Here is a 113,008-nt window from a genome sequence, read left to right as displayed (position 1 = left end):
CTTCATTGCTGCTTCTGAATGAGTCCATTTTTCTGGTAAAAATAACTGGCCGTTTTATTGTTTTAAGTTAACGTCAGGAAAAGAAAGTACCGAGAAAACTATAAATTCAGGTTTCTTTAGAAAGTCATTTTCCTGGAACATGGCATCAGTTTCTAAAAGAGTCTTTTAAGATGCCTTTGTTCTTAACCACGCTTCCAGGCACAGGGCAGATATTTTTCAGAACAAGTTGGAAATAGTTATTCATGCCTCCCGAGTGTGCATTGCCCAGGAAAACAAGATAGACGTTCTTGGATTTGTTTTTCACTCAAAGGAGTGGAACAAGTTTTGTATGCAGAGAGATGACACCGTCTGAAGCTACATGTCCTTCATCTACCTCAAACTATTGTGTTGATTAAGAAGACTTGGATTGGTAAAGCCTGCTTCTGTGTGTATATTATACTCTTTAAGTTCAGTTCAGTCGCCCAGGCATGTCCGACTCTTTGCGACCCCATGAACCACAGCACGCCAGGCCTCCCTGTCCATCACCAACTCCTCGAGTTCACCCAAACTCATGTCCATTGAGTTGGTGATGCCATCCAACCAACTCATCCTCTGTTGTCCCCTTCGCCTCCTGCCCTCAATCTTTCCCAGCATCAGGGTCTTTTCAAATGAGTCAGCTCTTCCCATCAGGTGGCTAAAGTATTGGAGTTTCAGCTTCAGCATCAGTCCTTCCAATGAATATTCAGGACTGATTTCCTTTAGGATGGACTGGTTGGATCTCCTTGCAGTCCAAGGGACTCTCAAGAGTCTTCTCCAGCGCCACAGTTCGAAAGCATCAATTTTTCTGCGCTTAGCTTTCTTCATAGTCCAACTCTCACATCCATACATGACCACTGGAAAAACCATAGCCTTGACTAGATGGACCTTTGTTGACAAAGTAATGCCTCTGGTTTTCAATATGCTGTCTAGGTTGGTCATAACTTTCCTTCCAAGGAGCAAGCGTCTTTTAATTTCATGGCTGCAGTCACCATCTGCAGTGATTCTGGAGCCCAGAAAAATAAAGTCAGCCAGTGTTTCCACTGTTTCCCCATCTATTTGCCATTAAGTGATGGGACTGGATGCCATGATCTTAGTTTTCTGAAAGTTGAGCTTTAAGCCAACTTTTTCACTCTCCTCTTTCACCTTCATCAAGAGGCTCTTTAGTTCTTCTTCACTTTCTGCCATAAGGGTGGTGTCATCTGCATGTCTGAGGTTATTGATATTTCTCCCAGCAATCTTGATTCCAGCCCGTGCTTCCTCCAGCCCATCCTTTCTCATGATGTACTCTGCTGAACGCCCCAGGTCAGTAGGTGCCCAATATGCTACTGGAGATCAGTAGAGAAATAACTCCAGAAAGAATGAAGGGATGGAGCCAAAGCAAAAACAACACCCAGTTGTGGATGGGACTGGTGATAGAAGCAAGGTTCGACGCTGTAAAGAGCAATATTGCATAGGAACCTGGAATGTTAGGTCCATGAATCAAGGCAAATTGGAAGTGGCCAAACAGGAGCAGACAAGAGTGAACATCGACATTCTAGGAATCAGTGAACTAAGATGGACCAGAATGGGTGAATTTAACTCAGATGACCATTATATCTACTACTGTGGGCAGGAATCCCTTAGAAGAAATGGAGTAGCCATCATAGTCAAAGAGTCTGAAATGCAGTACTTAGAGGCAATCTCAAAAACAACAGAATGATCTCTGTTCGTTTCCAAGGCAAACCATTCAATATCATGGTAATCCAAGTCTATGCCCTGACCAGTAACGCTGAAGAAGCTGAACAGTTCTATGAAGACCTACAAAGACCTTCTAGAACTAACACCCCCAAAAAGATGTCCTTTTCATACTCTTAAATATTTACTTAAAAAATATACAACAGTTAAAGGCATTTTCTCTCTTGGCCATAAATTCAGTTCTCTAAATGCATGCTCCCTCCACCACCCTACAGAGGGCCAACCTTTCCTTTGAGCGAGCCAGAAGAAACCTCTAGTGTCTCACATTGTGGAAGACTTCACCTGGCTGCTGGATACACTGTCATATTCACTTTGTGAGATTTCACCTTGCTGCACACTTAGGAAGTATGTATTTTTTCTGTATGTATGTTATACTTTAAAGAGTTTACTTAAAAACTAAGGCCTGCTTCCAGCATTTCATTCAGCACTAAAAGCAAAATGCCAGTCTTTGGAGCTTAATTTTACTGGAAGAAATGGAGAAAGGGAAGAGTAAGGTTGTACTTAAGTGTGATGAAGTGCATAAAGAGTGAATCCTCCAGAGCACCCCCTTTTGTTGCTAGTAGCAATGCTTTGCTTTAGATTCTAATCTGCAGCCAATTTCTTATTTTTCAATTTTCAAATCTTTCTCAGTCTTCACTTAACTAAAAATGTATAAAATCAATAGAATTTCCAATGTTCTGCCTTTCCCCAGAATGTCATAGAATTGGAACCATACACTATGTATCCTTTACATATTGGATTCTTTCACTTAGTTATATATACGTGTCCTCCATGTTTTATCATGGCTTGATAGCTCATTTCTTTTTAGTGCTGAATAATATTCCTTTGTCTGTAGTTTATTTATCTATTGACCTACTGAAGGACATGTTGGTTGCTTCCAAGTTTTGGCAATTACAATTAGGAATAAAGCTGTAATAAACATCTGTGTGCAGGCTTTTATATGGAGATAAGTTCAATTCCGTTGTTGAATACCAAGGAGCACAACTGATGGATGATATGGTAAGAGTATGTTTATTTTTGTAAGAAACTGCAAAACTGACTTCCAAAGGGGCAGCACCATTCTGCATCCCTGCCAGCCGTGAATGGGAGTTCCTGCTTTCTGCACCTGCTGCAGCATCTGGTGTTGTCAGTGTTCCAGATTTTGGCCACTCTCATAGTTGTGCAGTGATATCTTATTATTGTTTTAATTTGCATTTCAATGATGATACAGGATGTGGAACATCTTTTCATATGCTTACTTGCCATTGTGTACCTTCTTTGGTGAGGCATCGATTTAATCTTTGGCCCACCCTTCACTGGGCTGCTTTTATTACTGTTGTTGAGCTTTAAGCGCTCTTTGCATATTTCGGATAACAGTCCTTTATCACGTATGTCTTTTGCAAGTACTTTCTCCCATTCTATGGCTTGCCTTTTTTATTTTTTAATTGGAGGCTAATTGCTTTACAGTGTTGTATTGGTTTGTGTCATACAACGTCAATCAGCTGTAAGTACACGTATGTCCCCTCCCTACTGAACCTCCCTCCCACCTTCCACCCCACCCCACCCCTCTAGGTTGTCAGCCAGCACTGGCTTGAGCTCCCTGTCCTATACGGCAACTTTCCACTCACCATTTTATATATGGTAATGTATATTTTTCAGTGCTGCTTTCTCAGTTCCTCCCACCCTCTCCTTCCCTTGCTGTGCCCACAAGTCTGGTCTCTATGCCTGTGTCTCTATTCTTGCCTTGCAAATAGGTTCCTCAGTACCATTCTTCTAGATTTTGTGCATATACATTAATATACAACATTTGCTTTTATCTTTCTGACTTACTTCACTCTGTGTAACAGGTTCTAAGTTCACCCACCTCACTAGAACTGAGTCAAATTCATTCCTTTTTATACCTGAGTACTATTCCATTGTATACATGTACCACAACTTCTTTATCCATTCCTCCGCTGATGGACATCTAGGTTGCTTCCATGTCCTAGCTGTTGTGAATGGTGCTGCAATGAACGTTAGGGCGCACGTGTCCTCTTGAAATCTGGTTTTCTCAGGGCACACACATGGCTTGTCTTTTCATCCTCTTGATTTAACACCTATTTCACATGCAGTTTCTTTGGGGAAACGATTTTTTTCTAAAGCTTTATTAGATATTTTAAATACTTTTGGATTTTTTGTAAACTTTTCCTTTTATCAGTAACTGTTGTTGTTCAGTCCAACACTTTGCGACCCCGTGGACTCCAGCACACCCAGCCTCCCTGTCCTTCACTATCTTCTGGAGATTGCTCAAACTCACAACCATCAAGTCAATGATGCTACCCAAATCATCTAATTCTCTGTTGCCCTCTTCTCCTCCTGCCCTCAGTCTTTCCCAGCATTAGGATTTTTGCCAATGAGTTGGCTGTTCACATTAGGTGACCTAAGTACTGGCGTTTTAGCTTCAGCATCAGTCCTTCCAATGAATATTCAGGGTTGATTTCCTTTAGGATTGAATGGTTTGATGTCTCTGCTGTCCAAGGGACTCTCAGTAGTCTTCTCCAGCACCGCAGTTTGGACACATCAATTCTTTGGTGCTCAGCCTCCAGCTCTCACATCCATACATGACTATGGAAAAGCCATAGCTTTGACTATACAGACCTTTGTTAGCAAACTGATGTCTCTGCTTTTTCATACACTAAGTTTGTCATAGCTTTTCTTCCAAGGAGCAAGCATCTTCTAATTTCCTGGCTGTAGTCACCATCTGCAGTGATTTTGGAGCCCAAGAAATTAAAGTCTGTCACTGTTTCCATTGTTTCCCCATCTATTTGCCATGAAGTGATAGGACTGGATGCCATGATCTTAGTTTCTTGAATGTTGCGTTTTAAGCCAGGTTTTTACCCTCCTTTCACTTTCCTCAAGAGGCTCTTTTAGTTCCTCTTTGCTTTCTGCCATAAGGACGGTGTCATCTGCATATCTGCGGTTATTGATATTTCTCCCAGCAATCTTGATTCCAGCTTGTGCTTCATCCAGCCTGACATTTCACATGATGTACTCTGCATGTAAGTTAAATAAGCAGGGTGACAATATACAGCCTTGACGTACTGTTTTCCTAATTTGGAACCAGTCCATTGTCCCATCTGATGCTTCTTGACCGGCATACAGGTTTCTCAGGAGGCAGATAAGGTAGTCTGGTATTCCCATCTCTTGAAGAATTTTCCACAGTTTGTTGTGGTTCACACAGTCAAAGGCTTTAACATAGTCAATAAAGCAGAAGTAGCTGTTTATCTGGAATTCCCTTTTTCTATGATCCAACAGATGTTGGCAATTTGATCTCTGGTTCTTCTGCCTTTTCTAAATCCAGCCTGAACATGTGGAAGTTCTCGGTTCATGTACTGTTGGAGCCTAGCTTGAAGGATTTTGAGCATTACTTGATAGCATGTGAAATGAGTACAATCAATAACTGTGGACAGCTCAAATCAAAATTAACATTATTTTCTGCCTAAGACCACATGATTTGCTCTTTAAATATTATTTCACTTAACTCTTTCAGTGCAGCTAGGAACTTGTCCAAACTAATGGCTTTGACAGCATTCATGGGATAAGCTGTCATATATCTGAGAGTGGATTTAGGTCAAATTGGAAATGCTTCATCAAGATGGTCCATCTATGGCCAGACTCAGAAATAAAAACCAACAGTATATAATCATTGAATTGACCCCCAAAATGCCATTGCTGTAAGCACACGTCGAGGTCATGTTCTACTAGTATAATAAAAGTGATTGCTAATTCCTGAGGCTCAGGACAGGTGCATTTTTGGGGGTCAATTCAAAGATTATATAGTATTGGTTTTTATTTTTGAATCTGTCCAGATGACGAAGGGCATTGCAGGCCACTTAGATCACTTCAAGGCTTTGGAGGAGCACAGTGACAAGCCCCAGGTGCACACAGCTTTTAAGGATAGCAGGAAGGGACAGGACCGATTTTGAACCCGTTTTATCTGTTGTCTCAGGGGACACAGTAACCACTGCCTGTAGAGCTCGCCGCAGAACCCGGGCTTCCGTCCTAGTGAGGGGACAGGTAACAGGAGAACTAAGACCAGAGCATTCCTCTCAGAAGCACAGGGTGAGCGAAACGCCTGGGGCTACAAACCCCAGGGCATAGGCAGTAGGTCGGGCTGCACACCGGCAGCACGGACTCTGCGGAGTTCGACGGAAACCGAGAAGGAAGCTGAGAGCCTCCGAGCAGCCAGGACGGCAGGACAAGTCGGCGTGAACTAGTCAAGGCGCGCCGAGGGCTGCCCAGCCCCTGCCAGACAGCAGATCTTGGGTGTGGGATGCCGCCGCCAAGGCGGAAGCGAAAATGAAAGGCATTCAGTCGTGTCTGACTCTTCACGACCCCAAGGACTGTAGCCCCACCAGGCTCCTCTGTCCATGGGGATTCTCCAGGCAAGAATACCGGAGTGGGTTGCTATGCCCTCCTCCAGGGGAATCTTCCCAACCCAGGCATCGACCGCGGACGTCCCATACCGCGGGCGCAGTCTTCACCTTCTGAGCCAACGCGGAAGCCAAGCGGAAGGCGAAGAGGAAGTCCGCCACGAAGCCCCGCCCCCGCCGCGCAGCCCCGCCTCCGTCGCGCAGGCGCCCAGGGCAGGCGGGCGGCAGTGGGGACCAGGGCCGGGCCTCGCCGCCGCGGAAGCAGCGGAGGTGAGTGGCGCGGCCTGGCGGCCTGGAGGGAATGTGAGGGGACGTGTGCGGCCGCTCGCCGGTCACCTCACCGGCGTCCCGCTGCCCTGGCCGGGCCTGGGTTCCTTCGCGGAGGACTCGGGGATTCTGAGAGGAGAGGCAGGCGCCTTGGGGCCAGGCCGCGAAACTTGCGCCAGGCTTGTAACCGCGCTGCGCGGCGCTGCGGGCCCGGGAGCCGTCCGAGGGCCGGTTGGCTGACTGGACAGAACCGAGGGAAAAAGTCAGTGAACTTGACGGCAGGGCGGTAGACACGACGCGAACTGAAACTCAAAGAGAGTGACAACATAGGTCCCGAGAACCGCGGGGACACTCCCTGAGCTCAACGTACTTGCGGTTGAGATGTCCGTGGGAGACGAGAGAGAAGGGGGCTGGAGAAGAAATCTATGAAGTGATAATGGTTAAGGATTTTCCTAAACTACAGATATTAAGCCACAGATCAAACTGCTTAATGCAGCACAAGCAGGATAAGTAGGTTTAAAGCGGGGCGGGGGGGGGGGGGGGGGGGTGGGGGAAGTAGATACATATTCAAACAGCTGAAAGCAGGGAAGCCAGAGGGAAGTCCCCTAGGTCAGGCGGCGAGGCGGCCAGGAACGAGGCCGGAAGGTGGGAGAGTGCAGGGAACGCGTGAAGGATGCCGAACCTTCACCGCAGCCCAGCCTGCTGTATGGACAGTGGAGGGTGGAGTCTTTGGGAAAAGATAATTCCTGAGTTAAAGAGGCCTCACATGCCCAGGAAGGTTTGAAACACCACTCAGAGCCTTGAATTTTGTAAAATACTGTTGAATTCTCTCATGCTTATAATTTATACATCTCCTGATATGATGGTGCCCTGTTTCTTCCTGTATTGTTACTCTCCTGAGTTGCATTCACTGGCTTTCGAATGTTGAACCAGGTTTGCGTTCCTGGGTGGAATCCAGTCTGCCCTGATGCTCTAGGCCTCTTATGTATTATTGGATTCAGTTTGCTAATATTTTGCTGAAGAATTTTGTGAAGGATATTGCTCTGTTGTGTTGTTCAGTCGCTTAGTCGTGTCCATCTCTTTGTGACCCCATGGGCTGCAGCACGCCAGGCTTCCCTGACCTTCACTATCTCTGGGAGTTTGCTCAAACTCATGTCCATTGAGTTGGTGGTGCCATCAAACCATTTCATCTTCTGTCATCCTCTTCTCCTCCTGCCCTCAATCTTTCCCAGCATCAGGGTCTTTTCCAGGGAGTTGGCTCTTCACATCAGGCTAAAGTATTGGATCTTCAGCTTCAGCATCAGTCCTTCCAATGAACATTCAGGGTTGCTTTCCTTTTGGATTGACTGGTTTGATCTCCTTGCAGTCCAAGGGACTCTCAAGAGTCTTCTCCAGCACCACAGTTTGAGCGCATCACTTCTTTGGCACTTAGCCTTCTTTATGGTCCAACTCTCACATCCCTACATGACTACTACTGGAAAGACCATAGCTTTGACTATACAGAGCTTTGTCGGCAAAGTGACGTCTCTGCTTTTTAATACACTGTCGAGGTTTGTCATAGCTTTGTAGTTTTCCTATAATCAGTTCAATTCAGTCTCTGAGTTGTGTCCGACTCTTTGCAACCCTGTGGACTGCCGCATGCCAGGCTTCCCAGTCCATCACCAACTCCTGGAACTTGCTCAAGCTCGTGTCCATCGAGTTGGTGATGCCATCCAACCATCTCATCCTCTGTTGTCCCCTTCTCCTCCTGCCTTCAATCTTTCCCAGCATCAGGGTCTTTTCCAAGGAGTCAGTTCTTCGCATCAGGTGGCCAAAAATTGGCATTTCAGCCTCAGCATCAGTCCTTCCAATGAATATTCAGGACTGATTTCCTTTAGGATGGACTGGTTGGATCTCCTTGCAGTCCCAGGGACTCTCAAGAGTCCTCCAACACCATAGTTCAAAAGCATCAATTCTTCGGCACTCAGCATTCTTTATAGTCCAACTCTCACATGCATACATGACCACTGGAAAAACCGTAGCTTTGACTAGATGTACCTTTGTCAGCAAAGTAATGTCTCTGCTTTTTAATATGCTGTCTAGGTTGGTCATAACTTTTTTCCCAAGGAGCAAGTGTCTTTTAATTTCATGGCTGCAGTCACCTTCTGCAGTGATTCTGGAGCCCAAGAAAATAAAGGCTGTCACTGTTTGCATTGTTTCCCCATCTGTTTGCCATGAAGTGATGGGACTGGATGCCATGACCTTAATTTTTTGAATGTTGAGTTTTAAGCCAGCTTTTTCACTCTCCTCTTTCACTTTCATCAAGAGGCTCTTTAGTTCCTCTTCACTGTCTGCCATAAGGGTGGTGTCATCTGTGTATCTGAGGTTATTGATATTTCTTCCGACAATCTTGATTCCACTTGTGCTTCATCCAGCCCGCGTTTCACCTGATATACTCTGCATATAAGTTAAATATATGCAATATATAGCCTTGACACACTCCTTTCCCAATTTGGAACCAGTCCATTGTTCCCTGTCTGGTTCTAACTGTTGGCTTCTTGACCTGCATATAGATTTCTCAGGAAGCAGGTGAGATAGTGTGGTATTCCCATCTCTTGAAAAATTTTCTACAGTTTGTTGTGATCCACACAGTCAAAGGCTTTGGCATAATCAATAAAGCAGCAGTAGATATTTTTCTGGAACTCTCTTGCTTTTTCTGTGATCCAACAGATGTTGGCAATTTGATCTCTGGTTCTTCTGCCTTTTCTGAATCCAGCTTGAATATCTGGAAGTTCACACTTTACATACTGTTGAAGTCTGATTTGGAGAATTTTGAGCATGACTTTGCTAGTGTGTGAGATGAGTGCAGTTGTGCGGTAGTTTGAATATTCTTTGGCATCACCCATCTTTGGAATTGGAGTGAGAACTGACCTTTTCCAGTCCTGTGACCACTGCTGAGTTTTCCAAATTTACTGGCATATTGAGTGCAGCACTTTCCCAGCATCATCTTTTAGGATTTGAAATAGCTCAGCTGGAATTACGTCACCTCCACTAGCTTTGTTCGTAGTGATGCTTCCTTCCTAAGGCCCACTTTACTTTGCATGCCAGAATGTCTGCCTCTAGGTGAGTGATCACACCATCGTGATTATCTGGGTCATGAAGATCTTTTTTGTATAGTTTTTCTGTGTAATCTTGCCACCTCTTCTTATCTTCTGGTGCTGTTAGGTCCATACCATTTTTGTCCTTTATTGTGCCCATCTTTGCCTGAAACGTTCCCTTGGTATCTCTAATTCTTTGAAGAGATCTCTGGTCTTTCCAGTTAATGCTGTCAGGAATCAGTTAATCAGGTATCAGGTTTCAGCTGATAGTCTAGTCCAGTTAATGGTATCAAGGTACTACTGGCAGTTTTGGTTGTTCATGTGACACTAGGCTCAGAATTTCTTTGTTTTTTTTTTTTTTTGTGCACCCTGTTCTCCTTTGGGAACCATAAATTTGTTTTCTGTGTCAGAATTTCTTTGAAAGTATCCGTTTCTCTGTATTTTCTTTTTCCCTGTGGTTTGTTTATCTGCTTCTGGTTGCACCGGGTCTTTGCTGGGAGCAGGCCTTCTCTGCTTGCGGGGAGCAGGGGCTGCTCTCTGGTCGTGCTGTGCGGCTCCTCACTGCGGTGGTCTTGCCGCAGAGCGCAGGCTCTGGTGCGCGGGCGTCGACAGTGGCGGCTCCCGTGCTCTGTGGTGCGTGGGCTTAGTTGCTCCTCCGCACGGGGGCTCCTCCCGGTATCAGGGGTCCGTCCTCTGTATCCCTCATTGGTGGGTGGCTTCCTTACCACTGAGCCACCAGGAAAGCCCCCTGCTCTATATTCTGGACGTTTCTGTAGGTTGGTGTTCCTTCTGTTAATGCTTGACAATTTGCTGGTACAGCCATCTGGGCGTGAAGTTTTGCTGGGGCTCTATTTCACTTTAAAGCAAAATTTAAAATTACAGATTCACTTTTCTCAATAAATATAGATCTTTTCAGGTTTTCCATTTTGAGTCACTTTTGATAATTGGTGTTTTTTTCAAGAAAGGTGTTTGTTTCATCTAAACTGCCGAGTTCATTTGGTAAAAAAGGTCACTGCATTCCCTTATCCTTTTAATGTCTGTAGTCTTAGTGATAGCCCCTATTTTGTTCCTCATTATGGTAATTTGTATCATTTTTCTATTTTTCTTGATCAGTCTAACTAGAGGTTATCAACTTTATTGATGTTTTGAAGTAACCAGCTCTGGTTTTATTGACTTTTTCCCTATTGTTTGTCCATTTTCTATTTCTTTGATTTCTGTTCTTTATTATTTCCTTTTTTTCTGTGTATTTTGGGTTTAATTTGCCTTTTTCTAGCTTCTTAAGGTAGAAAGATGACTTCTTTTAAACCTTCATTTCCAGTTTAGGCATTTAAAGCTGTGAATGTCTCTAAAATCAGCTTAAACTGCATTGCGTATATTTTGATATTTTAGTTTTCATTTAGTTACAAGCTATTTTCTAATTTCTCTTGGGATTTCTTTTGTGAATCATGATTTATACAGAAATATATCACTTAATTTCCAAATATTTGGGGATTTTCCATGTATCTCTTTGTCACTGGTTTTAATTGAATTATTTCGGGGCTAGAGAATGTACTTTATGATTTCAGGCTTTTAAAGTTTGAAGCTCATTTTTTGGCCCAGCATATAGTCTTGTCCTGGTGATTACCTCATGTACACTTGACAAGAACGTGTGACCTTGAGCAGTCTCATAGTTGCCCTGAACTGGAGATCCCTTGCTGTAAGTTGCCCGTCTTCTCTGGATAAGAAGCAGGCATTGGGGAGCTTTGAAATGTGGGTGGTTCTTGGTTCTGCAGGTTACATGCCCCATCTCTTGACCTTGCAGATGGCGTGTGAGACAGAGCGAAACCCCCTGGGTGTGTTCAAGTGCCAGCTCTGTGCCTTAACAGCTCCATACAGCTACAAGGGGCAGCAGCCCCCTGACAGCCAGTCTGTCATGTGAGTACCATGTCCCAGCCCAGGAGCCCCCCAGAGCTCGCCGGTCTGAATCTGACACAGAGCTCGGGTGTCATGTCTGGGCCCCCCCTACCCGGGCCCTGGGTGCTTCCGGTGTGACCCACACCTGGAGGGTTCAAGGGCCATCTGGCTCTGCTGGAACCTCCCAGTCCCTCCCTCCGTGTTAGGCCCAGGGGCCAGCCTTGGGTGGACTTGCCTGCCCGCAGCTCCTGTTCTGGTGGGAGTGAGCCCTGAGGGCCAGCCTCTGCCCAGGAAAGGCCTGCAGTCGAGCCAGTGGGTCCCAGGCCTTGATTCTTGACCTTCAGCTCACTGAGCACCCACAGTGGGCGGCCCCCAGGGAGGTCTGTGCAGCTGCCGAGTCCCTGTCAGCGGAGGTCCGGGCCTTCCCGCCCCACTTCCTGTCCTGCAGCCTCCTGGAGGAGAGCTACGTGATGCGGGACCCCTTCACCCCCGACAAGGGCAGGTTCCTGATCGTCGGCTCCAGGTGCAGCGTGTGCAGCAAGCTGGTGTGTGTGGACCCGGTGGGTAAGCCGCGTGCGCCTGGGGACGCCTTCCCTCTCTCCCCCGTGGCCGGGACCTCACACCCGTGGTCTCGGGAGAGGTGACCTTCGTGCCGTTCCCAGGGGCAGTGTGAGCGGCACCCTTTCCTGGCCTTGGTGTTCCTGGGCCCCCTCACGGTCCCTTGGGGGGCAGCTGCTCTGCCCCATCACGGGTGGGTCCCTGCAGTCAGCAGAGGGCTCGGGAACAGGGAGGCTGGGGTCAGTGTGAGGGTCTCGGTGGGGGTTGAGGAGAGAGCTTCCTGGAGGCTCTGCACCACCGCCCACGCCCCTTAGCCCCTAGTTGCCTCCCCGCCCCCACCAAGTGCGGCTGGCGTTGTGCTCGTCCCTCCGTGGGATCATGGCCTTTCTAATCGTCCCCCAGGGCCCTTGCAGAGGAAGGGGCGCGCTTTCTGGAGCGTTTGTTGTGTGCCAGACCCTGTGCTTGGGACGTGTGTTGCCAGCCACGCCTTCTTCAACCCGGTCCCAGCCTGGTCAGGCAGAGCAGTGCTGCGCCCATTTTATAGGCGAGGAAACTGAGATCTGGAGGTGGAGTTGGCCCAGTTGAGTGGGCCAGCTGAGCCTGTTGTCCAAAAGCCCGAGGACGGGTGGGGTGCAGCTGCGGAGACCCTCACCCTGAGCGCGTCTGCAGCCCAAGCGCCTGCCCGGGGGCCCAGGGCCAGCGATGGAGGGGTGGGGGGCCGTGCCACAGAGCGGGTGGGGACAGCCAGCCTCCATCCATCAGAAGTCAAGGTGATGACACTGGCAGGTGGGAGGAAGCCTCAGCCCAGGCAAAGGCCCGGAGGGAGCCACACCACCGCGGGGGTGTGGAGACGGGCAGCTGGGGCGGCTGAGGCCCTGTGTGGACGGGAAGTGGCTGGAGTCAGGGGAGTGGGGCCAGGTGGGGGACAGCCAGGACTGCCACCCCCGGGAGTTCGGGCTGCACTTGGTGACAGGGGATGGGGCCCCGTGTGGCATCAGATCTCCACAGTTGTCTTGGTTGAGGCACAGCCTAAGCTCCTGGAAGGAAGGGACTCCGATACACGGGACAGATGAGACGAACAGAGCCCGGCCCAGGTGGTGCTGCCGGGGCACAGCTGTGGTCCTCAGCACAGGACCCGTCGGGGCCCCTGGGGATGTCGCTGCTCCGCCGTCACGTCTGCATCCCCGTTGGTGGGAAGGGACCGGAGCTCACATGCCTGTTCCTTCAGAGGGCATGACCAGGAGGTGGCACACAGCTGTGGTGACGCCGCTGAGCAGACTCAGCCACGTGGCCACACCTGGCTGCAGGGTGGCTGGGAGGCAGGTCTGGGCCCTGTGCCAGATGGAAATCAGTGCAATGTTAGGGATGCCACGGTCGCCACTGTACGTGGTGGAGCAGTTCTGACCTCCTGCCCGGACCAGCAGGCCACTTGGCCGTGGCCTCCGGCTCTATGGGCTGTCCCTCCCTCCCCCGGCTGCTCCCAGCACCAGTGTCACCGAGCCCCTGCCCCACCGCCGTGATAGCCGGAAGAGGGAGGGACCTCGGGTTTCCAGCCTGTTGGGCCTGGCCTGTGCTCATCCTCTGCCCACGGTGGAGCCCTGCCCTGCAGAAGCCAGGCTGCACCGTCTCTCCTGGCCGCCTTTGCAGGTCTTGCCGAACCAGTCCCACGGCCTGTGGGCTCTGACCCTGGCTCATTTGCCCCCACTGCCCTCCTGGAGGCCCACTGGCTCTTCTTCTCTTAGATGAGGACCACCCTCCTGGAGGTGGGCAGCCAGGCCCCTGCGCCCCCCTCTCCCTCTTGCTGTCTGGCTCTGGCCACACCCCCCAGCTCCTCTCTGCTGCTGTGTATCTGGGGGCCTCGCCTTACCCCCTGCCCTGCCTGCAGTGAAGGGCTGCCCTCTGGGAGATGCTGCACTGGGCTTCTTGTGGCACTCAGCACTCCCCCCTGCTTCTTTTAGGAATGCAGTTTATTCTACTCCAAGAGATTTTGCCTCCCCTGTGTCCAGGACAACATGGATGCTTTCCCTCAGGAAATCCAGCGAGACTTGGAGAAAAGGAAAGTCCCCTCCACGAGGCCTGCCAGCCAGCGCAGTTCTCGACCATGAGTGCAGTCGGGTACCAAGTCCACCTGGGGCTCGTGCCCACGCGGGCTTCCATGGCCCAGGACAGAGACGGGGCCGAGATGGAGCCGCTGTGCCGGCCTTCTTCCTGGGCCACTGGGAGCCGTGTCTGCAGCCGCACCAGGGTCAGGAACTGGCAGAGGCGGTGCCCACAGCCAGACCCCAGATGCCAGCGCTCAGGGACCGCAGCCGCCCACCCTCACAGCCCCCAGCTTAGCAGCTGGTGAGACGCTGGCCCGTGGGCTCGCCTTGTGCCCCCGGTCCGTAGAGGGTGGAGCTGCTCTGTCCGAGTCTGTGAGTTCTGCGGGGCCAGCGCACGCTGCCTGTGGGTGACAGAGACATGTCTGATGAGGGGACGAATAAAGAGCTTTTACTGACCGATGTTGGTGCTGAGTTTTGTCTTCTGGGGCCACACTGTCCCAGGCCCACTCTGTTACTGGACCCTGACAGGCAGAGACAACCTCAGGCTTGGGTTCAGGGCAGACCCTATAGTTGGGACTTGTTTTTCCAGACAAGCAGTTCATCTCACAGCATCACTCAAAACTCCCCAAATAATTTTTAAAAATAGTTTATTTTTTAAAACCATTAAGGCAATACTGTACCCTGAAATTAACTCTTTACATTCATCAGTCTTACAGTAGGACATTCCAAACATATAAGTTCCCATCAATTTAGGATAGAAATTAATATATATGATCAGTTCAATCTCCTAAAGGGAAAATGAATAAGATCCATTTTTTTAAAATTTAAATTAACGTTATTTTATAGCCATTTTCTAATTGCCTGGCACGACCACCAGGAAAGTGACCAAGGAGATCCCACTCGCTGTCCTCTGCATACCCCAGCTTCCCTGACCCCAGGTGCCCCACCGATCACACCCAGGGGGCTGAGACTCAGAGGTCATTTGGAGCCTACCCAGAAAAGCTCTGCTTTGGAATTGCTCCTGTTTAGTATGAAATGCAAGGGGTCTGTCAGCCCCTAAATGCTTTGAGAGCATTAAGGCACCAAGAACAGTAACGGACCAACACACACCAAGGGATCAGGCCCAGTCCTGGCTTTGGAAACTGCATGGCTCTGCCGCCGTCTGGCAAAGGCTTCTGTGCTCCATGTGCCCCAGGCACAGACGCATGTCAGGAAGAAGCCCGCCCAGGTTTGGAACAGGTCGCCTGGGAGATGCACGGGGTCCGTGGCTTCCGCTGGAGGCTGCCAGCGCAGCTGACGAGAGTCCCTGTCTTAGCATCTCTCAGAGTGCAGAGCTCTTTGGTAACAACCCCCAGGTAGTAATTACCTGAAGAGCAGACAGCTGCTTACTACACAGAAGTTCCTCCAGCGGGACCATGGGTCTGCCTTGCTGATAGACAGGCTTGCCTGTGCGAAATGATGAAGAGAACAGATTTACAGGGAAATAAATTCCAGGTGGCTCAGAAGAGAAGGAAAGCTCAGACGTGTGTGCGTGTGTGCATGTGGGGCGGGGGGGCGGGGATGTCTGGGAAGGGGCGGGCCTGTGTGCGCATGCAGTTGTATTTCTGTTGTGACGTTTCAGCTTTTTCTGTGTTTCCAACAGGTCCAAGAGCCAGGCTACTAAACAGTATACATCAGTTCACACTGATTTCAGAAAAATCCCAATGTTTGTTGTTAGATGCATGATTGTAGGTTAGTAAAATATTAGGATTTTTAAAAAACCCTCAAATCACAGTATTTAAGATATAGCTATTAACATAGTTCCTTTTACCATACCGTGTAGGAAAAAAGAAAAGTGATACTCGAACACAAATACTGTAACTATAGGGCACTGAGTGGTATCCATCTCGTGTGAGGTACGTTGTTTTTTAGGCCTGAAAAAAGGACCAGACCATCTGTGCCTTTAAAAAGAAACTTCCCCAAAGCGAATGATTTTTCCTGGAAAAGATCAGCTACTCGTCTTCAGGGCCTCTCACCCCGTGGCCCCCACCTTCTGTCCCAGGAGGCAGGGCTGGTCGTGGGGTCTTGTCTGTGCTCCGGCGGGCACGATGCTGTACTGGTCACCACGCCGCTGGGGGTCGGGGGGCCGGGAAGGCAAGAGAAGAGGAGGCTGCTGTGTTACCTTCTCTGGGGGAAGCGGGGACGCTGTTCACATTCGACCCAAACTAGCAAACACATTTTTAAATGAAAAAAACGGACCCGGGTCTCAGTTTGCTGTTTTGCGATGTAAAAAATTGGTATTTGATTTTTTTTCCCCCCAAATAATGTGTTTAACAGCCACGGGGGCCCCGAGGTCCTCTATGTTATGAGTTGCTCAATCAAGATGTGACCTTGGCGTGGGTGCAGTGTGGTCTGTTCTGTGCAGAGGGTTCCAGCTGAACCACATCACGTGGCCCCCTCTTCCTCAGGGGGGTTATACTTCTGCCTCAGGGGGGTTATACTTCTGCCTCAAGCTGAAATTCTGAGAAGCAGACTAGATCTGAGGAGTCTGGGCGCCCCAAGCCAGGAAAAGGCGTGTGGAAGTCAGCCTCAGGCAGCAGCCTCTCTGCTCTAATAAGTGGGCCACGCCCATAGCAGCCCACTCTATGGGAATAAAGTAGGAACCTGCCGCACCCCACAGAAACAGCATCGTGGAAAGCGTTATGTAACTCTTGAAGTGACTTTGAAGACATGTCTTTTTTTCCCGTAGAGCACTTTAGTTTAGTTTAGTTTGTCCGGCAGTTCCCAGAGAAGGAGGAGGGCCTCCTATATTCCCAGTCAGACCGAGCTGCTGCCCTTGCTTTCACTCTGGTGTGTGTCTCTGCTGAGGGTTGGTAGCCATTTTCCTAATTGTGCTAAAAAATGGTGCCTAAAAATAGATGTAAATCTCAGCCAACACTCAGACTTCAACCTTTGGAGCCTAATCTTGGGTCTTCTTGGAGAGAAGTTCCCCGGAGGAAAGCGTGCCCCCGGAAAAGTCCTATTCCTGGGAAGGGGGAGCATGCGCAGGGAGAAGGGCACTATTGGCAGCATTCAGGCCGCTGGTCAGCGCTCACTGCCACGGCCCTCCGTCCACTCCTCCCCACAGGGCGGTCCACGGGGCCCCCCTGCTGCAGGCGGGCCATGCCGTCTGGAGAGCCGAGGCAGGAGTCCCCTTAGCTGACCGCTCCAGGCAGAGATTTCGTTGCCGAGAATCTGTCACCCCAGGGGACCAGGCAGACCTTCCGAGCCGGGAGCACCTGCATGTCTTCCTCGCAGGATCCACGTTTTGAAAGGCCGTGCAGGTTGAAGAGGCACTTTCAGGTGACTGGTTTTCCAGGGTCCCTGGAAGCCCCTACTGAAGGCCAGGCCAGTGGCCAAGTTGGTCTTAGCTGGAAGCACCTGACTCCTTGGTTGAAACAGTGGACTTATATTTAAATAGGACTTTTAAAGACATTCCAGAGATGAGTGTGGTCATTGGGTCAAGACAAAAGAAGCTCTCTGTCATGCATCCGGCCGTGAGTCGTCAAAACGTCTGGTGTCACAGTGGCTTGAAAAGGAGTCAGGCAGAGAGGGGCTCAGGTGTGACTTGGGGGCGGAGGCGCAGGGAGCCGCAGCTGCCGAAGGCTTGCACAGAGACCTCTCTCTCTGCTCTCGCCTGCCAGCATCTCCCTGTGAGCAGGCTCCCCCTCGGCCAGCAGGTGAAGCTGCGGAGGAGGCAGGCCCTGGGTGGGCCAGGCACCTGGGCCCTCAGCAGCGAAGGCGCGGAGTCCTAACCCCTGGACCAGTGGGGAATTTCCAAGGCTCCCTTTAAATGATAAAATTTCCTTTAAAAATCCACATAGGCTTCCGTGTCTCAGGGTGCACACAGCAGAGGTGGGCACACAGTCTCTGAGCCCTGATCACAGACGGTCTGACTAGGGATGCACCGAAGGCCCCAGTGCTCCATGGACCTTAGATTTAACAGAGGCTCGTGACGGCCCTATCGACGTGGCTGTCCAGCTGCAGATTTGGGGAAATAGTAGCTGCTCAATTAATAGCTTTCTCATCATCAATCATCCAAACAAGGGCCCTACCTGTGCCTGGAGCTTCTGATCAGATCATAGGCTGCCGCGTTCTGTGCTGTTAAATCGGAAGGAGGGCTCACTTTAACAGGGCCGGCTCTCAGGCATTCTGGAATTCTTTCCCTTCGGTTCACAGTCACCGTTGACACCTATGCGTGAACACTCTTTGGGAAGATGCTTTGAACCCCTCTCCCCAGAAAGCTGTGTAGAGGTCACAGGGCTCCCGGAGGCCAGGCGGGCAGCGGGCAGGGCTGCCGTCAAACTGCTCCTCTGACACTGGACGTCAGGGAGGCGGTGTCCTGCGTGTGCAGCCCTCAGGCTTCTCGCAGTGTGGCGGGGGCAGAAGTGAGCCCGTGGGACCCCCACCGGAAGTGCCCAGGAGGCAGAGAGGAGGGCCACTGGGGGCAGCAGGGCGGCCCAGAGGCCCCATGGTCCACCTGTCCAGACAAAGGCCTCCGGTAGTCTGTGGCCTCTGGGGAGTTTGGCACTTGGTGTTAAGTGAGAGAACGAAGAACCAGGTTTAAACAGTGGCTTAAGACAGATCAAGGTGGTGAAAGGGGGGGTCCCACCATGACCTGCATCCAGCACCGTGGGCGGCTGGCTCTACACTGGTCATCTGAAGTTTCTGGAACCCGCTTCCACTGGACCTTATGCTGATGTCTGCTAAAACCTCACAAGCAAGAAGCATGCTCCTTCGATAGCTCCTGTTTGAAACACTACCATATACTAAACTGGTGAATAATTCATCCATAATTTGACTATCAATGCTCAGAGAAATCTCTGATTGTGTGACCCCAGATATTCTGAGTGGCAATGAGTGGCTCTGTTATTTCAAGTGAATTTTTTCCTATTAACAAGTGAACAATGTCAGGTTGCTTTCAGGCCAAGGTCCTCTGTGGCTTCACCATGGGCTTCCCTGGTGGTCTGGCCGGACCCCAAGAGGACCAAATGCTTGCTGACACCGTGGATGCAGAGGCTGGGCCAGCAGTCAGCTTGTTCAGTGGCAAGCATGAGTTGGGAGCGGTTTCAGATAGGTCCTACGAAAAGCTAAACAGAACCAACAAGTCTTCTGAAAGCCTGAGGCTTGAGCCTCACTTTCCAAAGCTGTGTCTCTGTGCATAGACCTGTCCCGAAACACCAGAGCAAGAGGCGGTACACACACAGGATCCAGCCCGCAACCCCAAGACTCACACGAGCCACAGGCCTCCAGGCTGTGGGAGTCAGCCCAGGGAGTTCCCATCTCAGGGAAGAACGGGGACACAGGTGCACCTGTGACTCAAAGCTCACCTCCTTTCTGACTTAGGGTGACCCCTGACTGGCATCAGTTCTAAAGAGGAAATGCTTTCATTTGTTTCCAGCAGGTCCTTTGATTGCATCTTAAAAATAAAAGATAAAAGCATCACCGAATGTATAACATGTACAAAGATGTCCTAATTGTAAGGCTTGCTCTTTTTTAAGCTGAAGTCTTAGTTTTTTGTATGATAATGCTGATCTTGGGGACTTTTTCAAATTCAATCCTAGCCATTCTTTAACAGCAGATAATAATGACATTCTAGAACCAAATGTCCTATAGACAGAGGGGGAGGGACATCAAGGGTCAAAAGTGCTGCTGGCCCAGGAGGCATCCAGGGGCTGAACCGGCTATGGGGTGGGGAGGTACTCTGGCAGCTCTCTGACAGGACAGTTAATCCAGGTGGTGGACAGGACCATGTGCTCTAGACAAAAACCATAATCCACACTGCCTCCAAACTGGACTGAGGTTGAAAACTTGACCTTTAAGGCTGAATCAGACATTTTAGATTTTGGTAAAACCACCTTATATATGTAGCTGGAAAAGGAGACAACTCTTGAAATCCTTGCAAAAACCACCGGCCTGCTGTGAATCCTGAGACCAAATAAAACCATTTCATTTCCACCCCCCAACCCTGCCCCCCACCCAGGCCCATTCTCCAGATAAGACCCCTGTCCCCACCCCCACGCTATAAAGTTACAGGTGCCTTGTCCTCTCCACCCCAGGGAGCAGCTACCACCAACAGGGGTTAAAAAGAAAGAAAGCTGCATATTAGAAAAGCAACGTAGAAAAAGACCAAGGAGCTGCCTTGACAGAGGGGGCCTGGAGCAAGATTCACAAATAACTTGTCAGTTTGCCCCTGGAGACACGACCCTGGCCCCCAAACAGCTCGGCTCAGTGTATTCAGACTTGATAGGGAATCGAGCCGAGAGGAATGGGAAGCGGACTACACTTCAGAGTCCCTCTTGTTCCTGTTGACCACAGGTGCTAGCTTAAAACAGGGAGGGGATCGAGTCCAGAGGGGCCTTGAGACATGGCTTTCTGGAATCTTCTACACACGCCTGGGAACAGGCTTTTCCACATACTACTTACAACCACAAAAACAGCAAACTTAAACGAAACAACCGATGCATTTTGATAAGCTTATTGAAATCATTCTTTGACATTCTAAATCCTGTGATTCAAAAATAGCACGTTGTCTTTCTTCGAATTCAGGAAACAGAACCGAAGTCTTCCAAATAAATATTTCACTGCTTTTAAAATACTTAACCTTTGGAGACATCTATGTTTACAGGATTATAAAAGTTTAAAAGTGCTGATTAGTTTTCAAAATTATAAAAGAGCACAACAGTCAAAAAGCGGTAAAAAGGGAAGACAGACCACGTATTTTGAGGTTAATGCACTGATAAATTCCTAACACGATATAAAGAAATCTGCATTGATTCACATCAGGCACATTAAAAATCAGACCGCTGAACACCATTCCCCATCATTTCCCAAGTCCTGACTAGCAGCTGCTCCTCACCAGCATCTCAAGACTCTGCACTGCTCTCAGAAGTGGTTACAAAAAAGAAACGTGGAATAGCGTGCCGGTTACCTAGCGAGCATACTTCCCGTGGTTCCAAGGCTTCCATGGTGGACATCTGTGCAAAGCTGCGTTGCTCCCATCGCTCCACTGTAGTGCTGTCCCCTCTGAAAACCCGCCAGAAGCCCCTTCCGCGTGCGCGGCCAGGGCATCAGTACATGTCCCTGTAGATCTCCTGCAGCAGCGGGTGCAGGGCGGCGTCCGACTCCGTCTTCTTGATCACCTGCACCAGCTGCGCGTGCTCTGTGACCAGCTGCCGCAGGTCTGCCATCTTTTGCAGGAGTTTTGGGAAGAGGAAGACGTCGTCAGGATGGTTGTTCTGTAGGTGGAGTTTGAGCACGTGCACAATGCCCTCCTGCATTTTTTCAATGTGTCCTACGTTTAGGAGGCCGGGCCGATCTACCCTCAGGAGAGAGGAGAGAGGTTTCAGTGGCGTAACCAGCACGTTAGTGCCTAGTAACAGGCTTCCGTTCTGAGAAACCAAACATCCTGACCGGACTCTGCGTTTCTTACCCAAAGCTCAGCCTCCTTTACACACAGTCCACTTGCCTAGAAGACAGAACTACATTTTTCCCAAATCGCTGGGCCTGGGATAAACAGGAGGAATACTCGTTCCTAAATATTTCTTTTCTTTTTTTAAAATGTATTTTATTTATTTGGTTGCAACAGGTCACGGCTGCAACTCACGGAATCTTCTATCTTCACTGGGGCATGTGGGATCTAGTTCCCTGATCAGGGATTGAACCTGGGCCCTCTCCACCGGCCTCGAGGAGCCTTAGCTGCTGGACCACAAGGGAAGTCCCTCTCAGTATTTCTATGACCTTAAAACCACTAGCTAGCTTACAGGGTGACTACTTCATTTAGAGTTTATCTGATGGCCACCTGTCAGGGGAAAACCCCCAAAACATTAGGAGTAGCAGCTATACATACAACCTACTTGTGCCTAATATGGAAAATGATATCCTTCTTCCTGCATCTTCTTAGGTACTCCATTTCAACAATGCTTGAGGAGTGTGATTATGTGCAACATAGGTTTTGTGGTACAAAGCGCCGTTCCAGGCACCTTCTCATGTGTGTGAATATGTGTGCTCAGTCGCTTCAGTCGTGTCTGACTCTCTGCGACCCCCCAGGCTCCTCTGTCCATGGGATTTCCCAGGCGAGAATCCTGGAGTGGGTTGCCATTTCCTTCTCCAGGCGATCTTCCCGACCTAGGGGTTGAACTCACGTCTCTTATGTTTCTTGCGTTGGCAGGAAAATTCTTTACTACTGTGCCATCTGGGAAGCCCACCTTCTAATATAAATCAGCCAAAAAGTAGGTGGAGCCAGAAAGGAATGAGGGGATGGATACAGGCTGGCGACAGGGCTGAGGACACCTGGAGAGGCGACATGTGAGGCTTGGAGCAGGAAAAGCGAGGTGGACACCAGGTGACCTCCCCAGGGTGGCTCAGACACGGGCACCCGCACCTGGGACAGCTCAGACCGCGCATCCCGAAAGATCCAGAAAGATCAGCCCCCGCCATCCATACTCAACAGGCAGCGCTCTCTTTGGAATCCCACACATCACTAGGGTTTTCAAAAGTGTTGTGAAAAATATGGACTTGTCATTTTTGGCAGGGGGTGAGGTGGGGTGGGGGGGTGGGGCAGAGGTTGTAAAATAAATATTAGGTTTTTAAAGAGAGAAGTTTTAAAAAAATAATAAGTGAATCCCACTTCATAATTGTAGCCCCATCATATAGATTTCATGTATGTCTCACCAGATATTTTTCTGATCTGATTATAATTTCTTTTATAAAACTGTGGTCACACTACTTATATAAACAGTCATGCATCACTTTCCCCACCACACTGCATCTTGAGCATGCAAAGGACAGTGACAGATTATGTACGACTGCCTTGCCACTCTGCTTTTTACCTCCACCTGACTGTGCCCAGCTGGATGGCCAGAGGGACAGACCTCGCGGAGCTGGGCCACCCTCACCCAGCTCTGTGTCCAGAGTCGGGGCCACTGCGGTCAGCCTCAATTCCGCGAGTGAGGGACTCACAGGGGACGCTACAGCTTCAGGCAGCAGTGGCCCCTCGGGTCTCCCTCGTGGCTGGGTGGGGTTGAGTTTACAATAGAGGGATGACCTTCTTAGACCCAGGACAGGGCTATTTAAAGGAATGGGAGGCTGAGCCAAAACTCTGCAGAGCTAGCTCCCTGCACAGAGTGCCAGGTTTTCCTTCACTGGAATCCATTTCCTCTGGCAAAGCATACTGTGCAGTCATACCTGTTAGCTGACTACTGATGTTTTCATTATGAAATTGCATAAGTACACCAATACAGACAGCAACTGGACTAACATCCGTGTGGCACTTTATAGAATACTGTCTGCAACATGGACACAAGATATAATAAGAGTTATAACACGGTCGTCCCATGGTATCTGTGGGGATTGTTCTAGGACCCCTTGAGAGTCCCTTGGACTGCTGGGAGATCCAACCAGTCCATCCTAAAGGAGATCATTCCTGAGTGTTCATTGGAAGGACTGATGCTGAAGCTGAAACTCCAGTACTTTGGCCACCTGATGGGAAGAGCTGACTCATTTGAAAAGACCCTGATGCTGGGAAGGATTGAGGGCAGGAGGAGAAGGGGACGACAGAGGATGAGACGGTTGGATGGCATCACTGACTCAATGGACATGGGTTTGGGTAGACTCTGGGAGTTGGTGATGGACAGGGAGGCCTAGGCATGCTGCGGTTCATGGGGTTGCAAAGAGTCAGACATGACTGAGCAACTGAACTGAACTGAACTGAAACACCTAAATCCATGAAAGCTCAAGCCCCTTACATAAAATGGTCCATAACCTGTGCACATCCTCTCAAACATATTACATCACTTCTAGACCACCTGCAATGCCTCAGTGTAAACAGTATGTGAACAGTTGCCAGTGTATGGCAAATTGAAGTTCTGTTTTTTGGAACTTTCTGGAATTTTTTTTTCTGCATGTTTTCCATCCACGGTTGATTCTTCAGTTGCAGAACCAACGAGTATGGAGGCTGACTGAATATGATGGTGTTATTATAACACATATACATTGTAATATTACTACAATTATATCTGATATATAATAGTGGGTATGATAATAATGAAAGTGAAAGTCACTTAGTCGTGTCTGACTCCTTGCGACCCCATGGACTATACAGTGCATGGAATTCTCCAGGCCAGAATCCTGGAGTGGGTAGCCTTTCCCTTCTCCAGGGGATCTTCTCAACCCAGGGATAAAACCTAGGTGTCCTGTATTGCAGGCGGATTCTTTACCAGCTGAGCCACAAGGGAAGCCCATGATAATAATAGATATCAGTAAATTTTAATTATTAATGATACTTAATATATTTTGTTGTCATTTAATTCTTCAGTCATGCCTGACTCTTTGGGACCCCATGGACTGTAGCTCACCAGGCTCCTCTGTCCATGGGATTTCCCAGGCAAGAATACTGGAGTGGGTTGCCATTTCCTTCTCCAGGGAATCTTCCCAATCGAGGGATCAAACCTGCATCTCCTGCATTGACAAATGGGTTCTTTACTGCTGAGCCACCAGGAAAATGCCCCCTAATATATTTTATTACTGGAGTGGGTTGCCATTCCCTTCGTGGGTTGGATTCCCTTGCCAATCCCTTGCCATTCCAGGGGATCTTCCTGACCCAGGGATCGAACCCAGGTCTCCTGCATTACAGGCAGGCAGATTCTTTACTGTCTGAGCCACCAAGAAAGCCCTGATACAGTACATCCTCTTACAAATAAAATATATGTTTGTGTGGATCCAAAGGGGACACATTACTACTTTACAAATGCGCTGCTGTCCTGTCACTCACTCACTCAGCCGTGCCTGACTCTTCTGCGACCCCATGAGCTGCAGCCCAGGAGGCTCCTCTGGGTTGCCATTTCCTTCTCTGTGGAACCTTCCTGACCCAGGGACTGAACCCACATATCCTGTTCGGTAGGCAGATAAAGCAACATGAATTGGGATTGACATAGACACACTGCCACACATGAAATAATCAGCAGAGACCTACTGTGCGGCACAGGGGACCCTTATCCTGTAACAACCTAAACGGGAAAATAATCTGAAAAAGAAGAGACGTTCATGCGTGTGCATCTGAATCACTTCGCCGTACACCTGAAACTGACAACACTGTAAACCAACTACACTCCAGTATAAAGTAAGAATGGTTAAAAATAAAAAGTGAAAGCTCTGAAACAGGAGAAGTTACCTTTGCTGCAATATGATCCGACACGGATCTCCTCACTGAATCCTGGTTAGTGTCACTGTGGGAGCTTGGACGCCCTCCCCACCCCCCACCCCCCAGTGGCGGCTTCATCCCACTCACATCAGATTTAGTGCTGCCAGGCCCTGGAGACAGGAGGCCGGAAGCACCCTGGCCCTGACGGGAGATCAGCAGCCTACCTCCACAGCAGATGATAGCAGCCACAAAGAGCGAGATATCACTGTCGTCCAGCTCCAGTGCGTTGAACTTCATCGCAAAGTCGAACTTGGGCTCCATGATGTCACAGAAGGGTTTTCTTAGGCTTTTAAGGAATTCACGGGTTATGAAGCCATTCCCATAGGCTACCAACATCCCGTCTTTATTCATCACAGAAGACAGCATCGCAAATATGGCTTCGTAAACACCATACTTCAGCAGAGTGACCTGGTCGTTCAAGTCCAAGCTCGCAAAGCCCGGGATGGACTTGGCGAACTCCGTGAGCTCCGTGACGGTCTCCACGGACGTGCATTGGCAGCAGTGGAAGATGCGCACCTCGGCCTCCTTGTTCTGGATGCCGTTGGCCACCAGCTTGGCCACCAGGGTCTTCTCGGCCATGCACAGCGTCTCCATGTCGTGGATGACGAAAGGCTGCAGATAAAGACACTGGAATCAGTCGGATGATTGGCAACAAGCTGTCTGCTTAGTTATCATGAAACGGATGAGTAGTCACCGTATTTCAGCCACCTGAGAATCAAAGTCTGTGCAAAACACAGTCCTCATCCGTAACAACCTCAAAATCAGCTGGGGACAAAAGGACTTTTATTTATTTATTTTTTTAACATAAAATGCATAATTTTATTTATTTATTTATTTATTTAATTTTATTAGTTGGAGGCTAATTACTTTACATCATTACAGTAGTTTTTGTCATACATTGAAATGAATTAGCCATGGATTTACATGTATTCCCCATCCCCGTCCCCCCTCCCACCTCCCTCTCCACCCGATCCCTCTGGGTCTTCCCAGTGCACCAGGCCCGAGCACTTGTCTCATGTACCCAACCTGGGCTGGTGATCTGTTTCACCCTAGATAATATACATGTTTCAATGCTGAAAAGGACTTTTAATAGAGTTCAACACACATCAAAAAAGAGAGTCATCATCATCACCTGAAACTGGGTGGGAATGTCACTGCTAAGGAAGTGAAGGACTTCCCTGGCAGTCCAGTCGTCAGGTTCAGTGACTCCACTGCTTTGGGCCTGGGTTCAGTCCCTAGTCAGGGAACTAAGATCCCGCACGCCTTGCAGCACGGCCAGCAGCAACAAAGGGAAGTACTGATTTTGGCAATAAAGCTCACAAGAAAGAGAATATTAGCTAAGCACTCTAAATATTTGATAATTTTCTCTGGATTCCCAAATACTACTGCAATAGCCAGTCATTACAATAACTCTTTTCTTCTGTAAGCAATGGTGGTGGTGGTTTAGCGGTTTAGTTGCTAAGTCGTGCCCGACTCTTTGTGACCCCGTGGACTGTAGCCCGCCAGGCTCCTCTGTCCATGGGATACTCCAGGCAAGAATACTGGAGTGGGTAGTCATTTCCTTCTCCAGGGGATCTTCCCACCCAGGAATCAAACCCGGGTCTCCTGCCTTGAGGCAGATTCTTTACCGACTTAGCTAAAAGGGAAGCCCTGAGCTACAAGGGCTTCAAGCCTTGAGCTATAAACAATAATAGTTCATTTATTCCAGAGACTCTAAAAAAACAAATCCTAGGGTTTATTTTGGCAAAGTCATATTTAAATCGATGAAAAGTGATAAAACAAATGAAATGATCATAGTCACTGATCATTGGGGAATATGTGCTATTTTAACTATAAACTTTTGGTAAGTTGGGATTTCCTGGTGGTTCAGACAGTAAAGAATCTGCCTGCAATGCAGGAAACCCAGGTTCGATCCCTGGGTCAGGAAGATCCCCTGGAGAAGGAAATGGCAACCCACTCCAGTATTCGTGCCTGTAAAATCCCATGGATGGAGGAGCCTGGCGGGCTACAGTCCATGGGGTTGCAAAGAGTTAAACACGACTGAGCAACTTCACTTTCACTTGGTAAATTATTCATACGTGCATGCGTGCTAAGTCGCTTCAGTAGTATCTGACTCTTTGCGACCCCATGGACCATAGCCCTGCCAGGCTCCTCTTGTCCATGGGATTCTCCAGGCAAGAATACTGGAGTGGATTGCCATGCCCTCCTCCAGGAAAATTATTCATACCAGTAATTTTTAGTTTTTCCATTTTATGAACGTTAGAGATAACTTACCCAACACTGACTATTGAATGAATAAATTTCGCATGTAAATAAATGTAACTCAGAAAGTTGGCATCTGTGTAGAAGTAGACAAACACGCACTGTTAAACCCTTGCTCTCTGGGGATAAACCGGAAAGACTTGCAAGACCCCCTTTCCTGGTGCAGGAGACTGAAATCTCCCCACCGCTGCTCCACATTCTGAGACAGTCTCCACAATCTCCAAATGCTTGTGGCAGCTCCCAAAATGTGGCCTTACCATGTGCATCTAAACTCACCAGTCCTATCATTTTATAAAGATCTAATGGGCTGCCCCGGTAGCTCAGGTGGGAAAGAATCTGCCTTGAATGCGGGACACCTGGGTTCGATCCCTGGGCCAGGAAGATCCCCTGGAAAGGGGATGGCAACCCACTCCAGTAGTCTTCCCTGGAGATCCCATGGACAGAGGAGGCTGACGGGCTATAGTCCATGGGGTTGCAAAGAGTCGGACAGGACTGAGAGACTAACACAGTGGAGGACAGATAAGATGGTGGGCCATGGATTTGGAGCCAGTGTGCTCAGAAGAGACGGTGTATCTGGTGGGGCTTGGGAAAACAGGCACAGATAAACACTGCAGCCAAAATGCAGCCAGGTCTTTATGCGGAGCAGAAGAAACAGCAGTCTCCGAGGGAGCACTCTGACTCTTCTACAGGCCGGTGATGACTCGGGCTGAGGCATGATGTTCAGTCCCCGCTGGACAAACACTGAGTGGACGGGCAGCCCAGTGATTTTAAGAACCACTCTGCAAGTGGGCAAATCACATCACTGACAGTGCCTCCGGGCGCCACGGCATGACGTGTGCCCTTTCTGGGCTCACGAGCATCGGGATGAGCCACCTGCAGGGCACCTGTGGGTACCTGGCACAGAAGCGGAGGTGCTGGGATAATCTGACGCACTGTCTTTGAAATGTCTAAACAGAATCAGAATTCGCAAGATAGTCTTGAACCAAAAAAAAAAAAAGGATCTGATTTCGCATCTGAGGCAAGGGAGTATTTTTTAAATTATCTGTGAAGGACTGCAAACATCCTGAATACAAAAGTTAAAGCCAAATTTCGAACAATCTCAGGTTTGATGGAGAAAGACTAAAACTATCTTTTTCCAAAGACTTTAAAAGCAGGACAGGTTGACCTTTTGGGGGGAAAGTTTGGGGGCAATTTCTATGAAGTTGGAGCTTGGATTTAAGGTGGACTAGAAAAATTTTTTTAAAGTATAGATGGCAGTATTCCCTCAATTGCAGAAAATACAATATAAGGCCATCTTGACTTTATACAGATCACTGAGTTTTTAAAAGCACATTCAGCAGGAATAAAAATGTTCCATGAATTTTTTAAAAATGAGTTTTGCTGTTAAAAAAAAAACACTGGAAAAATACTGAGCTAAACGAAGTTATGGTCTGCCAGCATCTTTAACATAATGAGTGTACACCGTCGATCTTTAAGAATGGAGTTAGGGACTTCCCTGGTGGTCCAGTGGTTAAGGCCTTGCAATGCAGGGGATGCCGGTTCAACCCCTGGTCAGGAAACTAAGATCCCACATCGCATGCTGCTGAACCCAAACTAGAGAGTCTGTGCGCCACAACGAAAGACCTCACGCCTCAGCGAAGACCTGATGCGACCAAATAAATATTTTTTAAAAAAGAAATCACCTGCTAAAAAAATTTATTAAAAAAAAGAACTGGGTTAGCATAAGCAGTGGTTTCCAGTGTTTGACTGCAGAATGCCTCTTTATTATTATTATTATTATTATTGGTAGGACATTTCATAGGACTAGCACAAACTGGCTACATAATTTTCAGGGCCTAGTGCAACATGCCAGTCACTTACTCAGAAGCGATTAAGACTTTCAAGACAGTGACAGAGAGCATGAAACCCCAGCACAGGGCCCGCTGCGCGGGGGGCGGTATGAGACGGCACACACGCCCAGGATGCCGGCCCTGGACTAGTTTTACGTGATGCATTCTCTCATAAATGAAGACCTCGGTCATAGCGAGTATTTCATTTTTATAAAATTTTCAGTTGGGTTTTAGAAGGCAGGCCTCATTAACAGGCAAAATTAGAAACCGCTTGGATTCAAAACAAGTGTGAACATTTAAAATCATGTTTGTTACAGCCAAAGAGAAATTGTAGAGTAAGACCTTGAAAGTTTGCCAAACTTTATTGAGAAATATTATCCACTAGGCTATTTTAGAAGTCCTGGAAGCTTTCATTTAACTTCAGAGGGAGCCTTTTCTACTTAAGCATGAATATGAATATATCTGATGTTACAGGTGGTCATTTCAAATCAACCAGCACATCATAAAAAGTTTAAACAGTACAAGGCAGAAAGCTGTCCACTTTCCCCTCAGAATTGTGCGTGCACGCGTGCTAAGTCCCTTTAGTCACCCTCTTTGTGATCCTATGGACTATAGCCCCCCAGACTCCTCTGTTCAAGGAATTCTTCTGGCAAGAACACTGGAGTGGGTTGGCATGCCCTCCTCCGGGAGACCTCCCTGACCCAGGGGCCACACCTCACCTCTTTAGGTCTTCTGCATGGGCAGGTGGCTTCTTCACCACCAGTGCCCCACTTGGGGTGGGGTAGCACCCACCCCAGGTCATTCCAGGCCAAGTCCAGAAGGCTCCCCTGACTGATAGCATTTTTGTTTTCTCACACCTGAAGTGTTCTATGTGTGTTAACGGTGTTCCCTATAAGAGTTCATTTCCGAAACACATTCAAAGAGCATTTTCTGTGAAAACTTAGGCAGCGCCATCTTTTAGGAGAAATTTAATTGTGAGTTATTTGGTAGAATTGCTTTGGATGACGTTATCTAACAAGCTCTTGATGAGGTTTTACTACGCATTTCTCGATACAGTATAAAACAGCATGTTTTCAGCCTACTGACAACTGAAGCTATAGGTATGATATTTCAACAAAGCACAGCAGGCCAGACCCCAGGGCGTGGTGGGAGCGGGTGTCAGTCCAAGACCCACCGTGCGTGGGCAGCTCCGCCTCTGTCTGAGCACAGATGGAGTAGCTGAGACTGTGGCCCCGAGTTGGATGCTCCAAGCTCTGGCGTGCTCTGGGCAGGCCAGATAGACAGGAGAAGGGCCACATCTCCATGTATGCAGGGCATGGGGTGGGAAGTGAGCCCACCTGGGAGCAAACAGGGTCATCAAAGGCAGTGACTGTCCCCTGGACACTCCCTTTCCAGCTGGTACCCGTGATGCGGTGGTTTGGAGGTGGGGGCAGAAGCTAGAGACGGACCTTTAGCGGTACCCTGAACTCACTTTTCCTATCCAGTGAAGCCCAGTCCTAGACTGCTTGTCTATTATTTATTTCCTTAAGGCCAAAACACAGATTCCTCTCCCCAAGTCACTGTGTGATAGTCCTCAACTGTGCAGGTTTCCACTCTGGCCTTGGGTGACGGGCTCCTCCTTGGAGTACGTGGACCTCAGTGAGGTATGGGAAAGATACTGTACGGAAATCAAGTTAATATTAAACAAAAGTGTTTGGCTCAGAGTAGAGATGACTTTTAAGTTTGCTTTATATTCTGAAAACCCAAGGGAGAAGTAGAAGATCTCAGCAACATCTCAAAAGATTCAAAGAGATAAAAAATTTGGACTACAAGATCAAACCAGTCAATCCTAAACGAAATCAACCCTGACTATTCATTCGAAGGACTGATGCTGAGGCTGAAGTTAAAATACTTTGGCCACCCGATGGGAAGAGCTGACTCACTGGAAAAGATCCTGATGCTGGCAAAGATTGAAGGTGGGAGGAGAAGGGGACGACAGAGGATGAGATGGTTGGGTGGCATCACCGACTCAATGCACATGAGTGAGCAAACTCTGGGAGGTGGTGAAGGACAGGGAAGCCTGGTGTGCTGCAGTCCATGGGGTCGCGAAGAGTCAGACATGATTTAGCAACTGAACAACAGCAACAACTTGGGGCTATACCAGTCATTTCCAGGAAAGAAATTCAAAGGTGAAAGGTTACTTTGCTTTCACCCCTGTGATGTGGAAAGGACTGAGTCTGTGCTGGCCCGGCGTGGGTGCAGCTTTACCAATTTAACAAGAGTTTGCTCAAACCCTTCTAAAGTACCTCAGCCTATTTCATTGGAGAAATCACCGAAGAATGAAAAGACTCAGTAAAAAAGAGGCTGGGTGTGTTCATGAAAGTAAGCAGCTTGTGAAATGCTTTACTTTCCTGTGACTAAAAGTTCCAGCTTGTAATTCCCAACAGGGATGGCTTCGAGCTACTCATTAGTACAGATTAAACCTGTTGCACCATGCTCATAGGGAAGAGACAGAACGTCTTGATTTGCCAACCTCGGGCCATGCCCTGCTTTGAAGGCCACTCTGAGATCAGTCCTGTAATGGAGACAGAGGCTTGGCTCACTGTGGGGTGGGGGCCAGGTACACTAGGGACATCCTTAGTTGCTCCCAAAAGGTCCAGAACCGTCCAAAAGACAGTAAAAATAAAGTTAATGAAAACAAGAGGACCCCTTCTAAGCCTGGAGATGTCATTTGCTTCTCCCTGGAGAAAAAGCAGATGAGGGGTGGGTAGGAAGGGGGAACACTGGAGAGGAGAGAGTATTTTTTTAGGAGCAAGGATACAAGGGCACATTTTGAGTCAGAAGGGAATGGTTTCATCTTCTGAAATTAAAAAAAAAAATCACTTACACAGCTCTAGAATCTGGTAAACTATTAAACAGAGTTTTGGGGCACATTAATTACACAGTCAGTATACTAACTTGGTTGCTGGGAGCTTTGAGGTGGATCAAATGGATAGGAATTGCTGTCAGGCTGAGTTTCATAGTCTCTGAACGAAAATGTTTGCATTGCATTGTCTGTTGTTTGCCTTGGGGATAAATGTTATTTTCTCAACATTCAGAACATACTTCCTCTACCCTCTGCTATGACGCGTGCTGACGGGTGGCCCAGGGAGCCCGTCAGACTGTAACAAGCAGAGCAGAGCCACCCACCGGATTGTTGCTGGTCTTCCCGGCAAGGATGACCCGGGCCTTGACCTTGTTCATGTTGAAGTTCTTCAAGTAGGCCTCATAAATCCTCTTGGCCAGAGACTTGAGATCTGCGGTTTCAGAATCTTCTAGGTCATGTTCACACGTGAGGATTTCTGCTTTCAATTTTGCTTTTTCAGATCTTGGCATTCGTCCAAAACGAATCGCTGGGGATTGGAGGGGAGATACGGAATCATGGAAAACAGAGAAATGAAGGACATAACGGGGAGTGACGACTAACAGCTGCAGGGAAAGTTCACACCACGGGTTAAACTGTGGCCGAACATTACTAGGAAATTAGAATGCACTTTTCCGCGACTCAGCTTTCTCCCTCGGAGAGGTGAATGTACTACTCAAACTCCATATATCCCAGACTTTTAAAACCAAAAGGTTAAAATAAAAATTAGCACCATTACTCACTTCATCAATAGGACGGGCTCAAGGTCACTTCATGTCATTAAGTATATAATTGACCCTTCCAATCAAGGAGATGAAAGTGAGCTTAGAAGGAGTTAACTGTTACATTTTTCTCCTTCAGAAGGTAGACATGCAACTCTTGCGAACATCATTTTAAACTTACTTTCACGTAGTAGTTGGCATGTTTTTAAAATAAGAGTAGGGGGCCTTCCCTGGTGGTCCAGTGGTTAGAACTCCACATTTCCAATGCAGGGAGCGTGGGTTTGATCCCTGATTGGGAAAGGATCTCACATACCACATGGCCAAAAAAAAGATATTAAAATAAGAGTATGATTGAATGTAATTAAACTTATAATATAGTAAAATGTTTGAAATGGCACACACTTCATGTGTAAGATATGAACATTATCTCTGTGATTTACAGTTGGTTGCAAAATCTTATATCCGAGTTTCACCATTTGAAGTTTTTAACCATAATTCCAAGAGCTCTACTGGATCTCTGCTCTTTGAGACTTACTTTCTTAGGCTCTTGTGTTACAAAATGACCTGAGTGTTAAATGCTGCAGCACGTTCATCAAAGTACAGCCCATTCCGAGCCCCTGAGAGAGGCAGACAGAGGCATGGGTGGGTGAAGTTTGAGAGACAACCTTACCTACCATTATGGGACATCCCAACCGAAAGGCACTTGTGGAAACGACAGTATTGGCACTTATTCCGATTCTTCTTCTGAATCTTGCAACTACGGTCACATTTGTCATACACCAGCTTCAGCCGAATCGTTCGCCTAAAGAAACCCTGCAGATTAACATACAGTTTGTTAAAGAGTAGGACCACTGATGAATCAATGTCATTCCTTTATTTACGCTTCTTGTTGTTCATTTATTGTCTCTTTTAAGACGAACTAAATGTAGAGAAATGGTTCATCTAAAAAGTCCGACGTAGGGATTCCCTGGTGGCCCGTGGTTAAGACTCTGCGCTCCCAGTGCAGGGGGCACAGGTTTGATCCCTGGTTGGGGGACGAGATCCCACGCGCAGCACAGCACGGGCAAATAAATAAATAAAGTTCTTAATTTCTTTTTAAAGTCTGATATAATTGAGGCAAGTTGAAAATTTGAAATTTCATTACCTGGAAAAGGAAAAGTAAGAAAATGAGGCAAAATTCAAAGTAATACCAATACATCCTCACCTAGGCAAACACACAGTCCCCCAAAGAGTGACTCCACCCAGCTAAGATTTCTACAGATGTGACTTTCTCTTCTCAGAGAACAGGTCCATATGGGTGATGAAAATATTCTAAGCATTTTTATGGGAGAACATAAACTGTCTAAAAGATAAAGATTATATAATAAAGGGAGGACAGCTGGTTGTAAATAACTTTCTTGCTTTATAAAAGCATCTTAAACTTTACCCAGTGAGAAACAACTTTAAAAAAGCCCAAAGTAAACAAAGGTGATTAAATCATGGCCCAGTGGAAAGACAACTTTGCAAGGAGCAAGACACACGCTGCGGGGCCCGCGGTTCAGGTGGGCAGGCCCCTGGCCCCAGGGGCACACTGCAGGGCGTGCCGCAGTGGCTGCGGAGGGCTTGGCCCAGGGTCTGGCTGTGGGCCGGCATGCGCTGCGGGGTCCTGACGTGGCCGAATGCTCGGGAGGACCACCGCCCTCTGCGGCCTTCTGAGGACGATGGAGAGAGCATGTGCGCCGGAGCTCTCTGACCTCGCGTCCCCGTGAAGGCAGCAGCCTCACTGTGGCTCATTCTCTTTCAAGCAGCACACTTGCCTCATCACGTATAAGGAGCAGCCCAGCGATACGCCACAGGCTATCCACAGAGCGAAATGAGCCTGCTCCTGGGATCAGTTTCTGATCGACAGCTTTCACGCGCGTGTACGGAGCCACTTCCGTCGTGTCCGACTCTGGGCCGCCCCGTGGACTGTAGCCCGCCAGGCTCTTCTTGTCCATGGCATTTTCCAGGCAAGAATACTGGAGCGGGTTGCCATTTCCTTCTCCGGGGACCTTCCCCACCCAGGGACTGAGCCCGCATCTCCTGCGGCTCCTGCACCGCAGGCGGAGCCACCAGGGACGCCCTTTAGCAGATCTTTCTCACTAACAACACACATTTGTGTATAAAATAAAGGGAAGCACAGGCAGTCCCTGAAAGGCCGCTTTTCTCCGCATCCAGGGTCCCCGTACCTTGCAGCCCTCACATGCGTGGACGCCGTAGTGGTAGCCAGAGGCTTTGTCCCCACAGATCCTACACTCGATGTTCAGGGCGATACTGGTTGACTCCTCAGTGCTGCCAGGGACCGTGGGGTAGGAGACGGACGAGGGGCTCGAGGCTGGGGACAGGGTGTCTAGGAAAAGAAGGGGGAGGTTGATGAACTTCCACGCTCTCACTATCCATCATCTAGGCCAGCTTTCTGAGGATCTGATCCCCGCCTAACCACCCCCCCACCCCACTGCCCCGGGCTTTCGCTGGGGAGGCTTCAGCGGGTGGGTAGGGCTCCCTTCCTGTGTCAGTCCTGGCCCAGCCCTCCCACAGAGACCAGGGTGGGGACATCTGGAAGCTCCCCCAGCCAGGGACTCCCCAGCTAAAAAAAAAAAACAAAAAACACTATACTCTTCACTCCATAAAAATCAAAACAAAATGGACCAAATCTTGGCCCTATAGAAAAGGGCCACCTCCCGAGCAGCCTATACACACGAATGCTCACAACAGCTTTATTCTTCATTGCCAGAAACTGAAGTATCCCACACAGACTTGCTTTTTTTTGCATCCTCCCTTCTAGCGCTTTCGTACTTGTTAACTCAGTAAATTGCACCAGAAAGACAATAAAAATCCATGTGGGCAACCCAGAAGCACAACCCAAGAAAAAAAGAAGTTGGGCTTTCTTAAAATTAAAAACTCCTGCTCTGCAGAAGACACTGTTAAGAAAATGAAAAGACAAGGCACAGACTGGGAGACGCTATTTGCAAAACACACACCCAGTAATAGACTTGCATCCAAAATACATGAACGAGTCTTACAACTTGACAGTAATGAAACTAAAAAACTCAATTAAAAACAGGCAAAGGATCTGAATAGATATCTGGCTGAAGAAGACACACAGATAGCAAGCAAGAACATGAAAACATGCTTCCCATCAGTGGTCACCGGGAAACTGTGAATTAGAAGGAGACATCACTGTGCAGCTATTAGAATGGCTAAAATCCAAAAATCTGACACCATCAAACGATGGTGAGGAGGTGGAGGAAAAGATGCTCTCATTCTAGGGAAGCAGAATGGTGCAGCCGCTGTGAAAGACAGCTTGGCAGTTTCTTATGAAGCAAAACAGTCTTAAAGAATCACACTGCTAGATATTGACACACGGTGCTGGAGGAAACTCTTGAGAGTCTCTTGGACATCAAGGAGATCCAGCCAGTTCATCCTAAAGGAGATCAGTCCTGAATATTCATTGGAAGGACTGATGCTGAAGCTGAAACTCCAATACGTTGGCTACCTGATGCAAAGAACTGACTCCTGGAAAAAGATCCTGATGCTGGGAAAGACGGAAGGCAAGAGAAGGGGTCGACAGAGAATGAGATGCTTGGATGGCATCACTGACTCGATGGACACGAGTCTGAGTAAACTCCAGGACTTGGTGATGGACAGGGAGGCCTGGCGTGCTGCAGTCCATGTGGTCGCAAAGAGTTGGACCAGAGTTAGCAACTGAACGACAATAATAATGTTGACAAAAGTTATTTGAAAACGTGTGTCCACACAAAACCCTACGTGTGAATGTTTTCAGCAGCTTTATTCTTTTTAAAACATTTTACTGAAGTGTAGTTGATTTACAATGTTGTGTTTAATAACTGCCGTACAGAAAAGTGACTCAGTTATACACGTATGATTGTTTCGTTATGGTTCGTCACAGGATATTGAACGTGGTTCCTGTGCTATACAGTAGGGCCTCGTCCTTCATCCACCCGTATTCACTGGTTTGCATCTGCTAATCCCAACTCCCAATCCTCCCCCCCCCCCCCCCACGGTAACCACAAGTCTGCTCTCTACGTCTGTGTGTCTCTGTTTTGTAAATATGCTCATTCCTTGTCATGTTTTAGATTCCACACATAGGTGATGTCATATGATATTGGTCTCTCTCTTCATGACTTACTTAGTATGATAATCTCCAGTTGCATCCATGTTGCTCCAAATGGCTGAGAAAAATGAAAAAATTACTTCGTTTTTTAAAACGGCTAAGTAATATTCCAGTGTACGTACATATGTACCACATCTTCCTTATCCATTCCTCTGTCGATGGACGTTTAGGAGGTTTCCATGCCTTGGCTATTGCGGACAGTGCTTTAGCAGCTTTACATTTAATTGCCAAAAATTAAGAGGCCAAGAGGCCCCTCAATAGGTGAAGTCAGTTCCAAAAGGCACATATGTGGTTCTTAATATCTGACATTTGGAGAAAGGCAGAGCTATAGGTGGTAAAAAGATCAGCGGCTGGAGTGGGGATGGGGGAGGCAGGGTTGAGTAGGTGAAGCACAGTGGCTTTTTTGAGGTGGTGAAACTATTCATATGAAATAGTAATGGTGAATACACAACATAATTTATTTGTCAAAATCCACAGAGTTTGACAGTTCAGAGTGAACTTCAAGGTGTGCAAATGAACAAAAATAATTGAGGAGGCCCAGGGGCCCCAGAATGGCACAGAGAATGCAATTATACAACCTAACTATATCACAAACGTGGGGAACATTTGTAGGAAACCTAGTTGAAGATGTTCGCCTGCACGACCTTGGAAATGCACGGAGTCCGTGAGTCCAGAGGAAAGGGGAACTGCACCTGGTCGCTGTCCGCACTGATAGGGTTGTTTCCGACGGGGCTCTGGGTGAGCAGCTCTGACGCCACTGCGCTTGCTGTTCTGTCACTCCATCGTGTCCGACTCTTTGTGACCCCGTAGACCGCAGCACCCCAGGCCTCCCTGTCCATCACCAGCTCCTGGAGTTCACCCAAACTCATGTCCATCGAGTCGGTGATGCCATCCAACCATCTCATCCTCTGTCGTCCCCTCTCCTCCCTCTTCAATCTTTCCCAGCATCAGGGTCTTTTCCAAGCAGTCAGTTCTTTGCATCAGGTGGCCAAAGTATTGGAGCTTCAGCTTCAGCATCAGTCCTTCCAATGAATATTCAGGACTGATTTCCTTTAGGATGGACTGGTTGGATCTCCTTGAAGTCCAAGGGACCCTCAAGAGTCTTCTCCAAGACACAGTTCGAAGGCATTGATTCTTCAGTGCTCAGCCTTTTTTATTGTCCAGCTCTCACATCCGTACATGACAATTGGAAAAAAACATAACTTTGACGTAGGCAAAGCAATGTCTCTGCTTTTTAATATGCTATCTAATTTTGTCAGAGCTTTTCTTCCAAGAAGCAAGCATGTTTCAATTTCATGGCTGCAGTCACCATCTGCAGTGATTTTGGAGCCCAAGAAAATAGTCTGTCACTGTTTCCACTGTTTCCCCATCTATTTGCCATGAAGCAATGGGACCAGACGTTATGGTCTTAGTTTTTTGAACGTTGAGTTTTAAGTCAGCTTTTTCACTCTCCTCTTTCACCTTCATCAAGAGGCTCTTTAGTTCCTCTTTGCTTTCTGCCGTAAGGGTGGTATCATCTGCGTATCTGAGATTATTGATATTTCTCCCAGCCATCTTGATTCCAGCTTGTGCTTCATCCAGCCCACATTTCGCATGATGTACTCTGCATATAAGTTAAATAAGCAGGGTGAGAATATACAGCAGACTTGACGTACTCCTTTACCAATCTGGAACCAATCTGTTGTTCCATGTCCAGTTCTAACTGTTGCGTCTTGATCTGCATGCAGGTTTCTCAGGAGGAAGGTAAGGTGGTCTGATATTCCCATCTCTTGAAGAATTTTCCACAGTTTGTTGTGATCCACACAGTCAAAGGCTTTGGCGTCGTCAGTGAAGCAGAAGTAGAAGGCACTCCACTGGAAATGAAAAACTAAATGTTCACTTAATGATGGTGGATGGATGGTGGATGAATGGATGATGGGTGGATGGTAGATGGACAGATAGTAGATGGATGGATGGATGATGGGTGGATAGTTGGATGGTGGATGGATGGATGGATGGTTGGTTAGACGGATGGTGGATACTGTTGGAGTGTGAGCTCACGGATAAGAAAAAGAGGCTAGAGTGATCCATGAGGTGGTGGATTAGAGGTGCAGACATTTGCTTGAACTCATATTACCTTAACATAGAAACAGACAGCTGTATCTAGAAATACAGACACGTGTACGTGTACGGGTTTGTATGTACACATATACGTCTGCTCCATCAGCTGAGAGAGCCGAAGAGGAAAGATACTCCAGGGCATTTCCTGGTGGTTCAGTGGTTAGGATCCCAGGCTTTTACTGCCAAGTGCTCAGGTTCAATCTTTGGTTGGGAAAACTAAGATTTCGCAAGCTGTGGGTTGTGGCCCAAAAAAAAAAAAAAGGAAGGTAAAGAAACGATACTCCAAGAGCAGCCTCAAATGCTGGGAGGGAACAGTACAGAGCATCTCAGAATTGTTAGGACCCTGGGTAAAACACTCGAAAAGGTTTTGCCTCAGAACTGGGGCAAATTACCTCTAGATCAGCACTGCTCTGGTCCCATTTAGCAAAGCTTAACCACAGGACCTGAAAGGATCAGCATTTTCCACATTAAAACTTAACTGCCTCCCAGAACAGGATTTAAGAATATTTATGTAAATACAAAATATCCATCACCAAGAAAATCCACAATGTATGGTATCTAAAAATAAACTGTAAAAAAACATGCAAAGAAGCAGAAGAACGTGATCCATTCCACTCCTATTTACCCAAGAGAAGTGAAAGCACTGTTCACACAGAGGTGTGGACATGAACCTTCCCAGCAGCTATATCTGTAACAGCCAAGACCCAGAGACAACCAGACATTTATCAACAACGTGGACCAACAAACCTCAGTAAATCCAGACAGGGAATTTTAAAAGATGAGCTGTTGATACATGCTGTCAATGCAGATGAATCTAAAGATAGTTTGGCTGAGTGAAAGGAGTTAGACTAAAAAGAGAACAGGCTGTATGATTCCATTTATATAAAATTCTAGGAAATACAAACTGGCTGATGACAGAAAGCAGACCTGTGGTTACTTTGGGAGGGAGGGAGGTATGGGGGCGCGAGTGAACTTTGGGGTGTCAGGGCTGCCATTTGATTGTGCTGATGCTTCACAAGTCTCCGTGAGTGTGCGTATGTGTGCATCGATTGCACTGTTTGAATATGTGAAGTTTTTACGTCAGTAAAGCTGGCTAAGAAACATTGTGGGTAGGGCGGGAAATACAGACTGGCAGAGCAGTCTCACCCGTCCAATCTCCCAGGTATACAGTTTACCGTGAACACATTTTATAGAGGGCCCTCCTGTATCTGCAGTTTACATAACTTAGAAATATCACCATTAGAGACAAGGATGAAAAACCGAATTTACAAATAAGAAATCATTTTATCTCTCAAATGAAGTGGTAACAATAGCAGTGAAAAATCTAGCAAGGAGACACAGATTTTACGGATTATGAGATGATTCTAAACGATCAAAAGGGTTAATTAACCATGACAAGGAGAGCTGGAGTGAAGTAAAAATGGATGAGCACACACCCACCACCCTAGCGGCCAGCGGCCGAGAGTCAAGGACGTGTGTCTGGTCACTTTCTGTAAACTCCCCTTTCTTCCTTCCTGCCGCGGTGCACACCCCGTCACAAAGCCACCGCAGCGCAGACCCCTGTGCGTGAGGTGAAGCAGGCTCCTGGGTCGCGCACTCTCAACCGCACTCTCCGTGACAGGTTTATCCGTGAACACGGCTGCCAGCACCGCCAGCCTCCCTCTCCCACCATCACCAAAGGTGAGCGCGCGGTCTCGGGAACATCTTCCCGGGGTGGGGACACAGGAGAAGACGGTGGGGGAGCGAGCCCTGGACACAAGGGGAGTCGTGGGGGTGGGGGAACACAGAGAACTCCCACCAGACGCTGCCGGGAGAAACTTCCCGGTTCTCCCAAGAGAGCCGGGCTCATCCACGCTCAGAGGGGTAAACTGCAAACACACCTCCTGGCCGGTTCAATCCTGACTCCTCCAGTCCCAACTCAACACCCACTCTTGCCAAGAAGGACCGTGGGGTCAAGTCCTCCCCAAAGGAGCCTCCTTTAAATCAGGGGTGCAGCTGACACCACATTATCCCAGCCCGGCTTTTGTTGGGAGGGACCATGCTGCAAAGCTTGAAGAATCTTAGCCCTGCAACCAGGGACTGAACCCATGTCCCCTGCAGTGGAGGCATGGAGTCCTAGCCACTGGGCCGCCAGGGAAGTCCCCGGGGTGGCTTACATGTTGCCCAGAGAGATGGACTGTGCCGTGACCCCCTCTTTCCCAGCGAGGTTACCAGACTAGACCCCACCTTTTACTGCTTTGTCTCTGCCTTGCCTGATGCCTGATGTAGTTCTTTGTTTTTTTCTACCATAACCGTCTTAAAATCCCTTTTATTTACAGTTTTAATATTTTTTTTACTGAAGCATAGTTGATATGCCAGCTTGTGTTAATTTCCGCTGTTCAGCAAAGCGATCCAGTTGTACACATATACATACATATGTTCTTTTTTAAAATATTCCTTTCCATTACGGTTTACCATATGGAAAAGACCCTGATGCTGGGAAAGACGGAAAGTGAAAGGAGAAGAGGGTGGCAGAGAATGAGATAGTTAGATGCCATCATCAGCTCAAAGGATGTGGATTTGCGCAAACTCTGGGAGAGAGTGGAGGACAGAGGAGCCAGGCGTAGTGCAGTCCATGGGGTTGCCAAGAGTCAGACACAACTGAACGACTGAACAACAACGACAAATTTAACACAGTTCTCCACGGTCTGCAGTAGGGTTTGCTGGTTTTCCATCCTAAACATGAAAGCTTACAAAAGAGTAAGGAGAAGGTTCGTATCCATTTCCAGACAAGAGAGTGATTTTTATTACAATAGGCATCTCTGCTTTAAAGAAACATAAACTCACAGCATTAAAAAAAAAAGCAGTTGCCAGCTGAATTTCAAGCATTATGTGCCTTATGTCCAGCTTTTATAAAGAGGACACACCGTGAGATGCCGCGAAAGCCCAGCGGCGCTGCATGCCACGCTCTCGTGGCTGAAGATTTCAAGGCAGAAAGACGTGACTTCTCCTCCAGGTGAAGAGAACACTGTTCTCTGCGGAAAAAACATTTCTGAGTAAAGCTTTCCAGGAAGTGGTACGCTTACCTGTAATAACAGAGCCATCTGATCCTGGACCACTTCCTAAGTACTGGTATTCTGTAAAACTGAAGCTTCCGGAACTGTCCTCCCCGATAGACTGAGAAATCTCTTGAATGGTTCCCATCTCTTGTAGGAAGTCTGCCGAGAGCGGGCTTTCCAGATCATCAGCCTCCAGTGGGGAGAGGGGACCGATGGGGCTCTCTGTGTCCACCATCTCCATCGGGAGGAGCTGGTCCCACTGCCTAGCTCCGATCTCCTGGGAGGAGAGAGAAGCCATCGGTGAAAACAGTGAAGGCCTGGAGGACCCCTGGCTTTCCTTGAGTGGAAGCATCACCGGCCAGTGGAGACAGACCTGAACTTACAATCGAAAGAGCAACATTGTCGGCCATCCTTCCTCCGCATGACTCTTGATAAGCTCAGTAAGAAAAGGAACAATTTTATTATTATTATTATTTTATTTTGGTCAAGCGGCTTGCAGGATCTCGGTTCCCTGATCAGGGACTGAGCCCAGGTCCTTGGCAGTGACAGAACTGAAGCCTAACCACTGTACCACCAGGGAAAAGCAAGGTCGCTCAGTCGTGTCCGACTATTTGCAACCCCATGGACTGTAGCCTACCAGGTTCCTCCATCCATGGGATTCTCCAGGCAAGAGTACTGGAGTGGGTTGCCATTTCCTTCTCCAGGGGATCTTCCCGACCCCGGGACTGAACCCGGGTCTCCCGCATTGCAGGCAGACGGTCTACCATCTGAGCCACCAGTGAACTGCCCCCAAAATGAAAATCTCTGAACAAGAGCTCGTCTCGAACTAGAGCTGACCCGGCCAGGAATCCCTCTGCGCTGCTGCGCGCCCTCTGTGTATCAGAGGAAGACGGAAATAGCAGGAAGATGGACACAAGCTTAGTTCCCACTGCCCCAGGGCAGCCCTTCTGGTGGGGACACATCTGGACTGTCTGGTGGGCATGCAAGGATGTGGGAGGAGGATGGGGAGGGCACGGCTGCCAGGGAGGGCTTCACTTAAAAGGGCGCAGACCCATGCAGGGACAAGGGAGAGAGCTGTGCAGACGCCTTGGGGAGAATGTTCCAGCGAAAGGAGTGGCAAGTGCGAAGCCTCCCAGGATGGATTCCTGCGGGGGTACTTGCAGGCACAAGTGGATCACTGTGGCTTGGCTGGGGTCCCGGGGGAGTGGGAGGGGCAGGCAGCTGGCAGGCACGCTGGGCACAACATTATATGTTCTCTGTGCACGTGGGATGCGTCGTGCAGGTAGGTGTTCCTAAAGTGACTGCGCGGCGACAAACACATCTAGTGTTACAGAAATCGAAACAGGTCAGTCCCCGAGAGTGCTGGGCTGTTTCAGCTCACACACAGAACGCTCTCTATGTGGGCACTTTCAGGCTGCAGCGTGCCCCCCAGATTCCGGTGTGGGAGTCCTGACGCCTGTGCGTGCCTGCTCAGTCGTGTCTGACTCTTTGCGACCCAGTGGACTGTAGCCCACCTGGCTCCTCTGTCCATGGGACTCTCCAGGCAAGAATACTGGAGTGGGTAGTCATGCTCTCCTCCAGGGATCTTCCCGGCCCAGGGATCGAACCCGCGTCTCCTGTGGCTCCTGCACTGGTAGGCGGGTTCTCTACCACTGAGCCACCTGGGGAGCCCTAGGGCCCTAGAGTGGGGTTGCGTTTGGACATGAGAAAGGGGTGATTACATTAAGATGAGGTCTTCAGAGGGGACCCTAATCCAATCTGGCTGGTGGAAAGAGACATGGGGGTGTACACGGGGGTGGGGGGCAGCCCGTGGGGACACAGCGGACGGCGGCCCTGTGACCCGAGCAGAGGGTAATTGAGAGGAACCAAAGCCGCCCACACTTCGACCTTGGACTGCGGGCCTCCCAGACAGTGAAAAGCAAACACTGTCGGGGGCGGCAGCCCGTGACCCGCCCCGGGGGTACAAAGTCACAGCACAGGTCCTTCCGTGCAGGCTGGTCTCACGCTGCTGCCCAAACCTCGGAAGCCACTTCCTGCGACCTTCAGACCAGGGCCCGGCCTCCCGCACAACGTGGGCCCTGGTGACACACCCTCCCCATCTCGCCCTGGTCACCCGCCCCCCCGCCCCTGAGACCAGCGGCACGGGTCATCGCCCCGTCTAGACCCCCCAGTGCCAGTCCCGGCCCCCTGCCTGAACCGCACTCCGCTCCCCGCCTTCCCGAGGCCCCTCCAAGTTCACCCCCCAGCCCGGCCCAGTCCCTCCTCGCCAACGAGGCCGACGAGGCGACATTCAGCTTCTGAAACGGCCTCAGGGAAGCCCACGAGCACGTCAAGAGGGGTGCGTGCCGCCAGTCCTGGCCGCGGCTCAGCGGGGCGAGGGCTGTGGTCCCTCCACGACCTCGGAAGGCTGGGCTCTTGGGACCAAGGAAGAAAAGAAACGAAAGAAAGGGAAGTTGCTCAGTCGTATCCAACTCTTTGTGACCCCACAGACTGTAGCTTACCAGGGTCCTCTGTCCATGGGATTTCCCAGGCAAGAACACTGGAGAGGGTTTCCATTTCCTTCTCCAGGGGATCTTCCCAACCCAGGGATCAAACCCGGGTCTCCTGTATTTCAAGCAGATGCTTTACCCTCTGAGCCACCACGACCGTGGAAGGCTGGGCTCTTGGGACCAAGGGAGAGGACCCTGCCAAAAGCAGACCCGTGGAATGTACTTGTGTCAAAGCATTTCACATCTCAGCCCAGCTGCAAGTCAATAGCAGCTTCAAATGCAAAGATGAAGGGATGGTTTGCTTCCTTTAGAAATGAAAAATGGGTCCAGTCCACATGCTTTTGTGAGATTCACATCTCATGCCAGGATTCTGACAGTGAGTGATCATAGCCAATGATAATGCCACAACAAAAAAGAAAAGGGAATCATTAAACTTCCATAAGATTAAGAAGATGTTATCATCTTTTAAGGTAAATCAGACTGTGAATCTGTACTTTTTTATTATATTTTATATTGCATCATAATTGAATTTCTTCAAATGGCAAGTGAGATAAAGGGATTCCTTAAGATATTGTCTGGGAGGTCCCTGGTGGTCCAGTGATTGTGACTTCACCCTCCAGTACGGGGGGTGCAGATTCCATCCCTGGTTGGGGAGCTAAAATCCCACGTGTTTTGTGGCCAAAAAATCAAAACATAAAAGAGAAGCAATATTACAGATTCAATAAAGACTTTAAAAATGGTCCACATCTAAAATAATGGGAAAAAAAAAGAGATATTTTCCACCATGAACAAAAGGTTCCAAAGTGCAGTCATTAACTTACTACCTCCACCATAAGGTTCAACCTCAAAAATATACAACAGCCAGGCACAGGCCATGTTATCAATGGGGCCGTGACCACCTCCTCCTCTGCACCGTCATATTCTCAGCGCTGCGAGGAAAACACACGCGGAAGCAGCCTTGTGTTCCTGCAAACATCCTATCTCTCAACCAGGAGCACCCAGATCCGGAGGAACTCAACTCCGACTACAAACAATGTCAGTCTCCCTGGTATTCCAACAGGGAGTTGGAATGCTCTGCCATCTTTTCGTTTTACCTTTCAGTTGCTTTCCAAGGGTACCTGAGATTTATGGAGAGAAACATCAGTGTTTCTGTTAATGAAGAGCTAAAGGATGTGAGAGTTGGACTATAAGGAAAGCTGAGCAAAGAATTGATGCTTTTGAACTGTGGTGTTGGAGAAGACTCTGGAGAGTCCCTTGGACTGCAAGGAGATCCAACCAGTCCATCCTAAAGGAGATCAGTCCTGGGTGTTCATTGAAAGGATTGATGCTGAAGCTGAAACTTCAATACTTTGGACACCTGGTATGAAGAACTGACTCATTTGAAAAGACCCTGATGCTGGAAAAGATTGAAGGCAGGAGGAGAAGGGGACAACCGAGGATGAGATGGTTGGATGGCATCACCGACTTGATGGACATGAGTTTGAGCAAGCTCCAGGAGTTGGTGATGGACAGGGAGGCCTGGTGTGCTGCTGTCCATGGGGTCACAAAGAGTCAGACACAACTGAGTGACTGAACTGAACTGAAATGAGATCCCTGGAAGTGAGGCAACACCATGACCTCTGGCCAGAGGACCGGCCGCCACACATCACTGGACACACTGGCCCTGGCTGCTTCCACCCTGAGCAGATAAGGGACACTGCCCTTTGGACGTTTCCGCAGGTAAAGTCGAGGCCGCGTGGCACACGCCCTACCCCGCTGGCCTGCGGTTCCTAGTAGCCTCTGCACATGTTGTCTCAACATCACTGTCACCTCTGCTCCGGGATCAGGAAGGTTACGGCAAGTCCCTGCCTCTGGAGCCCACAGAACACGGCTGCCGCCTGGTCCATCAAGATGGGCAACAGGCGCCAGTTACCATGCCCTGTCCCCAGGGTCCTAGGTCCTCCGGGGCTTCAGGAGGGAGAAAAAGATACCACCAATGATCTCTCAGCAGCTCCCAGTGCAGCCAAGAGGCAAGACATCAGGAGATGATGTGGATGGAAGTCAAACAGGCCTCAGTTTCTGGGCAGGGAGAAGCCAGGGAAGGAGCGGCGGGTGCTGAGGATAGGTGATAAAGCCGAGTTCCAACAGAGACGTGGGGGATGCACACTCCATCCCCCTTCCTGGACAATCCGTTCTGAGACTCGTTGGCTTTTAAATGCAACTTTTCTCATCCAACTTAAGTGTTAGAACTGTATCCTGTATATGAGAAACTCGAATGTAAACTGCTAAAGTTCTACTTTTAGTAGAACATTGATCTGTCAAAATATTGATGGTCCAGTGGTTAAGACTCAGCCTTGCCAACACTGGGGGTATGGGTTTGATCCCTGGTCAGGGTACAATTATATAACCCCACATGCCGAGCAGTGCAGTGAAAAAAAGATTTAAAACAAAATTAAATGAAAAAAAAAGAGAAATTAACAGAGTGAATCATAACCATTAAAGAAAGCCTGAGAGACGAAACAAACAAAAATCTAAGGACCATTGTCTGTTGCTGTTCAGCCGCTAAGTCATGTCCAGCTCTCTGCGCCACAGTGAACATAGTGAACGACAGAGGCAAGTGGGCAGGAAGAGGCAGGCTTCACACGGGGAGGTGGGCGGGTGGGTGCACCGTGCCCACGGCCTGGGCAGCCGACTGGCACACATCACCGGCCCCTCAGGAAAGGTGTGGACAGAGCGCCAGTCTGACTCTACTGGAGAAGGAGCAGCCAGAGAACGTGGAAAACGTTGGGCTGCAAACCAGTGCTTTGAAGAGAGTCAAGAAGTCTCATTATCTGATTGGAATAACGAAGCGGGGACTCACTTCACTACTGTCTCCCAAGGGTGTTGCTGTGTCTCACCCATTTTTGCCCCCTCACATTACTTTTATAAGTTTTTTTCTTAAAGAATCCATTTAATTAATTAATTAATATGGCTTATTAAATTCTTTGGCCTTAGTGGTAGCATTCAGGATCTAGTTCCCTGACCAGGAAGCGAACCCAGGCCCCCTGCATTGGGAGCATGGAGTCTTAGCCCCTGGACCACCAGGGAAGTCCCCACACCCCCACACACATTATTAACAGAGTTTCTCGGACCTAGAAGTCTTTTTGTAAATGTTCTCTGAAATAAAGTACTAAATAAAAGTTCACCATCTAAACATATTTCTATGCTGTGACATCAGATACTCAAGAAAAAGAGCAAGTGGAGTTAGGCTGGAGTTCTCGAACCTATGTTTGACTCAGAAGGGTCCAGCTAAACAGCTGAGCAAGCGTCAGCCTTTCACTTTGCTGCTCCTTACCCCCCTCCGCTCAGCTCTCACCGTACCATAAAGCCTCTGTAGATGATCCCTTCTCAGGCCTGATGATGCCGCCTTTGAGCGACCTGCTGATCACGGTCTTCACTCGGTCAAGTTGACTAGACTTCATTCAGTCAAGGTAAAAGAGAGAATTTTTGTCAAACGAGTACCATTTGTGGAGCAGATAAGCAGCTTTCAGACAAAGAATTTTTCCACTTTTCATCAACTCTAATTTACTACCTTGTCAGATTCTTTATACTTTCCTGTATATTTTATGGAGTTCACACAACTGTTGAGATGACTTTTGGCTTAACTTGTTGGGTTAGGACTGGAAACAACATTTCAAAATAAACAAAATAATGCTAAAAAGCCCTCTGCACCTTTACCTTACACCTGAAGTTCACTGAAATAGATTAATCATTAGTGCCTGCATAATGATTAACAAAGTAAGTATAGAAAAGGCCTAGGAAACACATTTAAAACAGAAAAGTACCAGAGTATAATAATAAGAAAACAAAGGACTGTGTATTTTAACAAATTAAATCAAACATACCAGGAGTAGTTTGCACAATAGGTTTGACTAGAGCTTTCTAAATCTTTCCCAACAATGCCTAAGGCGTGAAATTTTGTAATCAAGAGTCTGGCAGGCAGAAATGGGAGACAAAAGGATAGCTGTGAGCCTCTACATCTCTGTCTTTAAAGGTGCAAAGAGAATGTTTCTGATCATTTCCAAGAAATCTCCCTCCACTTTTATACAAAGGTCACACTCTATCACGTAGGTGTTCCAGCACTTCAAACCCAACTCCTTCCCATATTTCTGAAAATGGAGTTAACGTTCTTAAATATAATCTTACTTTTGTGGATGGTGATACCAAAATAATTGCAGGAATGTGGCAACTTTGGACAGCCGTTGGTGTCAGCTGCAATGGAATTTGAGTGAGAAGCTTGACACAGGAACCAAAGTCAATGGCTGCAGCCACTAATGAAAACAGTGAAGTGAAGCGAAGTGAAGTGGCTCAGTTGTGTCTGACTCTTTGTGACCCTGTGGACTGTAGCCCACCAGGCTCCTCTGTCCATGGGATTCTCCAGGCAAGAATACTGGAGTGGGTTGCCATTTCCTTCTCCAGGGGATCTTCCCAACCCAGGGATCGAACCCGGGTCTCCCGCATCGCAGACACTTTAACCTCTAAGCCACCAGGGAAAAACAGTATGGAGTTCCTCAAAAAACCAAAAATAGAGTTGCCATGTGACCCAGCAATCCCACTCCTGGATGGATAGCCAGATAAAACTATAACGCACAAAGATACATGCATCCCCGTGTTCACAGCAGCACAATTTCCAGCAGAGAGATGGACACACCCTAACTGTCCATGGACAGATGGATTGGTGAAGAAGAAGTGGTGAAGACATACACATGAACACTACTCAGCCACAAAAAAGGATAAAGCCAATGGCAGCAGCACGGATGGCCTTGGAGATTATCATACTAAGTGAAGTAGGTCAGAGAGAGACAGACAAATACCGTACGATATTGCTTACATGTAGGATCTAAAATAAGACACAATGGAACCTATTTGGGAGACAGAAGCAGACTCACAGACAGAACAGATTTCTGGTTGCCAAGGGGGTGGGGGGCTGGAGAGCGATGGTCTGGGAGTCTGAGGTTAGCAGAGGAAAACTATTACACATAGAACGGATGGACAAGAAGGTCTTACTGCATAGTACAGGGAACTATATTCAATACCCTGTGACAAGCCATAATGGCAAAGAACATGAAAAAGAATATATATATATATATATATATGGCTACTATGTAGCTCAGTCAGTAAAGAATCTGTCTGCAATGCAGGAGAGCCAGGTTTGATTCCTGGGTTGGGAAGATCCCCTGGAGAAGGAAACAGCAGCCTACTTCAGTATTCTTGCCTGGGAAATCCCATGGACAGAGGACCCTGGCAGGCTATAGTCCACGGGGTCGCAGAGTCGGACATGACTGAGCAACTAAACCATCACCATGTGTGTGTATATATATAATGGAATCACTTTGCAACAGAAATGAACACAACATTGTAAATCAACTCGACTTCAATTAAAAAATTAATTTTAAAAGTTGTGAGCGAAAGTCCATGGAAATGAAACTCACATTTATGACACGAACACTTTGACCCAATGAAGACGGAACCACGGGTAGTGGGGAGGACACTGAACTTCACCACTCAGACGACAGACAAGCAGTAGAGAACCGAGGGCCTGGATGGTCACAAAGCTGAACGGTGACGCTCCAGGCAAGGAGGGCCTGCTGGGTGTTGGTAGGGACACCCCACGGATGGCAGGACGTGAGTCAAGCTGGGGCTCACCGCTGGGATGGGAGCGTGTTTTGTGAACTTGGTGGACTATGTGAGTTCCCCTGAGCTGGTGACCATGCTTCTCCTGGAGACATCTTAGAGGGGGATCCACAGCTCCAGGGCAGGGGTGTGGGAGCTGAGACAGGGCGGGGAGGGGGTGCAAGGAGCACCCTGGGAACCAGGCTCTCCGTAACAGTTACTGCAGTGCTTTCTCTATGGGTCCACACTGGGGCAGGGGAGGCAGCCCTGGTCCCACTGCCATCGGGGACCAGAGGCTCAGAGAGGGACACGCCTTGTGTGGCCCGGACGTGAAGAGAGAGAAATAAATAAGTGATGGCAGAGGCAGTGTGACGAGGGCCATCTGGGGACACCATGAGGGTCAGGGAGCCTCCACCAAGGAGGGGATGTCCACGCTGAATCCTAAGAGGTGACCAGAAAGAAATGCAGCAGGAGAAAAAGGGTGAGGAGGAGTTTCTAAGGAAAGGGCACAGCCCATGTGCAGAGATGATCTGAAACATCCCTGAGTAGCTGAGAAGATTGGGGTCACCCACGTGGAAGGCGCTGGGCCCGTGACCCGTGGCTGCACCGCAAACAAGCCCACAGGTCAGCGGCTTGAACTCCATCCACTGTTTGCTCACAGTTCTGTGGATCAGCACCTCGGGCTGGGTTGGCTGGGTCTTCCTTGGTCAGCGGGTCGCCGTGGCTGGGGGGTCAGTGGGGACAGACGCTGGGTGCGGGCTGGGCCCTTCTCACCATGTGGCCTCTATCCTAGGAGGCCAGCCCGGGCTTCTGCAGGTGCCTTCGTCTTCCAAGAGGGAGTGTGGGAGCTTGGCGACCTCACTTGTAAATACTGCATCACTTCTGCCAACTTTTGCAGGTCAAAGCGAGTCGGGCTGAGATCCAAGTGGTGGGGAAATAAGCCCGGTCTCCAAGAGGGCACCCCAGAGAACCTGGGACCCTTTTCTAGTGCAGGGTTGGGGTTGGGGGTGGGGGCCTTCCCTGGGGGGAGAGGCCAGCAGTGAAGTCGGGGTGCATCACTGCTCAAGGCTCAGGACTCAGCCTGTGGCCTCCACCTTGCAAGCAGGAAGCAGCCACAGAGGCATGCGGGCAGGATGGTGACATGGGAGGGACCACATCGGGCTTCTTCTGGCTGCAGGCGGAATCCAGAGTTAAAGGAAAGCAGGCAAAGTGAGAAGCAGCAGGACTCCTCCGGAGGATGTGGTAAGTGCCCGCCCCCAGGGCTGATCTGGGGAGGCTTGAGGGAAGGGGACGGAGACCTAACACGGCCAGCGGGCAGGGATGGAGCAGGGAACTGGGACAGAGCCTGGGATACACCTCCTCTCCGGCTCAGGTAACTGGGAGACACCATGAAACCGGGAACATGAAGAGAAGAGCCGGTTCCCAGAGCCAAGAGAGTCGCGGAGGGGGAGGATGGTGAATTCAGGGGTGGGCTGCGGTGACAGTGTCTGTAGGACCGGCAGGCTTAGGCTCTGCCAATGCCTCCTCTTCTGGAAAGCTCTGAGGATGTTACCAGCGTTCACCTCCTACAGCTCCTAGCAGCAGCAGCATCGGGCAGGCAGATGAAGCCCCATCCTGCTCTGGGTGACCTTAGATACCTGAAGTGCAGTCTCAGCAGCTGTGATGGGGTTACTAACATCCACATGCTGGTTGGCCCAAGCGTGTTTGGATCGATGGGCCTGTGGTGACTGTCCCTCCTTCCTCAAGTCCCCCCGCCCCACCCACACCTTTATCCCTTAATCACGCCCTTCCTCCTGCCTGGCTGGACTTTAAAGAAGCCTGAGCACCAAAAAATTGATGCTTTTGAACTGTGGTGCTAGAGAAGGCTCTTGAGAATCCCTTGAACTGCAAGGAGATCAAACCAGTCTATCCTAAAGGAAGTCAACCCTGAATAGTCACTGGAAGGACTGGTGCTGAAGCTGAAGCTCCAATACTTTGGCCACCTGATGTGATCCTCATTCTGGGAAAGACTGAAGGCAGGAGGAGAAGGGGGTGAAGGAGGATGAGATGGTTGGATGGCATCACCAACTCAACGGACATGAGTTTGAGTAAGCTCTGGGAGCTGGTGATGGACAGGGAAGCCTGGTGTGCTGCAGCCCATGGGGTCGCAAAGAGTCGGACACGGCTGAGCGACTGAACAACAAAGGCAAGAGCAAGCTGACAGAAACACGGAGAAAAATACCCCTCGGGTGTGCAGAGCCGAACACCAGGAGGAAGGGGAAACGAGGCGGCATTTGTATTAGATTCTACAAGTACCGAGAAGAAATGCTGGAGACCTCTGAGGCCTTCCTGTTGCTGAAACAAAATGAGACAGTAGCAAGATTACTCAAGGCTGACTGATGGCGTCAGCCCGCAAATGCATTTCCACTTCCTGCCCTGCAGTGCTGAGAGCCTACACAAAAGTTTTATGGGAAAGAGAAAAGTCCCTTTATCTTTAACTTCTCTGGGCCAACTCAATGAAATCTAAGTTTGTTTTAAAGCACGAGAAATCAAGGAGAAAGACGATTACTTCCGGTGGTTGTATATCCTGGAGGCTAATTTTGGCTTTATGATTTCAGAAACTTGATAACAGATGTGCCTATTATTTTCTTTTTTTAAAAAACCATTAAAACAAACCAAAGTATAGTTAATTTACAATGTTGTGTTAGTTTCAGAGGACAGCAGGGTGGTTCAGTTGTAGACATATATACATATATATGTTCCTTTTCAGATTCTTTTCTATTACAGGTTATTACAAAATATTATAGTTTCCTATTCTATACAATAGGTCATTGTTTATCTCTTTTATACATAGTAGCATGTATCTGTTGTGTGTGCATCCTCAGTCACTTCAATCATGTCTGACTCTTTGCGACCCCATGGACTGTAGCCCACCAGGCTCCTCTGTCCATGGAGTTCTCCGGGCAAGAATACTGGAGTGGGTTGCCATTTCCTCCTCCAGGGGATCATCCCGACCCAGGGATCGAATGCACATCTGTTGGTATCTCCTGCATTGCAGGAAAATTCTTTTTTTTTTCATTTATTTTTATTAGTTGGAGGCTAATTAATTACTTTACAATATTGTAGTGGTTTTTGCCATACATTGACATGAATCAGCCATGGATTTACATGTGTTCCCCATCCCGATCCCCCCTCCCACATCCCTCCCCATCCCATCCCGCTGGGTCTTCCCAGTGCACCAGCCCTGAGCACTTGTCTCATGCATCCAACCTGGGCTGGAGATCTGTTTCACCCTTGATAGTATACTTGTTTCAATGCTGTTCTCTCAGAACATCCCACCCTCGCCTTCTCCCACAGAGTCTAAAAGTCTGTTCTGTAAATCTGTGTCTCTTTTTCTGTTTTGCATATAGGGTTATCATTTCCATCTTTCTAAATTCCATATATATGCGTTAGTATACTGTATTGGTCTTTATCTTTCTGGCTTACTTCACTCTGTATAATGGGCTCCAGTTTCATCCATCTCATTAGAACTGATTCAAATGAATTCTTTTTGATGGCTGAGTAATATTCCATTGTGTCTACATATACACAGGCAAATTCTTTACCTACTGAGCCACCTGGGAAGCCCACATATCTGTTAATCCCTGCTAATTTATCCCTCCCCAGGACCATCCCCTCAGGAAACCATAAATCTGTTTCCTAGGTCTGTGATTCTGTCTCTGATTCATTAGCAAATTCACTGATAGTACTTGTTTAGCTTCCACAGGTCCGTGATACCATACAATCCAAGCCTTCGTCTGACTCGCTTGACTTAATGTGATCACCTAGAGGTCAGTGCCTGCCGCTGCAAATGGCAGAGACACGGCCGTGTCCAAACCGCTCTCCTTCAGCTCCCCCTTTGAGGGCTTCCCTGGCGGCTCAGAGGCTAAAGCGTCTGCCTGCAGTGGAGGAGATCTGGGTTTGATCCCTGGGTTGGGAAGATCCCCTGGAGAAGGAAATGGCAACCCACTCCAGTATTCTTGCCACGGGGTCTCAAAGAGTCGGACACGACTGAGCGACTTCACTTCGCTTCACTTGGTTCTGGATGAGGTCAGAGGCATCGCATTCAACACCGGGCCGCAGCGGCAAGGTCTGAGCGTCCTCCAGTTTTTCCAGTCTGACACGGAGCAGCAGAGGGTCAGACACAGGGACCTCAGAGTAAAGCGGTCCTCCCTCTAGTGATAACATTAGGAGAGACAGGAAGTACTAGAAGTTTCTGGAGAGACAGCCCCCTCCAGTAATGCTCTGAATGCCCAGAGCCAGCTTGGCCTGCAGAACCGCCTGGGAATTCAGCATCAGCCCTTCCGTAAACGCACTCGGAGGAGCAACTTCATGGACACGGTCCCACTTCCTGGGAGGTGAGCACCACTTCTGGACATTTTCACAAACCACGCTAAGGTACAAACGCCATATTGTGTCCAGCGTTCAGAGTGGCCTGCCTTCTGTTTCTCTGACTTGACTGGACGGTGACGCCTGCTCACTGCGTGTGTTTTGCTCTGCAGAGAATGAGACAGCAGTAGGAAAAAGCCGAAATCGGGGATAGTAATATAATATTTTCCCTGGGTTCATCCTCCTCCATAAGGATAAAGAGATAGGGAAAAAATCCACTTCTGTCTTCAGCAGTTCTATTTAGACATCTGAACACTGTGTAGTATTACAATTTTATTTCTACGGTCACCGAGGGATGGTTTCTCTTCAGCTTTATGGGTCTGTGAGTGGCTGTGATAGGCATATTGGGGAGACCACCGACTAATACATCACTCTCACTCTTGAATTCCAAGTAATTGGGGGGGGTGGTGGAAGATAAAACATGCTCACCAGTAATCACCCCAGAAAACAGAAAACAAGGTGGCACTGGGTATTGTAGACAGAGAGTTTCAGGAGAAAAACCCAATTAGCACACTCAAAACTTAAACAGGAGCTTATCTCTGCAGAACTTCAAAATTTTTTTTTTCTTTACTGTTTTTATTTTTTGTGATTTTTTTTTTTTTCAGGTTGCCGTTCAGCCTGTGGAATCTTAGCTCCCTGACCAGGGACCAAACCTGTCCCCTAGGAGTGGAAGTGTGGAGTCTTAACCACTAAACCACCAGGGAAGTCCCAAAACTACTTTTTAAAGAATTCATTTATTTGTAATTGGAAGATAACTGCATTACAATGTTGATGTCTGCCAAACATCAACACGAGTCAGCCACAGGGACGCACATGTCCCCTCCGTCTTGAACCTCCCACCCCTCTAGGCTGTCACGGAGCACCGGTTTGAGCTCCCTGCCTCAAGAGCAGATTCCCACTGGCTATCTATTTTCCATAGGGTAATGCATACGTTTCCACGCTACTCTCTCAGTTCGTCCCACCCTTTCCTTCCCCACTGTGTCCACAAGTCTGTTCTTCATGTCTGCATTTCCATTGCTCCCCTGGAAATAGGTTCATCAGTACCGTCTTCCTAGATTCCATACACATGCCTTCATACACGATAATTGCAGGACTTCTTTTTTTAAATTCAAGCTTTAATCTTAGCCCAGAGATTAGGAAGTGTGAGTTCGGGAGTCACCAGAACCGCCACAGCAGCGCAGGAGTTGTGTAACTCTGGAGCTGACTTACAAAGTCCCTAAGGGTAGAAGGATAAAGGCCATCATCTCCCAGAAAGCAAAGTGAAAAGGCAGATGGAAATGGGAGAAGACAGAGGAGAAAGTGAGAGGAGCAGTCCAGGAGAGAGACTCATCCAAGCAAAGATGTCCCAGAGGGAGGGAGGCGGGGAGTCGGGACAGAAGAAACGATCCGGACGGAGGAGACGATCCACGAGAACCGCTCTCAGAACTGAAAGCTGAGCGTTCCCAGGTCCCCAGTACAGTGGGTGAATGCAGACCTACATCAAGGCAGAGCCCGGGGAAATTCTGGAACACGTTGGGACCAAGAGAGGCCACCAGACCCTCCAAGCTTTCAGAGGGGCAACACGTGCCCCATGCAAAGCGTCAAATACAGTAAGTCCCCTACATAGGGATGAGCTCCACCCCCACAGCACATCTGTAAGTCCAACAAAGTTAGCCGAGATACCCAGCTAGCACAACAGGCTATATAGTTGTCATTTTAGTCTCGAAGTTGTGTCCAACTCTTTGCGACCCCATGGATTGTAGCCTACCAAGCTCCTGTCCATAGACTTTACCAGGGAAAAATACTGGAGTGGGTTGCCATTTCCTTCTCCATCAGATCTTCCTGACCCAGGGATTGAACACATATCTCTTACACCTCCTGCACTGGCAGGCAGACTCTTCACCACTGAGCCCCTAGGGAAGCCTGGGCTATGTAGTACCGCACTGCAATAGGCTTGTAACACTTCCACACAACTAACACCTAAACAGAAATAAATACAAAAAGTAAGGAAAACACTTTTAACCTTACAGTACAGTACCTTGAAAAGTGCAGTAGTGACTGCAGTAATGAAACTAAAAGACGCTTGCTCCTTGGAAGGAAAGCTATGCCAAACGTAGACAGTGTATGAAAAAGCAGAGGCATCACTTTGCTGACAAAGGTCCATCTAGTCAACGCTATGGTTTTTCCCATAGTCGTGTATGGATGTGAGAGTTGGACTACAAAGAAAGTTGAGGGCCAAAGAATTGATGCTTTTGAACTGTGGTGTTGGAGAAGACTCTTGAGAATCCCTTGGACTGCAAGGAGATCCAACCAGTCCATCCTAAAGGGAAGCAGTCTTGAATGTTCATTGGAAAGACTGATGCTAAAGCTGAAACCCCAATACTGTGGCCACCTGATACAAAGAGCTGACTCCTTGGAAAAGACCCTGATACTGGGAAAGATTGAAGGCGGGAGGAGAAGGGGATGACAGAGGATGAGATGGTTGGGTGGCATCAGACACAATGGACATGAATTTGAGCAAGCTCTGGGAGACGGTGAAGGACAGGGAGGCCTGACGTGCTGCAGCCCGCGGGGTCGCAAAGAGGCGGACACGACTGAGTGACTCAACAGCAGCAACAGAAGAGCAGCTGGCTCGAGCAGCACCAGCTCCATCACCGCTGCTTTTACACTTGCTTCTGGACATCTGCGACTTGACATAGAGATGCTGTACGAGGATGCACGCACACAACAATGTACACCAGATACCTGAAGCAGCTGACATGACTGGACACGTAAACGCACGTTCAAATCTTGGAAAGTTTGCAACTTGAAGGCTCATGTGTAGGCGACTTGACTTACTGCCTCAGAATGCTTTTGAATTTCTCAACAGCAGCACTGGAAGCAGAAGACAGCAGGACAGCACGTCTACAACGGGGAAAGGAAGGGGCTCCCAATCGTAACTCAGTATCCAGGTGAACGGGCCATGAGGTGGGAAGGTAGGAAAGCTCCGGTGTATTCTTTTAGCGTGGTAACTGTGCCTCTCTCTGAGACTCTGGAGTCTCTCCCTCCCCTGACAACCCGGTACTTATCTCATCTCACAGGCAACGATGGGGGAATGTGTTTTTTAAATGGAGTTATAAAATTCAACTCAAGCATCTCTTCCAGCCATCTAACCTGCAGTGAAATGTTGGAAGTTGCTCGTGTCTCATCTGCTGTGGTTTCATAGGCTCTTGTGCGTCAACTTGACATCATCATCGGCCACCATGCGGACACTGTGCTGCTCTAAATTAGAGATTTTGTTGCCGTGGATGATGGAAGCTAATGCTCCTTGAATCTTCGTCATGTGCCAAGCATGCATTAACTTGTTCCATCCTTGCAACAACCCCATGAGGAAGGTCGTGTGAACATGCTTACCTCAGAGGTAAGGTAACTGCAGGACAGGGAGGTTACAGTCCTGGGCCCAGGGTCTCAGCACAAGTGGGGGTGGGGTTTGAACCTTGCCAGCCAGCCTCCAGTGTCCGCTCCTAACTCACCACACTATTATCCTTGGTAGAGTTTATGGTGTAACATCTCCCAGGGCTCATGTTTCACAGCCTTCTGGTCAACTACTATGATTTTTGAGATTTATTGCCTAGTTTCTGAATTACCCGCAAGCTGTTTTTCCTTCCCAGTTTAATCTACGTTAAGAGCAGACACTCTGTTGTAGGAATGTTATTCTTAACTAGACTGTCTAGTAAAGTTTAGAGCTGAGAAAAAAAACAGCATCATTTCAATTTGTTTATTAAGTGGACATTGGAGGTTTAAAGTCATGGCAAAGTGAAACAGAGATCATTAATGGAATTCCCAGTTCTCATGCTGCTGTTTGCATATTAAGTAGAGAACTGTCTACTCAGCTTTGCCAGGGGAGTCATTTTTGCCAGTGTCTTTACGCTGGGCCATGTGAGTCTTATGTCATGACTTCAGGGCCAAGCCTACAGTTTTAGTGCCAATTATAAGTAAATCATTTTTTTGGTAAGTTTTTTTTTAATTTTTTTTCATTTATATTTATTAGTTGGAGGCTAATTACTTTACAATAATGTAGTGGGTTTTGTCATACATTGACATGAATCAGCCATGGAGTTACATGTATTCCCCATCCTGATCCCCCCTCCCACCTCCCTCTCTACCCGATCCCTCTGGGTCTTCCCAGTGCACCAGGCCCGAGCACTTGTCTCATGCACCCAACCTGGGCTGGTGATCTCTTTCACCATAGATAATATACATGTTTCGATGCTTTTCTCTCGAAACATCCCACCCTCGCCTTCTCCCACAGAGTCCCAAAGTCTGTTCTGTACATCTGTGTCTCTTTTTCTGTTTTGCATATAGGGTTATCGTTACCATCTTTCTAAATTCCATATATGTGTGTTAGTATGCTGTAATGTTCTTTATCTTTCTGGCTTACTTCACTCTGTATAATGGGCTCCAGTTTCATCCATCTCATTAGAACTGATTCAAATGAATTCTTTTTAATGGCTGAGTAATATTCCATGGTGTATATGTACCACAGCTTCCTCATCCATTCGTCTGCTGATGGGCATCTAGGTTGCTTCCATGTCCTGGCTATGATAAACAGTGCTGCGATGAACATTGGGGTGCACGTATCTCTTTCAGATCTGGTTTCCTTGGCGTGTATGCCCAGAAGTGGGATTGCTGGGTCATATGGCAGTTCTATTTCCAGTTTTTTTTAAGAAATCTCCACACTGTTCTCCATAACGGTTGTACTAGTTTGCATTCCCACCAACAGTGTAAGAGGGTTCCCTTTTCTCCACACCCTCTCCAGCATTTACTGCTTGTAGACTTTTGGATAGCAGCCATCCTGACTGGCGTATAATGGTACCTCATTGTGGTTTTGATTTGCATTTCTCTGATAATGAGTGATGTTGAGCATCTTTTCATATGTTTGTTAGCCATCTGTATGTCTTCTTTGGAGAAATGTCTGTTTAGTTCTTTGGCCCACTTTTTGATTGGGTCATTTATTTTTCTGGAATTGAGCTGCAGGAGGACACCTTATCTTCGACAAAAGAGGCAAGGATATACAATGGAAAAAAGACAACCTCTTTAACAAGTGGTGCTGGCAAAACTGGTCAACCACTTGTAAAAGAATGAAACTAGAACACTTTCTAACACCATACACAAAAATAAACTCAAAATGGATTAAAGATCTAAATGTAAGACCAGAAACTATAAAACTCCTAGAGGAAAACATAGGCAAAACACTCTCCGACATAAATCACAGCAGGATCCTCTATGACCCACCTCCCAGAATATTGGAAATAAAAGCAAAAATAAACAAATGGGGCCTAATGAAACTTAAAAGCTTTTGCACAACAAGGGAAACTATAAGCAAGGTGAAAAGACAGCCCTCAGATTGGGAGAAAATAATAGCAAACGAAGCAACAGACAAAGGATTAATTTTGTTTGTTTTTTAAAGTCGGACTTACTGATGTATAATTGGTATACAATAAACTGTACATATTAATTTTTTCAATTTGTATTATATTTTAAAAAAACATAATTATTTTTCTGTGTCGAGTCTGAGCTGCTGCCCGCAGGCTCCAAAGAGCTCATTAGTCAAAGCACACAGGCTTAGTTACCCTACAGCACATGGGACCTTAGATTGCTGACCAGGGAATTGAATCCGTGTTCCCTGCATTGGAAAGTGGAAGCTTAACCACTGGACCACCAGGGAAGTCCCTGTATGTGTTTATAGTATACAGTTGGAGAAGTTTTGATACATGCACACACCTGTGAAACCACCATCACTATCAGGATAGTAAAAACATCCGTTGCCCCCAGAGTTTCTTCCTGTCCATCTGTAACCTCTCTCTCTCTCTCAGCCCTCTGGACCCCCACCCTACTGATTTGCTTTCTGTCACTACAAATTATCTGCACTTTCTCGAGTTCTACATAAATAGAATCATTCGGTGTATACTCTTTTGTCTGTTTCCTTTCACCCAGCATACTCCTTTGAGATTCATTCACGTTGTTGTACACATCCAGAGTTCATTCCTCTTCACTGCAGAGTAATATTCCATTCACCTGTGGATGGACATTTGGACTGTTTCCAAGTTTGAGTTATTACAAACAAAGCAGCTATAAACATTCATGTAACAGTCTCTAAGACAGATGCTTTTTTTCCTCTTGGCTAAATACCTGGGCATGGGATTGCTAGTTCAAGCGTAGGTGTTTAAGTTTTTAAGAGATTGCCAAGCTGTTTTCCGAAGCATTTGCATTGTTTTTCATCTCTACTAGCTGTGTATGACAGGTCCAGTTTCTCCATGGTATGGCCAGCATTTGGTACGGTCACTCTTTTGAATTTTAGCTCTTCTAAGGGGTCTGTAGTAGCCCCTCACCACCTCTGTGAAAACTGTGAAACCCTAGTACAGGGACTGTAGACTTAATTTGCATTGCCCTGGCAACTAACGATGTGGGGCATTTTTCTCATGCTCATTGGCTACCCACGTATCTTCTTAAGTGATGTGTCAGTTCAAATCTCTTGCCCATTTAAAAACTGGGTCATTTTTTTAATGAGTGAATTTCCTAAGTCTTTCCCCTGTGTTCTGGCTACAAGCCCTTTATCAGGCTTACACTTTACAAAAACTTATTTTCAGTCTGTAGTTTGCATTTTCATTTTCCCAACACTGACTTTTGAAGAGCAAAAGTTAATTTTGATTAAGTCCAATTCATCAATTTTTTTCCTTTTGTGGATTGTGCTATTGGTGTCACAACTATGAAATTGTTGCCTAACCCAAGGTCATGTAGATATTCTTAATTCTTGCTTTCTCCTAGAGGTTTTATAGTTTTAGATTTTACATTTAGATCTATGATCCATTTTGAGTTCATTTTTGTATATGGTGTGAGGAATGGATCAAAGTTCATTTTGGGCACATGGATAAACAGTTTTGAAAAGATTGTCCTTTTTCCGCTGAACTGCCATTGTACCTTTGTTTAAAAAAAAGTGATTTCTTTTAGTAGCAAATATGGAATTTCATCAAAAGCTTCTTCTACATCTATTGAAATGATCATGTAGTTTTTTTTTTCATTCTGTTAATTTGGTGAATTATGCTAATTTTTGATGGTTAAACCATCCTTACATTCCTAGCCTGAACCCATTTGGCTATGATATAACATTTTTTTATACATCATAGACTCCATGACCTAAACTATAAATTGGAAGTTTTGTATCTATGTCCAGAAGGGATTTTGGTATTTAGTTTTCTTGTAATGCCTTTGCCTAGTTTTGGTATCAGATTAATGCTAGCCTCCTAGAATGAATAGGAATGTACTTTTTTGGAAGATTTTGTATAGAATGGTATTATTTATTCTTTAGGTATTCGGTAGAATGTACCAGTGAAGCCATTTAAGCCTGAGATTTCTTTGTGGAAAGATTTTTAACTACAAATTCTATTTATTTAATAGATGTAGGGCTAGATAGATGATCAATTTATTCTTGAGTTTAGTTTTGGAAATAAGCACATTTCAAGTAACTTGTCTTTTTATCTGAGTTGTCAAATTTATTGACATAAAGTTCATAATGTTTTCTTATTATCCTTTTGGTAGCTGTAGAACCTGTAGTGATGTCACCTCTCTCATTGCAGATATTAGTAGCTTGTATCTTTTCGTCTTTTTCTGAATAAAACAAGCTAGAAGTTTATCAATATTATTTATCTTTTCACAAGAACCAGCTTTGTATTAATATTTCATTGGTCTTCTCAGTTATGTTTGGCCTCTATTCATTGATTTTACCCTGATCTTTATTATGTCCTTTTTTCTACTTACATCGGGTTTAATCCGCTCTTCTTTTTCTAGTTTCTTAAGGGCTTCTTTCTTCCTTTCCAGTAAAGGTGCTTAATGTTATAAATCTGCATCTAAGCACTGCTATAGCAGTGCCTGGAGGAGGCAATGGCGACCACTCCAGTACTCTTGCCTGGAGAATCCCAGGGACGGCGGAGCCTGGAGAATCCCAGGGACGGAGGAGCCTGGTGGGCTGCAGTCCATGGGGTCGCTAAGAGTCAGACACGACTGAGTGGCTTCAGTTTCACTTTTCACTTTCATACATTAGAGGAGGCAATGGCGACCACTCCAGTACTCTTGCCTGGAGAATCCCAGGGACGGCGGAGCCTGGAGAATCCCAGGGACGGAGGAGCCTGGTGGGCTGCAGTCCATGGGGTCACCAAGAGTCGGACACAACTGAGTGGCTTCACTTTCACTTTTCACTTTCATGCACTGGAGAAGGAAATGGCAACCCACTCCAGTGTTCTTGCCTGGAGAATCCCACGGACAGAGGAATCTGGTGGGCTGCCGTCTATGGGGTTACACAGAGTCGGACACGATGAAGCGACTTGGCGGCAGCTTAATCTAACATATAACACATCAGTGTATATCAGTCCTGGGTAAGTTTCAACTCATTGATTCCTGCCCCCTCCCAATTATGGATTCTGGCTTTTTTGCTTATCTAGTAATCCTTGATTAGATGTCAGACATTGTAATTTATTTTTTACCCTGTTCAGTGCTGAGTAATTCTGTATTCCTATAAAGATTATTGAGCTTTCTCCTGGGATGTAGTTAAATTACTCAGAAAAGATCCTTTTGTATATTAATTTTGAGAATCATCAGGCAGGACCACAGCAGCATGTAATCCAGTGCCACTATCCCCCTACTGGGGCAAGATCTTTCTGAGTACTCCGTCCAATTCCTCTTGAAGTATGAGGTTTTCCAGACTGGCAAGTGGAGACAGGCACTGTTCCCAGCCCCATGTGAGTGCCAGGCACTATTCCTGGCCCAGTTTGACTGCTGGGCACTGATCCTTCTAACCCTCCCAGACAGTTCTTTTACTGGTCTCAAGCAGTTTTCCTCACTTGCCTGCATCAAGCAGCACTTAGCAGGCATCCAGAGCTTTCTCCTCTGGTCCTCTGCCCTGGGAACACTGACACTTTGGTCTCTGCAGACTCTCAGCTCCATCTCCTCAACTTAAAGACTCTGCCAAGCTCTGCCCAGGCTCCTCCTTCTGGCACCATGGCCTGGGAACTCATTTACATCATATCTCTCACCTTGTTTGTCTTCAGTGCCATTTATTGCCTGACGTCCAATGTCTTGAAAAACACTGTTTCAAATATTTGTCTGGATTTCTGGCTGTCTCTGGTGGAAGAGTAAATCGGCTCCATTCCATCTTAGACAATGGAGCCAATCATTTTCAGACACGCAGAATAAGTTGGTTATAAGGGTACAACCACTTTCTCTCAATCTTTTTAACGTGAAATATGAAACTGTTAACATAAAGTTATATGACCCATCAATTGCCCTCTTGGGTATTTACACCAGTGACATGAAAATTTATGTTTACAAAGAAACCTGAACACATACCAAGGGCACAAGTGCCAAAAGGAAAAAACAAACTGGATGTTGAAATTTTTTTAAAAAGTGTGCTATAAACATTATCATCAAGAAAGTGAAGACAACTCACAAAATGGGAGAAAAATGTGAAAATCAAATATCTGACACAAGACTTCTATCCAGAACATATAAAGCACTCTTACGACTCAATAACAAAAAGGCAGATGATACCCAATTTAAAAATGGGCGAAGGGTTTAAGTAGACATGTCTTCAAAGGAGATATACAAATGGCCAACAGATGCGTGACAAGATGCTCAACATCTTTGGTCTGGGAAAAGCAAATCAAAACCACAGTGAGAACCACTTCACATCCACTAGAATGACTATGATACAAAAGACAGACAATAGCAAGTATTGGTGAAGATGTGGGGAACCTGGAACCCTCACACATTGCTGCTGAGATTGTAAAATGATGGAGCCATTTGGAAAACTGTTGATCATTTCTTCATGAAGGTTAGACACAGAGTAACCACGTGACACAGCAATTCCACTTCTAGGGAAACGAAAACATGCATCTCCACAAAAACTTGTACATGAAGCGTTCATAGTAGCATTATTCATCACAGCCAAAAAGTGGAAATTACTCGCAAGTCCACCAGCGGACTCCTGGATAAATCAAACATCCTGGGCCAGCAAGCACGTGTGCTGCTGCTTCAGCCGAGCCCGACTCTTTCGAGCCCTCGGACTACAGCCCATCAGGCTGCTCTGTCCGAAGGGACTCTCCAGGCGAGAGCGCTGGAGCGGGTTGCCAGGCCCTCCTCCAGGGGATATTCCCGACCCAGGGGTCAAACTCACATCTCCTGAATTGGCAGGCAGGCTCTTGACTGCTACCGCCACCTGGGAAGTCCCCAAATGTACTCCATCTATACAACGCTCTTGGTGACGAAAAGAAGTATTGGTTCGTGATACAACATGGATGACCCTTGAAAACATTACGCTAAGTGAAAGAAGCCAGTCACAAAAGACCGTGTATTGGGTAAATCCATTGATATGAAACTGTCCATGATAGGCCAGTTGTAGAGACAAAGTAGGTTAGTGGTTGTCAAGGGTTGGGGGTGGGGTGTGCAGGGAATGAGGCATGATTGTTAGTGGGTATGTGGTTTCTTCCGGGGGTGATGAAGATGTTCTAAAATTAGATTGTGGCAATGGTTGCACAACCCCATAAGTATAATGGAAACGATGGAATTGTGTACTTTAAACCATTGTTTAAACATACCAGTTACATACCAGTGTATGGTATGTAAACTACATCTCAATGGAGCTATTTAAAACCTGCGCAGCACCTTTATTCATAATAACTCATAACTGGAAAGAATCCATATGTCTTCTGATGGTGAATGGTTCCACAAACTTGGTACATATGTTCCACGGAATATGACTCAGCAAAAAAAAGGAATAAATATATCCAATAACCTGTATGAATCTCATGAGAGTTATGCTATGTGAAAAAGCTAGCACCAAAAGGTCACATGCCATTTTTTGTTCATTGTTCAGTCATTAAGTCCCGTCTGACTTTTTGTGATCCCATGGACTGCAGTCCTCTATTATCTCCCAGAGTTTACTCAAACTCACGTCCATCGAGTCGGTGATGCCATCCAACCATCTCATCCTCTGTCACCCCCCTCTCCTCCTGCCCTCAATCTTTCCTGGCATCAGGGTCTTTTCCAATGAGTCGGCTCTTCGCCTCAGGTGGCCAAAATATTGGAGCTTCAGCATCAGTCCTTCTAATGAATATTCAGGGCTGATATCCTTTAGGATGGACTGGTTGGATTTTGCAGTCCAAGGGATTCTCAAGAGTCTTCTCCAGCACCAGTTTGAAAGCATCAGTTCTTCGGCACTCAGCCTTCTATTGGACGCACTACGTACCACTCTCAAAATGACAGTGATAGAAATGGAGAACAGACCACCAGGATAAGGAGGAGGCTGGGGTTTGAGAAATCGGTGTGGCTCTGAAGACAACGAGAATGTTCTGGACACAAGACTATATACTGGCTACGAAGCAGCACTGTGGTCTTATAAGATGTTTCCACGGGGGAAACAGTGTAAACAGTATGGGGATCTCTCTGAATTATTTCCTACAACTGAGTGTGAATCTACAGTCACGTCAAATCTCAAAGATTTTTTTCATTTTAAAAAAGTACTAAAAGGGAGATAAATTAGGAGTTATATTTTCAGAACAGGTGAGCTCAGACTCACATTTTTGATCTGCAGCTTGGTAAATAAACCTGGTGATAAACGTAGCTACAATCCAGATGGGAGAACTTGTCCTGTTTTGTTTGTTCACTTTTTTTTTCACTCGGAAGTGATTTCACTTACAGAAAAATTGCACACGCATGCAGAATAGTATAAAGAACACTGTGAACTCTGTACTCTTTATCATATTCACTGATGATTAACATTCTACCCACTTGCTCTGTCTTTGTAGGTAGGTAGCCATACTATGTCTGCATGCATGTGCGTGTGGGTGTATTTGAAGCATGACTCTATCTCCCTCAATAACAAAGTACTCATTTTCTAAGAATCAGGATATTCTCTTATACACTAGAGTATGTTTATCTACAGGACACTTATCAATTTCAGGAAACTGAATAGAGATACAAGACTTCATGATTCAAGGTCAGATTTTCATCAGTTGATCCAATAATATCCTTGACATTATTCCCTCCAGTACAGGATCTAGCGGGGGGTCACCTGTGGCATTTTGTTGTCACTTCTCTTTTAATGTGAAATGCTTCCACTGCTTTTGTCTTTTCAGGAAAGTGACTTTTCAAAGGCTCACCATTTCTACTCCTGTTTTTAAGTAGAATGTAGACACTGCTTTAGGGGAATGGCAACCCACTCCAGTATTCTTGCCTGAAGAATTTCATGGACAGAGGAGCCTGGTGGGCTACCATCCATGGGGTTGCAGAGAGTCAGGCATGACTGAGCGAGCATCATGCACATAGTGACGTGTTTCGGTAGGTATCGGGGGAGAAGAGCCAGCACTTCTGGAGAGCCTCTAACTTGAGATATCGCAGGGTCCCTTCCGGAGCTGGGTGCTTCAGCTGCCTCATAGCCTGTCTAGCAACTTTTGTCTGTGTGCCAACTGGAAATGTTTGCCAGGCCTTCCTATTTGGAACTAGAGGTTCCCAGAGCCACATAGCTTCCATTCCTATTCACCATGATGAATAAAAAAAAGCTGAAGACACAATTATTCTGTAAATTCCCAAACAAGAAGAGGTTGACCTGACGCTGATTTTCAGCAGCTCTATAATTCCAACATTTAGCGAATGCTGGTAACAAGCAACCAAGGGCCCTCTTCCTTAGTGGGCTGTAGATCAATTGTTTTTCTAAAGAAACCAGGATGAATGCGACTTAAAGTGACAAGGACACGACAGGAACAGAAGCAAAATCTGTTTAAGGGAAACTGAACCCACTGCTATCAAGTCAAACTGCATGGAAATAAGAGAACCGGGAACTCTACGCAGGGTTTATTCATAAGACCCAGTGCCGGGGGCTTACGAGGAGGAGATGGTCCTATATCTGCGGTAACTGGCTATTCACATCCACTGGCCCGAATCTGAGAGGGGAGCAGGCTCAGGTGCGGATTAAAGCACCAACAACTGACGCAGGAAGCTCCGCTCAGCCAGGCTGCCAGGGGCGAGCAGGTCTGGGGTGGGAACAGCTGTCCACACGCCTCATAAGCAGCCTGCCCTGACGTGACCTTGGTCTTAGGGCTGACAGAGTTCCAGCCTAGTCTTTTGGACAGAACGGTCTGCTTACTTATTATTTGTTTTGATAGATTGCTTTCTTTCTAATCACTTGCCTCTGTCCCGTCTCCACCCAGCCCACGGCATCGCTCCCCTCCCCTACTGGACTTCCGCTACGCCCTCCTAACTGGCCGGTCCTCTCCGAGGGCCTCCCGCGACACTGCCGGCTGCATCCTGAAGTCCCGCCCTCGTGGCCCCGCCCCTCCTTTACGCATCCCTCCGAGGAGCATGGCTTCCAAATCCCTGGACTTACAGGTGAGGAAGGAAATGACAACCCACTCCAGCATTCTTGCCTGGGAAGCCCTCCACACACAGGAGCCTCCGGGCTACAGTGGGTGGGGTTGCAAAGAGTCAGACACGACCGAGCACCTGAGCACGAGCAGACCGAGGGAAAGCATCACCCAGGGTCACACGGCCGCTCATCCGCCAGCGTCTGCCCCACGCGGGGCCGCGTCCCCACCACCTGGCGGCCCGAGCTGCTCTCTGCCGGGCCCTCGGTGAGCCCCGAGAGCCTCACGGCCGGCCTGTGGCTTCCGTCCCTAGCCCCAGACGTCAGCAGAGGGAGCCTGGACCGGCTGAAGAGCAGTGTGCGGCAGCCCCCCACTCAGACCCTGCTCCCGGGGGCGCTGCGTTCACAGAGTGCACAGCCAGAGCACTCACAGCCCCCCACGGCCCTCCAGGGGATCCGCTGCCACCTCCCTGCCGGGGCCCCGTGTCCTCCTCTGCGTGCTCCTCCGGCGAGCCTGGCCCCGGCTGCCCTTGGCCCTGGGACGCTCCCGCATGCAATCTGTGCAGCGTCTCACCTTCCAGTCCTTTCTCAGACGTCATTTTCTTGGCGAGGCTGCTTGGCCATCCTTCCAGAGCCCTGGCCCTTCCCTGCATGCACGCCCGCCCGCCTGCCCACACACAGCATCTCTGAACACACCAAGCCGAGCACAGACGTGTCCACTGGGCTAATCGTCCATCTTTCCCCACCAGAGAGCCAGCTCTCCAAGAAAAGAGATTTGTGGATTTTTGCTCCTTTATGTATCCCCCGACTGATGCTTAAGAATGATGCCTAGCACAGAGAAGGAGCTTAATAAACATCTGCGGAAGTTTTATACTAAACTGATCCAATATCTCTTCATTCCCTTTTGCAACCCTGTGTTCCAACATAAACTATTCAGGGTCTTGCCAAACCCACCTCCTAATTTCCAGCCTCTATACTTTACCTTAGTAGTCTGCCTGGAATGCCTCCCATTCTCATACCTGTCGGGGGAAGTTCAAATACAGTTCCTCCCTGAAACTTCCCTGGATTCATCCAGATGGAAGGACGCCAACCCTCACATCACAGGAATTGATTGAAATTGATTGATGTCTATTGTTTGGCCCCCTGATGCGCAGAACTGACTCATTGGAAAAGACCCGATGCTGGGAAAGATTGAAGGCAGGAGGAGAAGGGGACAACAGAGGATGAGATGCATGGCATCACCGACTCGATGGACAGGAGTTTGAGTAAACTCCGGGAGTTGGTGACGGACAGGGAGGCCTGGCATGCTGCAGTTCATGGGGACGCAAAGAGTCAGACACAACTGAGCGACTGAACTGAACTGATTGATGTCTAAATGCCCAGCTGATCTGGGACTCCTTAAGGCAGTGTTCACACCCCAAAAGGCAGATGTTCAATAAATACAGACTGATTCAATCTAACATCAGTGCTACACTCTGGACATTGATCCCTTTTTTACAAAAACGCTCATATCATTTTAAGCAATGAACCAGAGAAAGGAGTTTACGTGGGGAACACAACCAGGGGTCAAAGGGCAGAGGCCGGGCATGAAGCGGGTGCTTTTCTGAAGAAACAGGGGTTTATGCAATCTCAAGTGACAAGAAAAGTGAGGGAACAGAAATGATCCGTTTAAGGGGAAAAAAAGATGGCAAAGCTCCTGAAGCATGTTGGAAGACATTCTGGGGAGCGGTGCACACAGGGCTGTCAGGGCTGATTAAACCGTCTGCAACCCGTTTCCAGAGTCCACACCGTTCAGCTGAGCTGCCCACGTGGACCTGGTGGTGAGCTCAGAGGTCACTTTCCCTTGTTTGGTACATGAGGCCTTTCCAGACAGAACTGACCCCTTCCCAAAACTGAGCTGTCTCCTCCAGAAACACCTTACGGCCATCTGTTTATTTGAGCTACATTTAATAGAAACACTTGGGTTCGATCCCTGGGTCGGGAAGATCCCCTGGAGAAGGGCATGGCAACCCACTCCAGCATTCTACCTGGAGAGTCCCATGGACAGAGGAGCCTGGCAGGCTACAGTCCTTGGGGTCCCAAAGAGTCGGACAGGACTGATCGACTAAGCACGCATCCATGGTAATGTCAACGGTGGGATCAATTATCTGAGTAGAGGTCTTGTATACCTGTTTTATTAATAGGTTTATTCTTAGGTACATGACATACACAGTCTAATTTAATCCTTAATAAACTTTTGAATTGAAGTATAGTTGATTTATAATGTTGTGTTCATTTGTGTGGCACAGCTAGTGATTCAGTTATACATATACATAACCCTGTTTTTAATATTCTTTTCTATTATGGTTATCATAAAACATTGAGCATAGGTCTGTGTTTTGTACAGTAGGACCTTGTTGTTTATCGCCCTGTATATAAAAGCTTATATCTGTCAACCCCTATGTTCCACTCCATCCTCCCCCAAGCCCTTCCCTCTTGGCAACCACCAGCGTGTTCTATTTAGTGTAGTTCAAAGTTTACAGAAAAACTTAGAAGAAAGTACAAAGAGTTCCCGTGTTGTCCCATTAGTAACATCTTGGTAGGGTCGTTACCACTGATGAGCCAATGTCAATGTACTAATTAAAGTCCATAGTTCACATCAGGGTACACTCTTGGTGTTGTACACTCTGTGGAACAAACATATAAGGATATAAATAAGCTGTGGTTTTTCCAGCAGTCATGTACAGATGTGAGAGTTGGACCATAAAGAAGGCTGAGTGCCAAAGCATTGATGCTTTTGAACTGTGGTGTCAGAGAAGACACGTGAGAATCCCTTGGACTGCAAGGAGATCCAACCAGTCCATCCTAAAGGAGATCGGTCCTGCATATTCACTGGAAGGACTGATGCTGAAGCTGAAACTCCAATACTTTAGCTACCTGATGTGAAGAGCTGACTCACTGGAAAAGACCTTGATGCTGGAAAGACTGAAGGCAGGAGGAGAAGTGGGAAACAGGGGATGAGATGGTTGGATGCCCTCACCGACTCAGTGGACATGAGTCTGAGCAGACTCTGGGAGATAGTGAAGGACAGGGAAGCCTGGCGTGCTGCAGTCCATGGGAGGAGCCGGGTACAACGGAGCAACTGAACCAGTGCTTGTTACCGTATCAAGCAGAGGAGCTTCACTGACCTAAAAATCCTCTGTGCTCAGACTCATCCTTTCCTCCACCCAGCCCTGAGAACCGCTGATCTTTTTACAGTCTCCGTAGTTTTGCCTTTTCCAGAAAGTCACAGAGTTGGAATCATATAGTCTGTAGACTTTTCAGTTTGGGTCCTTCAGGTATATGATATTTTCAGTAATAGCGTCAGTGATACCACTTGCCAAAATGTTTTACAAAGAGGCAGTACCACTTCACACTCCCATCATCACTGTGAGTTCCTGCCACACCATGTCCTCAGACTTGACACTTGGTCAGTCTTCTTAATTTATCCATTCTGGTTGGGGTTTACTATCTCTCTACTACTAACAGCAGACTTCCCTGCTGGCTCAGACAGGAAAGAATCTGCCTGCAATGCAGGAGACCCGGGTTCAATTCCTGGGTTGGGAAGATCCCCTGGAGAAGAGAATGGCAACCCACTCCAGTATTCTTGTCTGGAGAATTCCATGGACAGACGAGCCTGCTGGGCTGTAGTCCCTGGGGTCACAGAGAGTCGGTCACAACTGAAAGACTAATACTTCACTACTAATAGCAATATCTGCTACTATTAATTTACATTTCCCTAATGACTAATGGTGTTGAACACCTTTTCTTATTCTTTTTTGCCATCCAATAACCTTTTACTGAACAATTTGTTCAAAGATTTTGCCCACTTTTGCTTTCATTCTTAATTGGGTTGTTTGCCATCTTCTTATTGAACTGTGAGAGTTCTTTACAGATACGAGTTCTTGGTCAGAAACATGTTTTGCAAATATTTTCTCCGAGTCTGGGGCTTGTCTTTTATTTTCTTAAGTGCCTTTTGATGAGAAAAAGATTATACTTTTAAAATTCTATTTATTTATTTATGGCCACTGCGGGCCTTCATGGCGGCGTGGGTTCTTCTCTTGCTGTAGCAAGCTGTGGGTACTCCTTGTTATGGTGGGTGGGTTTCTCACTACAGTGGCTTCTCTTGTTGGGGAGCGCAGGCTCAGGAGTGGTGGCACACAGGCTTACTTGTGCCACAGCCTGTGGGATCTTCCCGGACCAGGGATCGAACCCATGTCTCTTGGATTGGCAAGGGGATTCTTTACCACTGAACCACAAGGGAAACCCAAAAGTTTATAATTTTGATGAAGTCTAATTTATTCATTTCTTTGGTAGCCTGTATTTTCTTTTGTATTTTGTATTTTTTTTATTTTTATTTTTTTGGTATTTTTTTAAATTATAATCTTTACCAACCCTGAATCACTAAGATGTACTCTGTCTCTCCTAGAAGTTTCTACAGTTTTCACTCTTAAGGTTAGGTCTATGGCCCATTTCAAGTTCTTCGTTTTTAATATGACATGATATGGGGCTGAGATTTGTTCTTTTGCAAGTGGCTATCCAATCGTTCCAGCACGAGTTGTTGAAAAAATTATCTTTTCCCACTGAAATAATGTGTCACTCTGTTCAAAATCAGTTGACCACATAGTTGGGTCTATTTCTGAACTTGCTATTCTGTGCCATTCCTTTATTTTTCTATTTTCATATCAATACTATATTGTCTTGATTACTGTGGCTCTGTCATTCTTGAAATCAGGTAGTCTAAGTCCCTCATCTGCATTCTTCTTTTCCAAAGTTGTTTTAGCCACTCCAGGTCCGTTGCATTTCCATATAACGTTAGAATCAGTTTGTGAACTCCTACAAACAGGCACGCTGAGATCTGACTTTGATCACTGGACCTGTAGATCATTGGGAAGAAGTGTCATCATAATGACACTGAGTCTGATAACACAGGAGCCTGCTGTGACTCGCCCTTTATTCAGGTCTTTCCAAATTCCTCTCAGCCACGTTTGGGAGATTTCAGTGTTCAGATCTTACGCATTTTATCCAGAAGCATTTCATGCTTGTTGATGCTTGATTACTTTAAAAAAATTTTCTAGGTTATTTAAAAAATTTAATTAATCTTTGGTTGTGCTGGATCTTCATTGCTGCGAGGGCTTTCTCCAGTTGCTCCAAAGTGTTGGAGCTTCAGCTTCAGCACCAGTCCTTCCAGTGAATATTCAGGAAGGTTGGTTGATTTCCTTTAGGATGGACTGGTTTGATCTCCTTGCAATCCAAGGGACTGTCAAGAGTCTTCTTCAGCACCACAGTTCAGAAGCATCAGTTCTTTGGTGCTCAGCCTTCTTTATGGTCCAACTCTCACATCCATACATGACTACTGGAAAAACTGTAGCTTTGACTAGACGGATCTTTGTCAGCAAAGTGATGTCTCTGCTTTTTAATACGCTGCCTAGGTTTGTTATAGCTTTCCTTCCAAGGAGCAAGTGTCTTCGAATTTCATGGTTGCAGTCAGGGTCTGCAGTGATTTTGGAGCTCAGAAAAATCCTCCTTTCTAAGTCTGAATCTGCGTCCAACATTCTATACTTTGTACTTTCAATGTTGTGAAATATCTTAGAGAGTTCTATTAATGTGATTGGGGGAAGGGCTAGGCTCACTCCCTGTGTGACACTTTCAACCATTTTCCTCAAGCATGTGGATAAATCACTTTCACTAAACTCCTCTGCCTGCCCCTCTAAAGTCCTAAATAGCAGCAGTGTCCACATCCCCATTTTTGAGCCTTTAAAAAGCAGAGAACCTTCTCTGGCTGAAATGAGGCAGAAGGGGAGGTGAGAGAGGTTCAGGGCATGGAAGGACCACACCCACACAGCAGGTTTGGAAACCACATGGGGCCACGAGCCGAGGAATGTGGGCACCTCTGGTTGACAATCAGGAAGAAAACAGGCATGGAGGATGCTCAGAAGGCACAGAACTGTCCATCCAAAAAGGATGGGTTTTACTGAATGTAAATTACACCTCAGTAAACTTGACTTTAAAAAGACCTGAAACCCATTTCCACTGTCTGGATTTTAGAGACAGGTGGCTCAGTGGTAAAGAACCTGCCTGCCAATGCAGAAGATGCAAGAGGCGGCGGTTCGATCCCTGGGTTGGGAAGATCCCCTGGAGGAGGAAACGGCAGCCCGCTCCAGGGTTCTTGCCTGGGAAATCCCACGGACAGAGGAGCCTGGCGGGCTGCAGTCCGTGGGGTCTCGAAGAGTTGGACACAACTGAGTGACTGAGCAATACAAAGAGGTGAGTCTGGTGTGAGAAGCTGACCCAACACACGCCACAGCCTTGGAGCCGGGCGCCCATGGGGGTTCTCCAGCATCCCCAGGTGGTAGCCCTGCTCCCACCTGCTGTAACCAAGCTCCTGACCTGGGCAGGATAGAGCCCTCTCTCCCTACCACCCCAGCCACCGGAGCCAGAAGCCTGGGGCCCTGGAGGCATAGACATCAGCCGTCTATGGTCCTAGGAAAGGGGCTTGTGTGTGTCTAAGGAACAGCTCACCTCATTCGCTTCTATGACACCGAACAACGGCAGGCTGATGGGCACCTGATCTCTCATGCCCCTGCTCCTTCAGGAAGCAACTACCCCGCTTATATGATGAAGACAGAATCACTGCCCGGCGGGCTGTTCCACTCCTCATGCCCAACCATCGGCGACAGAGACAGCAGACCCGCAAGCGTAAGTGCGGTGCTTCCTGGAGATGGGTCATTAGGTGCGGGGTGGGAGTCTCTATGCCTCTAAGGTTTAAATCCAGCTGACCTAAGTGGGGCAGAAGGATTTCAGCTGAGCATGTGATGCCAAGGGAAATAAGAAGGTAACCATCAGAAGACTGAAACGGGCGCGACAATGGCTTGGATCACCTGTTCACTCGTTTCCTTTCTCCCAGCTCAGCTCCTTTAGCTCAGGGGTCCCGAACCCCTGGGCCATGGACACGTACTGCCCTGTGGCCTCTCAGGAACTGAGCCCCACAGGAGGAGGTGAGCAGTGCGCAAGTAAGTGAAGCCTTCACCTCTATTCACAGCTGCTTCCCATGCCCCCCATCACCCCCCGATGGGACTGTCTAGTTGCAGGAGAACAAGCCCAGGGTTACCGCTGACTTTGCATTATGGTGAGTTCTGTAATTATCTCATGACACATCACAATGTAATAAAAACAGAAATGAAGTGCACAATAAATGGAACATGCTTGAATTCTCCCCAAACCATCCCCCAGCCCCCACCCTGGTCCGTGGAAAAATTGTCTTCCATGAAACCAGAAATTGTCTTCTAACTTGCTCTGTGTCAGAAAGGCTGGGGGCTGCTGCTCCAGTTGAAAGGATGTGTTAAAGACAAGTATTTCTTGAGGCACGTGTGCAGACCCCTATTAAATCGCTGCTGTCCCCCTGGCATCCCGGAGGCTCGGAGAAGGCCAGCCTTGGCCATCAGGTCTCCTGGGTTGGCTGCCATCATGCAGCACTGCCTTGCTTGGGTACCTGCCCCTCTCCTGAGCCCAGGGGTCCTGCTTGCCATGTGATGCAGTGCTTCCTGATGGCAGGGAACGCTGCCTGCCCTCTTCCGCTGCTGCCCCCAGTACTTGGAACACTGCCTGGCCCGTAGCAGGGGCTCAGGAAAGGTGTGTTGAATAAACAAATGAGCTCAGGAGTGAATGACTGCAGTACTCAATAAACAACTGCAGAGGTGAAGGTAGAACACGTCCAACCAGAGAGACTCAAACTGCAGTAGAGTGTCTGAGTGACAAAATTCCTGCCTCTCTCTCGGGTAGGAATCAAGGAAGGCTTCCTGAAGGAGGAGGTATTTGACTAGGCCTGGAAGGAATCTCAAACGGAGGGGTAGCCAAGCCGGAGTTCACGCAGCTTGTCCTGAGGCTCTTGCTGGCACACATTCTGGTGATTAGAGCGTGAGGCATATGTGGTTTCCTGCCCCAGAGGGTCTGCGACTCAGCTGGGGAGGGCGACTCGCACCAGGCCGCCACGATGAACACGTGATGGGCGAGTGTGCAGGCAAAAGCATGGGACGCTGCGCCAGACAGACCTGACCCAGGCAGGCAGGGCGGGAAGGCTTCCCCAGGAAAGTGATTTGCACTGAGATCTCTGGGGCAGGGGTGGGGAAGGAGAAAAGGTGAGCGGCAGGGTGAGCGGGCTTCCCTGACTCAGACGAGGAGCTGGCCGCAGAGGAAGCACATGGGCCTCTGGGCGTCAAGGCCCTGCCCTCCGGTCACCACCCGAGTCGACAAACAAGGACAAGTAAGTCCATGTCACAGCTAGAGAGCTAGTAACAAGCCAGGAAACAACACAGCCCCAACAACAAGGTCCTACCGTGTAGCCCAATGCCCACGATAAACCACAATGGGAAAGAACAGGAAAGCAAATCTACACCTGTGTATGTGTGTGTAACAGTCTTATGTCCTATAAGCAGAAATTAACACAACACTCTAAATAACTCTACTTGAATAACCACTGGAAAAGTCATAGCTTTGAGTGCATGGACCTATGTGGGAAAAAGAGATGTCTCTGCTTTTTAATACGCTGCTTAGGTTGTTTGTCATAGCTAACGCTGACTGAATTCAGTGGAAGGACCGATGCTAAAGCTCCAGCACTCTGGATGCCCGATGTGAACAGCAGACTCACTGGAAAAGATCTTGACGCTGGGAAAGCCTGAGGGCAGGAGCAGAAGAGGGAGACAGAGGATGAGATGGTTGGATGGCGTCACCGACTCAATGGACTTGAGTCTGCACAAACTCAGGAAGATAGTGAAGGACAGGGAAGCCTGGTGTGCTGCAGTCCATGGGGTCACAGAGAGTCGGATGTGACTTTGGCGACTGAACAACAAATTCTTGAATAAAGTAAATTTTTTGAAAAAGCCTTCTTGGGAATTCCCTGGTGGTCCAAGGGTTAGGACGCCACTTTCACCACAAGGGGTCCAGGTTTGAACCCTGGATGGGGAGCTACGATCCCACAAGCTTCAAGGAGTAGCCAAAAGTAGTGATAATGAAAATAAAAGGCATTTTTGCTCTGCATCAGGGGACGGCTTCCCACTCAGAGCCCTAGCAGCCTCCATCTGCAGACAAGGGGCGCGGGTGGACGGGTGGTGGCGGTGGCCAAGAGCCGCTCAGCTGTCAGTACCGCTCCTGCCTCCATGGCCCCAGTGGGAGGCCACATATTGGACTAGGAGGAGGACCAGGGTCAGGGAGGGGAAATGCGGGGGGCTCAGAACCGACATTCTGAGTCTGAGTCTCAGGGAGGCAGGCTGGGGCGTACAGGCCCCCCGTCACAACAGCGATGAAAAGTGCCGCTCTGGGGAACCTCTGCTGCTGTGGTTCAGTCTAACGTCAAGTCTACAAAGATGAGGGCTTCCCAGGTGGCTGAGTACTAAAGAACCCGCCTGCCAATGCAGGAGCTGTGGGTTCGATCCCTGGGTCGGGAAGATCCCCTGGAGGAGGAAATGGCAGCCCACTCTAGTATTCTTGCCTGGAGAATCCCATGGACAGAGGAGCCTGGTGGGCTACAAAAAGTGTAGCCTGGGATCTGAAAAAGTGGGGCATGACTGAGCGCACACACACACACACACACACACACAGAGTACAAAGACGAAGACCTCATCTGCATGGAGGTGTTAATACCTTCGGTTGGAGTATCATCTTCTCATCTCTTAAAAGTGATTTCCTTTCTAAATTTTATTTACTAGTTTTTGTCTCTCAGAGGTCTCATTCTCAAAGAGACCGCACCAGGTCTGACATCACAAGCGGCCATGGATCTTTCTGAAACGTCTTTTAGAAAACGACTTACCCCACTACGAAAGCCCACATTTGAACTCATCCGTTCCACAGAGTTACTGAGCCCTTCCTCGGATTTGTGCCCTTTCACCAGTCCATAAACCAGTCATGGGTTTATCTGCTTTCCTGGCTATTTTTTTCCCTTCTAGAATCTTCTTTCTCTTAAGTCCTGAGCCTCTCTTAGTATTAAAGATTATCAGCCGTCCTTGAATGTGGTTAAATATTCACTTTCACTTAGACTTCTGACCTAGACACTGAAAGCTAACTTTGCTGCCTTCAACTAAGTAAAGAGAAAGCAGCAGGAAAAAGGTCGATAATTTTTGGTTTCCAGAGTGAAAGAAAATACCCTATTTTTTTTTATATTGATAACCTGCTAGGTACTCTTGTTTAAAAATTTTGTTTTACTGAAATATTGACCAACAGGGCTGTGTTCTGCTAGGTCCTGACATCCACACACAAGCTGGACTTAGAAAGAATCAGTCCCTTTCTTCATGGAACCCTTCCTCTCGTCACCGGCCACTGTCACCCTCGTCCAGGATGGGGGCCTTCCTCTTTCCATTCAACACACCAGCCCTGGAGAGGGGCTTCCTGCCCCCGGGCTGGGGGGGTTACAATCTTTGGTTCCCAGGCTGCGCGGGTGGAGGGTGGTAGAACCCCCCGCCATTGGGGAGCCAGCACCTAGACCCGCCTTCCCTCTCCCTTCCTCAGGCATGTGGGCACCCTGCCTTTTCCTCCTTGCCCAGGTCCAGAACCTTCCAGCTCTGGCTCAGACACCAGTATTTCCACCCCCATGACCTTCTGTCATCGCTGGTCCAACACATTCTTTTAACCCTGTTTGTGCTGGGTTTTTTTTCTTTCAAGCAACATCTGCCCCCAGGGCATGTGGATACTCTGATGCCTTTCTCTGTATGCCTCTTCTTCAAAGCCTTCTTGGTCGAGTGTCACCCCCCACAAGCTCCTGCCATGGTTTTTGCACAACTGAACTTTGTGAGTTTTTTTCCAACCACTCCTCTCTGTCGGGACCTCTGCCTGAAGGTGGTGGATGAGCTTTACTTTTATGGCTTGAGAAGCACTGCACTGGAATGCCTTTCTTCCTGTAAACGGCTCTCGAAAAGTGAGAATTTGAAGGAAAGGAGAGAAAGAAAGAGGCTCTTTCCTGAACCTGCTTGTGCTCTGGATCGATTGCTGTTAACGGTCACGGGGACCCTGCAGAGATGGGGCTGGAGTCCCCTTGCCTAGAGGTGGGGATAGATTCTGCAACAGGTTTCAAGGTGGGGAAGAAAAGGTGATCATAACATTCAGGCAAGATATACCCCCCACAAGTCCTAAAGTCCAAGGATATTGTTAACGCATCCAATACTGCCTTTTTGTTTGGACTATAAATAACTTCAGTACACCAAGAGATGCCTCTATTTAAACCAAATTTCAAATTGCTGTGAGCCATTTTCTTTTTATATGTCACTCTTGTTAATCCCATCCCCAATACACAGATAGAAAATCAGAAATAAAGTGAGTGGATAGAGAATAGACAATAACCCACTTATCAAACTGTCCCATAAAATGAACCAAAATGAGATTACCAGTTAGAATTTATCAAATTGATTCACAATCCTTGACAGAGGGGACATACGTTCTTCATGCTGGCAGCCTAATAGATGTCAACTTGTCCAAGGAGGAGCACTGCCTGAAAATGCTTCTGAAAATTTTTTTGGTTAAAAAAAATCCCACTTAACATACAGGTAATAGAAGAAAACTTGATTTCAGATCATCAAGATCTGATTGTCACTTGAGTCCTCTGTTTTATTAGCCACATTGCTTCACTGTAAATATGTACTTAAATACACATCAGGCTAACAATTTCTTAGAACATTTCAGAAAGGGCCATGGCCACGTGTCAGCCTCTAAATGACTTGGTCTGTGTTACTAGAACTTGGCAACCTGTCACCTCAGTGTGGTTATCACACGACCACAGATGCACGCAGTTGCAAATGGCCTCAGGGGACTTGGTGCCTTACTCGCTTTTCAAAATTGTGGGGGGGGGGGGGGAAGGAGGAACTCCAGTATACTATTTACTTAACTGTATTATCATTTCCAACCTTTCCTGTGAAGCTTCATAACCTTTGAGACAACTCATTCTGTCTTTGCTTTCCAAACTCTTCCTGTTTCAAGGGGATCCTTTTTCAAAGTTTACTTGTGGTCTCTGAATTAAAAGTATAAAAGACAGTAGACCAGAAGAGGACTCACCACTCTTTCTTATTTGCAGATCGCTTTGAGTGTGTGTGTGTGTGCTCGGTTGTGGCCGACTCTTTGTGCCCCGTGGACTGTACACTGCCAGCCTCCGCTGCCCACGGACTTCTCCAGGCAGGAATACTGGAGTGGGTTGGCATTGCCTCCTCCAGGGGATCTTCCCCACCCAGGGACCAAACCCCCGTCTCTTGTGTCTCCTGCATTGGCAGATGGATTCTTAACCACTGTGCCACCTGGGAAGCTCCACAAATCTCTTTAAATAAAGCAAAGTAAAAGCAGTCAGATGGGAACTATATTCAATCTCCTGTGATAAAACATGATGGAAAAGAATATGAAAAAAAACATATATATATAAAACTGAGTCGCTCTGTGTACAGCAGAAATTAACACAACACTGTAAATGAACTCTACTGAGATAAACATTTTTTAAAAATTAAAAGCCAAGCAATGAGTGTGGCATCTGAACACAGAAGACAAACCCCTGCAACGCTTTCTCTAACTCCTCCTGTGTGTATCTTATCTTCACAGCTGGACAGCCAACAGGATCCTTGCCCTGTTAAATAACAGCACATATCCCAACTCACGAAGATTTAGAACACAACTCTTTCCTTCTGAGTCCGTTGTTTAGAATTAGAACGCATGATCTTGCAGAAAGAAAGAGCATTTTCTTTAGTGAGCTGCTCAGGGCACCCCGTAGAAACTCTATTTCATGCTTAATGTACCCCAAATCTGGGCCTCCCAGGTGGCACTAGTGGTAAAGAAGTCTTCTGCCAATGCAGGGGACATAAGAGACGGGGATTCAGTCCCTGGGTCAGGAAGATCCTCTGGAGGAGGAAATGGCAATTCACTCCAGTATTCTTGCCTTGAGCACCCCAAGGACAGATGAGCCCGGAGAGCTGCAGACCACAGAGTGGCAAAGAGTCGGACACGGCTGAAGCAACTTGGCACGCATACCCCAGATCTAGTGATAATATAAACAGAGTAATGTGAATGGCAGCTGCCACCTTTATAACACCTATGCTGTGGGAGCCACGAGCGGGAGTCCAGCAGGCGGGCAGGAGCACGCCCGTCTAGTGCAGGTGCAAGGAGGGCTTCTGGCCATCTGGGTGTGAGGGAAGTTGCCAAATGCCAAGGGGAAATCCTCCGGCAGGGGTGGGGAGGCCCCTGCTGGACTTCTGAGCCCCCCCGCCACTAGCTCCCACCCACTCCTGAGCACTGTAAAAGAAATCAACAAATACTTGCTGAATTCAATTCTGTCCATGTCCTAGTGGTCCAGGGAACAGGCACAGTCCTCCATCAGCATCTTCAAGGATGGTCCCAGGCCCCCCAGGGCCACCAACACCTGCCAACCGTGCTCAAGTCCCTTAAATAACACGGTGAAGCATTTGCATACTACCCACGCATCCTTCATAGACTTTAAATCACCTCGAGATTACTTGCAACGCCTAATACCACATGCATGCCATACAAACAGTTGCGGATACAATGTAAGCGCTATGTAAATAGCTATTGGCAGGTGGCAAATTCAAGTCTTGGTTTTTGGAACTTTCTGGAATTTTTTTCCCCTCAAGTATTTTCAATCCATGGTTGGTTGAATCTGGGGATACAGAATCTGTGGATGTCGAGGTCCTACTCAGGATACAGGGTGAGCCGGGCAAAACTGACTGACACATTGTCTGTTCTCATCGAGTTAGACTCAGTGGAAGAAGACTTCATTCAGCCTGCATTTCTGGAGACCCTCCAAGGAAGAGGAACAACTGTTTTCAGGGCCTGGGGATACCAGAGTAAGGACAAATGCTAAATACATCACCATCAAAACCTGAGCATATGGACTTCCCTGGTGGTCCAGTGGTTAAGACCCCACGCTCCCAGTGCAGGGGGCCCAGGTTTGATGCCTGGTTGGGCAACTGCTGAGCCCACGTGCCGTAACTACTGAGGCCAATGCACCTAAGAGTGTGCTGCGCAAGAGAAGCCAGCGGAAGGAGAAGCCTCCACGCTCCGCATCTAGAGAAAAGCCTTCAAAGCAGCTAAGACCCAGCTCAGCCAGGGACAAATACATAAATAAACAAAAATTTTAAAAAAGAACAAGTAAAGAAAAAACTGTTTTAATAAAAGTGTATATGCAGGGTGGGGGACGTGCTTCTTTCCAAAAGCTTTTGAAAAATCATCTAGTGGTCAGAGCCAAAATAACACAGGTACCAGATCCGGGTAGGTGGTACGGGCGTGCTTCTTTAGACCCTGGCTGGGAGAGAGTGGCTTCTTACATGACACAAAGAATCTTCACCCGCACTTCTTTGCTACCACTTCTGAACCTCCCAACCCTTCAAAGAGGTGGAGCGGAGCGACGCCCCATTTTGTGATGAAAAGTCAGCGTCTAGAGAGGGGGACAGAGATCCCCTGGCCCAGCGGGTGTCCCTAAAGGCACACAAGTCAAACCTCGTGATGACCTAGCACCTCCTCCACTCTGTCAGATTGCCTCTCTGACGCGACCAGGAAACAAAGGCAGCTCAGCGACCAAAATAACTGTGTACCAGGTCTGACTTAGTAAGCAGTAAACTCTCCATCTTTTGAAGTGCATAAATCCTTCCCCAATACTGCTAAGAGAAGATGCCAGTTAAGTGTTCTAGAAGCAAAGAACGAACACCACTCCAAACAACAAGCCACCCAGACTGGGTGAGGTCTGTTCCCCACTGGACAGGTCACTGCATGTAAGTGACAGAAATACTGGGAAGAAAAAACAGGTTCTGTGAAATCTGGCCCGCTGGGACATCAAGGGCTTTCCCTGTTTGGTTCCTAACCTTAAAACTATCTTCACACCAAGTTGGAAATTAAAATTCTTTGCCTAATTTTCCCCAATCACATGGCCTTAGAAGTGAGCTAGCCTGTTCTATGTAATTACTAAGGCAGAAGTAACAGACACAGCACATGTCTATCCTACAAACAGAAACTATGGCATTACTTGAAGTGTCTATGAAGCCTACACCAAGCCACCAAAACCAGAAATAAAAACAGAGGCCTTCAAATTCCCAAAAAGCCACATCCTCTAACTGCAGTGGAACAAAATTAGTACAAACATTCACCCCAAACGCCGGTCACTTGGAACTTAAGACATTCTGCCGTTAAGGATACATTCATTCACACACAGACAGAAAGAGGAAATGTGGCATGTTTAAAATCTGTTTACCGTAAGCAAAGAAATGTTTTAATAGAAGTTTTTAAAGACGATTACTTAATCCTTATAAAAACAGATGCTCACAGACAACACATCCAAAAAAAAGTACTGGTTAACAATCATTTAACCACAAGGTGTATGGCAAAAATAGATTCCCTTTCTCCACCCCAATTTCATCTTCTTTCAGCTCATTTTTTATATTCTGGTATAAAAATCAGCTTCATGAGCAGATTCACAGTTGCCTTCCCCAATACTAAACACAATATCCCAGGGCAGCTAAAAACTCAGTAAATATTTATAGAATATATGAATTTTAAAATGTACATATATTAAAGAATCGGCTTAATAACTATTCTAAGCATGATGAAATATATGATATAGACACACATTTATTCACATGAAAAGATTTTCCATAACCCAATGCTTAATAAAGAAGCTTATAAAATAGTTTTTATAGAAGAAACACATTTTTTTCTCCCCTCTCTCATCCTCTCTCCCCCCCACACACACTATGTTTAAAAATCTGGGTACAAGTTGGACAAAGAAGAGCTAGTAACAAGAATTACTTTATGATTATGAAATAACTTACACACATCCAAGGTGTGAGAAGAGGGAAAACGTTGCTTTCTGTGGTCAGTTAACTTGCTGTCACTTTCAAGTTGTGTAGAAGTTTGTCAAGCTCCCCGCCTGCTCCCTCAGTGACCAGTGAACCACTCAACCTGAACCATCTCCTCCAGGGCATCACTGTCCTGGCTGGTGGCAGTTCTAGGCCTGGCCTACCCGCTCGGCAAGCATCTGCTTGATATTCAAATTGGAATTAAAACAGCTAAGAGGTGGCATGACTCCTGACTTGTCAGCGTCTGTATCTTAAGTGTCTGTTAAGTGAAAACATTTCTCACAGTCATATTATCTAGTTTTAAATTACGTGGAACCAGCCTGCCGTAAAGAAAGGAATTTCCTAAAGGACACTGACACAGTCAACTTTTAAGAACTTAAAAGGGAACCTTATCCACATTTATCTTACTTTCAAAGACATGAACATAGACATAACTGTGGCATTGCAAGGTAATAATTAACCCTCAAATTGCTAGTCTGTAGGGCAATGGAAGTAAAGACTTCAATATTTCAGTCTGGAAAAAAATGAGTAAATCAAACCTCCTATTTACCTGTGATGACAACGTCTTGGCCCTGGGCTGCTCCGACTATAGACTGTTACTTCCCAGAAGAGGCAGGGCCCTCCTCCCGCGGCCTTGGCGGCAAGACGGTAAAGGTTCTCCCCAACTCTCCACCACCTTGAAAGAGGAAAGTCACCGTGACCCTGCGTCTTCAACCACTATGGTGTGGCAGGGTCGTCCCAGAAAAGCCCAGCCCCGCCTCCCTGCCCCACGCACCCCTTCCCAAACAGCCCGGGGTAGGAGGGGACTCCCGGGTTTGGGGAGGGGCGGCGGGGGCTAGGGGTGGGCAGGCGGCCGCGAACTGCCCAGGGCGCTCCGCGAAATCCAAGGCAGTATACAAGCCCGGACTTTTCTTAGAAAGAACTTTGACGTTTGCGGCGCAGCCACCAGCCTTTAAACTTCAAAAAGGCAGGACAGCACGGGTGTGCCGTTGTTCCCGGTTAGACTGCGGAGCGCGTAGGGGCAGAACCAGCCCTCCGGACTTCCGCCAGGACAGCCGCGCGCAGCCGGGAACCCGGGGACACCCGGGCGCGGGCGCCCAGCGCCAGACCCGCGGGCCCTGGGCTGGGAGGGCCGTCCCGCGGCGGAGACTGCCCTGGGCTCGCCCGGCTCGGCCCGTCCGGGTCTCCCGATGGCCCTTAGGTGCAAAGTGAGGGCAATTCCTCAAAGCTGAACTAACCCGCGCGTGTCTCTCCCATCAGAGCTTAGCCGCCGGGCGCACGAGGGTCAGTCTGCCGGACCTCGGGCCACCTGGCCTAGGGGATCCTCGGAGGTCTCGGAAACGCCCCCAGTCGGGGACAACCAAACTCGACCGTGTAGAAGGAACGGCGAGCCTGATGCTCCCGCCTGGTGGGCCTTCTCTCCGGGGTCGGGGACAACCTGAGCACCTAGTGTCTCTGAGATCCGAGACCTCGACCCCTGCCCAGGCCCCAGTCACAACCGACAGCTGCGGACGCCGGGGCTCCAGGCAGGCCCCGGGCGCTCGGAGGGAGGCCGACCAACGGGAGGCCCCCTGGGCCCCGGGATCCCCAGTACTAGCCAGCTGCGAGAGCCTTCACCCCGCGCCCCGGGGCCCCGCGCATGCGCCACCCGGCCCCTCCCCGTCCGCCGCCACTCTGAGGGGGAGCCCGGCCCCCGGACCCCCGCGCGCGCCCGCCCGCCCGCCGCCTGGCACCTGGGGCCGCGCAGTCCGCCGCCTGCCGGTCCGCCGGGCGAGCGCGCCTAGGGAGGCGGCGCCGGGCAGGGCGCTAGCGGCCGCCACCGCCCCTGCCGCCCGCTGCCCCCGCCGTGGGGCCGTCGCGTCCCCTGCCCCTGCCCGGCGCCGCCTCCCGGCTCCCGTGCCAGCCGCGCCCCCGCGGCACGCGCCGCCCCTCTGCCCCCGGCCCAGGGCCGGGCAGCTCCGGCGGCTCGCGAAGGGGGGAGCTCCTCCAGGAAGCCCCGCCCCCGGCCCCACCCCGCGCGGGGACACAGCCCCCGGACGGCGGGGCCCGATTGGCTGCCCGCGGGGGCGGGGGTGGGGCCGCTCTCGGCGGGGGCTGCCCACCTCCTGTCCCACGGCAGCGGCGCCAGTGGGGAAACTGAGGCCGGGGCGGGGGTGCGCGGAGGTTCAAGGTCACCCGGGTGGGCGCAACGCCCGTAAGAGCACGCCGCGTGTGGCTGGACCTGGGCGCGCGTCCGGCCCCGCTTACTGGGGGAGGGCCGAAGCCTAGGAGGGGCGGGCGCGAGGCTGCGGGCCGGGTGAGTGTTCCCGCCCGCGGCCCGGGCCACGCTGGCGAGGCCCCGCCTTCCCTCCCGGAGCCCAGCTCTGTCCGGCCCGCGCGAGGAGCTTGGTCTAGACCCGGGACCGAGGCGCGGGGTGCCCTCGAGTCTGGGGAGAGCGCAGGGCCAAGGGCGGGCGGGGAAGGACCTTGTCCCGGGGACCCCGGATTGCAGAGGGTGGGGGAACAGGAACGCTGGCTGGGAGGGCGCGTCAACAGGTGGCAGAGTTGCCCGGGGCGGCGGGCGGGGGACGGAGACGAGTGAAGGGCACCGGGCCCAGGCGCCCGGAGGCGCTGTCGAGTCTGACCAGCCGCCCCCCACCGCCCCTGGCCGGCCCCTAGCTGTCCGATGAGCCTGCCCTCCCCTAGTGAATGTGAATCGGGGGTGAGGGGCTGACTCTGTGCTCAGCCGAGGAGCTGGGCTTCTGCCAGCGTGGGGGGGTGGGGTGGGGAGGTCGCGGCCCGGGAGCCAATGGCGAGCAGCAAGAGCGCGAGCTGCAAAGAGGCTTTGTTTGCGCGGTGACGCTGGAGCTCCCCACGCCGAAGGCACGAAGCCCCAGGTGCCAGCGCATCGGGACGCCCCTCCTTTGGGAACGAAATGTGTGCTATGTCGGCCCTGCTCCTTGCCCTCCCGCGACTCCGTCCACTGTTCTATTTGTGGCGGCGAGCGCCCAGAAGAACCTACTGGGGCGGGAAGCAGCTCCAAGCAAATTCCCGCATGACACGCAGACGCTGGAGACTCGGCGGACGTGGCCCCTTATACGGATGTCTTAAGCTCACCCTTGTTGACTGGCTGCATACCTGTGGCGAACTTTGCTCCACCCAGCAGACACCCTCAACACCTTCACACCAACACACACGAACAAGCCCAACTTTTATTGCGCATGCTATATAGCGATGGGCAGTTTCTGTATTACGTTTCAGAGTTTACGAAGTGATCCGTGTACATTACATCCTGGATATCTCACAGGCTGAGCAGGCAACGGTATTGTTTATGGAGCTAGAGGGCCCATAACTGGGCTCCTGTCCTCCTGAGGGCATCCAGCTCGGAGATGTCACCTGACATATCGCAGATCAAGAATGGAAGAGTCGGAATAGAGGGGTGCCAGCTTCTCTCCCCAGACACACCCGTGATTGTCTGCTGTAAACCTGGTTAAACCAGGCAGTTAGAGAGACCTGGTAAAAACTGTTCTGAATTAGGGCAAAGGAAGCTGCCTAGGGGTCAGCAGAGCCGTATGTACACCCACAGACATACAGAAATGATGTTCTTGGGGCTCCCAAGATTTTAGGGAGAGAAAGTTTGTTTTCCATGCATGTAATGTATTCAAAGCTATCACCTTTGAACAAATGCTCTCAGCCGGCCCCTTGCCTCCCCTTCCCCAGGAAAAAGTAGGATGCTCAGGAATTTTCTCATGGGAGTAGTCATGCGCGGTTTCCATACACGCAGCCCCCAGGGGACTGTGGGTTCCTGTTTACCTTGAGCAGGCTTCTGTTAGCCATGAAAAACCCATCACAGCCAGAATAGGAGATACTGTCACAAAGGACATCCCTCTCCCAGCCCCCGGCTCCTGGAAGTCTCTCCCTCCCGCCCCCACCCCTCCTAACTTCTGTGTTGATGACAAAGCTTGGGTAACACAACAACATAGACAGCCTCCTACACTGGGCCAGAGCAGCACCTTGTAACTTCAGGGACATGTTAGTGCTCCTAAATACGCCTCTGAGCATTGCCCCAGTTCCTCTTTGCAGCCTTGGTAAATACCAGGAGCGGTGGGGGATGTGTGTATCTTTGTTCATAGCTTCCATTTATTTGGTGCTGATGCTCTTTCAGATCCTGTTTCACATTTTCTAATCTTGGAGATGTTTAGAGAAATAATTATTCTTGTGCCCACATTACAGTAGGCGGACTGAGGCAACACCCCCCTCCCCTCCACCAGGTCATACTGACCAGTCGCAGAGCCCAGGATAGGAAGCCTGTCTGTGGTGCCCACACCTGGATGGACCTAATCCCACGGGGGCAGACAAGGGTTTCCCATGGCCTCTGGGGAGAAATCAGCTGGGGACGTTCAGAGGACAGGAAGGGAGTAGCTGGCGGAGGCTCCTGTCACCAGATACCAGGCAGCAGGTTAGACCCTGAATGTGTAAGCAGGTGAGGTCACCACCTGTGTTCAGAAACTGGCCCTGACCCCTGCAGGGGTGAGGCGTCTGCCAAGAGTTGGGTCTAGGCCCCAGACCGAAGTCTGTCTATTTGCCGTCCAGTTGAGTGAAGCTCTTTTCTGGGATCTGTCCAAGCCTCTGCGGTCACTTGCTTGCCCTTTGCTGATGTGCAAAGCCTCCCAGTGAGATGGAGTTTGTGCTTCTGGGGTGTCATCAACCAGGACAGTGGCCTCTGGTCTCCTGGACACGTGACCTCCAGTGAGATGGTGGAAGTCAGCATGGGCAAGGGACATGGGCTGAGAAAGGGTGAGTTCACTGTTGGCCGGTTCAGAGCCACCCTATGGTCCGGACTGGACCTCAGCGGGGACCAACCCTGAGTGTGTGTGCGGCTGCTCTCCTAGTAGTGATGGCGAAACCTCAGGGGTCCAGGTAACCAAGTCTTGTCACCCGAAGGCTGGAACTCACAAAGGTCCCGAAGAACAGCTGGGTTCATCTCATTCTGCAGAGGTGGAGACAAAGGGAGTGACAGCCCTTGGCCGAGGTCTGCAAGAATGAGTGGACACCTGGCTCTCCGAGTCCAAACCCACTCTACTGTGGGTGCAGACGAGGGCGCCAGCCTCAAGGAACCCCAGGGTGCAGCTGCCTGGTCCCCAAGCCTGTACTCTCCTGGCCCGACGCCCCGGCTGTCTCCGGCGGGCCCAGGAGCCAAGTGTGAAGGACCAGTCTGGGCCCAGCGCTTCAGCAGGGCCCCAGCACACGCACAAGCTTGTGGCTGGAGAAAAAGGCTGTGTTCAAGGGGAGAGTGGGCAAGGCACAGGACAGGCGGAGGTGGGCAGTGACCTGTGACCCGGCGGGGAGGGGGAGGTCGGCTTGGCTCCATCACATCAGTGACAAATTACAAATGATACATGTTACCCAGTTGTTATCATGGAAGTGGGGGTGGGGTGGGGTGGGTGGTGGGTATAGCACTGTACCCGCTTGAGGGATGCAGGGTCTGGAAGCTTCTGCAGGTCCAACAATGGCTTCCATCATAGATGCCAGGCCCTTTGATTTCTCACCTGTCCCCAGCCAAAGTCCCCAGACTGGCTTTCCTATAGTCTCCACCTGGGCTTGTGCCTCTGACTCCAATCTCTGTCTCTGTTGTTCTTGAGAACCCCAAGGCAGCCCACCCACAGCTCCAGCCCCCACCATCCCTCCCTAGAGTCAGATTCCCTCATCATGATCACGGACTCCTCCGTCCCAGGTGGCTTAAGCTCCTTGGGATAGGCTGGGTCACGGATGTCGTTTGCTGGGTTCTGAGCTTGGACTTGGAGCTTCAGAACCTGAGTGATGCAAAAGGGGAGAATCTCAAAGTATGATGGATGGATGCTGTATGATGTATAAAGCATCATCCATATAAAGCACAGTATATCATATACATCATCATACATATAAAGCACAGTAAAGTATGATGTATACAGAAAGCTGAGCACCGAATAATTGATACTTCTGAACTGTGGTGTTGGAGAAGACCCTTGAGAGTCCCTTGGACTGCAAGGAGATCCACCCAGTCCATCCTGAAGGAAATCAGTCCTGAATATTCACTGGAAAGACTGATACTGAAGCTGAAACTCCAGTACTTTGGCCACCTGATGTGAAGAACTGACCCATTGGAAAAGACCCTGATGCTGGGAAAGACTGGGGGCAGGAGGAGAAGGGGACGACAGAGGATGAGATGGTTGGATGGCAACACTGACTCAATGGACATGAGTTTGAGTAAATTTCAGGAGCTGGTGATGGACAGGGAGGCCTGGCGTGCTGCGGTTCGTGGGGTCGCAAAGAGTCGGACATGGCTGAGCGACTGAACTGAACTGACTGATAGACGCTGTGCCATGAGTGCGTGCTCAGTCGTGTCCGACTCTTTGCAACACTTTGGACTGTAGCCCGCCTGGCTCCTCTGTCCATGGGATTTCCCAGGCAAGAATACTGGGGTGGGATACCATTTCCTTCTCCAGGGGATCTTCCTGACCCAGGGATTGAACTCACAGCTCCTGCTTTGGCAGGCAGATTCTTTACCACTGAGCTACCTGGAGGCCTGATGTATGGATAAATTTGGTCAATAAAGGACATTCTGCCCTGCTGGAGTTCTCAGTTATCTGACTCAGGGGGGGTCCTGAGTGTGAAGCTCACTGTTGTGGGTGGGCAAGGTCTGGGGGAAGGGGATGCAGAGATAAGACAGGTGTTGACCCACAAATGCAAAATAGATTCATGTATATGTGGCCATCACTGCCTCTCTCTGGAGCACCCCCAATTCCCTCATGAAATTAATAAACAGAACCTGGGGTTTGGAGTCAAACAGACCTGGATTCAAAACCTTGCGCTGCCTTTTACTCATACCATAATCCTAGACAAATGGCTTGAACTCCTATCTGAATTTTTTCCTCGAGAAAATGGGGTGACAATGCCGAGCTCCAGGGGTCCTGGGGTGAGAATTAGGAAGGAGTATAGAGAAGTGCAGGGACAGGGCCTGATAGGTGGGTCACATTTGGGGCCTGGCGACCACCTGCCTGAGGGCTCTGCCAAGCGCCACCTCCTCCAGGAAACCCGCCCGGCATCCGTTGCACCCGCAAAGCTGCCCTCTTCCCTGTGTTGCCACCAGCCCCCACGTGGCTCTTGTCTGGTTCAGCACTATCTTTACAGTGCCTCTCCCCTGCCTGCCTCGCCACGCAGAATGGCCGACACGATCGAGTCCTTGAAGCTTTCTGACACCAGGCGAAGTACCTGTTCCTTGTTCCCTCTCGTGATCCTCAGGTCTACGCCGGGACCCGCCTTTAGGGCTTTCTGGGTGGCTCAGCCGTAAAGAATCCTCCTGCCATGCAAGAGATGCAAGAGACTCCGGTTCGATCCCTAGGTTGAGAAGATCCCCTGGAGAAGGAAATGGCAACCCATTCCAGTATTCTTGCCTGAAAAGTCCCATGGACAGAGGGGCCTGGTGGACTACAGTCCCTGGGGTCATGAAGAGTTGGATGTGACTGAGCACGCACCCACCTTTTACAGAAGCGTTCTGCCAGCCGGTCAAGGCAGCGTGACCTCCAGCCTGGGCGGCCTGCGGGTTCCCACCCCGGCGGCCAGCTGCCCTCACCCAGGTCTTCATCCCTGAGTGCTCAGGGCCTGGAACCCACCCCACCAGCCCCCATAACGTACCAGGGAGCGGCCAGCACGTCTGCCAGCATCTCCAGGCCTCGGTGGTCACTAACATGACCAAGTGGCCCGTGGTCCCCAGCCCCCTGAGGGGACAGCCCATGTTTAACGAAATGTTCCCAGTCTGTGGCAAAATGGACAAAAGAGCGTTTGGCAAGTTTTCTGTAAAGCTAGTTGATCTAAAGAAGGGTCCTCTTTGTCCCTGGGTGTGTCCTTGACATTTCCCTGGTTTCTTGTCGAAAATGCTTTTTCTTACTAAAAAGGTGATGGTAATAACTGCTAATAGCTGTGTTTTGACTCGGCGGACCCACGGCTGTCCCCCAAACCGGGTAAAACGTGGGTCTGTGAGCTCAGGGTCTGCGCCCCGCTGGCCCCAGAGAGCTCTGTTTGCCGATAAACACAAAGCACGTTTGAAGGCCTCCTGACTCTCCCGGCCTTCTGGCCCGGCTCTCTCCTCCAGATTGCCTTCTGATATTTATTTTCCCATCAACACTTCAGCTTGTGTTGAGACTTGCAGCTAGGAGCATAAAGTCCTACACGAGGGCCTGATTTTGATCTCTGACACAGTGTGGGCGGCGGCCTTGGGAGTCTGCTGGGATCACACCCACTCGGGGCCCCAGCTCACATGCCACCCACTACCCCCGGGTGGGGGCCAGGCCTGGGGAAGAGCGCTTCCTCTGCCTGGGAGCCTGAGGTGTGCAGGGTCGGACTTTCAAGGGAGGCAGGAGGGAAACTGAAATCTACACTCTGGAACACTCTAGAAGGTGCCGGGGGCATGCAGCAGAGAACGCGGGACCAGCATCCTGGCAGATGGGGTCCTTCGGTGGCTGGTGGGAGAGACACTGGGGACTGTAGACCCATCATTTCTTTTCTCTAAGTTGAAGCACGTTAGATTAAACCAACTTTCCAGGCAAGCATTGGTGCTGAGTTTAATTTCAAAATGGTCCCTCCCTGCAGGGAGATCTAGTGATCGTTAAGTAGATGCCAAGGACTGAGATGGCCCCTTCCAAGAATGATGCCAGTTTCACCAACCAGGGACCCCAGCCCTGACTTCCTCTAGGAAAGCAAGGTGGACTGAACCCCCTTGTTCCTGACTCCCCAGCTTCCAGCTTAAAACAAAGAAGAATCCCTCAATTAGATGCCTCTGATCTTGACTTCTGTCCTTACATGTGCCTCCCCCCACCCCAAGGTCAAGACCCAGCCTTTCCAGATTGGCTAAGGCCCTCAGGGCAAATGGCTGTAGTGCCATATCCCTGTTCTTGCTCCCTGCACCTGGCCCCAGACTTAGCCTCTGGTGGTTCTCCGCTACCTCGGCCACACTTTCAGGCCTGTAACATAATTTTTAAATAACTCCTTTATCCAAAATGTTTACTTGCTTCCAGAGAGAGTCAGTGCAAAGAATCTGGCCTGCCATTACTAGACACTGAAGCTTAAACTACAGTTTCAGTCCTCGATGATATTTATTTATCTTCGGGGTCAGCTGCTAAGTAGCTTGAAAACTGGGCCTTGGGCTCCTCGTGTTCCCAGCCCACCTGGCACAGGGAAGGTGGCAACCATTCGGGGATTTTTGAGCATGTCCCTGAAGGGTGCTCTTGGTCCAAAGGAAAGCTGGTGGATAACTGCCCTCTTCTACAGCAGAGGGTCAGGTGCCCAGGGTCCCCTCCCGGTTCGGCTGCCTGGAGAGGGTGTTGGCGAGGTCACCCATCTCTCTGAGCCTCATACCTGGGAACTGCAGGCCTAGGCCCGGTGCCTGTCGGTCGGGCTCACGTGTGCTCACTTTTTCCACTGTGCCTACCCTCCCCTCCCCGGCTCTGTGACCTTGGGCAGCCACGACCGCCCTGCGTCTGTTCCCCGACCGTAAACTGAGAGGCTGGGCTGGCTGATCTCAGGCGTCCCCTGCCAGCTTGAGACTCTGCGTTGTGCTCAGGGGGTGTGGCTGTGACGTACCCCAGGAGCCAGCTGCCAGGGCCCACGAGGGAGGCATTTTTTCCTGCCTCGCTGGGGGAAAAGCAGACACATGACTCTTCCAGCTGATCTCTTGCGTGAATTAAGATCAGCGTCTCGTGCTTTGTGCTTTGGAAAGGCGATCGGGACCAGCCTCCCAGGTCTGTGGCCTGGGGGAAATCGGCTCCTTCTTTGGGCTGGAACCTTCCAGACCAAGGCTGGTCCACTGAAAGTCACGCACCCCTGCTCCTGCAAACGCCCAGCAGACAGACTGTGCCAAGTCCCGTCCCAAGGCCACATCAGGGAGGGGACGGGCCCTGGGCTTCTGCTTCCTCTTCCGGGGACTTCTCCTCTGCTGCCTGCTGCTTCGGTCTAAAAATATGCTCTGCCTTCTCGTTACAACCCAGTAGGAGTGATAGATCCTGTTGACAAGAGGAAGAAGTTATGGGATGGGGCACACTTTGGGAAATTCCCAGGACGGCGGGAACCTGTGTGCCCTCCACTCACATTAGGGAAACAGAAGGCCGCTGCCCAGAGGGACCCAGGCCTCCCCACCCCGTCACTCCTGCCCCGCTTTGGAAGGGAGCCCCAGAAGCTGGCTGGGGCAGGGCCGCTCGGCAGGACCAGAGATCCACTTGGAAGTTCTTGGACTGGGGGGGCGGGTTCCTTCAGGGCAGGACCCCATGGAGTCCTTGCTGGGTCTCCTGGGGCCAGGTCCAGGCCCTGAAAGCCAGGCTCAGGCAGCCCCGAGGGGGCTCTCCCTGCCGCCATCACCCGTTTTGCTCAGGGAGCGAAGCCAAGCGGAGGGTCTGAGCTCTAATCCCAGCTCTGCTGGGTGAACCTGGCCAGTTGCCTCACCTCTCAGCTCCTCCGTTTCCTCGTGGGGGGGGGATTTAAGGCTGCCCTTGGAGGTCACTGTCAAGGTCAGCCTAATGAAGGGCCTCACAGCCCCTCGCTGCGCCCCCAGTCCGGCAGGTGGCGCCCTTTCCTCCGGGCCCTCCCGTCTCTCTCCCCTCCCCCTCCAGCGCCGGCTCCGCCCCGCCGGCACCTCCCCGCCCAGCCCGTATTCCTGCCCTGCTGGTAGCTGGACGGGCCTGGGCGAGCCCTGGGGACCGATACCCAGGGTCAGCCAGGGTCACACTGCCACCCCTCCTGCAGCCTCTCTGCTGGCAGTCCCCACGTCCCATGTGCTTTTGTTTCTGCAGGGCCTCTCCTTTTCCCTCTTCTGTTTTTCCTGGCACCACCTCTTCCAGGAAGACCTCCCGGGTCTCCCGTCTCTGGGCTGTGTGCCTCTGCTGAGCTCTCTGTGTTACTATACTAGCCCCTTTACTAGTCCATCTCCCTCACTAGATTGGAGGCTTCCTGGGAATTAGGAGCTTACCTGAGATTATGAATAACAATAAGACAGCAATGATGAACTTTTTTAAAAAGGCCCTTTTAAAAAAGATTTTACATCATGCATGTTCAGATTTAACAACACCCAGCTACTTTGTGCAGAAAATTTTCACTAGTGGTTGCTTTTTTTCATACTGCAGTTATTTTATAGTGAAGTTTGTCACATGTCTTATAATTTTGCTTGTTTTTATTATGACACATATGATATTCCTTATGTTTAAATAAACAACTTCCTTTTAACATAGTAATTTTTAGTTGTGATAAAATATACATTACATGGGCTTCCCAGGTGCTCAACCCACTCCAATATTCTTACCTGGAAATCCCATGCACAGAGGAGCTTGGCAGTCCATGGGGTTGCAAAAGAGTCAGATATGACTTAGCAACTAAACAATATAACGCATAACATATGGAATTCCCTGGTGGTCCAGTGGCTAAGACTCAGAGCTCCCAATGCAGGGGGCCTGCGTTCAATCCCTGGTCAAGAAATTAGATCCCACACGGCGCAACTAACACCCAGCACAGCCAAATAAATAAAGAATAAAAAACACATGCGTATCATAAAATGTACCATTCTTAAGCATATGGTTCACTGGCATAAAGGACATTCACCTGTTTGCTTCCATGACCAGCATCCAGAACTTTCTCATCTTTCAAAACTGAAACTTTGCTCATCCCATGCAACTATGACACCCCATTTCTCATTCCGGATTTTTAGTTGCTGTAAAGATTTGGGGAACACTGTAGTGAAATCAGAATGAGGTCTGTCCCATAGATAGTGTTGACTTCCTGATTTTAATCACATGGTGGTTGTGTAAGATAGTGATTTTTAAACATTTTGGTTTTATGTTTCCTTTATCTTCTTAAAAGCTATTGAGAGCCCCAAAACATTTTGTCTCTGAGGGCTATATTTGTCAATATTTCTGGTGTTAGAAAATAAAGCTGAAAAAACTTTAAGTATTTATTAATTCATATAAAAATAACAATAATAAGTCCGTTGTATCTTAACATATAGAAAATGATTAAAAGTTTCAAAACCTTACCCCCAAATGATTAAATGTTTCAAAATGATTATGAAATGATTAAGTTTCAAAACCTTACCCCCAAGTTTTGAAAAACATTTTTTCAAATCTTCCTAATGTCTGGTTTAAGAGAAGGTAGCTAGATTCTCACCCACTCCAGTGTTCTTGCCTGGAGAATACCCGGGACGGGGGAGCCTGGTGGGCTGCTGGCTGTGGGATCACACAGAGTCAGACACGACTGAAGTGACTTAGCAGCAGCAGCAGCTAGATTCTCACGTCTGTATCTTCTTTGTTTTTCTGGATGGTCCCTAGTTTCAAAAAATTAAGTATAGATTAAATAGATTTATTTAAGTATAGATTTATAATGTTGTGTTAATTTCTGTTGTACAGCAAGATGATTCAGCTATATATATATACACACACATCCCTCTTATCACTCTTTTCCGTTTGGTTTATCACAAAGTATTGAATATAGTTCCCTGTGGTCTATGGGACGACCTTGTTGCTTATCCTCACTCTGCTTCTGCAACCAGTCTCTTGCAATCTGTCATTTTTGTCGACCTCCGTGAAGAAAATCTAGCGGGTAGAAGAAGGAGCGTAGTTTAATAGTCACTGTGGATATTCTTTGCCACTCCCCCAGAATTCCACACACGGATGTTTCCCTTTCTCTCCTTTTCTGAGGTCACGCCTTACTACAATCTACTCCACACGCCGTAAAATCCACGCTCTTAGGGGGCACAGCACTCAGGGCTTTAGTGCCTCCTCGCTCCCAGCTCTTCGGGACGAGAGGGCATTTGAAGGAGTGTGCTCAGCACACGGGAAAAGCAGGGCCCCCCCACCACGCACACACCTGAAGGAAGACAGCGTGGAGGCGGGGAGTGCCGCCAGGAAGACAGGGGCGTCTAGGAGCACCCTCCAGACTGCAGACAGGCTGACTCTGAGTCCCCCCCTCCCGCCGGAGACCACGCGGGACGAGGAGTTTCAGCAGCTTTGACCCTGGCCATGGCAGAGAAAGCCTCCCCACCCCTGGTGTGGTAGGGCTGATTTTGGGTCTACTAGGAGTGGCATAGACGAAGCCTCTAAGAAAGGGGGCAGAATTCATGAACTGCTGTTAAGTGAGATGACAGAAGCCCGTGGAGGTCAAGAGCCCAGCCATCGTACGAGCGTCCTGAGGCCGCCGAAACAAGTGACCCCCAGAGTAATGGCTGAAAAACCCCCAGTGGGACTCCCAGGAGGCCTAATGGTTAGGGCTCTGTGCTCCCAATGTAGGGGGCCTGGGTTCGATCCCTGGTTAGGGAACTAGAGCCTGCACACTGCAACGAAGACCCGAAACAGCCAAGTAAATCCAACTAACTAACTAAATAAAACAACCCAAGTCTCTTCTCTGGCAGGTCCTGAAGTCAGAGTCTCATGTGGGGTCAGGACACGTGTGGGCAGGGCTCAGCTTCCCCTGGAGGCTCCAAGAGAGAATCCATCTCCTGGCCTTTGCCAGCTTCCAGAGGCGTCCACGTGCCTTGGCCCACGGACCCTTTCCCCACATCCAAGCCAGCAGCTCCGCATCTCCTGGTCTCTCTGTGACGCTGACCTCCTTCTTCCTCTCGTGACCCTTGTGATGACATTGGACCTTCAGAGAAAATCGAGGACCATCTCCCCGTCTCAAGGTTCTTAACTAATCCCGTCTGCAAAGTCCCTTTTGTCGAAGAAGGCAGCATATGAGGACTTCCCTGGTGGTCCAGTGACTAAGACTCTGCACTCCCGGTGCAGGGGGCCCAGGTTCGAGTCCCTGGTCAGGGAACTAGAGTCCACACGCCTCAACTGAGAGTTCGCACACTGCGACTGAAGATCCCTCGCGCCGCAACTAAGATATGGAGCAACCGAACACGTGAGTAAAGACATTTAAGAAAACAGAGGGAAGAAGTTCACAGGTTCTGGGTATCAGGACGTGACCATCCTAGAGGGGCGTTACTATGTCCCCACAGGGCTCCAGGGCCTCGGACAAGTCATTTCACCTCTGCTTGCCTCAGTTTCCACATCTGTAGAGAGAAGACAGTGATAGTCCTACCCCGTTAGGCCCACTGCTACTTCCACAAGCCCTTCTGGCAGATGCAGAGGGCTGTGGGCAGTGGCCGCGTTTCCGGAAGCTTCCCTGGCCATGGCCCAGGTAGCTGAGGAGGGGCTGCTCACTGATCTCACCATGCGTCTGTCCATCGCCCCCCGCGAAGGGCAGTTCCAGTGGCACCCCTCCCCCGACCCAAAAGCCCCCCATACCTGCCCTGGGAGGGGCCGGGAGGGCAGGGAGGTGGTGGTGGCGGCCGCCACGGCCACACACGGCTTTTTCCTGCATTTAACCGGATTACAGGACTTGAGCTTCCTTCCGTGTGAGGTCCTCCCAAGCCCCTGGGAAGTCACGGGCGCTGAGCCTACACTTGTTGGATCGTGAGTCACCCATTGGCTGAGGGGTAGAGAAGAGATGTAATCAGAATTTCGGCCCTGGCCCGCTCAAAGCCTCCATTTTTCTGTGAACATATAGTGTAGAGGGTACTTATTTCAGAACAATAAAGGGATCGTGACCTCAACAGCGAATCCCTCCCCATGGCCTGGGGGAGCACAGCCAGCCCCCAGCCCGGGTGAGGGTCCACCCCCTGAGCCCCTCCCGGGAGCTGCCCTTGGAAGTCAGGAACTGCACAGAGCGAGCAAATCTGACCTTGAGCTGAGCGTGTTCTGCCCACAGGGGGAGCGCCGAGAGCTCCCCGAGCCCAGGACACCGCCTCCTCATCACCCAGCAGAGGAGAAAGGTGAGGGTGTGCCCACCCCCAGACTCTGCACAGCTGAGTCACCGGAGGCGTGGTCGCCCGCCGGCCATCTTGAGCTCACACACCTGTGCAAGACCAAGCGTGTGCACGCGCGCGTGTGTGCTTGTGTATGGGTGTGCACATCAGCAGGTTTGCAATTATGTCTGCGTGTGTGTACACGTGTAACTGCACTTTCACGTGCACCTGAGTATGTACATGAATGCACGCGTGTTCGCACACCTGTGTACAAACATGGGTACACACGTGTGCATGTACCTGTGTGCATGCTTGCCTATGAGCGTGTGTGCCTGCGTGGGCAAGCATGTACATGTCTCTATGTGTGCTCACATCTGTGTACGAGTGTGCATCCACTTCTGTGCGTGGGGGCCCGTTTGTGTGTGTTCGTGTCTCTGTGTGCATTTTCTCTCTCGGGCAATCCAGATGGCTGTGGCAATTCAACACAGTGGTGAAGGTGGACACCAAGACAGGTCCAGGGAAAGGTGCGGGCCCGGCCCTGTCTACGCCTACCCACCGTGGGCTCGGCCAAGCCAAGGGTGCGGGCAGGAGGCTCCCAGGACCGAATTGCTAGCACCTTTGACCAGCTGCATTGCTTATTTCTCAACCTCTCCCACTTGAGGGCATCTTGCCATGTATTTTGGTTTCAAGCCCAATCTGAGGGCCAGCTGCTGCCCATCCTGGGGGAATATCGTCTTCCTTTGGCACGTGCCCACCTGCTCCAGGCCGGCCTCTGGGGACCCCTCCCCGGGCTCTGGGGGGCTGCTTTTTAAGACCCCCACCGTTGTATGAACAGGGTTGGTCTCTCGATCATCGGCTTCATGGGGAACAAAGGTGGAATTGTGACGGCTGTGGGAAAGGGCAGCAGTTTTGCAGCACAAAGAATTTATTTTTTCTTTCCCTGATCTGAGCCCTATTGGGGGCCCGCAGGCTGCCTGGGAATTCGGAAGCAGCTTCTGGGAGAAGGCTGGGCAGGCAGTGTGGGTGGCCGGCCACTCAGGGTGCCCGCTGGCCCCCCAGTGCCTCCAGGGCATCCATTCCGTCCCCGGAGCCCCGCCCATGGCCCACCGGCGTGTTGGGGACACACTTGGGCTCTCCTGCCCCTCTCCGATGCCGCGGCCCCTCCAGCCCTCCTTGGCTTTGCTCACACCCAAAGCGTGTCCCCCGCTGCTCCCGGCTCTGCACATGCAGTCCTCCCCCCCCTCCTCCCAGTGGATCACCTTCCACCCCATCCCCATCCCACCCCCACCGCTATCTGGCTCCATGGACCCCACAAGAGGCAATGCTTCCCGGTCTGTCTCCAACTGGGTCTGCCTCCCAGGTGCCTCGCAGGAACTCCCGAATTGCTCTGAAGTCTGACCCCCTCCATGGTCCTTGTCTTGACCGACGGGGCTACTGGACAGCCAGTCTATCTGAGCCAGCTGTCAGGGCTGGGCTGCACACCACATGGCCCACCACCCCTCCAACCCATCACCAGCTCCAGCCAAGGCTCCTGAGAGCTCTCTCCTATCTCCCCCACCATCCCTCACCTCCTCTCCTACCTCCCCCACCGCCATCTCCCCCACTTCCCTCACCTCCCCCACCTCCCTCACTCACCCACTAAAACCACTGATGGCTCCCTGTGGCCTTCGAGGACCCAAGGGTACACCAGGCCCTTTGCAGCACACCCCCCACCTCTTGCCTCCAGGTTCTGCTCCCTCTAGGGGCTCCCTCCCCTGTGAACACCACGCTTCCCTTCCCAGCCCCATGCCTGCCCCTTCCCTTGACGGGCTCCTCATCCCTGAAGACTTGGGTTAGCGGTCACATCACCTCCTCCCGGAAGCCTTCCCAACGCTGGTGAGTGCATGCCTCCCACAGCCCTTGCTCTTGATATGCCCTTGATGGAGGAACCCCCTTTGTGAGGTGGGGTGGATTGGTTTATGGAGACATCCCCGCAGCCCGGTGGGAGGGTGTGTAGGTGGGGGATGTCGCCTTTGCACCCGCAGACCTGTACCTGACCTTCCCGATGGGGGCATGACCTCAGGGATGGTCTGTGAGACAGGGCCCCATGCCCCCAGCAGGGGCATTGGGGTGTGAGTGATGGGAATGTCGGCAGGGCCAGCAGACGCTCCCAGCCAGGTGACCTTGGGTTGACCTTGCCCAGCCTCTGTCTCCTGCCTGTAGACTGGGGACCACAGAAGAATCTGACATTAGAGCCAGACCTGCAGTGAGGCCCGGGCCCTGAGTGCCCAGGGAGCTCAGCTGGACGGTCAGAAGCCTGGCCCGAGGAGGGGTTCCAGGGACAGAGGGAATGCGGGGTCAGGCGATATGGTCGCCGCCTGGCGGTCTGCCCTTGGGAAGGTCGCCAGCCTCCCGAGCAGACCGCCCTTCGGAGGCCCCACGGCTCCCCTGGGTCCTGCCTGTGCTCCCAGGCCCTGGGTCATGGCTGGGCCACCCAACTGCCTTGGGAGCTGACCTGGGCTGACTGTGGCGCTTGGCCGAGTCGTGTCTCTGCATTTAGCACCGGAACTGAGTCGTATAAAGCGGGGTAGGGGGAGCGGGCACCTCCTTGTCCTCTGCCTGCAATGATGGAGGAGCCAGGGGGCACCTCCCCACTGCCAGGGCCCCTCCAGTTGCTGACCACTGGCCCCCCGGCCTGGCCGAGCCCTTCCAGCTCTGATAGGCTCTGCTCAGGAGTCTGTTCTCCTTCTTTTAAATTTTATTCATTCACCTCTGGCTGTGCTGGGTCTTCGTTGATGCGCAGCCCCTTCTCGAGTTGCAGGAGCTTCTCCTGTTGGGGTGAGGGGCTTCAGTAGGTGCAGCTCCCGAGGTCAGTAGTCGTGGGGCAGGGGCTTAGTCGCTCTGCAGCACGTGGGACCTTCCCAGATCACAAATCGAACCCATGTCTCTGGCATCAGCTGGCAGGTTCGTTACCACTGAGCCACCAGGAAAGCCCCGATCAGGAGTCTTGGGGCCGGCGCCAGCTCGGGCTAAAAAGACGGCCGTGGGGGATCACGTGGGTGGCTGGGGGCAGCCGGGCCTGGACTGGCTACTTCGCTCCCTGTCCTTGGTTTCCCCATCCGGCCCCACAGGAGGATGGAGGCCGTGCCACAGTGAGCGCCCCGTGGGGGGTGAGCAGGCGGGCACCCCTGGGCCTCTGCCCGGCCTGATTTGTGCATCAAGGCTGAACCTTCTGCGGCACACCCTGCCCCCCTCCCCAGACAGGGCACTCATTCGGCCGTGGCCTGGGGGGTGGCTCTGCCACGCTGCCCCTGGGTCCCTGGGGGACACTGGTGAACGTCCCCGTCTGCAGCAAACTGCTCGCCCCGGCCAGGAGCAGGCTGGGCGGTGGGCCCAGGGCCCAGGTCATGCAGGGCAGCTCAGGTTGTGGGTGAGACAGGCTGCCAGGCCCCCATGGGCCGCAGGACTCTCAGTTCCTGGCCCGAAGAATGGGCGGACATGAGCAGTGCCCGCCTGGCGGCTGCTGGAAATACCCCAAAGGTCCCATGGAGCCCTGAGTGGCCAGAGAGAAGCAGGATGACCAACACCGTGCCTCCCCCGCCCTCCCAGAGGTTATGGCTAGGGCCACACCGGCCCGGTCTCCAGGGCGCTGCTCCCTGGCCCCTGGCCACTGCACGGGGCTGAGTACTCCGACGGGCACAGGGGCACAGCTGTGGACGCCGCCACGGGGCCCCCGCCATCCTCCGCAGGTCAAGGTCACTCACTGCAAGGGCCCTCATGAAGCCCGTGTCCTGGCACTGGTCTCAGTGTGGGCTCCAAGCACAGCAGCTCGGCTCGGCCCACCCAGCCACTGCCGCCCCCCAACCCCGGGGCCCCCACTCCACCTGGGCCAGGGAGCACACACAGCCAGGCGCTCGCTGAGCCTTTGTGACTCACTGCTGGGGAAGGGGAGACAGCTTCCCACGGCGCAGGGATGGGGCGGGCAAGGCCTGGCCTTCTCCGCCTTTGTGGTGGAACCGGCTGGGAAAGCGAGGTACATGGAGGAAAGCAGTCCGCAGAAATGGGGGCCGAGCCCTGGGGGTGCCCTTTGAACCAGCCCTGCCTGACGCTGGTCCAATTCTCAGATTTTTTCTTACATAAGGTGGTAAGTCCCTCTCTGGGCCTAAGCTGGTTTGGCGTGGGTTTCTGTCACCTGCAACTAAATCTTCCGGATTAATTCTGAGACCGACTCTAGGAAGGACCTGCCCTTTTGGCCATGAGGGGCCCCGGCTCCCACGGGGAGTCCCCGGCCCTTCCACCCCAGCAGCATATCCCAGGACAACTCCCACAGCCCCCCACAACACACACGCAGTGAGTCCCTGACCTACGGACCTTCCAAGGTGTCTGCGTGTGTGTCTGCGTGTCCAGTCCCGGCCGGCGCGAGGGAAACAGCAGCTCGCCCTCCGTCTCCTGTTGCTGCCGGCCCTTCAGCTCCCCCATCTGCCACCTCCTCTCGCGGCTCTGGCCGATAACTCCTTCTGCCTGTTCACTCGAGGCCAGGCCCCGTGTGCCAGCTGCTGCACTGGACTACTGTAGGGGAAGGATGGTGCTGTCCTAGGAGATTAAAGGCGTTTCTTTTGTTTGTTTTGTTTTTATGTCTCATTTGTGTGAAAAGCATTATAAACCTGGTGCAGTATAGTACTCTGGAGCAGGAAGGGGCACCTCACCCCAGCGTTCTTGCTGGGATGATCCCAGGACAGAGGAGCCTGGCGGGCTACAGGTCACGGGATGTCAGAGAGTCGGACACGACTGAGTGAGGGCACACACGCAGTACCGTCCTGTGTACCTCATTGGGTTAGTCGGGTGCCTGAGATAACTGTGCCGGACTTTCAAACCAGCTGGACTCAGAACGGGGATGACCGCAGTCAGGCTGCGAACGTGGGGGCTTCTCATTTCTTTCCCTACTTTGTGGCTGGCAAACTCCTATTTACCCCGCAGAACCCCACTCAGGACTTCTCTGAACCAGGAAGCTCCCAGTGAACCCCCCGCACGTCTGCTCTGTGGCCCTCCGTCCTCCCCGGGGCCCCCAAGGCCCTCGGCATCGTTCCCCTAATCCTCGGGCGCAGTGAGTGCCTGTTCCGAGTCTGTCTCCCAGCCGGAAAGGACCGAATGAAGGACAGTTTGGAGGGCTGCACCGCTAGGTGGATCCCTCAAGGTGATGAACGTTCTGTCCTGGCTGGTCCTCAACTGAAGCTGCCCTGGCTCCTGAACCCCTCCGCCTCCACCGTCAGCCATCCACAGCTGCTCGGGGATGTCTGGTTCAAGTGCAGGGGAGAGACGGCTGCCAGGAAGGTTCCCTGGAGGGGAAAGAGGCTGGACTCCTGCCTCCTGGACTGGCTGGTGGAGGCAAGGCTGGGCATGCTGGGGTTTGTGCAAGTCTGCCTGGGCCCGGGGTGCTCCTGAATGGGTGTCTTCCAGACCCCGGGGGTCTCAGGCAGGCTTCTCATTGAGATGGATGGAAAATAATAACACCTACAGGAGGGTCAGATGACAAGACGGTGCCAGGTATACACAGTTGGTGATTAACAGAAGCTGGGGTGGTGGCCGTGACAGAGGCCCAGGGAAGGTATCGGGGACAAGCGGCAGCAGCAGGGGCGTCCCAGGCCGAGGCCCACCATGAGAAGGGCTGTGCCATGAGCTCTGGGGGGCAATGGCCTCCCGTGGCTGGAGGGAGACTGGTGGGGGAGGGTTGCTCCCGCCGGGAGTGAGCCTTCCACCGCAGGGGGAGATCAAGTCAAGGCTGTGAACCAGGCACGGGAGGACTGGGGAATGTCTGGCCCCAAGCAGTTTGCTGTCTCTGAGTGGCTGCTCCCGTGCTGGGTCTGACAGTGGCCTGACCTTCGCCTGTTCAAGACCAGCTTGTTCAGATCCAAGGAGACTGCACAGCCTATAGCCTCCCAGACAAGGCTGCCCTTTAAGCACCAGTCTCACCTGGCACGGCCGAGCCCACTGAGACTGGCCCAACTCCCAGCCTGCTCCCTTGGGGCCAGGCCAGCAGCTGCCCACGTCCACTGCCAATGGGGCAATCGCACCCGCTGGGCCGCCTGCCTCTCCCTGGGTTGTGGGTCAGCCAGACTAAAGAGCCCGTGGCTCCCATGCCCACGTGTACCCGGCTCCTATCAGCTGCCAGGGGTGGCACCTGCCCACAGCCCAGGGGTGGTACCTGCCTACTTGTCAGCGCTGTTCTCACGCTCCCTGCCCACCTGGCCTGGAGTCTGTCCTGTGAGCCCAGAGCTTTAGGCAGGGGAACTCCCTGTGGCTGAGTGAAACCCCCGGGTCTCTCTTGGGGGTGGGACTCCCTGAGGGTCCAGGAGGGTGGTGACTGCCCAGGGCCACTGAGCAGGGACCACGCTGACAAAACAGCGCTGACGGTCCGCCATCCCTGACTGGGCTCACAGGGCGCCGAGGGGATTGAGGAAGGCCCCCGTCCTCGGGGGACACGCTGCGTGACCCCAGACATGGTGCTGACCTCTCTGGGCCCAGGGCACAGGGGTGGGACACCTGACTCCGCTCCTGTGGTGGGATCAGACGAGACCAAAAACCGGGCAAGTGGAGGGCAGCAGGGCTTTCGTCTTGGGTCTTCTGTAGCCTAGGCCCCTGCTGCGTGTGACCTCGTGACCTCACCCATGCAGCCTTCTGCAGCCCAGCACAGGCGGCACCCTCCACTTTGTAAGGCGGCCCTGCTGGGGACCCCCCACTTGCAGATGCTGGCCCGTAGCGGGTGGCCAGGGGCAGAGGGGAAGGGGTGCTGTGGTTTTTTTCCGTTTTGCAGATGGGGAAACTGAGGCTCAGAGAGGCAGAGGTGTGGGCTCCCGTGACAGAGCTGGGGCCGAGCGCAGACAGACGCCAGGTCGGACCCCAGCCCAGGGCCTGGAGAGGGCAAAGGGCAGCTGTCCTCCAGGTGGGGGGAAGGGGGACTGTCTCCCGCCTCCCCACGGCCACTGGAGCAAGACATTCCCCCAGGGGGCGTGAGGGGAGAAGAGGCCTGGCCTCCTGTGGGGGCGGCCAGCTCGAGGAAGAACCCACCTGCCCTCCTCCCCCTTGCTCTTGACCCCGCTGGCTGCCGGGAACAGGAAGCGGGGGTTGGGGTTTGGGTGGTGAGCGTCTGCAGGACCACCCCCCTTTCAAGCCAGAACTGCGCTATTTGCCAGATGCAGGGCGCCACCTGGTGGTCACCTCAGGCCTCGCCCATCCCACGTCGTCGTCTAGTTACTAAGTCGTGGCGACTCTGTGACCCTGGAAGGACTGATGTTGAAGCTGAAACTCCGATACTTTGGCCACATCATGCAAAGAGTTGACTCATTGGAAAAGACTCTGATGCTGGGAGGGATTGGGGGCAGGAGGAGAAGGGGACGACAAAGGATAAGATGGCTGGATGGCATCACCAACTCCATGGGCATGAATTTGAGTAAACTCCGGGAGCCGGTGATGGACAGGGAGGCCTGGTGTGCTGCGATTCATGGGGTCGCAAAGAGTCGGACACGACTGAGCGACTGAACTGAACTGAACTGGACTGGACTGTCGCTCTCCAGGCTCCTCTGTCCATGGGATTCTCCAGGCCAGAATACTGGAGTAGGTAGCCATTCCCTTCTCCAGGGGATCTTCCCAGCCCAGGGATCGAACCCAGGTCTCCCACATTGCAGGCGGATTCTTTACAGCTGAGCCATCAGGGAAGCCCCGGTTGTGCTCAGGGCTAAAGCGGCTTTAGACCACATGGCGACCCAGGCCCAGGGCGGCAGAGACTCAAGTCACAGTTGGGCTTGTGCAACCCCTGCCAGGGGGTCAAGTCTGTCTGCCCTGGCCAAGCAAGAACCTGCCCTGCTGTGCTCCTCACCCTTCTCAGACCCCACTGCTGGCTGAGATCTGGGGGAACATCCCCTAGCTCGTGGCCACACCCCTAGCTCGTGACCACACCCCCAGCTTATAACCACACCCCCAGCTCATGACCACACCCCCAGCTCATGACCACACCCCCAGCTCGTGGCCACACCCCCTAGCTCATGGCCGCCCGTGGATGGGACTGGCTGGGCCTGGTCCTGAGGCCCACCTGGCCTGGTTGCCTGCCTGCCCGGCACCTGAGTGGCTGCCTGGACTCCACCAGGACCGGTGCCTCCCTGAGAACAGAGCAGCAGGATCATCAGTTCCTGTCCTGCCTTGGGGGCCTTCTCAGGGCTCACTGCCCAGCTCAATCCTGTTCTGGGACCCTCCTCTGCCCCCCACCCCGCCCCGCACTGAGGGCCCAGGAAGCCCAGGAGTCTCTCTCAGGTGCCCCTGGGCCTGGTGTGTAGGGCGGGTGGGACACAGGGGCTGGGCTGGCAGCACAGGCCTGTCTTCCTGCAGGGCAGACCTCCAGACACATGGGGTCCCCAAGGCCAGTCCTTGGAGCATATCCCAAACCTCACCCACTCCAGGTCCTAACAGGGTTCAGGTTCGGGTTGGGCCTGGCTTTTCTGTTTCAGTAGGTGTTCATCCATCAAGCTGGAGAGGCCTGGTCCTCCCCTCCAGCCCGCCACCCACCCCCCCCCACCCCCCCACCCCCCCCACCGTCTCTGCCCCAGTCAAACCTGCCACTTCAGTGCTCTCCTGGTCACCACCACAGGCCGGGCACAGCTGCTTCAGCCTGAGCCCAGGGGCCACCACCACTCAGAGTTCTGCATCCAAGGGGTCTTCTCCCCTCAGCGAGGGACCTCTGGCAAATGCAGAGCTGCCTGGCCACGCTCCTGTCCTGTGGAACAGCGACTGGTATGACTTGACCAGCGAGGCTGCTGCGGTCAGGCCTGTCTGGGAAACGGTGAGGTAAACCAAGTCCAAGAGGTCTGTCTCCTCTCTGCAGGCCTTGTCAGAGCCTTTAATGGGCTCATCACAGTGTGACTCCAAGAGAGCCACAGCTCTGAGTCCAAGAGCATCTCAAGCTCTTTACAAGGGACAGCCAGTCTGCCTTTCTCATCCTAGGTCCTCAGGAGCCCCAGGGCCTGCCCATCTGCCCCACCACCTCTCCTGCCAGTTTCCCTCATGGCGCTGGGCTCCACCCCACCAGACTCTGCTCACTCCAGTTTGTCTGTCCTTTCAGTGGGCATTTATTACACATCCATGGTGCACCATCAGGCGGGCTTCCCTGCCGGCTTAGCGGTAAAGAATCCGCTTGCAATACAGGAGACACACAGATTCGATCCCTGGGTTGGGAAGATCCCCTGGAGAAGGAAATGGCAACCCGCTCCAGTACTCTTGCCTGGAGAATCCCATGGATAGAAGAGCCTGGCGGGCTACAGTCCAAGGGGTTGCAAGGAGTTGGACGTGATCCAGAGACTAAGCACACGTGTGCACCCGGCACTAGACCAGGTGCTGGGGATAAGGCAGCGACAAGATGACACAGGTCCCTGGCGCTCAGCCTCGGGGGGCGGGGGGCGGCCACACGCAGGTCGATAAGGAACACGGGGTAGGGGCAGGTGGGGCTTAGAGCTGCAGGGAGCAGCCCCGGACGTCAGCTGGGTCTGGTAGTCCTCCCATGGACAAGAACAGTTTCACGGAACACCAACACCCCCAGGGTGATCACGGAACGCAGACAGCAGCGTGGACCTCGTCCAGGCCACAGAAATGTTCGGACCTCCCCGCCTCCCAGCTGCAGGATTGACCGCTGCTTCCGGGGGTGAGTCACAGTCCCGCCCCCTCCTGTCATGGTCACGCCCCTTCCTGACAGCAGCCAATTGGAAGCGAGCTGGCCTCCTCAGGCCCCGCCCAGCAACGCGGGCACCTGGTGTTGAGAAGCCGCGTGACGTCGCCTTGTGGCCGAGACCAGTGAACATCTTGGCCTACGACAGGGGAGCCCCGATTTGCTTTGACAGCTCAGTGGAGACAAGAAGAGTGGGTAGTGGGGAGAGAAAACGGGGACACGGGGAGCGAGTGTGGGCACTGTTCGCCCGGGCGGGTGTCGGGGAAGGCCTGGGATGTCTGGGGGAGGGAGGCAGTGGGGCGCCCCGTGCCCCGAGCAGCCCTGGACCCTCACCGCCTCATCCCGCGGGGTCCGCCTGCTCCGCCCACCTAGCCGGTGTCTGTGGTCCAGGGACCCCGCGGTACCTGCAAGTGCCGCTCTGCTTGTCCTCAGTCTGGATGAGGAGATGGGTTCAGAGAGGGCCTGGGTCACACAGCTGGGGTGTGGCTGAGTGGGTGAGGGCGAGGCCCCTCTGCGGGATGGTCTCCTGAGTCTGTGTTCCTTCTGCCACACCCTGGGCCCCCTCCCTGGCAGCAGGGGCTGCTGGGCTGAATGCCTATGGGCCAGAGGGCTGGCAGGTGGCTTGCTGACTCCCTGGTGCCATGCTCTGCCTGCACCTGGGGTGCCTCCATCTGGGGGTGACCACAGACAACCTGGAGGGTGCCTCCCCCATCCCCAGCCCCACCAGGACTCCTGCTGGGCTCTGCCCCAGCCTCAGCCCCAAACACTGGGTGGTGGGACATCTGGCTGGGCCCTCGGGTGCTGGGTTCCTGGGCCACTGGTGACTCCCAGAGGACTTTCTCGCTCCTGGAACGGTCCTGCCCCCACCTGCCCCCATGCTCCGGGGGGCTGTGCCCACTCTGACCTGCGTGGCAGGCTCCTGCAGGTGCCCCCTTCTCCCGCAAGGACCCCCACCCCCTGGACTGGCTCCACCGCCCTTCCTCTTCCACGCCTGCCCTTCGGGGGTCGCCTGGCCTCCTCCCTCCCAGCCCCACACCCCAAAACCCCCCTCCCAGCTCCACACCCCGAAACCCCCCTCCCAGCCCCACACCCCAAAACCCCCCTCCCAGCCCTGCACCCTGGAACACCCCCTAACACCCCCCTCCCAGCCCCACACCCAGAACCCCCCTCCAACCCCACACCCTGAAACCTCCCTCCCAGCCCCCACCCCAAAAACCCTCTCCCAGCCCCCCACCCCAAACCCCCCCATAGAGGTGCCTTCACGCACCCCCTTCCTCCCTGTCCTCTGTCCCCTCATCCTGCCTCTCCGACCCCCCTAGGCCTTCACCTCTCTCCACCAGCTGCTGCCTGGGCCCCATTGCCTGCAGGCCACAGGCCAGCTGCTCAGGCCTCCCTGCGGTGCGTGGGGGATGGAACATCCCCACAAGCCAGGGGCCATGGACTTATCCACTGCCCCAGGAGAGGTGTGGGAGAGGGGGTGCTGGGGGAGACCCCATGATGTGGGGGGCAGGGAGGGGAGGAGGGGAAGGAGGGGGGTCAAGGAGGGGGCGAGGTCCTCTCCAGGATGGGCTGCCCTTTCGTGTTGGCTCCCTGGAGACCTCAGCGGTCACCACGCTGTGCTTCCCTGCCCACCTGCGGCTTGGCTGTGGGATTGACACCCAGGATTTGGGAAGAAGGCAGAGCACTGGGGTCCAGGTCCCACCACCTTTAAGCCCTGGTCAAGCCTGTGGGGAGAGGGAGTCACTTCCTTCTGAGGGGCCAGGTGTCTGGGGTGTAGGCAGCCACTTTGTTCTTGTTAAAATGGACCCTCATGTGTGAGGCAGATGGCAGAGGACCTTGGGCAGGCCCTGGGCTAGCCACAGGGAAGGGAGTCCAGAACTTCACCTGCCCCTTCTTTGCACCCCCATCCCCTCACCATGGGCAGGCCGACACCCCAGAGTGGTGACAGCTGCAGGACCGCCTAGGGTACACGGGCCTGGTTGCGGTTCCAGCTCTGCCCTGGCCCCCTGTGTGGCCCAGGGACAGTCACTGAGCTCTGAGCATCAGTGTCCACACCCATGAAACGGGCTCAGGACTGCAGCCTCCTGCCTAAGGGCCAGAGACATGGCCCCGGCACGTGGCATCCCCAGTGGGGGCTGACTCGGGAGTATTTACACCAGTGGCTGGATCCTTCCACTCCCATCCCTGGGAGAGTCAGCCCTGCCACGGAGACCTGGTCACCATGGAGATGTGCAGGAGCTGGGGCCATTTTTGCAGCAGGCGATCTCAGAGGTCATGGGAGCCTTGGGACCAGGGGCACTTGCTGCTCTCAGGGCGGATGATGAACTTGGGCCACCAAGCAGGAAGCTGGGAAGAAAGCAGCCTTGGGTTCAAGAACAGCTGAGGCCACAGACCAGGCCTCAAGGCCCTCTCCTCCTGGCCCATCTCAGCCCTCCAGATGTCCAGGCTCTGCCATGCATAACTGTAGCTGGTGCCGCCCCCTCCTCTTCTAGAGAGACTAGCTGAGCTCAGCCCCTTCACCCAACTGACCCAGGGATGCCCCTAGGACCCCAGCCCCACCCCCCAGCCCATCCTGGACCCTCAGACCCTGCCTGATTCAGAAGGGACAACACGGTGGAAACCCATCTCTGCTAAATGACACCGATGGGCATGAAGTTTCTCCAGGCAGCCCCGGTCCTACGGCAAGAGCCAGACCCTGCCCTCCCATCTCAGCCTGGCATCTGAGGCCTACACGTCAGGCCCCTCAGACGGGGCTGCCCCCATCATGGGGTCTCCATCCTCCAGGTGCGGGGACTGTCTCCCTTCCTGCAGAAAGTATGGCCTCAGGACTGCAGGCGGTGCCTGGAGACAGGGTGACAGATGTGGCAGGGAGCCCTGCCCCTCACAGGGGTGCTGTGGGTGTGGCCGTGAGGCGGGGTGCCAATGGGGGGCAGGATGCTGCCAGCTGGGTCACCTGGGGCCATGCAGGGGTTCACCCTGCCCAGGGCGTGGCGGGGGGGGCGGTGAATGCTGCCCAGTCATTCGTCCGCAGGAAGATCTCCTGGGGCCCTCCCCGCCGGGCTGACCTTGAACCCCAGGCTTCTGGCCCCTGGTGGGGTCAGCCCCTTCCACAGCCTTGGGCCGGGGCAGTGGAGGGCCCACGACCGGCCGCCACGGCCTTCTCCCGCCACACGGTGTCGCTGTCGGGGACGCTCAGTGCCATGGCAGGGGCCGCCCGGGGCCCAGCCCAGCCCGCCCTCCAGCTGGCCGGGGAAGGGGGGACAGAGAGGAACGAGAGCAGGGCTGGGCCCAGGGCCAGGGAGGCGGCCGGGCCACGGAGCTGAAGGAGGCCGTGCTCGCAAGGTAGGGCCCAGGTTGGCTGGGGGGGGGGGGGGGCGCGGGGAGGGGGTGAGGGTCGGGGGAGGGGTGCTTCCTCCATAAACATGATTACGGAACATGTCTTAGGACCTGGCGGCGTAAAGACCAATGAACTCCAAGCTGGTTTCATTGCTATGGATGCCATGTGTTAAATAGTATGTATTATTATACACAGTCACTACATATATCGTGTATTACATGTAATATACAGTCAGTATCATTGTATTCATTTCTCCTTCGAGTTTCAAACGGAATTGGAGACTTTCCATTGTCAGGAACAGCATGTGGGCCTTGGCGCTGTGCCCGCCCTGCCGATGGCAGGCTAGCTGTGCCCTGTGACCCTGCGTGTCCCCTGAGACGCCGGACCCTGGTCATCTCGCCCGAGTCGCCTCAGCCCTGGGGGGTGGCCTGGCCCCTCCGTGCCCACTTGGCCAGGCGGGCCCTGGCTCGGTCGTGGCCTGTGGGGTCTAAACGCTGGACTGGCCCTGCTGTCATCCTTCCCAGAGGGTGCAAGGTCAGGGTGGTCCCTGTGAACCTTGAGGCCCACGGCCTCTCAAAGGCCCCTCACCTTGGGCACCCCAGAAGTCCCTCGAGTCCCTCTGATGAGGCGCCTCCCAGGGAGGGCAGGAATGCGCAGACCTCGCCCCGGCGGGACACAGCTGCACTCCGTGGCCTGTCTCAGCCGGCAGAGGTCCGAGGGAGGCCTGGCTTCTACACGCTTGGGGACGGGGGATCACCTCCAGGGTCGTGGTCTCTCGCTCTCCCCCAGCACCCACCCACACCTCTGAGCCTGGTCCTGGCCTACCCAGGGGGTGCTGACAGTCTGGGGGGCCCCCAGCCTGCTCTCCACCCTGCTCACCTGCTGGCCAGACCCAGGGCCCACGACGGGCCAGGAGCCACTCCCTGGTTAGGCAGCAGGTGGCAGCAGGCGCCCAGCTTCGGACCAGCGCTCAGGGCTGGCCCCCAGCTCCCTCCCTCCCGCACCCCGCTCCACTACCCCAGCTGAGCAGTTTCAACTGCTAGCTCCTTCCATCCATCCAACAGCCCCTATGAAATGGGATGAGGAAACAGGCTTGGTGAGCAGAGTAGCTGCCCAGGCCTCTGCTCCTGAAGCTCGGTCCTTTCTGCCACTCCCCAGGGCCTCACAAAGTAGCTGCTTTGCCCACCCTGACTTCATCCAGTTTGTTTTGAGATTCAGCTGTTTCTGCACATTACTGCTGACCAGGTGATAGGTACCCTGTCCCGCATGCCCCTCGGGCC

The 113,008-nt window shown here is 50.7% G+C and overlaps 2 protein-coding genes across 10 annotated transcripts; one reads left to right on the top strand and one right to left on the bottom strand.

The window, feature by feature from the left end:
- The first annotated feature begins 6,082 nt into the window (after positions 1-6,082).
- Positions 6,083-14,436, top strand: CDPF1 (cysteine rich DPF motif domain containing 1). Of its 7 annotated transcripts, none has more exons than XM_070453511.1 (5): positions 6,083-6,413; positions 11,289-11,401; positions 11,829-11,944; positions 13,586-13,701; positions 13,897-13,978. In XM_070453511.1, exons 1-4 carry the CDS (start codon positions 6,141-6,143, stop codon positions 13,678-13,680), a joined length of 597 nt encoding a protein of 198 aa, XP_070309612.1. In that variant the 5' UTR covers positions 6,083-6,140; the 3' UTR covers positions 13,681-13,701; positions 13,897-13,978. The 7 variants fall into 7 exon arrangements, with proteins under 7 accessions (XP_070309612.1, XP_020757758.2, XP_070309607.1 ...); XM_070453506.1 differs by lacking the exon at positions 13,586-13,701 and adding an exon at positions 11,053-11,183 and having other exon boundaries at positions 6,343-6,413; positions 13,897-14,436; XM_070453508.1 differs by lacking the exons at positions 6,083-6,413; positions 13,586-13,701 and adding exons at positions 6,425-6,672; positions 11,053-11,183 and having other exon boundaries at positions 13,897-14,436.
- A 174-nt stretch (positions 14,437-14,610) lies between these two features.
- PPARA (peroxisome proliferator activated receptor alpha) lies at positions 14,611-85,831 on the bottom strand. Of its 3 annotated transcripts, none has more exons than XM_070453504.1 (8): positions 85,658-85,831; positions 84,475-84,600; positions 42,211-42,460; positions 35,100-35,260; positions 33,567-33,705; positions 32,458-32,660; positions 25,363-25,810; positions 14,611-21,316 (listed from the first exon to the last, which is right to left on the bottom strand). In XM_070453504.1, exons 3-8 carry the CDS (start codon positions 42,422-42,424, stop codon positions 21,069-21,071), a joined length of 1,413 nt encoding a protein of 470 aa, XP_070309605.1. In that variant the 5' UTR covers positions 42,425-42,460; positions 84,475-84,600; positions 85,658-85,831; the 3' UTR covers positions 14,611-21,068. The 3 variants fall into 3 exon arrangements, with proteins under 3 accessions (XP_070309605.1, XP_020757739.2, XP_070309606.1); XM_020902080.2 differs by lacking the exon at positions 85,658-85,831 and adding an exon at positions 85,163-85,496; XM_070453505.1 differs by lacking the exons at positions 84,475-84,600; positions 85,658-85,831 and adding an exon at positions 37,061-38,898 and having other exon boundaries at positions 42,211-42,300.
- Positions 85,832-113,008: the final 27,177 nt, after the last annotated feature.

This window comes from Odocoileus virginianus, chromosome 23, assembly GCF_023699985.2.
Source record: "Odocoileus virginianus isolate 20LAN1187 ecotype Illinois chromosome 23, Ovbor_1.2, whole genome shotgun sequence".
In the NCBI taxonomy this organism is placed as follows: Eukaryota; Metazoa; Chordata; class Mammalia; order Artiodactyla; family Cervidae; genus Odocoileus; species Odocoileus virginianus.
Note: the sequence above shows the minus strand (reverse complement) of the source record. Positions and strands in the feature narration are given on the sequence as shown.

Bases quoted from the DNA above. Each gene is read 5' to 3' on its own strand.
- CDPF1 (XM_070453506.1), top strand. From the start codon at position 11,289: ATGGCGTGTGAGACAGAGCGAAACCCCCTGGGTGTGTTCAAGTGCCAG. The intron at 11,402-11,828 runs GTGAGTACCATG...CCTGTCCTGCAG, and splicing joins CCTGACAGCCAGTCTGTCAT to CCTCCTGGAGGAGAGCTACG. The intron at 11,945-13,896 runs GTAAGCCGCGTG...TGCTTCTTTTAG, and splicing joins GGTGTGTGTGGACCCGGTGG to GAATGCAGTTTATTCTACTC.
- PPARA (XM_070453504.1), bottom strand. From the start codon at position 42,424: ATGGAGATGGTGGACACAGAGAGCCCCATCGGTCCCCTCTCCCCACTG. The intron at 33,706-35,099 runs GTACGGGGACCC...GTTAATCTGCAG, and splicing joins ACGCATGTGAGGGCTGCAAG to GGTTTCTTTAGGCGAACGAT. The intron at 32,661-33,566 runs GTAGGTAAGGTT...TCCAATCCCCAG, and splicing joins GGTTGGGATGTCCCATAATG to CGATTCGTTTTGGACGAATG.